The sequence below is a fragment of the Amblyomma maculatum genome, chromosome 4, assembly GCF_055883805.1.
Source record: "Amblyomma maculatum isolate TAMU_Amacu chromosome 4, ASM5588380v1, whole genome shotgun sequence".
Taxonomy (NCBI): domain Eukaryota; kingdom Metazoa; phylum Arthropoda; class Arachnida; order Ixodida; family Ixodidae; genus Amblyomma; species Amblyomma maculatum.
Genome location: NC_139347.1, coordinates 133,685,309 through 133,829,487, shown reverse-complemented (window position 1 = coordinate 133,829,487; position 144,179 = coordinate 133,685,309). Strand labels below are relative to the sequence as shown.

At 46.6% G+C, this 144,179-nt stretch overlaps 2 protein-coding genes across 6 annotated transcripts; one reads left to right on the top strand and one right to left on the bottom strand.

The window, feature by feature from the left end:
• Positions 1-7,597: 7,597 nt before the first annotated feature.
• Positions 7,598-32,585, bottom strand: ZnT63C (solute carrier family 30 member 1). Of its 5 annotated transcripts, none has more exons than XM_084602510.1 (7): positions 32,200-32,585; positions 30,076-30,369; positions 27,567-27,789; positions 19,714-20,017; positions 17,125-17,168; positions 11,619-11,899; positions 7,598-8,186 (listed from the first exon to the last, which is right to left on the bottom strand). In XM_084602510.1, the coding sequence occupies exons 2-7, from the start codon at positions 30,268-30,270 to the stop codon at positions 7,998-8,000; spliced, it is 1,236 nt and encodes a 411-aa protein (XP_084458636.1). In that variant the 5' UTR covers positions 30,271-30,369; positions 32,200-32,585; the 3' UTR covers positions 7,598-7,997. The 5 variants fall into 5 exon arrangements, with proteins under 5 accessions (XP_084458636.1, XP_084458635.1, XP_084458632.1 ...); XM_084602509.1 differs by having other exon boundaries at positions 30,076-30,366; XM_084602506.1 differs by lacking the exon at positions 32,200-32,585 and adding an exon at positions 31,991-32,183.
• A 55,039-nt stretch (positions 32,586-87,624) lies between these two features.
• LOC146192615 (uncharacterized) lies at positions 87,625-127,081 on the top strand. Its single transcript, XM_084602501.1, has 11 exons — positions 87,625-87,761; positions 90,277-90,373; positions 105,321-105,432; positions 107,887-107,972; positions 109,889-109,980; positions 113,953-114,064; positions 116,228-116,334; positions 119,488-119,614; positions 121,214-121,334; positions 123,320-123,405; positions 126,917-127,081. The coding sequence occupies exons 2-11, from the start codon at positions 90,283-90,285 to the stop codon at positions 127,057-127,059; spliced, it is 1,077 nt and encodes a 358-aa protein (XP_084458627.1). The 5' UTR covers positions 87,625-87,761; positions 90,277-90,282; the 3' UTR covers positions 127,060-127,081.
• The last annotated feature ends 17,098 nt before the right edge of the window (positions 127,082-144,179 follow it).

The window sequence follows — 144,179 nt, the reverse complement described above, 5'->3', positions numbered from 1 at the left end:
ACAGTATGAGGCCCTTTCCACAGTCATTCCCCCCCCTCCCCCCGATAAAAAAAAGAAAAGTTGGTCACTATCGTGAGGAACTCAGCACATGAGGCAGATGCTTGAGCCACTACGTCATCACTGTGTAGCTCAGTTTGCTTACAGGAATGGCCAGTGATGGTGACAACTGTATTTCATTTGTAGACATTTTTATAACTTACAAAACCCTTGTCCAGGAGAATATGCACCCATCGATGTGGGGCTCTGATAGAAAAACCTGCTTAGCTATGCTTTTGATTAAACTACTAGACAGTGCTGAGGAGCAGAATTCTGAATGGTCCATAAAAAGACCATTGTGTTGTATAGTCCAGAATGAGATCTCATTACTTCAGGACCTTGATCACACCATGCATAAAATTGTGTATTCTGCAGAACAGCGAGAGTTCTTGTTCCAGTTGCCATTTTTGTTGGCAAGTAGGTGATAATCACATCAATACTAATTCCATTATTGAAGTCGTACTTAAGTTTGAAACTGCGGAAAAGACACAAATGCAGACTGCTGCTAGATGTGCAGCATCCCATGAAATATGCCAAGTTTCTTAAAGTATCCTATTCCACCCAGCTGGGGACGTGGGTTGGGCAACTAAGCCAATCCATCTTTAGTAGGCAACATTAAGGATGGATACAGTGAGTTTAATTATAATAACAAGCCATTGCCAATACCTACCATGTTAGTGACTTGTTCTTCAAAAATTGTGCTTATATTAAATATGTGGCAGCCATTTGCTACGCTACATACCAGGCTTTGCCAGCTGTATCAAGCATAGTGAGCCTGTGCTTTTTCGATCCTGTAAGTACAGTTTTTATATGGACAGAACCAATGCAACCATAATAGAGTTGAACGTTGAGCTTGTTGGTCACACATCTCTTGGAAGAAGGCAGCAGAGCAGGCAACAACACAAAACATAAGAAGCACACACAAACACAAGGACAACGCTGCAGGACAACTATATTGACCAGAATCCGCACATCCTCTCCCTTCAATTCAACGGCACCAAACAGAGCTAAAGGAATGTATGTGCAGGTTAACAACCAGGACTTCAACTCTGGATGCAGAACTTCGCACCGGACTAGGTACTCCAAGTGCATTCAGGGGATTGCTTATCAGATTCCCTTGCAATGTGGAAAAAAATATATTGGACAGACAAGAAGATGTATCAATGACAGGGTTAGAGAACACGCTTCGGCAGTATCGGACAAGTCTGGCACTAATCTCGCGGTGACTGCAAAGACTGCATTGTTTGTAGAGACCAAAAATGTCCAGATGACCTTCACAATGTTAAGGTTATGAAAAGGAAGAAGGGTAAATTAGCAAGAGAAATTTGTGGAGCATATGCAATCAGTGACTTGGGAGATCAATGTGTCAGTATGCCTTCAGTAGTATTGTTGAAGAAGGAATTGGAATTTCTGCGCAAACCGGCAGGACGTTGAAGACAAAGAAGAAGTTGACTGCAGATGTGAAGCGAAGGGAGAAGATGTGCGGGTTCTGGTCAGTATAGTTGTCAGTGCAGCGTTGTCCTTGTGTTTGTGTGTGCTTCTTATGTTTTGTGTTGTTACCTGCTCTGCTACCTTCTTTCAAGAGCAATGCAATCAGTATAATTCGAGTTGCCAAACTTCAGTGTTTCTCTGGCTCAGTAGAGGCTGCAAAGTGGCAGCCTCTAGAATTGATTTGTGAAGCTTACGTTACTACAAGTGCACTCCAAAACATACCTCCACAGTTGAAATCGTCAATACTTCAGCAGGGAAACCTAGCCCTACTTTGGCATTGTGAAGTGGCATCCATGTGGGAAAGAGTGCTCTTTAAAAAATAGGCTGTGTGACATATTTCAATAGAAACAGTATGAAGGAAATGGCTGCACCCTTAGATTTTTACCCCGTTGGGGTGGTGAAGTGGTTAGGGCACTCGACTACTGTGCCTAAGGATGCGGGATCACATCCCGACCTAGGCGACCACTTTTTGATCGAGGCAAAAAGCTAGGCGCCCGAGTGCTGTGCAATGTCAGTGCACGTTGAAGAACCCCACGTGGTCACAATTCGCGGAGTCCTCCACTACAGCGTCTCTCATAGCCTGAGCTGCTTTGGGACGTTACACCCCACAAAGCTAACCAAACCAACCCTTAGATTTTCAACAAGGATTGTGGACCATCTGCAAATTGTTTTAGAAGTCAAAATAAGACAAAATCTTGTACAACTTGCACAGTAGTGAAACAAGGAAGATACCAGTGTCAATGAAACATTTGGACTTGACATCACAGAAACTTGTAATGCCAAGTTTCCAATATGCAAGGATTAGGGCACAGAACAATCCTCATGCCAACAATTTCTAGTAAGATTCCTTGTATCTAGTTTGTTGTGATAACTGCTACTTTGCAGTGCAACATGGAGCGAAACTGAGCACGAGTGGTGATGTTATTCACTGTGTGCCACATTACTTATTTTTCTGTGTACATTTCACAACTATGTTGCCTCCAAATGTTGGAAGCCTGAGTATTTATGCTTGCATTATGCTGGTACCTAGGAGTGCTTTCGAGTAATGCGCAAGTCAGTGCCACACCCTGCAGGTGTGCTTCTGCTGTGAACTGAACAGCATTTTTTTTTATCCAACGACCCATACACCTACATCAGTATGATTGACCAGCAGAGCTGCACTCTGGTGGTATCTGCAGAGTGGCACTGCAGGCTATATGCCAGCACAAAAAGTATTTCCGTGCATTCCACAGATTCGACGACGTGCAAGGCTGTTCATGCTTATATGAATGCTCAAGACGATAAGCTTCAGATACACTGCACTGTCAGACAAATGCAGCACCCTTTCTTTCCTACAATTCGCTCCACACCCCCATGGTGCAATCAAATGCAATGGAATGGATGATAAAGTACTGCCACCAAAGTGCCCTCAGTCTCCTGTAATGAGAGAGCATGTGTCGTTCACGGTGGTTTCATAGCATGAACAGCAGCAAACCACATCACACACTACTGCCATGACATGCAATAATTAATGGATACATAAATTGCGTGCATTGAGAACCGTGGTCTTTGCTTATTCTTACTATCTGTAGCAAAACATTGGCAGTGTTGCAGAAGCAAGCAACTAACGTTTAAAACCGACAATGTTCTCATGCGTATTAGAAAAATTGGCAATCGATACGAGTGTCGCAACCTTGAACTCTATCCCCGTCCTTAGCTGTGAGCATACACAAAACATACACAAAGAGTCGACACTGATCATTGTTTCTGCAGCAGATAGCCAGAAAAATTTGCAAACTCCAGTTAACTTTTGTGGAGATGAAAGGGACATTCTAGGCTTTAGTTTTGCACAATTATCCGACTTTCAATTGTTCAACCGATCAGGTGCTTAAAATACAAGGCTGTGAAATACCCAGAGCAGCAGAGTATAAATCTCAGGGTATGGATGAGTGAAGGACTGACATACATGGAAAAGCACAAACAGTATGTTACCACAAAAGGACAAAGAGATGACGTGATAATGAAACCTGGGGGATTCTGGTGATACAACAGGTATTAGGTGCTGAAGGGTATTTGGAAAGGAGTTATGGTGCCAGGGCTTACTTTTGGGAAGTCTGCTGAACATTACTTTACTCGTCTGCATATGAACATTTAGGCCTACCGTTCTGCTTTGCCTGTCTGTTATTAACCATACATTGCGATTTGTCACCTTGCATTCCGTTATCCGTTATCCCTAACTGTTTCTAATCCAACTCTCTCAATATTTCCTATAAGCAACTGGTTGTCTAATATCCTTCCTTATTGGAATTTCATTACTTTCTTTGGTGATGTTGAGGCTTCCTTATAGAGTCAGGCGTAGGTATAGCACATGTTCAATGGCACTCCTTGAGTCCGGCAGCAGGCCCGGTGCACCTACACAAGTCATCCGGGGCCAAACAAAGAGGTTTGGTGTCAAATCTGGGAAGACATCCGGAACATAAATGGGCACCCAGCGCCTGCACCGTATGTCACGTGGTGGTGGCTATGCAGACATCAGAGTCGCTGAACCGAGACTTGCGCCCGAAAATAATTAAATTCTGTGGTGGTGATAGCAGCAAATTTGCTTGGCAGTCATAGAATTATAGAAGGCATGCCGAGGACGGCCACATTAATTTAAAGCTGGCACAAACTTAACAGAAAGTGCAAGTGACTATTACAACAATGGAAGCATGTGGAAGCAGGTGTACGTGGCTGTGACCATTAGATACAGATCTGCATGCATCTCGTGAAACAGAGAAAGTTATAAATCTTCATAACAGCAGCTTTGAGTGGGAACAGACAGTACAAACACTTCAAGGCAATACTCACCCAGTCGACACCAATAGGAGACGCTGCTGGCACATACGTTTACATAGTTGTTGGACGATTGCATTCGGAAGCCCGAACCATGAGACTAATGGCCATGCAGATTATCGAAACCTCTTCTGCTGAGTTACTCATTTCGTATGGGCAGCCACTGTGATGAGAAAAACCTCTGGTTAAAATCCACGCCACAGACTATGCCACGGCGTACCAAGATACTTTATTGGGCGAGTTGGTACTTATTCATTATTAATTTAAACAGCGCGAACACGAAGACAAAGGACAAGATAAAAGAAAGCCACAGTACAAGCGCTGACTCACAACTATGTCTAAGCCCTTTACTCCAAGGCCCAGAAAAAACAAACATGAAGAAAACGAAACAATCACGTGAAACAACCCCTGGGTTCACCTGCTGCACAAAAAGTCACTCAAAAAAGACACCTCTTTGCTTGAAAGAGCAATAGAAGTCTTGCTGACACACTTATTGTTCGTTGAAATAAAATATGATTCCACTCTCTCTCTCGTCTTCTCTTTGTGGCGATACAAAATCCTAACCTTGTCAAACTTGGGAGTGCACTACTTCTTCATTATTTCACATGAATGGCAATGTGATACCAGAAATGTTTTGTCCTTTCCACTTTCCAAGTTGTTCCGGTGTTCCTGTAGTCTCTTATTAATACATCATCCTGTTTGTCCTATATAACAGGCTCCACAAGAGAGTGGAAGCCTGTACACAACACCAGTCTTGCGTCCAACAAATGGGTTTCACCCCACATTCTTGCTTCTTCGCTTCTCTTTCCCTTTGAATAGCCGGGCATATCCTCTTCATCTTGAGTGGGACGGTCAATGCGACAACACCATACCTCTTACTACATTTCTGAGGTCATGTGAAATTCTGTGCACATATGGTACCACCGCAACCTTCCCCTTCCTCTCACCCATACTGGGCAGGGATTTCAGTCTGTGTGTTCTTTTAAGGCTCTTCTGTACCCGGCAACTGGCCTCATTAATAACAGACTCCCGATAACCTACCTTTGCAATTTTTGTCACTTGTCTTTCAAAACTCTTGCCCATGCCGTGGTAACAAGATTTCTTCAACGCATTTAATAAGCATGTGTTGATCATCCCATTCTTCACTAATTTGGAATGCCCCGAATCGGAGCTTAACAAGGGCTTCACCGATCTCGGGTTGTATTCCCGACAAATATGATCCTCACCGAATTGAATCAATAAATCTAAATTCTGTAACCGATCGTTTACTGGTTCTTCAACAGTAAATTCCAGCCCGGATCCACACTCAGTAAAAACATCCATAATGTCCCTCATTCGTTGATTGAATCCTTCACGGTCTGTGAATACTAAAAAGTCATTCACATACCTGAAGGTGGAATCATGTAGGCACTCCAAGTTATCTTTCAGGTGTCTATCCACGTAAGTACATTGAAAGAGCAAGACTTCTCTTGCTTTTTCAAGCAAAAAGGCATCTTTTTTGAGTGACTTTTTATGCAGCAGGTGAACCCAGGGGTTGTTTCACGTGATTGTTTCGTTTTCTTCATGTTTGTTTTTTCTGGGCCTTGGAGTAAAGGCCTTAGGCATAGTTGAGTCAGCGCTTGTACTGTGGCTTTCTTTTATCTTGTCCTTTGTCTTAGTGTTCGCGCTGTTTAAATTAATAATGAATATGCCACGGTGGTTCCGTGGCAATGATGAGATTGCCAGCCAGAAAGCTGGAATCATCCAGCAAATGCTAACTGATCGTGCACATATTTACTCCATGCAATCCCGAGGAAGTATGAGGACATCCGTCAAAAACGATTGTCCTTCACTTTTACAGCCAATTGTGCTCCTGCACCAAGTCCCCCTGTGGTGGCCCAATGGTTAAGACACTCTATACTCTAAACATAAATTACACTACAGGGGGATAAAAATAGCTCAAGTTAACTTAGCACACTCAAAAATGGGGTAGGGTGTCCGTCTCAAGCCCTGGAGTAGTTTTATTACTAAAGACAAGGAATACTTGCATTACCAACATTCTAACCAAGATTTGTAATCTCTCAAATTGATGACCTTAAGATGTCTGGTGCTACTGTTAAATCTCTCCTTCCATTGCACCTGTTAATATAATTTGATGCAGATATATATGCCTGCTAATTGCAGCATATATAGCATTCGATACATTTAGAGATAGAAATCTACTCCAAGGCTTATGTAACGTACCTTGCCGCTATTAGGGAGTATGCCAGAGAATATTTTCCCATTTATGCCCTTATAGGGTAGTTTTGCTTAGAATGCACAGCTGAAGCTGAGGACTGCTGAAGTCTCAAGGTTGATCTCGGGACGAGTTTTGATGGAGGCAAAATGCAAGCCAACTGTGTACTGTGTGGTGTCAGTGCACGCCAAACCACTGGGTGGTGGAAATAATTCAGAGCACTCCACTACGGTGTCTTCCATAGCCAACTCTGCTTTGAGATTTTAAACATCTCATGCCGTACTGTGCCTCAAAAAGATGCAGTGATGAGCTGCCCAAGGCTCTGGCCAACCTTTGGAGATTTCGATGACTACAGTTTAAGGTCCCAAAGCAACTCAGGCAATGAGGGATGCTGTAGAAAAGGGCTGAGCACTCCTCCCGTAACAACTCCCTACTAAAAATCTATTGACCGTGTATTGCAGTGCATAGCTGACAATTTTCTTTTCAAAAATGGCCATCTGAACGTCAAGAGAAGACTCCAGACAAAGTCAACATGTATGCACCTTGTGCTGGGGCCAGTTCCTTAGCAGGATGTATGGAACTGTATACGTAAAAAAAAATTGTTAGTATTGCCTGTGCAAATTGGTCCTGCTATAAGAATTCTAATAAGTGCACAGTTTACCTGGCTAAATCATGCCGGCAGTCATTTTTCCTGACCAGCAATAGACAGCATGAGGGCGTACTTCCGTAACCTCCAGTGTGTGTGTTGTGCAAGGATCTGAAACTAAAGGACTGTTGGCAGTTCAGTTTTCCACTAACGAAGAGAGCCGTATATAAGTAAGGGAGACAAGATGGGTTGCCGATTCATTGCCTCTGATCTCCATTAAATGGTTGACACATGTTGATATGTTTAGCTGTGTCAACCAATATTTTGAAGTCAACCATTTTTTAGCTAGTGTGGGCTGTTAGCGAGGGGCAAGGGGTTGACTTATACATGACGGAAAACTTTCACTGTTTCCACAGCAAATCCAACAGTGTGCCAACCAATCCAAATAAAAGACAATCTAAAGGCGTGTAAGTTTTACTTTCCGTAAACTTCGTTCAATTGCTTTCGCTGTTCCGCACAAAGGTGTCACGACGTCTCAGTGCTTTCACGGCCGGCCAATCACCGCAGCTTTCGGCCAAAGCTGGGCGCGGTCATCACAGTTGGCCTGAGCCAGCAGCACCACTTGCAGTCATGTGGCACACGAGGGGGGCCCGAAGGGGGAGTATGACGAACACTGGAGCCCAGCAACAATAGTGCAACGCATCACAGCAACACATGGCATGGTCTTTCAAGCACACTAGGAAGGCCACAACTGAGGCAGGTGTGCAGCCTTGTGACCTCTGCAGCCTACTCCACGTGAGGGCCCTGTGCCAACAGTAGTAATGGAAGCCCACTGGAGGACGCATCAATGTCCCCCTCTCAGGCTGGGGTGCTCAGTTCAGCCATGGGGCGTTGACGCAGCGTTGTGGTTCCCTCTGCAGGGGGCACGTCGGGCGGAGGCCCACCACCCTCTTTGCCTTGGGGGCCACAGCAGGTCTGAGCCACGCAGTTGGTGCGGCTGGGGCAGTCGAGAACGCAGTCCTTGTCGTCACTCTGCGAGAAAGACGCCTGCTCTGCTCCAGCCCAAGCTCTGTGTGATGAACACTCTTTAAGAATGCAGTGCAACAATATTCTGACAATGCAATGCACTGCAATGACAATGCAGTGCAACAATAGCGTGACAATATTCTGCAAGCCACAATTTTTTCAGGACCCCAAACTTTGCTCAAGGAGCACAATGCAACGAGTATTTCTTCACCTTGTGGAGGATGAACACCTTGGTGTAAGGCTGTTGTCGCAAACACATTGGTTCCCTAACTGACGGAGGGACATTATTTTTCCAAGTTTGGGACTCTCGAACTGGTCACTTTCAATCCCCATTGCTAAGAGGAGACATCAGTATGCTATACTACAGATTTGGTTTTTTAACCCAGTTGACAACCGACAATGCAACCTACTTGTCCAGCGACATGTTTACAGATTACTGTAAAGCTCTGGGAATTCATCACATATGTACTTCGACGTATTACCCACAGGTTAATATCAGCGATAAGCTTGTAGCATGCCATCATGGTCCAGCTGCAGAAGAAGATGATAGCCTTATCACATCCGGGTCACTAAATTTGTGGAGATGAATGACAGACACACTCGTCGGGTCTCCACAAATATATTTGACATGACCCGCTGAGCCAGGCGAGAACGGGACAGTGAACCGCCGGCATTCAGTCCTGCAGCCATAGAAAACAAACTGCGCGTGCTTGGCAGACGTGATCAGGATGTAGTCTTATCTGTAGCAAGACAGACTCATCACGCCTGCCAAGCATGCGCAGTTAGTTTTCTGTGGCTACAGGACTGAACGCCGGCAGTTCGCTGTCCTGTTCCCGCCTTGCTCAGCAGGTCTTGTCAAACATATTTGCGGAGACCCAACAACAAGTGTGTCTGATTCATCTCTACAAGCTAAACCACAGCACACGCAGTTCGTCATAATGGCTGTGATTTAAAGTTGCCAGAAACGGCTTTTGAAATGCAGCGCACAAATTTTACTATTTTACTCTGGTAATACTGAACTTGGAAAAGGAACTGCACTTTACTCAGGGCAACATTTTCTACCACAAAGGCACTGACAGACTTGCTTAGTAATGCAGTTAAAGCTTGGAGACCTATGCTCAGGTCATTTTATTATCACGAGGATTTCATGACGACCATGACAGACCAATGAACAGCGGTCGCTTTCCTACTGTTCAAGATTTGCATTGTCGTGACGCGTCTATGTAAGTAATTGTGAATTAATAAAGCCTGGCTTTCGATGCAGCACAGCTTCACTCATTTATGCCCTCAGTGAAATACCTCAAGCCATGCGATTCTTATCCATGTGCTTGCCGAATTCACTTGAAGGCCCTTTATTTCAAGAACATGCCCGAAGAAATAATCACCAGATGCGCGACGAAAGACTAAGCTAACGGCGAGGGAGCCAGAATGATGCTATGATAAGGTCGTTGAAAATGCCGTAACATTTCAGTTAACGTAAAACTTGACAGTAGAAATCCATGTCAAGTAATGTTGGCTGAACAGTTATGGAGTCTATTTTGCACCTTAGCCGAGCATCGTTCTGCCTTCGTCGTCGTTGGGCTTGTTTTTTGTCAAAAAAAAAAAAAAAAAAGTTGAATTTCCCGCCAATAGTATGTTACTGTGACGCCACGTGTTTGCTTTGCCGCACAGTTGGCAGGGGGCACCAAGAAACTGAAGCCTTGTTCAGAGTCGACACTAAGGCTTTTATGGGAATTACGCTACCATTTACTCTTTCTACCATGCCATACATACAGAAATGGCGGTTTCTGTTTCATGTGAGAGTTTCAAAGTGTGGCGCTGTTAATTTTAGCTGAATTCGTAATACTGATGTTCCTGGATTATAGAAGAAGAAATAAAATATGTTCGTTATTCTGAAATATATGCTATTTCGAAATTCGTAATTCTGAAATAGTTTTACATTGAAAACAGAAAATCTGCCAGGGATTCTTAATAAGTTCGTTAATTTGAAAAATTCGTTAATGTTGTGTTCGTTGTAACGAGATTTCACTGTAGATGAATAACGGGTAGCTTAGGACTGCACGATAATAACATGCGAAATATTAGAGGCATTGTGTAGGGGACCGGCAATAAAGTGGGTAGAAACTACGTGTAAGCGACGAGGAACCGCAAGGAAAGGTGCAGACGAGGCATTAACTCTTTCCCTACCGCGCCCATTGAATATCATAAGCCTGCTAACGATGACTTTGCACGCCGATTTTGAGCCGTTCCGCGTTGCTCACGGACACGCTATAATATCTAGTGTGTAGTCGAACAACTAAAGTTTAGATTTTGATGCCGTTTACATTGGTTCCCGCGAGGTGGCCATTTTTTAGCGCGCTCCAAACACGCGGTAGCGTTTCAGTTGCATGCGAGAATGGTGGCATCCGCGTCGACAATGCTTGCTTCGAAATGTCGCAAATTTGACGACTATGCACTATCTAAGATCAATTTTAACGATGACCCAAACAGAAGTGACTCTGAAGATGCTGCCAATTATTGTTAGAATTCAGTTCCGACCTAACTGATGACAGAAACCAGCCTGGAACACCAGCGGCCGCACTCCGGCCTGCTAACGATGACTTCGCGAGAAAATTTTGAACCTTTTCGCGTCGCTCACAGACACGCTACGCCATCTAGCTTGTAGTCCGGTAACTGAAGCTTAGATTTTATTGCTGCTTACATTTTTTCCCGCGAGGTGGCTATTTTTGAATGCACTCCGAACATGTGGCAGCGTCGGAGTCGCATACAAGAATGGCAGCATCTACATCAACGACGCGGCATCCGCATCGATAACGCATGCTTCGAAACGTTGCAAATCTCACGATTCCACACTGTGTCTGACCGATTTTATTGATGACTCAAGCAGCAGCGACTATAGTGAAATAGCAGTGACTCTGAAGATCCTGCCTCATCGTCAGAATTCAGTTCCGACCCCTATGACGATGGAAACCAGCCCGGAACACCGGCGGCAACACTTTGTTGAAATGTTTTGCATGCCTTTAGGACTGCTCTAGATGCTTTGTGTTGTAGGTGTCATTTATCTCATTCCCAGGGTGGCAACATCATTTCAGCATGATATCTTGCCTCCGGCAAAACAGGGAATGGCGTTCTGCCCAAGAAGGAAACCGGGCAACTGTTTCGGCATGGCGCTCTGCAGCGGCCCTCGCTGATTGCCTATTATGCATCAATAACGCTATTCAATACTACCCTTTTATTTTTTCACAAGGAATTTTTGTTGTTTCATATACAAATGCATTTCGTCAAGTTTTGTTCAATTTTTTTCTAAAATCTGGTTTTTTGGAAAATTATATTGTGTGTTACAACCCACAACTTTATATTTAAAGTTGTATGCCTAAAAAGAGAATCTATTTAGCTGAAACCTACAGAAACCTTCAGCCAGCGCACCACATGAAATGCCTGCCTCCTCCTCACCTGCTGTCCCTCGAGCTGGACAAACTCTGGCTGGATGGTGGTGGAGTGGATGCCCTCGTTGTGGAAGAACTCCTTGACACGCTCCGCAATCTGCATGTAGTCCTGCAGGTTCTTGCAGCGGATGTGCGCCGAGGCAATGATACGTTCACCCGCCAGCTGCCAAACGTGGAACTCGTGCACTGCCAGCACCCCTTCCACCTCCTGCAGCAGCTTGCGCTGCAGTGAGTCGATCTGAATGTGCGTGGGCACTGTCTGGAGCAGGATCAGCGCAGAGTCCACCACTGCACAACAGCACAAGGGCCACAGCTGCACATCACTTACTGTTTCATATCATCCCTGGTCTCGTTCCAGAGAGAAAGCATTCCGTTTAAAGGGACAGAACACTGCCCTCCAAGCATCTAATTTTTTTTTCGGTGCAATGCAAGGCTTCTTGTATTGAGTGGTCGATTTCGCCAGAAATGGTGTGGAAAAACTATACGAGAATTTCTTTATCTGTGCATGCATCCGCTTTTATGTAGTCAAATGCTGTAAACTTGCGTAAATAACGACCACAATGATGATTCCGCATCGGCAAAAGTGAGGTACCGAAATGTAATTTCCCCCACCAGACAGCAATTAGACATTTTTTAGTACACAGTAGTGTCAAGTTTAGTTCCTACACCGAAGGATGTCACGGCACAGAACGCACGCATCGTTGACAGAAGTTTCAGTGAGTCATGGACACCCCTTCATCAAAAAAAAAAAAAATCAAAACACCGTGGAGCCATCTAGTGACAAATGCTAAAAGCACATCTTGGTGATGCGAAAGGAGGCTGTTTTTGCCGAGAGCCCAGTGGAAAGAGTGCAAAATATAATAAAACAACGTGAGCACTCTTCAAGGAATAGGAAACACTGTGCACTTACAAAAACCAGTGACATTTTTTCCAAGATGTGGTCACGCAGGTTACTACAGTGATAATTGCAGTGTTTCTCCGCAAGATGATGTCAGTCGTTTTCATGCGATTTTCAGAGTGGCGTTAAAATTATGAACCTTCGTTTCTTGGATTTCGTAGAGCTTGATCTATATCGTATGAGGTAAGATCTTTTCACTGCCACCATAATCCCATTATACACATTTTGGTCAGTGTACATCTGTGAACATCTGCTGCTGTGCTACCCTCAGACACAAGCAAGTGCGGCCTTCTCTGTTCTTGTTCGACTCTAATTCGCTCATTATGTACTGCTACATCAATGGCCAGACCTTAAGCTTGCTTCTCCCAAGTGCACTGGGCGCCCAGCGGAAATATTTAGAGCATGGCCACTGCCATACTCAATGGCGTTGGGGTGACGCAATAGAGGGTTTACAAAAGTAAGTCTGGCAACCATGAGCGGCGCGCTGATCCCGCGCTGGCAGCCATATTTTGTTCGCTCCATCCGTTCGGTTTGGTTCGCTTCGTGCCCGTCCGTAAGCGCCCGCCGTTCTGTCCGCGCTTTTCACGTTGTAACCTAGTGTGCTGTGCTTGGACCTCTCTTCTGTCCCTGGTGGTATCTGTTAGCAACGCCAAGAAGCGTATTTTGACAGCTGAGGCGTAGCGGGGCCCACCGGCCGCGCTGCCGAGCGCAGTTACAAAGTGCTCTACGAGTCATGCATGGGCCCCTCGTCGATCCGTGCAGCGTCATCCCTATCCAGGTACAGTATCCAGAGTTTTGTAATGTGCAGAATTTTTTTTTTGTCTGTGTGCCTTTGCTATTTATTTGAACGAACGACTATGAGAGATGATCGCGAGTTTGTTTGCCTGGTTCGCGCATTACCATCGCTCATCTCACTGGTATTGGTGAAATGAGTGAGGATGCAATTTATTTTGAGATGAAAGAATCGTGCGTAATTGGACGTAAGTTGGAATGGCGCTTAGCACCTTCCTGCCTATGCCGTCGACTTAGTAGTTGGCAAGGGTCTCAGAAATAATCGGGGGCTGTGTAAAACAAAAATGTGTCATGGTAATTTCAGCTTCCAGTGAGTGAAGATTGATTGGTGTGCAATAGTCGATGATGAGTTGATAAAATATTTGTAATTAATTGATCATTTGATGAAATAAAGCAAAAACCAAAAAAGGAAATTGAGGGTTTAAAGGTGTCAAAATGCTAGAATGAAAAACCAGTGCTTGGTGATCCGAATGAAGAAAATTTAGAATGTGTACTTGATTAATTGAAATAATTGAATGCGTTCAGAGGTGTCAAATTACTCAGAGCGGAAAGGCGATTGTTGTTGACCCTGAGTATTGGTGTATAAAAATATAAAACATTAAATAAAATAAAGAATCAAATGATAGAAATATAAAATAAATAAAAGCTAAAAATTTAAAAAGTGAAGAAAGAAAACATTGTGTGTGTATGTGAAAATGACGCTATCGCGTCATACCCTTAACGGCGGAGTTTAAGTGTCCCCCTAATTTTTTATAACAGTATTATACAATATAAATCTGACTATGAACACAGCCAGTTGCACCAAGCACAGACACTTCGCAGTAATGTGAGTTGACTTTTCAAATTTATTTTCGTTTCAGCCGAGTTCCTCGAAGCTCCCCATGACAGCGCTTTCATATAAGATTAGGGCTTCAAATGTCTACTATCTGACAGAGGCAATAAACAAGAAATCGGCATATTTACAAAATCAACTGAATTTCAGGTGGCTGTCAATTAGCGAACCATCGGGTGACTCGACAAAACACACAAAAGTGAAGCGCACGCTTCATTATTTTATCGGCCGCGCTGACAGGTATGAAGGCACAGAATGCAAACCTGAGCTGCGCGCTCTGGACGCTGACCGGCCTTCACGTGCATTATCATGTGATAACATCTTTCGAAACGGGCTGGACGTGAGCATATTACAACACACTAGTGGGATGTCATCTTTTTCTGCTTTACTAGACGCCACGGGTTTGGCAGCGGCTTTTGCAGCATGAAACACGCACCTCGGGCGCACTAGACAGTCGTACTGCTCTCTGCGCCAACCACTACCATTTCGTACAACTGCGAAAAGTAGTTTCGGTAATCATGCCCTTGTCTTAAATCAAATATACAATGGTAAATGCAACCTATGTACAAAAGGTTTCAAAGAACGTATTTGAACTATAGCGTTCGTTATACATGCATTGCTCCTTCTCCCGTGTCTTCCATCGAATAAGCTTATCCTTCAAGTTAACAAGGCTCCATAGCACGCAAAACAACCTTGCTGTTTTAGGTGATAGCACGTTCTCTGAGCTAGCTCCCAATCAGAGGGACGTGAAGTAATGCTTTACATGATGCAAGTGACACTTGTAAAGCCAATTAGGATTGCAAACGAGCGGTCGCATATACGCGTATACCTTGTTTCCGTGCGCGTCTACGACAGTGCGCTTGCCGCAGAAGGGTACGCAGCAACATGCTGGCATCAATCCGAATAGAGCTTTGTGCAAGCAGCGACTACTGTGATGTTAAAAAATGAAACAATTGCTTGTGATCATTCCAATGCACCTTGCAGTGCAAGCACGGGTTCCACGAAGGCGCATGTTGACAGCGTACTTGATGGGAGGCGCGGGCGGACTGAACAAAACATGGCCGCCACGCACAGTTTCTGTCTCTTTTACTAGATGGCGCTAACTTTTGTAAAGCCTCTTTTTTTGTTATGGCTGTTGACGTAGTTCCCCAACCGCTGTGCTGTAAGCACAGAAAATTAGTCGAGCTAAGCTTATTGGCTTACAGCATAAATCAGTGGCAAAGAAGTCTGCAGTTGTATTCATTTTTTCATTTCATAGACATCTCACAAGCCTGTTTTTGTGCATACATATACAGCCTTATTTCGCAGCCTTCAATTCGACTGCATTCCCAGTGCATTTTACAAATCTTAGGCTTATATCCTACGACCTCTCTAACACCGCACTTTCACTCTACCGAAGAGAATCCATGGCAAGCTGACTGTTAAGCACTGCCGGACCAACTGCTACAACACAGTAAGTAGGGACTGGGCATTCTGTCCAGCTGGCTAAAATTGCTTCTGTGGTTGCGTGATATGTCAGACATGAGACTACAGTGAAATCTCGTCGATAGGACCCCGCTTCACAATTGTTTGGCATAACATTTTTTTTTCCTTCGTTCCCAACAGACACCCAGAGAAGCAACAAATTTTCCTACAGCTGATGCAATCATATTTCATGTGGCTTTAGATAGTACAACTGGGCGAAATATGTTAATAATTCATGTAGTATCAAACTTTGCTCCAAGAGGCAGCCAAAAGGTCTTAGTGGGAGGTGGTAGTAGCTGCAGCAATGACAATGATCATGGCTGATTATCGATGTTAGACCCGATCTTTGATAGATGCCATATGCACTCAATGAATGGACCCACTCCCATAAATGAACCTAGCCTCCCTGCTCTTGTTGATGAGAATTTACTTTTGCATTTTTATGGAGCATCCCTCAGTTTCGTGCTGTTGTCACAGTCTCCCAGGGGCCAGAGCTCACCTTGACCTAGTGTGTCCGACTTGGGATACAAGGTTCCTGGGTTTGATTCCCTTCTCATCCCATCTCTTTGGAGGGAGATGCAAGAATGGGTGGAAAAAATAAGAAAATGGAACTGCCCAGCCTGGAATGCCGGGTGGGCGCTGCCAAAGTTGGCAGATCCTGCCAACTTGGCCATGTCATGTGGCTTCGTGATGTCATACTACCCGCTGGACAATCAGTGCCCGGCCAAGTCACCTGTCGCCTACCACCTGCTCCCGTGCAAAGAACTACCACAGCCAGCTCTACCAGATGACCACAGATGACTCCCCCCCCCCCCCCCCCACAGACACACAGTTTTGTACTATTATTCGATGCTATTTTATTCAGACGGCAGAACACTAATACGCACACACAATTTTGTCCCGTTAGATATTTGATACTCTTTGATTCAATGCTGCTGGCACATTGCTCTGCCAAGTGTGAAGCAGCTAAATTGCGCTGCAACATTCGTCACAACCACGTGCGGGAGCATCTACAATGTTCAATATCGTTGCTGGGGCTTCGGGAGCTTTGTCTCAAAAAGCTTACCATCAACTTCCGAGCAATGGCTATCCTCAGCCTATTAAACTGCTCAGTGCATTTGTTTCTGGCACCACTGCAGTGTTTTGCTCGCTTTGTGGGCATCCGCTCACCCTAATGGACAACTAACAGTTCGCCTCTTGCACCGTTAGCACTAGAATTGAGGTGCTGGGTATGCAAAGAACTTCTCCACGAAGCCAGTCAGCCATGCCGGCAACAACCAGCCATGACTGCAGCCTAGTTGCAGTAGCCACGTCGAGCAATGCACCCCATTTTCTAAGGAGGCTTTGACACTAAGCCCTAATGAACTGTACTCCCGCAGCAGCATCGCCCACCGTCTGGGTTTGGCCACAAAGCAATGGCAGACAGGGGCACCAAGGAATCATTTTTGCTAAAAGCTTTGGAATTACTGTTCAGTCTGCACATGAGACGTACTTCCGCCTGAGTATGTAAATAAAGTTGCCACTTACGCAATGGTGATGTTGACTTCATGATGAGGCACACCATGATCAGACTGCATGAACCGGTGGGAGAGGGGAGAAGAACACAAGGATGAGCACACTGCCACTGCCAAGTCAAGCACGGCCTCTCCAATTTTTCAGCAACATGAGGGTGGCAGTGCTGACAAACCATCAATGGTGGCTGTTTTGTGTCAGCAGGACGGCCGAGCAGACTATGCTGCAACTCGCAAGCACTTCATGCATTCGCTTGCGATCTTTTCTGTTCCATTACAGCAGTTCTTTGTGTGATGCTTAGACCATCTGGTCAGCACTGCCATGGCATTAGTAAAAAATTAGAGCACCACACTCACTGATCACCGCACGTAGGCACTCAATGACTGTTTTTAGAAAGCGACCAATGTCGTACTGTGCCAGTTCCTACAACTCCTATTAACGGCAGACAAAGTGAAATGAACCCCACTTTCTGGAGCGCTGTCACATTCAATGCCTCACAAACCTTAACCCTTTGACCAGCAGATCAGCAATACTATTGACCCAACATAGGTAGCCATGAAAAACGAGTCACTGAAGTCTTGGTATGTTAGTCTAAATTTAGGTTTTTCTTTTATAAAGCGATTTTTTCATTCAAGTTGTATATGGGCTGCTGAACAATGATGGGCTCTGGAATGCAGTCACTGTTTTCTATGTGTGCCATGTTATGGGCATCAATACTAGCAAGTACTCCAAGGTAAGCATTTCAAGGACTTCATTTCCTTGTAGACGCCTCCACAAATGTTACACCTGCAAAAGCATGTAACTGACTCTGCAGCTAACGTGGCCGTGTACAACAATATTAGTAGTCTGCAAAACTGTTGAGCTGCCAGAAGGTGCAAAATTACCACCAATTATGTGCATTTGGCTGTATGTCAATTACATCTTTAACTGGTTTGAACGTGACACCAAAAGCATAAAGAAACTTATCAATAAAGAGCGGCAGAAGACTACGCCCCCTTTAATGCGAGCTGCTGAATGTCAATTGCTGGGGGGGGGGGACAGAGGGACCACTGAAGGTGGAATTTAGTTCTCCGTGGAATGTTGGCTTGAAAGTCGTTTATTATTTTTATTGTCTTCCATTGACAAGCAACATACTGGTCTTTTTCTTTCATGCATGTGGTTAAAATGCTTAATAAAGAGCCATGTTTATAAATGCATGCAATCCTTGGCAATTCCAACATACACTGCACACAAGGGCTTTATAGAAAATGTCCTGCCAAAAATTTAAACCACCTTTTAGCACCTATCAAGCTCTTTCATTTAACTGCGCTCTTCTATGTTCAGAAAAGTCTTTGCAAGATTTTATCTCATCATCTAACATATTTTTGTATGCTACCTAAGCAACCACTTTTTCAAGGCATTTACGTAGGATTCCTTTGATGGGCCCAGGCCAGGCCCTTTATGCAGCACTTAAGAAGACCCTCACCCATGGTTTGTTATTAGTCAGGCCATCCTGCATTATTTTCAGCTATAACAGCACATGACTGATCCTGTCTTAAGGTCTCCTACGAGCACAGAAGCGAACGCGGCTAGTAAGCGATGGCATTCACATCCATTGAGTAGGAGAGAAACCATTCAAGTCAACGTGTCCACCATAAGCAAGACTGCATACCGAATTGACCACTTTTCTCTGTGTGCTTTATAGTATCCATTTTTTTTTCGCTAGTTCCAAAACATTACGTCCCCCTTTATGTAACGCCTTCGGGCCCTTAAGGAATCAATGAATGAAATAACTGGTACTCAATTACCAAAAGACATTTATATCCGATTTCTGCTATGAAACAGGTCTGCCTAAAGGGAGGGGGGGGGGAATGGTGAGTGGCCAAGCTAGGGTTTGAAAAACGTCTTTCGCTGTCCATTACAGCTGTCTCTCTTCTAGACCGGTTTAACTGCAGTGAGAAGCTTAAGGGGGGACACGAGTCTTAAAACTAGTTTTGTTATTTACTGCCCAAATTTGATGAAACCTCACAAAACTGTTCAGTCTTTTCTACTGATTTCAAATATGCAACGATTTCTCTTCTATGGCAATTAGTTCTAAAGGTATTAGAGAATGAATGCTAATGTCTGCTCAAACAATAGGGGAAAAATGCTCATTAGAAATTAATTTTCAATATCTAGGTAGACATTGTAAAGTGTAAGGAATGCAATGTTGGAAGCACATTTTTTATTTTCACTTGTAAAACTTTTATATATTATCTTGAAATCGTTACACAGTTGCCATGCCTGTGAGTGCAAAGTTCAGTGGGCTACTAAATCTCTATTATTAGCTCAATTTTAAAACTGCTTCCAACATTGCATTCCTTACACTTTATAGTATCTATCTCTAGATTAAAAATTAATTTCTGATGAGCATTTTTTTGAGCAGACAGTAGCAATAATTCTCTAATACGTTTAAAACTAATTGCCCTCAGTAGAAAAAGCTGAACAATTCCGCAAGGTTTCATAAAATTTGGGTAAGAAATAAAACCAATTTTAAGACCCATGTCCCCCCGTTAAAGGAGCAAGTGACATGACTAAAGAGCCCAGTGGGATGGGGGAAGAGAGAGTGTGCACCATACCCCTTACCTGAGTGCTGGGTCTACGTAGTACCGCTGCTCCCACGTGGTGAGCCAGATGACCAGCGAGCTGACGATGACCACCACCGAGCCCAATGCATCAGCCAGGATGTGTAGGTAGACACCGCGGATGTTGAGCTGGCCGCCTGTGGCTGCAGGCGTGCTCCGGTCTCCCTCGGCCCCTCCCACTGGGGGGCCCCCATCGCCCACGCGGAAGCGGTTGTCGTTGATGTCCTCCTCGAGGCCTTGCAGCACCACCTCCTCCACCGTGGGCAGACTGTGGTGGTGGCCACGGCTGTGGCTGTGGCCGTGTTCTGTCACACATGAGAAGATGCAACGGGGCCAATTGTAAAACCATTCCGCCGCTGTGGCCTCACTACCACAGCCCTGTCACAGAGTGCCAAGTCACAGCGAGGAGTACACTGGACGCCCAATACACTGGGAACAAGCTGTAGGGTCCAACCGCTGAGTGCATTGGGACGGTCTCCACATCTCCGTGTCTGATGTGGCAAGCCTTGATTGTGTGGTATGCAAGAAATGCAAATGACGCGGACTAACAGTCAGCGTGCAGTGGTGCATGGCTGCTACATTGCAGCACACTTTTTGCTCAAAAGCAGACAATCATTGCCTTTTCTAGTGCGCAGCATTACTAACCGCAATCCCGGATTTCGCCGGTGTCTGTCTGAAGCCGCTCACTCTTTCTCTTTTTGTGAACTTGAAGTGGAGAAAGAGAAAGTGGCGACGCGCGTGGCTCAGTGTTGAGGAGGAGGAGCGGTTGCACAGCTGCAGCAGAAGCCGCGCTCTCTATCTCTGTGTCCATCAGTGTCTCCGTGGACTTGACGAGGAGAAAGGGAAAGTAGCGACGCCCGCATCACACGAGAACGGCTACATGCACCCAGTGAGAAAGTAAGACAGTAAGAGAGGGGCATGTCTGCTGGCAGCCATCACAGTGCAGCATTGCACAGGCGTGTTACTCCGGAGTGACATCTCTCCTCTCGCATCAGTCACTCCTCAGCCTTCAGGAAGAGCAGAAGCGTTTCCCTCTCTCTTCTTTATTTCTCTCCCCCTAGGACTCACCCTAGACCTTTCGGCCGCAGAGCAGTGCATTGTTAAGGGGTACATTGTGCCTGTTTTCATTCGTTTCTAAAGATGGTGTAAGGAAAGCTGAGGATGCAACTGCGCCGCGCGGTTGCTTCGCACCGCAATGGATAAAGCCGGGCCGTCTGGCACTACGGTGCAGGTTCGCCGTGCTGAAGTATAATGGTAACGAAGGCAGCGGAATTGTGAGTCTACTGATACTGATATATTGCAGCTAAACGGTGCAAGAATTAAGCACAAAGAACGAGGAAATGTGCAGAGCATGCTCAGGAAACTGCTCAAGACAGTAAGTGTCGTCGTGAAACGGATGCCAAAGCGAAGAGGAACAAACGTATGGTAGAAACTCCAGGACAACGGGCTGCATGACTGCAAGCGATGGAAAGGTATAGCAGGGATAAGCAGTGTTACGTACCTACAATCACCGACCGATTTTTCGGACCCTCAAGGGGCCGAGATAGCGTCAGGAAAATTAGGCAGTCCGAAAAGAACGAATTCCCGCAAAAAAAAAAGTCCCTTTACTTAGCGAGCGGCTTGAAAATGTGGTCAATATGCCTCTGCGGGGACAAGTAAGTCGGCTTGCATGTCGACAAGGGTGACATTCTTGCTGCACACAGCCGAAAGCACCATCAGAGCTCGGGTTAGTTCACTGCTAGTTGGTAGCACAGCTTCTGTATCCTCACTGTCGGAGCCCGAGTCATCACTTTCCAGCACACGGCGAACAATTTCGTCGTTAGTGAGTTCAGCGCATAACTTGCTGTCAGCGTTAGCAAACTGCTCCAGTGTCACCTCCATGGGAATGGCTCCTGCAGCCCACAAGTGCTCGATGAGGTCAGCACATGAAGACGGCTGATGGGATTCACTGACGCTGTCATCAGATGAAGACGGCACTTCATCTCTGATCGCGAAACCCATGTGGCGGAAGCGATTCCGCAGTGTCTCCTCGGTCACTACCTTCCATGCCTCGGAAAGCATCGGAAATCTGCCAAAAATTTTAATGCAACAGCATTGAAGGCCTCATTCACCGAAAATTTGGTGGCGCCGTTCGGTGCCAGCATTGTGGGCGAAAAATCCGGAGCATGGCGCTGGCTGCACCATATTACGTTTGGCAGGAGCTGCCAACTTGGGCCTCTCCTTTCAGGAGGGAAGGTGATATCAGAATCAGCCTGCTAGGACCCTTGCATTTGCGTTATCTTTAAGCCATGCTGGCATGTTCATATCGCTTGAAAATTATATATATGTGGGTTGGTAGCCTACGCTACCGCGTTATACACAGAGCCCAAGTATCTCCCATAATTCCTTTTTTAGCACTGTACTAGCTTCTTTTAGAGCAATGAGCAGACTCTCAATAAAATAAGCACCTGGAACTAAAAGAAACTATAAAGTTCTTCATTTGCACACTGAAAGGCACATGCAAGAGTTTTCTGTAGGCTATCATTGGTATAGTGGACACTTTACAGTTGATCCTGCTGATAATGAACCCGGTGGTCAAGCTAATTGTGTTCATTACAGTGCAGTCGACTTACGATACCAGATATAGCGATCATCATCATCATCAGCCTGACTATACCCACTGCAGGGCGAAGGCCTCTCCCATATTTCTCCACTTAACCCGGTTCTGTGCTAGCTGCATCCACTTGACCCCTGCGAACTTCTTAACCTCATCCGCCCACCTAACTTTCTGCCGCCCCCTGCTACGCTTTCCTTCCCTTGGAATCCAGTTTGTTACCCTAAGCGATCATCGGTTATCCTCTCTTCGCACTACATGTCCTGCCCATGCCCATTTCTTCGTCTTAATTTCCACTAGAATAGCGATATATCGCTTATAATGATCAAATTCTTGAGATTTATCATTTTTTCTATTGCTCCCATGTAAAAATAAATCAAATATAACGATCGATTATCGGCGATACATGGATACGATAGCTTTATTGCCGCCCGATAGGTGTTTACCACGAAAATTTGACTGAATATTATATAAAAGATAAGATATTAAGAAGACAATAATGTGAAAAGTCGACATATGAGGCGGAAAACAGAAGAAAATGAGCACTATCAACATCGCAATCGCAGCCGCCAAAAGGGTGCTGCTGCGGCGGTATTGTCATCGCCATCACCGATTCTGCATCCGTGGAAGATGGCGGCGACCACATTGACGGACGGTGCGATAGCTCACGAGATGAAACGGCAGATTTATCGGAATTTCTGGCAGGGCTTCAAGGTTGAAAGCCTCGTGAAAAAATATGGACTTCGCACTCTACGATTTCAACGATCATCAAGGCTGGGGATGTCCTTCAGTTCACCCAGCCGCTAATCGGTTTCGTGCACGCAAAAAGGACTGCCACCAGCGTACACGCTACTGGAAGCGATGCTCACAGCGATTGCCAAGCTTCAGGAATGCCAGAGAAAATACTCGGCAGTGCTGCCGCAACTGCGAAGAGATGCAGAGTATGAGGATCAACATTTCTGGATGTGGAGGAGGCGCTGGTGCGATGGCTGATAACAGATCGGTCGAAAAACCTACCAGTTAGCGGACCTCTCCTCGTTAAGAAAGCCCTGGTTTTCACCTCGCAGCTCAACCATGACAACTTCGTGTGTAACAATGGCTGGCTAGCCAGATTAAAAGCAAAGGCATGAAATAAGCACCAAGACCGTAGCTGGAGAAGGCACCGCAGCTGACACTGAAGGCGCAAAAGATTGGAGGAATGGCCAGCTTGGAGAAATTTCGAAAAACTATGCACCTGTCGACATATTTAACATCAATGAGTCTGCGCTTTTCTTCAAGCTGCTGCCGAATAGAACGCTGGCATTCAAGGGAGAACCGTGCACCGGCGGCAAGCATGCCAAGCACCGCATTTCAGTTGCATTCGCATGCAATATGTCTGGAAGCGAGAAGTTGCCACTTCTCGTCATTGGCTAGTGAGCCAAGCCAAGGTGCTTTAAAGGCGTCCCATTGCCATCAGGAGTCCTTTATAGAAATAACACCAAGGCATGGATGACTGAGAAGCTTTTTGAAGAGTATGTGTGGTTCACTAACTGCCGTTTTGAAGTGAAAGGAAGAAATGCTGTTGTTATCCTTGACAACGCATTGGCGCATGTTGCGGTGGATGGCCTCAAGGCGCTGAAGCTGGTGTTTTTTCCACCAAACACCACAGCGATTGCCCAGTCCCTGGACCAGGGCATCATTAGAACTGTCAAGCAGCTCTACAGGAAGAACCTACTGCGCAGGATGCTGCTTGCACTGGAATCGGCAAGGTGTACGCCATTGACCTGCTGGGTGCAATTCACCTGCTGGAAAACTCATGGCGACAGGTCAAGTCTGCTACCGTGCAAAACAAAACTGTTTTAAGCATGCAGGTTTTCGCGAAGTGTGGGCAGGTGACGCAGGCGATGCAAGCGATATCACCGGCATCTCGGACCAAACATGTGAGAACCTGCTGATCGAAGTACTTGAGAGGAAAGGTTCTTCAGAAGGCCTTACCTTCTCTTAATTCAGGGACGTCGACAACGAAGTGAAAACTTCGCCATACATGCCGGATGAAGCCATAGTTGTCTCAGTGGTGGCGGAAGTGGCTCCAACTGACAGCGACGATGACGACGACACAGAAAGTGTGGAAGACCTAAGCCCAACAAAGGTAGAAGCTGCACGCACTGTGAGTGTCATGCGGCTGTTCGCCGAGAAAAGGGGACAACTGGCCGAAAAGCTGGCTAGCGGCCTGAATGAGTTTGAAGCTGCTGTTGTCGCTGCTAGAGCACCGTGGCGTCAGACTAAGATTACCGACTTTATTTATGGTTTATGGTTTATTACGCAGTAGCCAACATGCCTATCTGCCTGCATTTTTTTCTTCCTGTGTTGTGTGACATACGCGGCTCAGTCGTTAGTGTGTTTGTGCGTGTGGGACGTTATTATTTATTTTTTTTTTTGCCGCAGATTATCTTATTGCAAAGTTTGTGCAAGATTAACGATGATAATAGCCAGTGAAGTGCCCAGAAGATATGAATGCAGCTGCTTTCACTGCAATAAATCGATGCAGGCAAAAAGCAATTCGGCCTCTACAGACAGCTATCATTGCCCCATCGACTGCCGCAATCATTATGAAAGACCGAGACAAGATTTTCAAAGTTCAGGGAGCATTGAAGATGGGGTCATAGAGAACTTTGATGTTTTTTATTGAGGTATTCTGGAAAGTGGAAGGTGTAAGTGCTGTAGTGGTGTAATGTAGTGCGTGTTCGTGTTTGCTGCACGCGGCAGAAGAAAATAATTGATTTCTTCAAATAAATCAGCTTTGGAGTTAGTGCAACATTTTCACTTGAGGCTTTGCTTGTCTACACAAGTGCCTACTGCCAAGGTACGTCATTTTAGTACCTAGGTTTGACCACTGGCTTATAATAGCAAATTTTTCATTACAACGATATTTCAAAATAACCAATGATCTTTTGCAGTCCCGCGGGATTCGTTATATCGGGATTTGACTGTAGTGGGTTGCTGTGCACCACTCACATAATCCTTACCACTGCTGCCACTTATGATCATTATTCGTTTTGGTTTGTATGTTCCTTGTAAGTCAGCTATTTTTTCCCGTGTTTTTATCTCAGAAGTATTAAAAGCTATAATTGAGTGCTTCCTCTTTTGTGTGTCTATTCCACACTCTGTGCATCGCTACGCTATACGCAGTATACGCACTCCGACGTGCGAACCCTATTAATTGTTTGCATTTATCAGATTTATGGGCGACTTCGCTTGGCTTAGATTTTGATGGCTAAACTTGTGCGGTATAGTTGTAAATAGCAGGCTTACAAAATATTCGATATTTTTGACTAGTTGAACAAATAATGCGCTATTCGACACTCGCTTCGATTTGAATTTTGTTTTGTGGAAATTTTGAAGTACAGTAATCCCTCGTTATAACGAAATCGCTTTATTCAAAATATCGTTTTATTCGAATTATCTTCTGGTCCCGACCCAAATGCATGCATTTTAAGCCGCATTACTCGAAGTGCACGCTTACAGCGAAGTGGCGAGTGCAGGCGTCGCCGAGCGACAGCGTCGCTTTTGCGCATACAGCGGTAACAGCCATTGGCGATGTGTCACGCGATGCCAACGCCTGTCATTGCCGCTAGCGCATACCGCATCGCACGGAACGGATATCTAAAAACCCAAAAACTGAGCGACAGCAACAAGCAGCAATGCTTTGGCAGTCCTCAGCCGTCGCGCGGCCTGTCAACTCCGGTTGGATTCGTATCGCTGGTGTCCCCCGTGATAGAATCTGCACAAAATTGATGTTTTTCTAATGATTTGCAATGCCAGAAAAGCGCGGTCTCTTGGATGCTAAATGCTTTTGATTCACTGAAAATGTTTATTTTGACTTGCTTGCAGTTTTGGTGCAATTAAAGCCCGACTAGTCAAGACTTTGTCAAGTGGTCGCTTATATCGAAATACCACTTATAATGAATTTTTTCGCTGTCCCACTGATTTCGTTATAACGAGGGATTACTGTATTTGGCTTGAACAAATAGCCACACGAGCAGGGAGGCTTTTTGAATGTTTTCGTTTTGGATTTAATAATATTTTTCCCAACCTAGACCAAGCCAGGAAAGCAAAGAACAAAGGCATACAAAAACGCATCTAGTCGGAGTGGTCGATTGCGTTTAGTGGGCAACTCTGTCTCTGCCACGGTGGCATTTGGTCATTGCCAGCTACCTTGGACCACTCCTGAGCACCATAGGGGAAGTGTATGCAGCCAGCAATCCGATTTGGAGGCCACTGCACTGATGTGGTGAAGACTCACCTTACTGAGACCAGCACCAACCTCATTGTAATACCTGGTGGTATGATGTCCATGCTACAGCCACTCGAGGTGTGCCTGAACAAGCCGTTCAAGGCACACGTGAAGCGGCTATATGCCCAGTAGATTGCCAATAGCCTTTACAAGCTCACACCGACGGGACGCGTGCAAAGGCCCTATATCCCACTGCTCTGCAATTGCATTGTGGACACACGGAAAGCAATACCGGCTGAATTGATGCGCAAGAGCTTCAAAAAATGTGCATCAGTAACAGCTTGGAAGGTTTGAAGGACGACTACATCCTTGAGAGTGACGATGAAGCCTAAGATGGTAGCAGTGAGAATGGCGATGATTGAGAATCAGATAGCCATTAATGTTGTGGCTTGTCGTTTGAAGAAATGCTCTGAAAACGATATGACCACCGAGTATACAGTTGTACCTTTAATTTTTTCCCCCCAGATAAACGTGCAAGTTATATGCTCTTTTTTTTTCCCCAGATAAGCATGCAGGTTATATGCAAAGACTTTCTTTTTTTTTTTTTTGTGGAGTTCTACGTTAGGGGTGCAGGTAATATGCAGGGGCGGATTATATGCTAGTAAATATGGTAATTGCACAACTAGAAAAACATCATCCACCTCAAAATGTTACACATCAGACACAGACTGATGTCCTTTAGCTGTAAAAATTTTGTCTTTAATTAACGTCACTGCCATCTGCGACATGTTAGTGTAGTTTTGAAAGAAACTGACTGATAATGAATGAACTGAATGACATGAAATCTTCCAGTGCGACAGGCGTACAACACTACTGGTCACATAGCAATGACAGTAATGTGCATCGTCTAAGAATGTGAGGAGGGAAGTTCTCACCAAAACACAGCTGCCAGGAAGAAAAGAAAAGAAAAAAAAAAAAAAAACGAAAGCTCCACAAAAGGTGATAGTATGGTGTGCAGGAACAACAGCCTACGGCAATAAAGACTCACCGCGAAAGAGGCAAAGGCCAATCACGTTAACTATGAGGCCGGCAATGCCCACGTAGCAGATGAGCCAAGGCTCATCAATCTTCTCCGGCTTGTAGAAACGCTTGAGGCTCTCTACCAGGATGGAGAAACAGAGTGCCACTAGGAAGACAGCGTTCACCAGGGCCCCCAGAACTTCCGCTCGCGCCCAGCCAAAAGTGTTCTTGGACCACTTCTTGGGCGACATCTGCACGAGAAATACCATGACGGTTTTGTGTTGACACACAACACCAGGGATATGCAGATGACGAGGTAAGGCAGCAAATGGACAAGGATGCAGCAAGCGGCATTTGGCTGTCACTTCCAAATTATTCAACACGCGTGTGCCCTAATGCTGTCCTGAAAGGAAGCACATAACAGATGCGTCTTTCCAGTGTGCACTAAAGGGCCACCAGGCTTGAGTGGCTACAAGAAACATAGCAGTCACCACGGAAATGCCTTACAAGTAGATACGCATTCCTACACATGTAGTAGTTCTATCCATTGTGTAAACTCACTCCTCAAACAAAGTGAAGGGCAGCATGACGGAAAAGAACGCTATAAACAGCTAATAATTTATAATTAGTTCACAGGAAGGGAAAGGCGCAGTATTTGTCCCACTTGCTCAGTGGACACTTGTACCGCACCTAAGGAAAGGGAGAAAGATGGGAGTGAAAGTGGAAAGAGAGAAAGGGGGGGCAGTAGTGGAGGGCTACGGAGTAATTTCGACCACCTGGGGATCTTTAACGTGCACTGACATTGCACAGCACACGGACGCCACTTCGTTTCGAACCCGGGAACTCTGGCACAGTCATTTACTTTCTTTAAGGGCATTCATGCCACATGCACACAAATGAGTGGCAAGCGTCGCTTTTTTTCATTCTTATCATATTCACATATTCCTATTGGAGTTTTTCTTTTTCTTTTCCCTGAGGGTTGATTTGATTTCGACGAGGGTCGAATTACTGTACTAATTCATCAAAACAGTTGGCAAACTTTATTCCCAAGTGATTCTATTTTCTATTGGAATTTTTTCCTCGGCATAGATAAAAAGTAAGACAGAAAAAAAAAAAAAAAAAAAAAAAGCTAGTTCAACCTGGTTGTGTGCATGTGATGTGAAAGCCTGTATACATGATCCTTCGAGCCAAAATAAGTCAGCTGTTCGAACCATTCTTTGTTGTGCCATCCTTCACCCTGTGGTCTTTTCTGTTTAAGCCCTGCCCTCAATGAGTGACCAGCTAGAGTGACCCCAAGTTCTGCTGGAGTGCTTGAACTTGTTCGCTCTCTCCGCAAATGTGTTTGCATTCAGACAGCGACAGCACTGTGATATGGCACAGTCACAAGTTGCAGTTGTAAACCAAGGGACGGTTTGACAATGCCTATGTCCACATTAGCAAGTGTGACCTGCGGTTGACTCTCACAAATGGCTTCATTCGGAATGACAGCTGTTGGCCTTGGCTGCTGCTATGGACGCCGTGCAAGTGAAGCTTTGTAAGGCCACCACTGTTCAAGATTGCGGCAAAAGCTTGTCTTGAGCAGGTTTTTTTCTACGCATGGGAAACCAATCACATAGTTCCAACTGCTCATCTTATCATGGAATTCATATTCACGAGAATTACTATACATCTCTCATCAATACAGTTGGCAAATGCTGTTCCTAAGTGATTCTATTTTCTATTTTAATTCTATGCTTTTCCTTTGCTCCCCCCCCCCCCCTCTTTCATCATTTGTCTATTTCTCTGCACATGGCTGTGCAAGACAGATAGCAATAGTCACATTTGTTTACAGTGATATGTCTAATGATCACACATCAATAAAATTTCAGCGTTGCTCTAAATGGCTCTGGAAAACAGCACTAGGACACAGAGCCACAAAAAATTGAATAAATGTGATGGCGCATCAAATAAGTGGCACAGAAAGGGGCAGTAGAGCGTGGGAAGGAGAAATCAAGAGGTGTGGCCAGAGGCTGACGATCCCTCGGGCAAGGAGGCCCAGTTCTCTCTGTTGGGCTGATTTTTACATCTTTCCAGGAGGGTAGCTCTAAGATATGCAATGTCAGGCAATGAGCACATCCTCCTTACAAGTGGCTCTCACCAGTGCTGCATGCACCCAATGCTGCGTGGTAGCAAAAACAATACAGAATGAGATGGAATGTTCTGGCAGGATATACGACCAGTCCCCCCTACATGAACAGTAAATGGTTTATGCTGCATGAATAATTTATGCACTAACCTGAAAGTGAGAAATGTGACGAGCATGTCACTCTGATACATCATGGGTTCAAGTGGGCCTCCCACTACCTCACCTCCTTTCCTTTTCTTTTTTTTTGCTGTTACCACTGGTTATTGGTAGCACACTGTAACCCTCAATGAAAGAGCAACAAGCCTAGCACCACCAACTCCCAACGGCTAGCACAAAATTAAGTGCTCCACTTGAAGAGCCACCAGTTTCACCCACACACGGTCGGTCACTTCTCTGGACTGGTCTGTTATACCTTGATGGAGAGGAAGGCGATGACAAGTGAGATGACGTCCGACAGCATGTGGAAAGAGTCGGCCACCAGGGCCATGGAGTTGGTGACGTAACCCACAATGATTTCGACCAGGAAGAAGGCCGTCGTCAGGCCAAACATAAGCAGCAGCCGCCCTCGGCGCCCCACCAGCCTGCGGCGGCAGCATCCCCCCCCCATGCCGGCTGCCACCTTCACCTCCGCCACACCATCACTCTTCCTGCACACCGCCTCCTCCTGCTGCTGCTGCTGTGGCTTCTGTTGCTGCTGCAGCACCTGCTGTGTAGACATGCCAGGAATGAGTGCACACATTGGGAGTCCTTCCCTGAAGGCAAGCAGTAGCATCATTAATCAATAAATGTAGCAACAATCAATTGAATGGATGTGCACCAAATGCAATGGCGTTTTTCTATTATTGGTCAATCTATTTCAGGTCTGATTCTATTGCTGTTCCCTGCCATTCGTAATCGCCTCAAATGAATCAATTTTGCGGAGTCTTTATAATTTGGCATCTTCATTCTTGCAGAGTCATTCTTAGTGCTGCCTTGCACCTATAAGTTGGATGACGCTGTAGCTGTATTAAAATGCAACCTATGTTGCAAAGAGCGTTACGAAGCATGACTTTGCACTCACTGACTTTATAATGGTTAGGCATAAACCTGGCAGACATTAAACTCTCAATACCTTCAACTTACACTAATTTTAGCTTATTGTGAAAATGAGCAGCACTGGTATTGCAATTAAGGATACTTTCCATATGTGAAACCATGATTACAAGCCAGTTTTTTTTCATTTTCATGGCACACTCTAAGGCACTAAATGCAGCAGGCTCCTACAGTTCTCTCGGCAAGTGAATATACATGTCAACCCTGCAATATCAAATGGATGAATGGATTGCAGGTGACTGAAATATGATAGATATTCAATGACCAATGCTGTCATTCTAAAATGCCTGCTTAACGAAAGAAGTCCTTACCTCTAACAGCTTAAAATTTGCAATCGTAACTGACTATTGCTCTCTGTAAGTCACACACAAGCCTGCATGCAACACTTTAACCTTTCAGTCTTTTCTTCAGGTCGAAGCTCTGCTGCTTTGTCAGAGACCGTGTGTCCAATTCTGTAGACAGCTTACACAATAGCATTATTCAAACAGAGTAAATTTGCACCTGAACCAGACAGATGGCCACTGTAGTCACCGACCATCCAAAAAATGTGGCGCCTAGTTATTAAAAAGCGGTCAACAGTACACGATGACTATTTAGGATTGTCAATTTCTATCTGCAACAACAACAAAAAAAAAAAAAAAAAAAAAAAAAAGAAAAAGAAAAAAAAAAACACTATGCTGACAACGACGCACGGGAGGCACACGATAAGAGGTAGCTGCTCGCCGCAGTTGGAACTGGAAAAAGGAATACCTTCAGGCACTTGTCTCAAGAGAAATCTCTTGGCAAAATTAAAAGTGGTGACTTCTGGACTTCGACCTACTGCTCCGTCTAAATGACTCACTGATCGCCAGCTAACCTAAGAGAACTGCTGCGCACAAGTAGGTACCTTATGCACACATTCATGAAAGGAAAGAACACATCGAGAAGCACACAGTGAAACTCGATGTAGGATGTGATGGACAGTGCTCATGAGGCCTTCAAATACGACCAACGCTGCCTTCCGCACCACTCGTGCCTCGAAACGCGTGCTTCAGGATACCGATTATCCGGCACGCGAGATCTACAGGGCACTGACATCGCGATAAGCGGCCTCTCGTGGCAGTCACAGCTGTGGTTCTGTATGCACATCAAGTGACGGGTCCTCCACGATTCGCATCACACCGAGCGGCTGCGTTACCGGCTCAATGAGACAAGGCTGGCTACTGGGCCACTGGGCTTCACTGGAAGACGCTCACCATGGAGTCGCAGGCTGCTGCGAGTGGGGCGCGCATCTGGTCGCCGACTGAGCGCTGCTCGCACGTTTTGGCCACGGTTCGCCGCCGCCGCCTGAACCGTGTCAAGGCGCATGCAGCCTCGCGGCATGCGACGGTCACGCGCGTCCCAGCTCCACGCGAAGCGCGGAAATGCCAGCTTCCTCGTCAACGGCGCGAAAACGCTGACTCACCTCCGATCGAGGCTACGATGTGGACCACGGGCGCTGGCTATCGGATCGGTAGCCTGCTCATGACCCCACCATGGAACTGCTTTGCACACATCACCAAGCGCACTTTGCGCACCGCACTAGTGGAAGAGGTTTCACCACCAAGCACCAACGCCCTTCCCCGCGTCACCCCGAAACGCGTCGCCGCCTGCGTCCACGCCGGATGCGAAATCGCCAGCGACAGTCAATCCCGCCTTTTCCGTAGTCACGTCTCCTTCGCCGGGCGGCCAAGGGCGTCGCGATCAGCCTTGAAGCCGGCACCACCGGCACCGTGCATCGACCGGATCGGCTGCTGAGATCCACCTCCATTCACGGCCCCTTGCGGGCCATCACGGCGCTAGCCACTGTTTCCAGCGTTTCTAGTTTCGTAACCGCATTTTTCCCCTTTTGTTCACTCACGTCGGTGGGTGGGAAGTACGTCTATTGGATTCATGAGCGACAACTTCTTTGACTATTTATAGGTACGGAAAACGCAAACAGGAGCTTTGGTGTTATTATATAAAACTCTCCAATGTGGTTGATTAATCGGTCCCTACAGCAGATGGCGGGAAATTTGAAGCGCGGCAGCGTGCGCTATTGATAGAGTTTGGACTTTTCGTTTTTGAAATTTCCGCAAACATATCTGGGGCTGTTTTCTAAATACAGTTTTCGTTCTTTTTTATCGGCGGATATAGTTTCAGACAGATGCATTATTGTTTTCTTGGTAATGCAGCGTGGTATTTTTGAACCGATAGCTCACGGCGAGGTAAAGCTAAGGTCACTGTGTGCTTCGGATTACCTTCAAACAACTTCTAGGTTAAGTTGGAGCTTAAGACATAGCCGATTTGGATAGCTATGCTGCCGTAAAAATTGAAGCCAAAGTTCAACTAATGTGGAAAGTAGCTTAACGCGTGAGAAGCTGCGCGGCGATGACACATTATCATAGAGGCGCACAGCGCGCTTCGGCCGGATCCGCTCCATAGACTCGGAGGAAGAGCAAAACTGAGCGGCCGTGCTCGTTACGATTGTCGGTTGGCTGCATCTGGCGGTCCAGAGGACATTGCGTTGCGAGCTGAAATTTTGTGGAGGAAGGGGCTAAAGCCAAAAAATTAGATGGTCTCTTCATCTTCTATCACTTGCCCTCATCGTTTGCCTCTCTTTCCTCTTACTATTTGCCTCTCATCGTTTTCCTCTCTCTCTTTCTTTTCCTCTTACTATTTGCCTCATATCGTTTGGCTCTTTCTCTTCCAGTCAGTTGCGGCCATTACGAGTCGTCGTTTGACATACTGGTCATTCCGTCGTCATGCTGAGTCATGCGTAGTAGTTGTAGCCATTGCCACTTAGGTCATGCTTAGTCGTTGCAGCTGTTAACACTTAGAGCTAAACATATTTACTCACTTCCAGTCAGTTGCGGTCATTACAAGTCGTCGTTTGACATACTGGCCATTCCGTAGTCATTTTATGATCATGTTATTAGTCATTATTCATGAACTCTATCAATATCTATTGTATACCTTTTATACATTACCAGTCACCATCAATTGTTTTCATTTCTAATTTCCCTCCTCATACATCCGTTATAAGCAAGTGACACATCACCGCACAGATCCCGCGCACGGGATTTCGTTCCATAAGCCTAGAAAGACTTTCGCCTTAAAAAAAGCGGCAGAAACGCCGGTACAAGGTGAGGAACAGCTTGCGAAACGCCGCCGCGACGATGCTTGAAGGCGTGAGAGGGGGTCTGGCGTTCCTGCGGAGCGAGCGGACGCGTTTCACCTGGGCTCCGTGTTTTTTTCATTGAACTGCCAGATTTTTTGAGTCGCACCTTAATGAAAGTGCGTCGACCGGATGCATGAAGTTGTGTGGACCACCGGGAACTCGAATTCCGAGGTAGGGGACCGCTTTTGCCAAATTTAAAGGACTTTTGTGTGCCGAGAGGAGCGCCCGCAGCTGGGCCTAACGTCGACTCCGGCCTTGGCCGGAGGAGCGGTAGGCCCAGCCCGAGCCTCGGTGAGGCCGCCAGCGGAACATCGAATCATCGGTGATTACGCAAGTGAGCATTGACCTAAGATAACTACAGCTATGCGAGTAGAGGTGGACGGCGTCGAAATTCCGCCGGACCAGTGCACAAGATCGCAAGGCTGGAAAACTGCCGGCGAGAGGGTCAGGCACAAAGGCATGGGCAAGTTAGGCCTAAATGCCGTACTTCAAACGAACCAAGATGGCGCCAAGGCCATGGCTGCCACTGGCAGCGATACACGTCACCCAAGGGCGAAACGTATAAACAAGAACAAATTGTTGAAGGGCGCGCGCATGCCAGACTTGCCGCGCGGCGACATAAAGATCGTATTACGACCACGAGGCGGGCTCCACGTGAGCGACGTGACCCGCGTTGAACTAAGTCGTGCAATTGTGGCGGCGGCACAGATCCCCGGCAATGAAGCAAGTGAAGATGTCGTGTGCCCCAACCTCCAGCAGAATATCGTTGTGGTGAGCACCTCCAAGAGAGAGAACGCCGACCTATACACTGCAGTCGGAAGGATCGACATACGCGGCACGGCACACGAAGTAAGTACCTACGAAACGGCCCCCCACGGCACGGTGAAGGGCGTCATAAGGGGCATCCCGCTCGAGGATACGGCCCAGGATATTCAGGACAATGTTGTGCACAAGCATAACCCAACGGCGCTACAGGCAAACCGGATCGGTAAGACCCGATCAGTCGTCATTGCTTTCGAAGGGCATAAAGTACCCAAATACGTGAGATACGGCAACCTGCTCATGGAGTGCACGTTACATAGAAAACAAATCGACGTATGCTATGCGTGCGGAAGAGTGGGCCACAGAATGGACGTGTGCCCGGATCCTTCGAACACGATCTGCCGAGGGTGCGGAATCTCCAACCCCGCCGAAGATCACGAATGTGTCCCGAACCTGTGCCTGTGCGGAGGCAAACACCTGACAGCGGACAAGGCCTGCCCGCTTCAAGACACCCTACGTCGTCCGCCGGCGGCGCTGGGAACGGCGCCGAGCAGAGGAAGAAGACATCGGGAACCAAGACAAGAGAGGTCCTGCAGGCGGACCCCACCGCCTCCAAACAACGGGGCCGGTCACACACGCCGGGCCGCAACAACAGTGGCTGTCAACAACAGTCGCCAGAGTCAACCGGACACCGAGGGATCGCCGAGAAAAAGGTGGGCCGGACCAACAGGTCTCCCGTCGCTCTAACCAGCGACACCAAATTCCCACCCCTCACCCCCTCCCAACCCCTTAACTCACAAGCGAATCCGCAAAAGGACAGTAGCGAAGTGATAGAGCTTAAGAGGATCATAGAGCGCCAAAACGCTCAGATCCAGGAACAGAACGCCCAAATACAGGCGCTTATGAATAAGATCGAAACGCTAGCGAGTAACGGCAGCTTGGCAAATTCAGGACCCCAAGACAACACGGCGACAAGCAACGCCGCAGGCTTGCGCAAGGTGCCGCGGAGGGCCCCCCCCCCCCTCGCCCCGCCAAGGGCGGACAGCTGGAGAGGCTGAGGCCATGCAACGTGCAGCAAATAACCTAGAGGCGATGGACGCCGAAGAGAGCCCCGCGAGCGGAGAGGAAACTGCGAACGCAGAGACCGCGACCACGGTAACGACACAGATCCCGCGAGAAGGAGAGCTTATGGCCATTTTGGCCGCAATTTCCCAAATTAACGAAAGGCTCAGCAAAATAGACGACCGACTTAAAGCTGTCGAGAGTCAGCCTCAGACGCTATCGGCGAAGCACAAACGTCAAGCGCTAAAAGTAGCCTCAACATCGGTGAGGAACCACTTCGCGTCCCTGAAAAAGGAGCGGGCCGAAAAAATAAAAAAACGCGATCGCGAAAAGGCGCAATCGACTCGAGACAGCCGGAAAGGATGACGCAGAAGCCGAGTAAGAAGCACAAGAGACCGGGGGAGGGGGGGGGGAAACCACCGTGATTTACCAATGGAACTGCCGTGGGATTCGCAACAAAGAAGCGTAACTAATGTTATACATTGACGGGCAAGACAAGCCTGATGTAATTGCTCTACAGGAGACGAACGGGAAACCAAGACTTCCGGGGTACGTCACTTACACGGACCCCACGGAGAACGGAACGGCGGTGCTCGTTCGCAGCAACGTTGCGGCAACTCAACATGTTACGGCGCAGGGCGGGTGCGAGCACACGCTGGTCGAAATTCATGCAAGAGAAATTGGCAGCGCGGGCAATTTATTTGTAATGAGCGCGTACTGTCGGCCGTCACAACGGCAGTACGAATTTGACCGCATCGTGAGTCAGGCGAAAGGGTTGGCGGGGACCAGGCCGCTCCTGATCCTCGGCGACTTTAACGCCCCTCACACAACATGGGGCTATAAGTTCCAGTCAAAAAGAGGAAAAGCATTGGCCAAAGCAATGGAGGATCACGAGATTGCCCTCCTGAACGAGCCTGACGTAACTACCAGAAGAGGCAACAGTGCCGCGAGGGACACTACGCCAGACCTTTCGTGGTTATCGGGAACGCTAGACGTCTCCTGGAGAAGCGAAGAAGTGGACCTGGGTTCTGACCACAGCGTGATCGGCATCACGATCCGAGGTTCCCGATATCGGGCTGTGTTGGGGACAGCGCGGATCACGGATTGGGACAAGATGAGAAAGTTCACCCAGGAACAAGAAGAGGCGTCTGAGGAAGAATCGGGACGAGCTGAAACACAACAGACCTACACCGAATGGTCGAGGGACCAGAAGAAGACCCTCCAAAAATTTACCCAAGAAATCGCAACGACTTCGCAGACACCGTACGTGGACGCCAGACTGACCCACATGTGGGCGGCCCGGCACTCGTTAACGCGGCGATGGAAACGTCAGCGGCACAACAGAAAGCTGGCCAAGCGCATAGCAGCCTTGAACAAGCAGATCGCCGAGCACGCGGCCAAACTATGCAGGGAGAATTGGCTGAAGACCTGCGACGGCCTGCAGGGCAAGCTCTCGACGTGGAAGACGTGGTGCCTCTTGAGGCATCTGATCGACCCGCTGAGTAGCAAAACTGCGACCAATCGCAACCTTACCAAAGTATTGAACATGTACAAGGGAGACGGCCGCAGGCTCCTGGAAGACCTGAAGGCGAAGTACCTAAAGACAGAGAAGGGACAGTACCCGGAGCCAGATAGGTACGAAGGACCCGACAACGAAGACCTGGACCGGCCGTTTTCCATGACGGAATTGTGGACAGCGATAGATCAAAGTAACAAGAAAAGTGCACCCGGCAGGGATGCCATAACATACAAACTACTCAGTAACATGAGCAGTAAAGCGGCCCGCGGCCTCCTAGGGCACATCAACGAAGCCTGGGAGAGCTCGCGGTTGCCGAAGAAATGGAAGGACGCCGAGGTCTGCTTCATTCCAAAGCCCGGCAAGGCCCTCACGATAGACAACATGCGGCCCATCTCCCTCACGTCCTGCGCGGGGAAGGTGATGGAGCGTATGGTCCTTCGCCGGCTGCAGAAGCACCTCGAAGAAACAGATCAGATGCCGGAGACGATGTACGGCTTCAGGCAACATCTCAGCACCCAAGACGTGATGATCCAACTTCACGAACTGGTCGTCAAGCCGGCAACGAGGCACACGCCGCGCGGGATACTCGCCCTCGACCTGAAGGGAGCGTTTGATAACGTGTCCCACGCGAGCGTGTTGCGGAATCTGAATATGACCAGGTGTGGCCGAAAGACATTCGACTACATCAAAGAATTTCTGTCAAACCGAACAGCGACCATCAGAATAGGGGAGGAGAAGTCAGACCCTGTCGAGCTGGGTGATAGGGGCACCCCACAGGGATCGGTCTTGTCGCCCCTGCTCTTCAATCTGGCCCTCCTGCCCCTGCCCGGTCTACTCAAGCAAATCGAAGGCGTGGACCATGCGTTCTACGCCGACGATATTACGGTGTGGACAGCTCGAGCCGGTTCTGATGCCTGGATGGAGGAAGCCTTGCAGAAGGCGGCAACAACCGTGCACGAGTACGCAAAGTCATGCGGACTGAGCTGCGCTCCCCAGAAATCAGAGTTGCTTATTATCCAACCGGGAAAATCCAAGAAAGAGCTGCCGCCGAACGTGATCGTCACCATCGACGGAACGGCTATCAAGCCAACACAGCAGATTAGGATCCTCGGCCTACTACTTCAGGCCGACGGGAAGGCACACGCCGCCGTCACAAAGATCAAAACTACAGCCGAACAGATACTCAGTATGATCAGAAGGGTATCTAATAGAAACCGAGGCCTCAAAGAGGACGATGTCATGCGCCTGATACGCGCATTCGTCGTGTCACGGGTTACCTACCCCGCCCCCTATCTCCAGCTGACGAAGGCGAATAGGGACACCCTAAACACGATGCTTCGTAAGGCAACGAAGCAAGCACTGGGCATTCCCATATACTCATCCACACAAAGACTGCTGGACATGGGCGCCCACAACACGGTGGAGGAGCTCATTGAAGCCCACCTCTCTAATCAGAGAATCCGGCTCAGTCATACGAAACACGGACGAGCCGTCTTACGCAAGATAGGATGGCAGATTGAGCCAGTACCCCTCAAGGAAGCCCTTCCGGAAGACTGGAAGACGGCCATTCAGACCAAACCCCTTCCCCGGAACATGACGCCGGGCAAGGACGACGAGAGGCGCACCGCGCGGGCCAAAGCCATAGCCCGGAAGCTGGAAGAGAACCTCAGGGTCCTCTACGCGGACGCCTCGCTCCGAAAACACAGTGACCGTGCAGCAGTGGTGGTTACGTCAAAAGACAGGCTGATCGTCAGCGCGTCCATAAAGACAACAGACGCCGCAGTTGCAGAAGAAGCGGCCATGGCCCTCGCACTCGCACAGCCGAGCGTGGACACCGTGGTCACTGACTCAAAGACAGCCTACAGAAGCTTCCGCAGAGGGGTAATATCCTCCGCGGCCCGAGCCATTCTATCCAAGTGCAAGCCTCCGGGAAGAGCTATAGAGCTCGTGTGGGTCCCGGCTCACTCGCAGGTAGCAGGCAACATCATCGCAGACTACCATGCCCGAGAAATGTCAATCCGGGGCGAGAACGAGCCGGAAGAGCTACCGCATCCGGTTACCAGCTTTCGGGAAATTACAAGTATGTACCGAGAGGAAAGGTGCAGACTGCCAGAACCGCACCCCAAGCTCACCAGGCAACAACAGACGATCCTGCGCCGAGCGCAGGCGGGATCGCTTGCGCATCCCGTATTGATGAGCCGCATGTACCCTGCGGAACACATGCTCTGTCCTTTTTGCAAAAAAGAAAAGGGCACCCTGCCGCACGTTTTGGCAGAATGCAAACAACTCAAAACCCCCCTCCTCCCCTTCCCGCCAACACCCCCAATCCCCAACCCCTTGAGCGATGGGAGACCTTGTTGTCCAGCCCCGCCCTATCGATCCAGCTCGCACTGACAGACAGGGGCCAGGAGCTGCTGGAAACATATGGGTCCCGCAACTAGGGAACCACCCCGTCTGGTGCAAGCATGCACCACCGAATTATTTCGGGCTTAATAAATGTTGATTCCTCCTCCTTGAAGGCGTGAGTGACGAACAGCACAGATGACCGCTTCAGCTATCGCTTCACACTAGGTTGAACCCAAGCTAAACCGCAGCCATTTTTTTTTGTCAACTTGAGCATTAGATTTGCTCAGTAAGCACCAATGGTCGTTAACTATTGGTAAGCGACATACAGCAGTACCTATAATTATAAATGCTGCCAGCAATAAAAGATGTAGCACGAAATTAAATGGTAGAGCCATTGAGCAAAATGCCAAGTGAAAGCTTTTTTTTTTTTTTATGGTGGCTTGCAAACTTTTCACTGAGTTTTGAGCAATGAGCGATGGAACTGTCGCGGTAAACAGAACATAAGTCCCTTTTGACGGAATGGAAAACTTTATTGGAGAAAACTGGGGTTAGAGGTAGTGGGTTAGGAAAAAGCAGTAGTCGGCAGTCCTCTGTCCAAGATTCCATTGGCCTCAGCAGCGGCTCTGGCCCGCTGCACCAGCATGGGCTGATGCTGTGCGTCCGAATCGGCTAGAAGGTCCTCCCACTGCTCAGGACTAGAGGTATCTAATTTAGGAATTATGGGGCTTGCCCTACATCCCCATGTTGTGTGGTAGAGTGTAGCAGTATCTCCGCACCAGACACATTCGCTTTTGTATTGTGTTGGCCATATCTTGTGGTACAGGGCTCTGTTTGGATATGTGTTTGTTTGTAGGCGCGTGGCTTAATGTGTCATGTGGAAGTGCGTACTTTCTACGCCTGTCCCTTCAAGCTCGTGTTGTTTCCTCGTATGTTTCTGGTGTTGTGAAAGGCTCTACCGATGGCTCCGCCGCCCGGCTAATGAAACCTCGGACGACGGCATTTACTCTGTTACCCTCCACCCCAGCGTCGGGGACCCAAACAATCGTGTGTTATCTACTTGGGTCTGTTTCGTCTGGCCTGCCGGCTAGGAACTTGTTTGCTATGCGATGAATCCTGTTGTTTTGGAAGGCCGACAGGCGGCTTGCGAGTCCGAGACTATCTAGTAAATGTGTTGTCTTCGGTTATGCCTAGCTTCCCGGGGCACGGGTCTTTAGCTCGGCAAACTAGAACTACGCGGCGTACCACCGTGAACTCCTTTCCCTTTTCTCTGCCCTTCCTCTCTCGCCTAAGGGAAGGCACGAGCACCGGCCAGAGCCAAAGCCACCCCGTAGCTGCCGGGATCAGCGGTGGGGCTTTTTTACGTTGCTTCGCAGAAGGGAGGGTGGGGAGAATAGAAGGAGACGTTCTACACCACGCATTTATTTTTCTTTTTTTTTTCGCGTCCCCTTTTTGGAAGCTCGACCACCGCCGGGGTTGGGATGCATGGGCACGGGGAGACGAAGCTCACGCGCGGGCACCAGCTAAGTCTCTCGCTTTCTCGCCACTCGTATCGTCGCGCGGTTGCTCGCCGCAGCAGTCTCCACTGTCCGAGCGGAGCAGCTAGGAAGTCGAGTCGCCAACAAGGCTGGCACAACGACGATCGCGTCAGCGCTGCACTGGCGCGTTGTATGTACAGTCCCAGCCATAATAATATTGTCACGAAGACAGGGATTTAGGGGTATCGGCAACAGGGGCAGATACACACAGTCGAGAGAGAGGTTCCCGAGAAACGGTAGCACGAAGACACAAGCTCAAGAGTCCACAAGGGTTAACTAGCCGAAGCGCGCGAGAGTCTCCAACTTCTTTGTCGTTTTAGCGCTACCTCGAACCGTCAGGTGGCATTATTCTCCCCCTCGAAAAAAAAAACCGCAAGTTCACAGAAAAAAAAACTGCTCCGGATGGCAAATATGACTTTCAGCGGGTAAAATACGGCTTCATGCGAAGCACATGCACCAGGTCAGACGAGCACTGACGACTAGAACTCGGTACAGTTCCGTCTGGAATAACCTCGTACGTAACTTCTGAGAGGCGACGCAACACTCTGTAAGGTCCGAAGTAACGATTGAGAAGTTTTTCTGACAAGCCTGGGCGCCGGACAGGTGTCCACACCCAGACTTTGTCACCAGGCTGGAACACGACATAGCGATGGCGGTCGTTATATCGGCGTGCATCTGTTGCTTGCTGTTTTGTAATGTGATTACGGGCGAGTTGGCGAGCTTCCTCAGCGTAGGTGGTGAATTCTTCTGCGTCAGCGGTAAGCAGCTGGTCGTCAGCCGTACATGGCAGCATAGCGTCGAGCATGGTCTGTACATCGCGTCCGTATACTAGGCGAAACGGAGTGAATCGAGTTGTTTCTTGGGCGGCCGTGTTATATGCAAATGTGACATAAGGCAATATCTCGTCCCATGTTTTATGCCGGACATCGACATACATGGCGAGCATGTCCGCTATTGTTTTGTTTAGTCGCTCAGTAAGGCCATTAGACTGAGGATGGTAAGCAGTATAGTCTTTCGGTGATGTGTCTGGCTTAGTTGGAAAACTTCTTCAAGAAGACGCGCTGTAAATGCCTTGCCACGATCAGTAATGACGTATGAAGGGGCGCCATGGCGGAGGACAATCTGCGTCATGAAAAATTGTGCCACTTCGGAGGATGTTGCACGTGGCACTGCCATAGTTTCCGCGTAACGTGTCAGATAGTCTGTAGCCACGATAATCCACTTATTGCCAGCTGACGATAGAGGAAAAGGGCCAAGAAAGTCCATACCAATTTGGTCGAATGGTACTAGCGGTGGGGGAATAGGCTGCAGGAAACCCGCTGGCTTCAATGGCGGTGTCTTGCGTCGCTGGCACTCGCGGCAACCTCTAACATATCGATGAACGGTGGCGGTAAGTTTGGGCCAGTAGTAGGCCTGGCGCACTCTCGTTAGAGTGCGTGCAAAGCCCAAGTGTCCAGCGGTGGGTTCATCATGGCAAGCATGAAGGATTTCATCGCGGAGATCTTCAGGGATGACTAGAAGATAGGCTCGGTCACTGTTGCCGGCGCTTTTCTTGTAGAGGATTCCGTCGCGCGTACAGAAGGATGACAAGTTCTTAGCAAACAGTCGAGATACTGTAGAATCGAAACCCTCCAGATGATCGATCACAGTTTTGAGGTCTGGGTCAGCCCGTTGCCGGGCCTTTAAATCAGAGGAACTGATAATGCCAAGAAAATGGGCGTCTTCATCCGTACTGTCATGGGCCAACTCCACGGGTGATCGAGACAGCGTGTCAGCATCTTCATGTTTGCGTCCGGATTTATAAACGATAGAGTAATCAAACTCCTGCATACGAAGGCTCCACCGTGCAAGACGTCCTGATGGATCTCGAAGACTAGCTAGCCAACACAAAGCATGATGGTCTGTCACAACTTTAAATTTACGGCCGTAGAGGTAAGGTCGGAATTTCATTGTGGCCCAAACGACGGCGAGACACTCCTTTTCAGAAGTTGAATAGTTTGATTCTGCCCGAGAAAGGGTGCGGCTGGCATAAGTGATCACTTTTTCCTCGCCTTGCTGGTGCTGGACCAGAACAGCACCCAGACCGACATTGCTGGCGTCGGTGTGAATTTCGGTGGCAGCGTCCTCATCGAAGTGTGCAAGAACGGGAGGGTTGTGCAGCCGTTGGCGCAGCTCGGTGAATGCCTCCTGCTGCTCGGAAGACCAGACATACGGGACGTCATCACGTGTCAGGCGCGTCAAAGGTTCTGCAATCTTGGCAAAATCGGCAATGAAACGGCGATAGTACGCACACAGGCCCAAGAAACGTCGGACTGCTTTCTTCGTGGTAGGGATGGGAAAATTGGCTACAGCGGCTGTTTTATCAGGGTCAGGCCGGACACCGTCAGCGCTAACCACATGACCGAGAAATTTTAGCTGCTGATATCCAAAGTGACATTTTTCCGGTTTGAGTGTCAAATCGGCCGAGCGAAGAGCGTCCAATACCGTTCGCAGCCGCTTAAGATGTTGGTCAAACGTTTCTGAAAACACGATGACGTCGTCCAAATAAACCAAACAGGTTTGCCATTTAAGACCAGCAAGTACGGTGTCCATCATTCTCTGGAACGTCGCTGGCGCTGAACACAGACCGAAAGGCAATACTTTAAATTCATATAAGCCATCGGGTGTCACAAAGGCAGTATTTTCCCGATCGCGCTCATCCACTTCTATCTGCCAATAACCACTTTTTAAATCAATTGAGGAAAAGAACTTGGCGTTGCGAAGTCGATCGAGTGAATCGTCGATACGGGGCAACGGATATACATCTTTTTTTGTGATGTCATTCAGTTTCCTGTAATCAACGCAAAAACGCAGCGTGCCATCCTTTTTCTTAACCAACACGACGGGCGACGACCACGGACTTTTAGACGGCTGAATAACATCATCATTAAGCATTTCCTGGACTTGTGTCCGAATTGCCTCACGTTCTTTGGCCGAAATACGGTACGGCTGCTGTCGAATAGGTCGGGCATCGTCAGACGTTATGATGCGATGCTTGGCGATAGAAGTTTGCCGGACTTTCGATGATGAGGCAAAGCACGGGGCGTACTCCAGCAGTAAGGCACGCAGGGCGCGTTGTTGACAGAAAGAAAGGTCACTGCTAACATCGATGCGGTCTAGAACACTGGGAGTATCGATAACGTCAAACGCAAAACATTCAGAAACTTCATTTAACAGTTCGCCGAAAGCGATGGCAGTAGAGCGATAGAGGTGGCGAGATTCATTCGTGAAGTTCGTGACGAGAAGCTCAGAGTGACCATTGCTGAGAATAATTAAGCTTCGAGCTGCACAGATGCCATGAGAAAATAAAAGAGAACGGTTGCTTTCAGCTATTATCGGCCCGTCACGAAGCCCGTCGCACACAACACTCACAAACACGCTGGAGCGGGGAGGCACTGAAACACACTCGGCTGAAACCCGTAGGGCGCACGTACGTTGGCCATCGGTGGGGCTGGCAGCCGCTTTCTCCGTTGAGAACGAGACCGTTCGCTGTCGGAGATCGATGATGGCGCCATATTCCCGCAGGAAATCCACACCGAGAATCAAATCACGAGAACATTCCCGGAGAACGACGCAGCTGACAACGAACGTTGAAGTACGAATCTGGATTCTAGCCGTGCACTGTCCAATAGGAGTAATTACATGCCCCCCAGCCGTGCGTATTTGTGTGCTACACCATGGTGTCATAACCTTCCTAAGGGTCGCTGCCAGTTTCCCACTCAAAATCGAAAAGTCTGCTCCGGTATCCACTAAAGCGCTGACATTATGACCATCGATGCACACAGGGATGTCCAGCGATAGCCGGTCTCGTGAACCAAATGCTGTCGTTTCTGCTCCAAAATCCATATCTGTTCTCATTGGGGGGACTTCTTTGTGCTGACATTTAGCGGCCCCGCCCCCGGAGGTCGCTCTACTCAGTTTTCCCGGTGGGGGCTTGGCGAGCGACCAGGCGGTGCTCGCGGGAAGTTGCCAGTTGTTGAAGCGGTTTGCCGACGTGGGGATGGAGACCTGGATTGTCGGCGCGCCATCCGGAGGCTCTCTTGTGCGAGGTTGTCTCCAATGTCACGAGGTAGTTGTCCGAACGTGCGTCTAGGTGCGTTGGTGTAAAAGCCCTCCTGTCCGAGTTCCCGATAAGGGCACCACCGGAAAATGTGACCAGGTTCCCCACAGTGGTAGCAAAGGCGGCGGCTCCGAGGTGCCTGCCAGACGTCCGTTCGTCGAAAGTTTGATCGCGGTGGCCGCACGTACCGCGTAGGCTGCTGTACAGGAATGTATTGCATTGGCTCCTGGACGGGCATGCACTGGGTTGGTGGTAACGTAGACAACGGAGCTTGGACGGGAACTGGGCGTCGGAGAACGTCAGCGTAAGTCGGACGAGAATAACCAGGAACAGGGGTACTTTGAGCTTCAGCAACATGCAGAGATGGCTGCGTGACTTGCTGAATCTCTTCACGGATCATATGTGCGAGAGAATCACCCTTGGGTTGGAACGTGCCACAAACCTTCTGCAGTTCCTCGCGTACAATCGCACGAATAAGATCTCGGAGCTGTTCAGTATTTCTTACAGCAGCTGTAAGAGGCTCGGCAGCAGTCGTAGCGAGGATTGGGCTGTCGTAGACCGCCGAGCGGCGCTGGTGTAGGATCTTTTCCATGGTGACCGCCTCTGTTAAAAATGAGGTAACTGTAGTTGGTGGGCTACGTACAAGACCAGCAAAAAGCTGTTCTTTAACCCCATGCATGAGGTGGCGCAGCTTTCTCTCTTCAGACATGTTGGGATCCGCACGTCGAAATAGTTTCCTCATGTCCTCAACATACATCATGACGGACTCGTTTGGCATCTGTTTTCGAGATTGTAGAGCACGTTCTGCTCGTTCGCGCTTATCAAGGCTGATATACGCCTCTTCGATAAGACTGCGGAACTGAGGCCATGATGTTATCGTGCCTTCTCGGTTCTCATACCATGTCAAAGCATGGTCTTCCAGGCAGAAAATGGCGTTCCGTAGCTTTAAGCTGTCGTCCCACTGATTAAAGGATGCGACTCGTTCGAACTGAGTTAGCCAATCCTCAACGTCTTCATGCGCAGTGCCATGGAACGATTTCGGCACTCGGGGGTTTTGAACGTAAACAGGAGTACCTTGCATGACTGTCGTAGTGCTTTGCGTGGCTGGCCGGAGGCTCGTTGTTGAAGTGGACTCCAAGGGCCCGTGTTCGGGAGGAAGGCCCAGGTTCCTCCGGCTGACGCGATGAACTGGCGTGTCCACAGGCAAAAGCTCGGTGTCGTTGGTTCGCGGAGGGGTGTGCGACATTGAGAGGACAATTACCCAGCGGCTCCACCAAAACTGTCACGAAGACAGGGATTTAGGGGTATCGGCAACAGGGGCAGATACACACAGTCGAGAGAGAGGTTCCCGAGAAACGGTAGCACGAAGACACAAGCTCAAGAGTCCACAAGGGTTAACTAGCCGAAGCGCGCGAGAGTCTCCAACTTCTTTGTCGTTTTAGCGCTACCTCGAACCGTCAGGTGGCAATATGGAGCATACCTCGGTGATAAAAACTCTCGCCACGCGTAACCTAGCGAATATTAGGAGGTTGGCCGGTACATGCCATTAGTACATGCCGCTGATGCATAGACGAAAAAATTGCGTTTCAAAAGAAATTAAAAAAAAAACAATACCAATTACGGCTCCGAAAATTATTCACATTACATTACAATTACTTCCGATATGTAATCCATTTAGTTAAGTTACTTTCCAGTTATACATAAATAAACCAAAACGAAAACTAAGAGGCCGAAATTGCAACCACTCTCCAGATCGCATTTATTACCACTTTATTTAAGAAAAGCACAGTAAACCACAGTAGGATATTTTCCGTAACGGCAACGAGCTGCCGAATCCATACTGCGCCGCAATATTAAAAATGTTATGCCAAACCAATAATGGCGCTCGGTGTCCCAAGAATTCGTCTAATTTCTGCTTCTAGCTTGAAATTCAGAGCTCACTGTTTCGAATTCCTCAACTTGCATACGGTTTTTTTTTTCTTCTACTTTCCAATGACGCCGCATTATTTATTTCGCATTGATGAACTCCCCCCCTCCACACACACACTCCCCTTGTTTTCATTTGCGTCGGTAGTGGCTATAGCTGTTGGCTTGTATGTATCTCATTGCCAGCCCCTCACTGTTTTTTTAATTTTCATCGGCGCACCATTGCATACACACAAACCGGCTGGAACCGAACTACCATGGCACTTCTTGTTGGGATACTATATGAGCAGTGGGTTCTCGTTAAATTTTGCTGCCCTTTATCGTGAACCGTTGGTATCTGAGCGCTGCGCACTACTTTTTTTTTTTTTTTTGCCAACTTTGAGCCATAGGCCTGAGTGCTGCGGACCAGGCCGAGCACATAGGGTGCCTGCTTGGAGCACAACCTAGTGAACCAACAAAGAGAAGAAACAAGTTGAGTCGCGTACGCAGAACTAGCCCTTGTCAGTATACGCCCCGCGAAGATAACCGCAAGGCGAAAAAGGGCAGGAGGGGGAGTTAGAGAACGTAAGCAAACAAACGAAAAACAAACAAACAGTTAAGGAAGGAAGAGAAGCGGACGCCACGCACGCGGAGTGCGCGTGGGAAAAAAAAAAGTACAGAAAAAATGAAACTTGGTTTGGGCGGCCATCAACACACGAAGGGCGCGCATAGAGATGTCCGTCGCGCTATAGTGCTCTAGAAGATCTAGAGCACTATAGCCGCGCATGGCTCTGGAAACCAAATTTAGACATCGTTCAAATTGTGCCATAATTGGTGTGGAACCAAACCGGATTATGGCCAACTCAATGGTCTCTTCTAAATTTAGATGGGCAACCGCCAAAATTTGGCATCTTACGCATTCTTGGCACATTGGGAACAAGGAGAAGCAGGAAACGTCTTAACGTCATGGTCATGCGGCCTCTCACTTAGGTGACATCGAAGTATGAGCGCACATCGAGGCGAAGACGAGAAAGTACGGGACAAACGAGCGCTAACTTGCAACAATTTACTTCTAGTCAGTAAGCAGCTAATAAAGGCAAGTCGTTGCGTGACTTCGCGCAGGCGCACCAGGCAAAAGGTTCAGTGACTACGGGAATATTTAAATTCTTTTGCACAGAGGACAAGAGATGGCTTCCAAACAAACGAATCAGCTAATCTATCAAGCTGACGTGGCACCGCAGCTAGCGATTCCCAACTCCGGAAAAAGATATGTCTCGTAACACTACAGGAACTCAAGTAAACAAAAAAAAAAGCACCACGATATTGTGAATGTAGCCAGCTTACCAGCAAGGTTCTAGAAGCAGCCAGAACTATAAAACATCACCAGCAGAAATATCACTCGGAAAGTTTTGCATTTTCGTCAAAAGCTAACATCAGCTTTGAGTAACAAACTTGTGAATGTCGCTTCTGAGACGAAAAATAAATAAAAAGCCAACAGGGCATTTTTGAGTGGAATTGAAACCATGGTTGTATAGCAATCAGAGCAGTTTATTTGTCTTAGCTAGAACAGAACCATTTCTGTTATGTTGTTTTTTTGGTCTTGACTTGGCTATGTCTTGCTTTCTAGCCACAATGGTTTGTTTACGTCAGCAGCACCAGCTGATTACTTTCTTCGCATTTAACGGATATATTGTAGTTTATACTCAAATGCAACGTAATTGACAATTCCCACTGTATTCTTTCTTCTAACTAGCGGACACAACATCTACGGTACGCCCTAATAGGAAGCTGCAATAAAAAAAAATTGTGGTTTTACTCTCAGTTCAGTTTAGTCGTTCAGTCGTGTCCGACTCTTCGTGACCCTATGGACCATGTCACGCTACGCTTTCCGGTCTCTCACTATCTTCCTAACATCACATAACTTCATCTGCAGTGCCTCGAGGATGCCATCTAACCATCGCGTTCGCAGCCTACCCCTACCTCTTCTCCGGCGACCCTCAACTTTTTCCAACATCAAATCTTTCTCCAGCGACTCCTCTCTTCTCATCAGATGACCAAAGTAGCCGAGCGTTAACTTTAGAATTTGACCCTCCAATGAGCAGTCAGGGTTTATGGTCGACAATATGGACTGATTTGATCTTCTGGCAGTCCAAAGAACTCTCAAGAGTCTTCGCCAGCACCACAATTCAAACGCGTCAATTCTTCGGCGGTCAGCCTTTTTCACAGTCCAACTCTCGCATCCATACATCACAACTGGAAAGACCATAGCACGAGTTATACGGATCTTGGTTGGCAGACTAATATCTCTGCTCTTTACTAGGCGGTCAAGGCTAACCATTGCTCTCTTTCCCAGAAGCAGGCGTCTCCTAATTTCATGGCTGCAGTCTCCTTCCGAGGTAATCTTGGAGCCCAAGAAGAGAAAATCTGTCACAACATCCATTTCTTGTCCCTTGATGCTCCAGGACTTGATAGGGCAAGACACCATGATCTTTGTCTTTTTAATGTTCAGTTTAAGCCCAAATTTCTCACTCTCTTCTTGTACGCGCATCAGAAGTCTATTGAGTTCCACTTCACTTTCTGCCATTAAAGTGGTATCATCCGCATATCTAAGGTTGTTGATACGTTTTCCAGCAATCTTCACACCAGCTGAAGACTCGTCCAGAGCGGCCTACCTCATGATGCACTCTGCATATAGGTTAAATAGGCAGGGCGACAGTATGCAGCCTTGCCTCACTCCTTTCTCAATCGGAAACCAATCAGTAAGACCATGCCCAGTTCTGACTGTGGCCTCTTGTCCTTCATACAGGTTCCTGAGGAGACAGATGAGGTGAATTGGAACTCCCATCTCTTGGAGAGCTTGCCACAATCTGTTGTGATCTACGCAGTCAAATGCTTTCGCATAATCAATAATGCAGAAGTAGATGGGTTTTTGGAACTCTCTTGCTTTTTCCATGATCCAGCGAAGGTTGGCAATTTGGTCTCTAGTTCCTCTGCCCTTGCGAAACCCAGCTTGCACGTCCGGAAGCTCCCGATTCACATACTGCTGCAGCCTATCTTGGAGGATTTTCACAATCACCTTGCTAGGATGCGAAATAAGCGCGATCGTGCGGTAGTTGGAACAATCTTTGGCACTGCCTTTCTTTGGAATGGGGATGTAAACTGACCTCCTCCAATCCTGTGGCCACTGCAGGGTTGTCCAAATCTTCTGACATAATGTATGCAGAATGTTAACAGCGTCATGGTTGAGGTTTTGAAGCAACTCAGCTGGAATGCCATCAATTCCGCTAGCTTTGTTCTTAGCAAGGCTGGCTAAGGCCCATTCAACTTCACTCTTCAGGATGCTCGGCTCGAGATCCGTAATCACAACCGTCTTATGTTTGGTTTGCAAATTCGGATCCTTCTTGTACAGTTCTTCCGTGTATTCCTGCCACCTCTTCTTTATCTCTGAGGCTTCAGTGAGGTCCTTGCCTCGTTTGTCCTTTATCACGCCCAGCTTAGCACAGAAGCTTCCTTTGATATCTTTGATTGTCTTATACAGAGCTCTTGTGTTCCTTAATTGGCGGTTGTCCTCAACTGCTTGGCACTGTATGTTCAGGAAGGCATTCTTACTCTAGTTAACCCTAGTTGAATTGCGAAAGCAACGGCGGAAACTTGTTTTGCCAGCTACATTATTCGCCTAGCACGTCCTGTTTGGGGACATCTCGCTTTCGCTTGATCGTGGTATTGCTTTAGCAATAAAAGCAGGTCATTTAGCTATCAGATGACTAAAAGAAGCATCTGCAGTGGAAATGCCACGTAGATGAGCTCCTCAGGCTTGCCGCGAGGAGCACAAGCATAACTGCACATGCGAGCATCTGCGCGAGTCTACCGAGAGTGCGCGTTGGGTTCTACTCCGACAGCCAAAGCGAGACCTCGGGTGGCCGCAGCTACGCCGTGAAGAGGCGTAGCTACGGTCTACTCATAAAAAAAAAATCAGCCTGCCACAATATCTGCATTCCCGTTACCCCTATTACACGAGCGTAAACTATACCAGCCCACATATAAAGTCACGCTTTAACCAAGCCGTATGGACGTGCCTGCGTGTCGTAGGCATATAACGAGAATGCAAACGGTTCTGGCAGGCTGATTCTGATATCACCCTCCCAATGAAAGGAGTGACCTATGTTGGCAGCTCCTCCCTACTGAAAAACGAAAAGTTCTACAGGGCAATAACCTCACACAATCTCAACAAATCACATAGATTCTCATACGGTGCACATCATTATCATAAAATATCTTCCATAATTTATGTTGATGTACAAGAAACTATGAGATCTTACGCATTTCTATGTGACTTGTATGTGATTTCTTACTTGAATTGTGTGAGACTGTGCGAGAAAATGTGAGGTTATTGCCTCATACAATTTTTTCGGTAGGGCTCCTTTTTAAACCCTTGTCGGCGATGCCTTGTGCTCATGGTCGGAGTCCGAAACAATACACACACTTAGAGCACACAAAGTAATTCACTCACAAAGGAAGGCTCACGTAGACACACCACACTTCAGCACTGCATGGCCGCAATCTTAGGTTTCAAAAATATAACGCACAACAAAAACAACAGTCACGTACGCCCCTAACTACAGTTCTTCTGGGGGTCACCTAAATGACAAGCAAATCCAGATACTAACGGATTTTGTCAACCCAAGGTAGAGTTCCCGAGAAATGGAGACACGCGGAGATCATAATGACCTCCAAACCAGGCAAACCACCTAGCCTGGATATGTGGTGGGGACAATCTCCGACCCATTTCGCTGACCTCTTGCGTGGGGAAGCTTTATGAAAAAGTTATTAAGACAAGACTGAGTAACTATCTGGAGGAGAATGACAAAGACTCTCTACACATATGCCCTAACTGCAGCTAAAGGACTCTGTCATAAAGAGAATAACGGCACGAAATGAAACCATCATACTTGCCATAGATTTGAAGGGCGCATTTGACAACATTAGCCACGAAGCGATACTCAGAAAATTCTCGGCAACAAATTGTGGAAAAAAGACCTTCGAGTAAATGTGTTGGACTTATGATCCCCGGCTGCAAAACCCTTGTTCGACTACAGGTCTGCTTACTCAAAAATTGTAAACATAGGTTTTGCGGCCTCATGCTTAGAATCGGCCATTTCTAAGTCTTGCTTCCACACCATCGAAAGCAGCTTTCAAAACCAGGTGGCAAGGTTAATAAGCGCTGGCTTTCCGCTTTCTGTCTTGGTGTCAGTAAGCGAAGGTTTGCTGAAGCATTCCCGGCTATATCAGGCAATGCACGCTGACCCTCAACCAAAAGAGAAACAAAATTATGCAGTGGTGCTATACGTCCGCAGAATGACTCATCGTTTGAAGAAGGTGAGAATGAGATACAGTATACAAGCTTGTCTGCAGTTCCAAAGAAGCTTGGCCACATCTGCGCAAGGGCCCATGGAAGGGCTGAATCGCACGCCAAGGGAGGCTGTGGCATTCGGCACAAGTTCAAGTATGTCGAATGTGCCATAGGCGTTGTTTACAGCATTTAGCTGAATTGTGGAAGAGCACACATAGGTCAAACGGGCAGATGCCTTATTAAGAGATTACGGGAGCATAATCGTTTCTTTTCATGTCAGCCCTTTAGAAACCTCGTCGAACACTGCAATTCATGCTAGGGGTGTTCGCCTTTTCTTTAGTAGTGCTATTCAGGCATAGAGATAAAATTACCCGAGAGCTGGCAAAGGCGTGCCAAATACAAAAAGCGGGGGACTCATGCATTTGCAGCACCACATTGACTTTGCATGAAAAAGAATTCATGCTTATTGACCTCTCATGTTGATAGTTGATTGACCAGAGGCATGTGTTGTTTAAGCGCGGGATCTGTAGCACATTGACACTTTTAAAAAGAGATTAGTTTTTCTCAATAAAATTCAGTTGATAGTCAGCCCCTTGTGGTGCTCTTTTCTTTTCCGTCGTCTTTTTGCGCTGTTCCTATAGTATGAATACTTAACAACTAGCCCAATTAGCCGTCCTATAGCTGAATAAAGGCAAGTCATGGCCTGACTTTGCACAAGCGCACCTGGAAAAAGGTTCAGGGACTACGCAAATATTTCAGTTCTTTTGTAGAGAAGGTAATAGATGGCCTCCAAACACAGGAACCAGCTAATCTGTCATAATAATTTTGCGCGGCCATTTGAACCTGCTTTTCGCGACGATGGTTCATTCTTGCATAGTAGATAGGTCACTACTTCAATTTTGAACTCAGGTCAGCACTTGCGATTGCCTGCTACATTACTCCACTAGCCCGCCCTATCAGTGTAAGGTGCCACGTTACTGGGGACACTTAAGCTCACCCTTTAAGGGTACCGCCGGGGCCCCAAAGTCAGTCCGCCGAGTTCGCTCCCGAAGAAGGAAACCCGAGCTGCCGCGTGCTCCCGGGGGGTACCCGAGCGCCGCCCCCGGCACCGCATACCGCAAGCTGCACCGGAAGGACCATCGCCTTCGAGTGCCGCCCGTCTGCGTCGTCCCAGTGATGGACTGACGCCGCGTTCCCCGGTCAATTGTATGTTCAAAACTGCTCCGAACTTTCTTTTCCTTGCTGTTACTTGGATTGTTACTTCCATCCCGGAAAAGCATGACCCTGTATACGCAATTCGAAGTCTGTTTAATTAGATTGTTTCTTCACTCATGCCGTTACCTCTTAGAATGTTAATTGCTGCCCTCTAAATGTTTTGTGTATTCCTCGTTCTGAACCTATAAACGTCTTCTTATTGTTGTTTCAAGTCAACGCGTCTTCGTCTCATTCTCCACGTTTGCTTACCGGCTACGCCGGACATCGAACGACCACCCCCCTCTTTTGTCACGCCTTGATGATGACCTCCGGTAATTACCGAGCGCATGACAAGGGTAAATAAAGTTGTTTCTCTCACTCTCTCACCGCAGTGTGCCCCAGGGTGGTGTGCTCAGCCTACTTTGTTTAATCTACAACTCATCGCCATCGCAGAGAACCTCGCTTCCACCGCCCAGATTTCAATGTACGCCGATGACATCTGTATTTGGGCTTCCTCTGTGACGCATCTCCAGGTGCGTGCGAGACTTCAACGGGCAGCAACACTAACTTCGTCTTATCTGCAGAAGCAACCCTACCGAAAAAATTGTATGAGGCAATAACCTCACATTTTCTCCCACAGTCTCCCACAGTCTCACACAATTCACGTAAGAAATCACATACAAGTCACATATAATTGCGTAAGATCTCATAGTTTCTTGTACATTAACATAAATTATGGAATATATTTTATGATAATGAAGTGCACCGTATGAGAATCTATGTGATTTGTTGAGATTGTGTGAGGTTATTGCCCTGTAGAACTTTTCGTTTTTCAGTAGGGAAGGTCTCAGCGTTTCACCGGAAAAGTGCGCGCTAGTAGCATTTAGATGCAAGTCTATGAATCAATATTCGGTCTGCATCGAAGGTCATAACATTTCTTACTGCAAAACTCACCGTTTCTTAAGTATTCTGATAGACGACAATCTACAAGGGAGCCCGTATTGCACCTTATTAAAAAAAAATGCTAACATCCATCGCTCACTTACTCCGATTTCTTGGCGGAAAATCATGGGGCTCGTCTGTGCAGTCAGTGCTGCAGTTGTACAGAATACTATTTTTAGGATTCCTGCGGTACAGTACGACCGTACTTTCAAACACGCGCAAGACTAATTTAAGTGTCCTCCGAATAGTACGGGGCCAGGCCCTTCGCACATGCCTGGGCCTCCTTCGGAGCGCGTCAGCATTGGGAAGTATTGCACTCGCCAAAGACCACCCGCTTTCAGACTCTTTACGATAGAATATACGACATATTTCAAGGATTCCTCAGCATCACCTTGCGGAGATGCAGAGATTGCATTCTACATTTGCAAAAATCATAGCATTGCACTAGTCATCCATCCCAAAACAGTTCCCTCCGGCAGCCCCACATCCTTCATCACTGTGGTATCTGCAACTCCCATGTGTGGGCCTTGCTGTTCTGTGAATATCGAAGAAATCAAACTTATTCACGCCAGCCCATCAGCAACTGACACTATTCATGCGAAACAATGACTATTGGGGACCGTATTGACGTGTATACGGATGGCTCGGTAACCTCTACTAGTTCTGCATGCGCCGTCGTCGTTCCTGCGAGACAAATCAACTTTTACCATCTCATTTCGCATAACACTACCTCTACAGGAGCAGAACTGGCCGCAATTCGTGCTGCTGTAAAGTAAATCTCTGCACAAGGTCCTAAAAAATGGGCTGTGTTCTGCGATTCCAAACCTGCCCTAAAATGTCTTCAACCGGTCTTGAGCCATGGCGACCATGAGCAACTTGTAGCAGAGATTCGACATCTGCACCACCAGCCATTACAAGAGGGTCACGAAATAATCTACCAGTTGATATCAGGCCATAGTGGAATTTTTGGCAACAACTTAGCTGAAGATGCAGCTCGGCTCACTATACAACCAACATTGTCGAGATACCATTAACAAGAGCCGACACAGCAAGGCGCACCTTCGACTGATGCCCGAAACGTGACTAGATAATCATGGTCTACGCCTGGAGGCTGGACGTCCCGCTCGCACCCCTTTGACTAGTTACTTCAACTCTAGGTACCATTCGGCCTCCCCCGCTGTGATGCTACAATGTTGTGTCGCCTGAGGCTAGGAGTGGCGTTTACAAATGCCAACTCCCATCTAATCGGAATGGCAGACTTTCCGACGTGTGACAAGTGCAGGTGTATAAAAACTATTGCGCACTACTTTGTGATTGCCCTCAGTTTAAGCGTGCGCTTGCCTTCCTGGCTGCTACACTCCGCCGTTTGGACTCTTGCGCTCTCAGTGAAGCTAAGATTCTGGGCCCTTGGATGACTCTATCACAAAGAAAATCAGTGAAGGCGCTCCTTAAGTTTGTAAAGGACTTGAGGTGGAGTTGAACACTTTAAGTGTGTGCTCTCTGCCCCCTTTCACTACAGATCCCTGGACATGTAATATACCCTTTCCTTGGCGTTCTTCCTTTCCCCTTTCTTCTTTTGTTCCCCTCTTCACGTGTTGGGTAGCCTACTGGGAATCGCCTGGTTAACGTGTCTGCCTTTATATTCTATCTCTCTATCTCTTCTATGTTCTTACTTGCGACCTATAGTGATTGGTATTAATAGAAGATGTGCCATTAGTGGGGCACAGGTGTAGTAAAGCAGATGGGGAACCTTATTTCTGAACTGTAAGCTGTACAGTACGCCAACTACCCGGGTCGTCTGAAAGCGTCTTAAATGACGATTTTGGATTTAAAACACCCTGGAATGCTTCATAAAAGGCAAGCAACACTATTGCGGATGTTGTAAATTATTTACTCGGTGTATGTTTTATAATGGGATGCAACTTAGGAAAACAGCTGTTGCTAACTATGGGACACCGTACTCGACGTGTGTATAACTCCGCTGAACATTGAACGGCATCATGTTTTCGAAATTTCGCTATACCAGACAAGTCAGAGGCATCAGAATTCTTGAGCTTATTTCATTTCATCTCATTACCCTCAAGCGCATACGCATTGCAGAAGAAAGTGGTATCGTATATATATCGAGAAATGATATAATACGAAATTAACAGAACACAATAAAGGCTAACAATACGCAGCCCCGAGCACAATTAAGCGTAAAAATACAAGTATAATAAACTGAAAAAATCATAAGTGGGGCGAAACATAAGTAAACGAACAACCACACGAGGAGCAAACATGTATACAACACGAGGAACTGAAAACAAGGTAACCGACTAGAAGAAAAAACAAAATCTGTCAAGGATCAGTTTCAAGAGATTGCAACAGGGGTGAGCGAAATGAGGCACTCTGGTAATAATGCGATTTCAGGCGGAAGGAAGGGAAGCTTGTAATTTGGTATGATGCTTAGCCTTTTATGTAGGCAACCAGAAAAGTGTTAACGATGGTCTACTTTCTGTAAACGAGTAATTGTGTGCGGTGGCTATTGCGGACTCCAGTTATCTCCGAATATAAATATTGTAGTGTGGTAATCTTCATCGATATAACCACTGACATGCGTCGCGTGCTGCCGCTCTCAAGGACGAAGAAGTTGTTCGCTGCCTTGCTCTTTCGCCACGTCTGACGCTCCGCTGCGAGTCCCTCCTGAGCGCCTGGATCTATCTGGGTTTACCGAATAAGCACACCCCTACAATTGGTGGAGGTGCTGCTGGGTACGTTCCCGTCCACCCTGGAACTAAGAAGCCGCACATTACCCTCCGCTTCCAGCATGCCGGACGACACTGCCTCGACATCGTCGCCCCTCCCAACCACCGTGCTGTGTTCTGGAGCTCTCCGGCAGCGTGATCCGTGCCTCTTCAGTGGCACAGCCGACCAGGACGTCGACGATTGGTTGTCGGCATATGAGCGCGTCAGTAGCTACAACAGATGGGACGATGCTATCAAGCTAAGCAATGTAATCTTTTATCTGACTGACGTGGCGAACCTCTGGTTTCGCAACCATGAGGCAGACCTGCCATCTTGGTCTGCATTTAAAAAGAATTTTGCAGAAGTGTTCGGCCGCCCTGCAGTTCGCAAGCTCCGGGCAGAACAACGCTTGCGTGAGCGCACTCAGCAAGTCGAAGAGTCGTTCACTAGTTATATAGAGGACATCGTGGACCTATGCAAGCGTGTCGATCCGCTAATGACCGAAGCGGATAAGATCGAAAACATCATGAAAGGCATCTCTGACGACGAGTGCCAAATGCTCTGGGTAAAAAATCCTGCCACGGTGAGTGACGTGATCAAGCTTTGCCAGAGCTACGACGTGCTTCGTAAGAAGCGCGCTTCTACCCGGCGGTCCGGTGTTAGAGACGACGCCATCTCTACACTTGCGCTGGGCGGTTCTACCCCATCAGAGGACAGCCCTTTACTTCAGCAAATCAAAGCCTTCGTTCGAGAAGAGGTCGCCCGCCAGCTATCGCTGGTCCCTCAGTTACAGGATACTGGCCGCCTTGCTCCTGACATGGCTCCGTCTTTGGCCCCTACCATACGGCGTGCCGTTCAAGATCACATCGCTGATGTCCTTCCGCCCAGCTCCATGCTCCCGCCCAGCCCTGTGCTGCCGCCCAGCCCCGTGCCGGCGCAAGTAACGGCACCACTGACTTACGCCCAAGTTGCGGCCAGGCCGCTCCTTCCAACCTTCATTCGCCTTTGCCTGGGTCTGCATTCCATGTCCCTATTCCAAGGGTACGCCAGCGCCCTACGAACCCTTGGCGTACCGCGGACAACCGGCCAATCTGCTACTCTTGCGGGCTGCCGGGCCATGTCGCACGCCTTTGCCGCCAACGCCTTCCACCTTCTCGACCTGAACTATGGAACTACTCCTACAATACAGACCAGCCCTCGCCGAGAACTCCGCCCAGTTCCGACTTTGTATCTCGTGACAATCAAACGTACACAACTCGCCGATCACCTTCCCCTCGTCGCCGTTCCCCGTCCCCACTCCGACGTTCTACCGGCACTGTTGAGGGAAACTATTAACTAACAGTCGCAGTTCCCGGGACAAGAACTGCGCTTGGTTCGAACTCTTCAAGTCCTCGGTGTTCTCCCACTAACGTAATTCAAGTGTTTGTCGACGGCGTCGCAGTACTCGCTCTTGTCGACACGGGCGCTGCCGTATCCGTCATCAGTGAAGCTCTTTGCCGTCGTCTTCGTAAGGTGACCACCGCACTTTCCGACTTTTAGCTTCGCACCGCCTCATCACAGCGCATTCATCCCTCAGCGGCGTGCGCGGCCCGTGTTCTCATCGAAGACGTCTTATACACCATCGAGTTTATTGTACTGTCTCGCTGCTCACACGACATCATCCTGGGCTACGATTTCCTTTCCACTCATCATGCTGTTATTGACTGCGCCCGCGCGGAAGTTTCCTTTTTACCTCTTGGTGATACCGTCTTGTGTGACGTCCCTACCCGGCCTGCAAAACTCCTCGTCGCCAATGACACAGACATTCCTCCATTTTCTGCTGCCCTCGTTCCACTCTCCTGTGAAAGTGTTATTAGTTCGACTGTCTTCTTTACACCTTCCGACGCCGCTTCACGCCATCCCTGCCTCCTGCTTCCATTTGCTGTCCTCAAATTCGAAGATGGCCTTAGTGCAATGTACGTCTCAAATCCATTTTCGGGCCCGTCCGTCCTGCTACGCGGCGAGTGTCTCAGTCGTATTGAAGAACTTGATCCCGCGCTTGTAAATACTCTTCCTGCAACGCCTACTTCATTAGACGTTAATGTGCTCAGCTCTTGCGATACAGCGACCTCTTCGACACCACCCGATGTTCTTCAACAAGCTATTGACGCAGATCTTCCACCCGCACAACGCGATCAACTCGCTGCTCTTCTACAGAACTTCACTTCTGCCTTCGACCTTCTGCCACTTTGATCCGGCTGCGCCTACGGAGATCCACATTGATGCCAGCGGTATTGGGCTTGGTGCCGTCCTTACCCAACGTAAGCCTGGTTACAGCGAGTATGTTGTGGCATACGCCAGCCGAACATTGACAAAGGCAGAATCTAATTATTCAGTCACAGAAAGGGAATGTTTGGCCATTATTTGGGCCATCGGAAAATTTCGTCCTTATGTGTATGGTCGACCGTTTTACGTTGTGACCGATAACCACGCTATGTGCTGGCTTGCCTCTCTGAAAGACCCATCCAGTCGCCTTGCTCGCTGGGCTCTTCGTCTCCAGGAGTTTGACATTCATGTCATTTATCGATCAGGCCTGAAGCATACGGACGCGGATGCTCTTTCCCGCTCGCCATTGCCTAGAGATACTTCGTCTGACCACGTCTGTGCCTACGATTTGTCGCCTCTTACCACTATCGACATAGCTACCGAGCAGCGGAATGACCCCTGGATCAATGCACTTTTGGATTTTCTCTCAAGTCCTACTCCCGGTCATTCATCCAAAGCGCTCGTCCGCCAAGCCCACCACTTCTCCATTCGTGACGGTCTTCTCTATCGCCGCAATTATTTGCTTGATGGACGGAAGTGGCTTCTAGTCATCCCGCGTCATCTCCGTGCCGACATTTGTGCTGCGTACCATGGTGACCCACAATGTGCTCACGGTGGCGTATTGAAAACCTACACGCGCCTACGTCTGCGATTTTACTGGCGTGGAATGTACCGCTTCGTACGACATTTCGTGCGCGCTTGCGAATCTTGTCAACGCCGAAAAACTCCTCAGAAGTCCTCTGTTTCGTTGCAGCCGTTACCCTGCCCTGCTCGTCCGTTTGACCGCGTTGACATAGATCTCTATGGCCCTCTTCCTACTACTCCTGCTGGAAACCGGTGGATTATTGTGGCAGAAGACCATCTGACTCGCTACACTGAAACATCACCGTTACCCTCTGCCTCTGCAAGAGACGTTGCTTTGTTCATTCTCAACAACTTGATTCTTCGCCACGGGACTCCGAAGGAACTGCTCAGTGACCGCGGACGCGTTTTCTTGTGCGACGCTCTCGAGGCTCTACTGAAAGAATGTCGCATCATTCATCGCACCGCTACTTCTTACCACCCTCAGACGAATGGCCTGACAGAACGCTTCAACCGTACTCTGAGTGACATGCTGGCCATGTACGTCAACGACGCTCATTCCAACTGGGACCACGTTCTTCCCTTCGTAACCTACGCGTACAACACTGCGATACAGACCACCACTGGATTCTCTCCCTTCTTTCTTCTTTACGGGCGCGAGCCAACCTGCACAATTGACGCGCTTTTTCCCTACCGCCTTGATGTTTCTGAATCGACGCCACTCTCGGAAGCCGCCCAGTACGCAGAAGAATGCCGTCAGCTCGCTCGTTCGCTTACAAAGGAAAATCAGTGGCAACAAAAACACCATCGTGACACTGGTGAGGCGCCTTCATATGCGCCCAACTCCCTGGTGTGGCTCTGGGTTCCTGCCACAACCGCCGGCCTGTCAAAGAAGCTTCTTGCTCGGTATCACGGTCCATACCGAGTCCTTCAAAAAACATCTCCTGTGAACTACGTGGTTGAGCCCGTTACGCCATCTGCGGACTTGCGTCGCCGTGGACGCGAAATAGTTCATGTGGACCGAATCAAGCCCTGCTACGATCCGTTTGTCCTTTCGGCACCATGAGTCGCCAATATGGCTCCTTCTTTGCCCGGGGGGAAACTGTAGTGTGGTAATCTTCATCGATATAACCACTGACATGCGTCGCGTGCTGCCGCTCTCAAGGACGAAGAAGTTGTTCGCTGCCTTGCTCTTTCGCCACGCCTGACGCTCCGCTGCGAGTCCCTCCTGAGCGCCTGGATCTATCTGGGTTTACCGAATAAGCACACCCCTACAATATAAACGACACGGTGCACCGATCTCTGGTGTCCTCTAAAAGCGTTTTAAGTGAAGATTTCGTACCTAAAGTACCCAAGAACGCCACCTAATAGGCAAGGAATACCACGGGGGAAATAGAAAATTGATTGCTAGCTGGCCATTGTTGATTAAAGGAAAGAGAAAGACACAAAACGTAAATCTTTGGCGGGGTCGCAGAACAGCTTTCGCTTAAACGGTCCCACGAATTGAACCTAAAAGGCAGCCTGCACTAACTTTTAAACGCTCGATGACCTGCCTTTTGTAAAAAAAAAAAAAAAAAAAAGGAAATCAGGGATGCGTAATACCGTCTACGTGCATGAAGGCGAAGGCTCGCTCGCGCAATGCGTTGTCACGAATCACGCTCCGCATGTTTCCTCCAGAGTGCCGCACGCCACCATGTGACCGGCAGCGAAATTGCCCTCTACTTTTCTTGCTAATATGACGGCCACCTCTCCACTCTTTCTCCTCCCCTGACGGTGCCCTTTCCACTCCTCTGATAAAGCCCCCAATGCTAGGTAATATGTGCTGAAGTATTTTCATCCCAGCCGCAAAATGTAGCCATCTCGTCCACATTAAAATCCAAATAACATTTAAAATGCTAGGAAATGATTTCTTATCACAAGAAGCCGTCTCTTAGAGTTTCATGACCCTTTTGTCGTTAATGGGACCGTGATGGCTACAAAATCATTTGGTTTCAGGACTTTTGACCGAGACTGTACATAAGTCGTCGGTTCCAACCCCCATCGCAAGCTATAATTGAACTTGACTATAGTCGGATATGAGTTAAGTTGACAGCAACCGACGCACACAATTCCTCCCCGACAGAAAGTAGTCCGTCGTTAGGGCTTTTCTGGTTATTCAAATAGGAGTTAACCGTCAGAGCAAACTAGTAGGCACAAGAATTCCGACGACTATGGACTGTTATCGTCAAATATTAAAAACTGATTGGGTTTGCTATTCAGGGTAGTAATACATACTTCGCTTACCGTTGCCCATAGTTAGCAACCGCTTTCTTTGTTTCTATAATATAGCAGATATAGCAGATGCATATGCTAAATAAGACGCAAAATAGTATGAAACTGCCTGGAACGCTGGAGGTTACTCCACATATTTGGTGCGAAAGATTGGCAGCCTCTCTCCACACGGTGGTACTTTAGTAAGACCGTAGAACATATGGCTCGCCAACGGCGACAAAGAGGGAGGGAAGGTCTGCCACAGGGCCACTGTGCACCGAGCATAGCATCGAGCATTGGCAACCACGCCGAACGGATTTTAGCCTTATGGGGCTGGTATGGATTTCGCCTTAATATTAATTTGAATAGTGGTAACCGCAGTTGGGTTCCTACTGCTCTAATTCAAAAACAGCACTAGTGGACTGCTTAACAGACGATTTTTAAATGTAGAAGCATTATGCTTCTACATTTAAAAATCGCATTACTGTGGCTCACAACCCGTATTAGTGGATTTCGCCAGGGTGGCTGTGAATGAAGCCTTGCAGCATTAGCAAATGTTCAGTTGAAGTGTTAGTGTGGTTGATGTGCAGCCCCCAAATAGTTTCATTCAACTCATGCAGCAACGGATCAAGCACGATATTGAATAGAAACCGAGACAGAAGATCACACTCCTAGACCCTTCGCTGCATACACGCACGAATCCCGTCCCAGTCTCCCGTGTATGAACAGTGTAGTGCGTTGAAGGTGGCGATACTGCATTCATATAAACCGGAACGATCCCTCTTTCTTGGAAGGACCTGAAAAGTGCATTATAGGTGGCACTATATCGAACGCCTTTCTGAAGTCCAAAGAGGCTGCAAAAAAAAAAAAAAAAAAGCTTTTTATTCTACTTCACCTCATGAAACCATGTAGAATGAGCAAATTGCACTGAGCCGGCTAACCATTGGAAAAGACGCTCTGTAAAAGATGAAATGAATAAGGGAATGTAAAACGGCCTAAAATGAGTCTGGAGAGGGGCCGGACAGTATCGAACGTACTACAGCAGTGGTAATGGAAAGCTGGTCAGCAGCAGATGTGATCACGTCGAATCTGCGTTCAAACGCATTCTCGAGATATGAAGGCCCTCCTGCAAGGAATTTGTGATAATGAAGTTATTCAGGACAAAAATCGCGACATAAAGTGGAATTATGCACCGCTCAAATACAGTAAGTTCATCGGAGCCTGGTAACACCATTACAGGAGGTACATGCACAAGCTGGCCGCTTATCATTCGCCGTGCAAGCACCAAACACCCGCATGCATGTCGGTTACACAAAAAATTTTGCAGACTGAGCCGTTCGAAACTCAGTGCGCCGCCTAAAGAGCGCAGCACGTTTTTCGGAGCTTCTTCCACGTGTACACTCCTAAGAAAACAGAGTGTCAGGTTAGAGATCCTTGTACCCCTTCCCGTCCGGCTCTGCGTTCAAACCAACCACCTGCCAGAGACTAGCGCTAAAGGCAGTGGTCTATTGCCTCCCACTCTCTAAGTTTTACCATGCATTTCAAAACTGGAGGGAGACTTCAATCTCTACTTTGCCTCCTGTCAGAGCACGCCGACGACGGAGCGGCACCGAAGAGCGACGTAACAATAGCTAACGTTATAAACTACTGTTATATTCTCGTTCATTAGCATCACAGCTCATACTTGCGCAAAAGCAGTTGTTATGGACAATGACTTAAAAAATAAATGCGATAGGAAGAGAGAGAGAAGCAGAAGTGGGCGATAGGATGGCGAGAGGGAGAGATCACAACTACCAGTTGCGCTGCATTTATTTGTAGTATTCGCGTAAGGCTTACCTCTATGAAATCCGCGCTTGAAAGTCACGTGTGTCTATCGACTAGCTCATGGTTTCATATTTTAGCCAGCAGGTTATTCCGATCTCAAAATTTTGTATGAAAAGAGGTGCCCTAGTCGGCCAGCTTATTCTGACTCGACCGTGCCATATATGGCCTCGTGACTATGACGTGATGTCCCAAAATGCATTGACCAATCATTTTCCGGCCGCATAACCTGCCAGCTACCTTTTGTCAGAGATATGCTGGTGATTTTTCGTGGGAGCGGGGCATCACACGACGCTAGATAGTGAAACGATCCTGACATGTTCATTTCCCATTTCAGCCTACCACATAAAAGAAGCTGCCAAGTTGGCAACTCGATCCCGCCATCTGGTCTCACAACATAAGAACTAGTCAACGAACTTCAATGAAGTTATAGGACAGTAAAAAGCAGCCCTTCATTCTATGCATCGCATCCATCGTGGTGGCGCAGTGGCTAAGGCATTACGCTAGTGCGTTGGGAGGGTTCACGGGATACCGCTGTAGGATACTGCTACAAACTCGATTACAGCAAAATGTGCTGCAGAGTTGCAGAGTTTCTTTGCTTGGCCTTTCAGGACACCTTGGCGCGATAGCAGTTAGAGTTCTCTCAAAGTCTCACCGGTGCCACTCGACTGTTCGATATGCCTGTGTGCCGGATGACCTGTGTGCCGGATGATATGCCTGTGTGCCGGCGTGTTGCGTAAAGCCAAGCAGAATACTGCGCCCCATGTTTAGCATTACCAACTGTGAAAGGATGGCGCAGGAGGCCCACCTTAGGCTCAGAGGCAGCCCTTCTGTTGCTGAGTTGCGCTCCAAAAGCTCCGTTATATCACTAACTGTTTTCGTAGCTTTATAATAACGGTGATGACGTTGTGTTAATATCCACTATTGATCGCAAATGGGCAAGCTGAAGTCGACACGACTGCATGAGTGCGAGTCGTGCTGTGACTTGATTCAATGTATTTCGCACGTCTGCCACTGCCCGATATAGGGGGCTATATTATAGTGCTGGCGTGAGGTTGAGCGTCAGAGAAGAACGGTTTTTACTGCTCCTCGCGCTCACAAGTTGTGAGAGTTCCACGTTACTCCTGCCCTTATAGAAGCACCATGCGGATAGCCTACTATTACGTCTGCTTTCTTGAAGGTGCTGCGTGGACATGGCACAATAGTTTCCGTTACAGTATGAAATGCTGTGGGGCATTGTTCTTGGTCTCACTGCACTGTTTTCTGCCTCAGGTGCATTCAAGAGTACTCGGCGTCTGCCTTCATTGTATAAAAAGGAAGATGATGCTACGCCGTCTGCTAGGGGAGGGTAGAAGAGGCTATACGAGAAGTAGACGGACGAGAGCTGCCGGAAGACTGAAAGTGTATTCTCGTCAAATGTACAAGAGTTCAAGAACAGGTATAAAGGATATCATGCCCGGGCGCGAGGCACTCAGATGACCGTCGGCGCCAGGGCGGACGCGTGCTATAAACGCACCACGGCACGCGGCGCACACTACCCGAAGGAACGCATATGATGGCTCAGTACGCACAACACATCACATACTTCCTACGTCGAAGCCGGTGCTCTCAATTTACGCCACAGCATTCTTTCCCTCCTTTCCCATATAGTGGATATAATGCTGCACCGGTTTCTTGACACAGGCCGATTGCCGAAGTCCGGGACGATTTGTTCCCAGGACTACCTTGCACAGGAGTTTGTCTCCAGATGGCGCGTCAACGTCTGCGTTTTCTGCGGTTGATTTAGCCTGAATCACTGAACCTTCACGTGGGCGAAGCTGATACCGGTGTTGCTGAATTTCTCCAGATGGCGTTTCAGTTGTAACCAGCCGTGAACCCTTTTTATTTCACTGTTCCTAGACGCCACTTTTCGCCTTCACCGAATTAATCACAAGAGAGAGAGAGCTTGCTGTCTGCCTCTTGCGAACGTGACGGCAAACAAACAAGTGCATCCAGAGGAGAACAAATATAGTGACACAGAAGTCGCTGAGAGAGACCTTCCGTCCTCCAAAGACGTTCTTCAATTCTAATTGCAGTCTGTTACGGCAGATCTCAATGAGCCTGCGGAAACGCTGCATAACCGCCTCGAGGCCTACGCCTCCGTTTTTCTCTGCCAGAACGTCTCCAGGTATGCTTACACGCCCGGCAATCCGCTAGGCACCATCTATATGATACGTTGAAATATAGCTGGAGCTGACAATACACCGAACGCTATACAATTGTAAGGAGAATGTGACTGCGTGTCATGTAGGCCTTTAGTAGTAAACATTTCTCCGGCAATAGCCATGCTGCGAGCGAGATCTATGCGTTGACTGCGAATCTAGGACTGTCGGTTTGCCAGGGTTTCTTCGGGCTGCCTTCTTCAAGCACACACGACTTTGCAAATTGGGGAATGTTCTGAATAAAACTCGTCTTCTACCCAGCTTTGAAGCTGAACCATCGCGTCAACTATGAACTCGGACGCCAGCCAAAACCTCCTCTTCACCCCCGCCCGCTTGTTTTTTTCCGTGGCATTCTTCAAAGCAGAACCTGGCCATCTTCAGCGGATCCAATAATCACGACAGGGAAGATATTGGCTTCTTACGAGCGGTTAAGCGGCCATAACCAGTGGGACGGCGCCATAAAGCTGAACAACATGAGTGTTTTTCCGGACAGACGTCAGCTTGCTGTGCAGAAACCATAGAGTTTACCACCTGTTAGGAGGCTCTTTAAAACCCCCCGATTAAAGGGCTGATTTGGTGGGATCAAATACACAACCAGACCGATAAAACTAGGAACATATACTTTTTATACAGAAACCTAGGCCTAGACAAATAACAACAGATAACAACTAATGAGCTACACAAACAAGACGAAGATGAACACAAACTAGTAGAAGTCACCAGAGGCTAGAAGAAGGAAGTCCATGCGGGTTGGCGGCGCGAGATGCTCGGTCGTGGCAATAGCTTCAAATTGCCAGTCACGCGGCAGAGATGACCGATTTCTATTTGCGTCTATCCAGTACACCTAGCACGACGCCTAACGCACTACGTGCTGGCTGCGTGCTCCAGGAACACAACAGGAGTCAGTCACTCCTAGGGCTGGTCACCCGGGTCATAGAACAGGTGGGATGCAATCAGCAGGAGCTCCGTGGCCACTCCCAGATCTGGTATCCTGGGTCGTAGGGCAGGTGGGACGCCATCAACCACAGTTCCTTGATCACCCGTTCTCCAGCAACGCTGCTCCGCCGATCTATGTCTTACATGTCACTCTGTGTGCTACCCCGCACGTGCCACATGCTTCCTTCGTATTCCTCTCTCTCCCTCGTGTCAGGTGTTGCAGACATCGTGTGGCGCTAGCTTCCTACAAATACCCTTCTTCGAAAGTTTTTCTAGGTTCAAAAAGACAATCCGAGGAGCGTGGCACATGGTGTTCTCGACGATTCGTCCACATCCCGCACAGCACATCGCGCACATCACATATCCTATGAGGGTCACGAGCGTTCAGATCAGTGTCTACAGGAGTTCCACACAAAACACAAAGTACACCAGAACGCTTCCAATGTTCCGAAAACGCTGCGGTCATACGAACATGGAAACAGGGCCAAATGCAATAAACGAACGTGAAATATGCATACACAATTAGCCAAACGCTTCTGATCGACTCAACTGTCCAGCACTAACTTTTTGATCCTACATTCTTGCATATCGCGGCCAACAACAACAGCATCGTAAAAATTCATTGATCTATCTCCCAAAATCACCATAGACAGAAACACACGATCTCTTTCAACAGCACTCGCACACACTCTCTCAATTTTATAGAGAGAAAATATTCCTTCACACGACGTGAAACATACATGGGTCCTTGACTATAAGACTGCTCGTCCTGAGCCAGTCATTTTCTACGAATACGTCATGGAGACGGCCTTGCAGTTCATCCACGCGTCTCCTTGACTTCGAAGACAAAGTCACCTGCGGAAAGGCTTCTGTTCCTCGCTGTAATGGCTGTTTGCTGGTTTTGGCCTTAATACTTCTAGAAGAGCAGTACAAGTCGTCAGGGCATCCCGTAAAACTAGATGGTATCGACTTGTGTTTAAGACAGTGACCGCTGTAACCTTAAATGCAGTCCCTCTACCTTACAACAATGCTGCATGCCTTGGCTGTCTCACTGGTGACCCTTACGAGAGGCAGCTATAGGCAACCTTCAGTGGCCAGGCGGCGCTAGTGGAGTGCAGTGTTCAGCGCCGCCAACGGCGGCGACGACTAATCTGAGGCGGCCGGCGCGGTCGGGTTGAGTTCGCGTTGTACGGCGGAAGCATCTCGGCTCTTATTTTCTGTGGTTTTAAGGCAATCGAATGTCTTCAGAGCTACTTCCGAAAACCAACACTGGCGAAAGGACACCACCTGTTCGAGAATGGTCAGGTTTAGAACGTGAACGGTGTCGACATCACCGCGAAGTGTGCGCCGCTCGCGACGGAATACCCGCGCGCACAACTTTGAATTTCGCATAAGTAGAAGGAGTTTTTATTTTTTTTGTAAAGAAATTTATTGTCTCAGAGCATCAGTCGGATATGTGATGATGAATTAAGAAGTGATTAAATGAATGAAAAATGTTGTAAACGTAGCTTTTCATTTACCTAGACCTACAAGATTCCCCGGAGACGGTGGCCAGAGACCTAATATCAGGAACACATACTGTGTTAGCCGCACGTCGTATGGGGAACAGAGGCACTTTTCTCATCACATTACAGGGACCAGATACTCTTCCGGACAGATTTTACTACAATGGCCGCATAGTGCGACCCAAAACGTACAAACCTAGACCGGTTCACTGTTACAGGTGCTACAGAGAAGGTCATATGCAGAAATTTTGTCCATATGGAGTTAACCCCGAATACATAACTGAATCTGGAGAAGCGAAATTCAAATGCGGCCTATGCAAATCTGATGATCACGATATCACTTCATCTCAGTGTCCGACAAAAAAGCGAAAGCTCGAGTTAGCAAGGGCTGGACGACATAAACAATATGCACCGTTAATGGTTAAAAACAGATTTGCAACTCTGGCCGAAGAGCTGTTTGATGACCCACTAGAAGAAGAAGAGCCTGTTGAGGTGGTTGCACAGAACAGTGCATCTTTTGCTTCTACGCTAAAACATGGACGACGCACAAAACGGGCATTCACTACTGATGATTTTCCGGACCTTAAAGACTGCACAAGCCAGCAGGATGCAATAGAAAAAGAAATTGCGATGCTTTCAGCACAAATTGCACAGCTGCGACAAAAGAAAGCACGTATAGCCCAACGACGAAAGGAGAGCTCAGAAAAACAGAAAGAAACGCTTGCAGGCAGTACGACAGCAAGGTTAGTGGATGCTCCGAATTGTAAACCTGCCGATAACATACCTATTTGGAAGGCGGTACTGGACACGCTTACGCAACTGACACACCTCATTCAGAGCAGCTTACATCATGGATAGAAGTAGCCGAAACAAGTGGCAACAGATTACACAATGGAACTGCAGAGGGCTCTGTAATAAAGTTGGGGAAATAAATACAAAATTATTGTACGGCAAGCTACATTCATGGGCGTTCTTGATACAGGAGCACAATAGGTTATATTCAATAGCAGGATATATAGGGTACCATTGTCCTTCTATCCCTGATAAACGAGCAAGAGCAGAGGCCGAAACACCAGGAAAAGCTGCCGTTTACATTACGGCCAACATTCCCCAAACGCCACTTGACTTGAGCAAGTGGTGCAACACTCAGCAGGAAGTAGTTGCTGTACTCACGCGTCCGAACAAAACGCCCCTTATATTAGTGTCCATGTACGCTCGGCCAAGAAACGCAGTGCTTAATCTTGGATGGGTTAAGCATATTCGCCATTCATACCCTGGAATTGCGATACTAATCGGTGGAGATTTTAACGCTCCGCACACCGTATGGGGATATGATTATGATTCTAAAAGGGGTGATCAAGTTCATACTGCCTTCACAGAAATGGAATTTACACTGCTAAATCATCCAGGAGTCGCAACACTACCTGCAACACAAACACGCTCACCAGACTTGACGTGGTGGAAGGGCCCTGGTGCACCACAATGGCAGGCGGAATTAGATGCGTGGGGTAGTGATCATGTCCCCATTGGTATTGGTCTTAATTTGGGACATATGAAGAAAATTCGAAAGAAAGCGTCTGTTACACATTGGGATGGTGTACGGCAGGATACTCGAACGCATTCAGTTAGCCCGAATACTCTCGTTACCACCCTTCAAACGGTACTCAAGGATCACACCATTACAACTACAGTGAACGAAGATCAGCCAACTCCCGACCTGCACCTACTAAAACTTTGGGCACGCCGAAAGCGGGCCGAGATACAGGCTGGTCGCCATCCTGAAGACGTGCAAAGAAGAATTGAGGTAAACAGAGTGACGGCACAGGCACGCCGATATGAAAAACAGCTGGCTCATAGGAGATGGGATGAGTGGTGCAATCGTTTGGGCTCAGGAACGACTAACAAGGCCCTCTGGAGGACTTTCCATGGCATGGAAAAGAGGCGGCAGGTTAAAGATCATGCAGAAAGTATTAGACTCGCATTACAGCTTACACCAGAAGAGTTTGCAGATCAGGCTGCTGCGCTTTTCTTCCCGAACCGCGCACATTATCCGGCGCCTTCACCGACAGTGGATGCGGTTGATGAAACAGGAATAACATTACCATTTACCAAATTGGAGTTATTGGCTGCTATAGAAGAAGCGAATGGTAAAACTGCGCCTGGACATGACGATATTCCTTATGAAGTATTCAAGAATTTAGAAGGAGCCGCAGCTGACGGCTTGTTGGATGTGGTAAATGAGGTATGGCAAGGAGGAGACATTCCACTCGGCTGGAAACACTCGGTGGTGGTAACAATACCAAAGGCTGGGAAACCTCCCACAAGTCTAGAATCTTTGCGGCCTATCTCGCTAACACCCACAATTTGCAAAATCTATGAAAAGATGATAGCCACCCGCCTGTCATGGTGGTTGGAAAGTAATAAAAAATACCATGCTCGACAAATTGGGTTCCGAACAAACCTTGGGACAGAAAATGGACTGGCTGTGCTCGCTGAAGAGGTCATACACGTGTCGCCTTATAGCCACCTAGTGCGCACTGTAGTGGCTACCGACATGGCGAAGGCATACGACAACGTTTTACATGCCAAGATTCTTAGCAACATGGAATGTATGGGCATTCCCTTGCAGGTCATAAAAGCAGTACATAATCTGCTTAAGGACAGGACGTTTTCTATCCGGATAAACGGAAAACAAATTGGCAATTACACCTCGAACAGAGGCGTGCCACAAGGGTCAGTGTTAGCACCTTTATTATTTAATATCGCACTGATCCCATTGGCGTGGAAATTAGCTAAAATACCAGAGGTGGGGTTCATGATATACGCAGATGATGTCACGATTTGGTCTGTTCATAAACAAATTGACAGACAGAATCGGCATCTGCAAGAGGCTTTAAATACCATAGATGAGTACGTGCAAAGTGCAGGCCTGGAATTATCACCTCAAAAGTCCAGTTACATTCATGTTGCCAACAAGAATGGAAGAAAACAATTGGCAACGCAAAGAGTCTCCCTAAAGATTGGAAATCAGGCACTGGAAGAGGTGGACGAGTTGAGAGTTCTTGGCCTAGAAATTCACAAATCCGGCAAAGGAACACAATGGCTTCATAAGGTGAAAAAAGTAGCTGCGACTTCCTTAAACTTAATAAAACGCATTTCGTCTAGGGGAGGAGGAGCTCGAGCGGACATGGCAAGACGTCTTGTACAATCAGTGTTACAGCCGAGGATACTATACCAGGCCCAATTCCAAAGACTCACGAGTCGGCAATGGGCAAAATTGGAAACAATAAATAGAAACGCAATGCGCACCATCACGGCCTTACCAAAACTTACCCCTATCCCTATTCTCCAAGAGTTTGCACAGATAAATACGTTGACAGAATTAATTGAACAACGAGAGGCAACAAGGGATATGAAGCGAAAGTACGTTACGCCCATAGCATCCTTGTACAACGAAGTGGCAGTTCGAACACCACCAATGGCTGACCCCCCTCCTTGGGAATTCACTACTATCACGACAAACAAGACCACTCGGCTTCGTCGCAAAGAAAAGCTGGCATCTCGACCTCTGGTTGATGCACTTCCAGGTACCTTAATTGCATATACGGACGCATCAATTATAGAAAATGGCGGTAGAACAGCAGCTACTAGTCCAACACACAGCGAACTAAAGGTACATAAAGAATATCTTTTAGAATACCCGGACCCGCTTGTGATGGAACTCTATGCAATCCGCGATGCTATGGAGGCCATAAATAAAATAGATTCGATAACAGAAGCCCACATCTATACAGACTCCTTAGCCGCCATAAAACAACTAAAGAAAGTGACGAAGACGCTATTTGTTACCCAGGAAATCCACGCACTCAATAAAAAAACAAAGATAAGCATCCAGATACATTGGACACAAGACAATGCTGAGAACGCTGAGCAGAGAAAAGTTGACCACCTCACACACGAAGTTCCACATACTAATGCGCCCCCCACCAGGCTCCCTTTCGATGCCCGCTCCGCTGTTTCCATTTTAGCATCCTCTTTAAGGAAAAGTACACGTGCCCTCATTCCCCCGTGTACATTCCCACTCCCTCGTAACTTAACGAGATTGGAGGAGGTTTCCCTTAGAAGGATAAGAGCTGGGGCGGCCCTTACCCCGTCGGTAAAATGCCGATGGGAATCGCAAGCTGAAATCGGACCAACCACATGCCCAAAATGTTCCACACCAGCTGCAGAAGTGGATGTTCGCCACCTGCTATGGACTTGTGCAGGGACAAGGGAATCAAGGACAAAGATTCTGCGCGAAGTGGGTCTAACCACAACAAGGGAAGATGACTTTTCTAAATGGCTCACCGACAACGCTAAGAGCGGGAGCCTGCTCCGGTTCCTCACGGAAAACCATTTACATGAGTTTATATAATATGCTTTATGGCAAGTTTGCGTACAAAAAAAAAAAAAAATTATCTATTGTGTTCACACCTCATACCCAAACAGTGAAAGTGCAGAGAGAACCTGAGAAGAGATTGATCGCCGTTTCGTCTTTTTTTGTCCTTGCTGTTTGATTGCAGCAGCATAATAATTTCCTCGCGGTTTCGCATTACAGTTTAAGACCATGACGAACACTTTTCTTCGTGGTGCACCCTTCGACACTGCTGCGGAGGTTACAGGAGGCATGGTGCGGTACCCGCTACTGATGTCGTGGCGATTGCAAGCACTGTACGGTTGTAGCGTGCGTCATCAACGAAACCTGGCATTTAGTTGCGGAGGCCCAGGTCTCCGTCCCATAGGCCTGCGTGCCGGGGGCGGGGAGTAGGGGGCCTCCTACATCGTTGGAAAACTAATTAAAGCTCTTAACAACAACTGGCATGCATTTTGTACCTCCGTACCTGAATCTTGGGGAAAGCCGGTGGGAAAGGCTGGCACTCAACGGCAAAGCTTTCGTAAATGAGGTCGTTAGAGTTATGATTTTTTACTGTTGCTACTAAGCAGCTTGAGCAGTCGGTGCAAGAAATGTTTGGCGCGGAACGCAGAACAAAGTTCCATGCTCCGCGTACACAGTATCACGGGCCGCCACACTCCGCCACTTCGACTTTTTCAGCACCTTAGAACTAATTTACAGATAAATATGCTTATTCAAATCTGTAATTGGAAGTTTTGAACATATTTTGGCTTTGTGGTTCCGAATAGACACCGCATTAGAAATCCGGTTAACAGATCCACGAGCATTTTTTCTTTATTTCGCCTTCGATGAAACGTGGCTGGAATTCGATGCTGCGGCTGCGCGACTGTGTTGCTTTCCTGGACGTTACGTCCTTTAAAAGGCCAATACCACTCGATCTTGCACAGCATATACCAGTTACGGCAGATTTTACAGCGCGGAGCGCGTACTGAGGAGAGTGCCCCAACCAGCGTGCGACTCCCCGAGTCAGAAGTCTATACCGTTTTCTCCGCTCAACGGGCAATCGTTTTATTTTAGCTCCTTGGCGTCTGTACGCCATTCGATCCATAATAAAACGAATTTCAGTTACATTACTATCTCACAGCCACTATCAACTTCTCTCATCATACTCCTGAGGTTCTCCCAGCAAGCGGTACGCTTTGGTTTTTTTCGCGATTGTGGCAGTCTTTCTCGTCGCCCCTGCGCTTATTTTTATTCTTGTTCACATCCGTAGTAGTCGAAGCATCGCACGAGACCACTGAAGTCACTAAATGAGTAAATTACACTCACTGGGATAACAAAACGTGAACGCAGAAGGAACACAGCGGCCGCAACGTACACGGCGTCAGCTGCTGCGCCGCCTCAGTATTATCCCCCGTCGGCCGCCAGGTGGCGCCACATGTCTCAGCAAACTCCATTGCAGGTTGCCTATTATCCCTGCATCGCTGACATCAGGGCCCGAAAACTCGTGCAACGGTACACTTCGCTCGCTATTGAGCCTGACATTCCTCTTCGGCACGACACGTTGGCACATGTCGCATAAGTTGACGAAACTTCTAACATCAGCCTGTACCCAGGGCCAATAAAACCCACTGAGAACCTTAGCTCCAGTTCTCCGGCTCCCCTTATGACCTGATGCAAACTCTCATGCGCCAGCACGAGAACCCTAGAACGCAACCACTTCGGTACCACTACCTGTTTAACTACTCAATCCGGACACATTTTGTACGACCGGTAAAGAACCCCGTTCTCAAGATGAAAAGTAGGGGCGGTCTGCCTCTTGCAAAAACATGTTTTTTCCTAGCTTTCTTCGGCATCCCTCATATGTGGTATCCTTTCACTGCTCTCAAGACAACACCGAAAGTGACACATTGAGCGCATTGTGAGCGAGGTCTTTGCGGCCCTCCGAAACGCTCGCCACTACAGTAGGGGAGGGATTATTGAGTCACGGCCGCTCGACGGAATCGCACTAGGTGCGGCCTGCTACGTCGCCCGAAACCGGCGGGAGGCGCCTACTTCCCGTCGCCACCGCCGCGGCGCCACCGTTCGGGGACAGCCGCGCGCGGAGAGCTGCGCCTGGCTGCGCTTTCAGAAAGGCGTCGGCGTGGTAGAAGCCTTTTATTTTAAGGATATAAGAACTCCGCTTCACACAATTTGGCAACACGAATTAGTAAATACTGTCATGTCTAGTGTGACCATGTCAGCACTTAGTGCTTGCTCGGCAACGGTGTATACTGGAGTGTACCCCGTTAAACTTAATGCGACGGTGGGTCAAGGCCACTCGATGGAGAGCTCGCATTACCGTGATGTTGCATTCGGATCAAGTTGTTTGTCACACGAAAATGTCACCCGGCTGTGAATAATTCGAAGCTGTTCAGCTGCCATGGTAGCCTAATGTATAACCACTTAACTATGTCGCGAATTCCGTGTGTCATTTTTCTACCATTTACTCATTCCTGCATGCATCTTTTATACACCAATTGATGTCAACCTGTTCTAAGCTGACAGCGCTATCCAATGAAGTATATTGTCCTACTGTGAGCAACCTCTGTGAAAATGCGACATGTAACCAATCTTTCTATCTCATTCTGACAAATGTTACGTTGGAAATATGAAGATGTTTATTAGGTTAAATCTACATGATAAACTGCGATCTTCGACGCAGTTGGAGGCCTTAAACTTTTTACGCCAGAAGGCCGTCATGGCTTCCCGCATTTTGCATGACCGAACTAAGCGCGCTTCATAGAGCCGGTCTGCCTCAAGGTGCTACGTATATGCGCCGAAAGTATTTATTACCATTTTTATTGGCTGCTCGCAAACCCGTACAATTTTTGCTGGTTTGTAGTTTTCAATGGAAGAACACGCATCGAGTGTTCCTGTTGTGAAACTCTTAGCTGCGATCACAAGAATGTTCACGCTTCAGAGCGCAACTGCAGTCGAGATTCAGCGAGCGGCCGAGCGCGCTAATTAAATGGCCACACAAAAAAAGGTAGAAAATTACCAACCGCAGATGGAAACCCTTTCTTTAGAGAGGTTTATGCCATAGCCATAAATGTCGCTCGACTGATGAGTTGACATTTCCAGCTCAGCTCGCTATCAGTGGGTGCCGCAAATTAACAATATTTGCATAGCGCCTCAGCATGGGCACGATCATTGTTTTCATAGATTAGCATCAGGTACTGTTTACAGTGAGAAAACAATGATGAAATCAAAAGTTTACACAGCTTGCTACTTCGCCGGACCTCTTCAGACTTCATCACCCTGTTAATGAAGGCGCTCGTAAGATGACAAAGCTTGATTACTTCCTTTGCAGGGTAAATCAAGCCTCCATTGTCTTTGCTTTTCATCAACCTGTAACTGGTCCAGTTGACTCATACTTCCTACGACAGGCTTTTGCACGACTGACATGTCGCCTCAAAACCATTACCAAATATCGCATAAATTAAGCAACAACCTGGTAGTGATAAACAAAACTTGGGGTTCTTAAATCTCCTTGCAGAGCCTCGTTAGAGTACCCGCTCTTTGCTACCTGCTTATTCACAGTATCCCGTAATTGTTGCCTCTGTCGCATATCATCAAAAATGCAGCCTTAAGCCACCGCATTATATGAAGTAGCACTCTACACATAGCTATATAAAGCTCCTCTTTACCGAAGCCGTACGAACGTGCCCTATAAGAGTATAGTGTGCCTGACTTGGGATCTAAGGGTCCCACTTTCAATAATTCCCATTTCACCCTTACATCTTATTGACTCTCTCTGATTTGGCAGCTCCTGCCACATTGAACATGTCATGCATGTTCTCATTTCGCCAAAGGTGTCTCGCCATATCACCAACGAACGTGCCTCTTGCCAGAGAGGTGTTTTTCCGACTTTCCGCCGACACAGCGGGCGCCGGATTTTCTGTGGAACGTGGCTTTTCAGTTTATCGCATCGACTCAAACAGTCTCAAGAGTATAAAACAATGTTGTATGCAGAGGCTCCTATGCTTGCAAGGCCACTCAGACTAGCGCTGCAAAATTTAGCTCAAATTGTATGCTTATATATATATATATATATATATATATATATATATATATATATATATATATATATATATATATATATATATATATATATATATATATATATATATATATATATATATATATATAAAACGATTCGTACCGTTTTCTGATATGTCCTCGCAACATAACCTGCGACAAAAGCTTCTGGTGCTACCTCATCGAGTTAATCTGCTTCACAACACATCGTTAGAAATCCTAGTTCACTGACCAGCTCCCTGGTAACTAAAGAGGTCAAACAACGTGACGGGAACACAAGAAAAAGGACAACACAACTAGCGCGGTGGTGCCGTCCTCTTCTCCTGTGTTCCCGTCACGCTGTTTTCACTGTTAACCTATAATTAATCACCAACAAGCCCAATCTGCTGTCCCTTGTAGCAAATTGAATGGCAGCTGATAGGGCATTATGCTTCAGCGACTGGACTTTTTAACCTCAGCGCCGCTTTCATTTCAGAGGAAGCGAGTGCAAATTTCCACTCCTCGCTACTGCCTTTGTCTGAAGCGGGCTCAGCAGATAAAATTTGAGGGTCTCTTAGATGTCTCTTAAGCGGAGGACGGCGAAAGCCTACCCTTGTCCTATCATTTGCCTCTCATCGTTTGCCACAGTTCGTCATTTCAAGTCGTCGTTTGATATATTGGTCGTTTCCCAGTCATGATGAGTCTGACTGCGTAGTCACTGTAGCCCTTACCACTCATAACTAAGCAGGTTACTCATTCAGAATCAGCAGTGGTCATTACATGTCATCCTTTCACATGTTGGTCATTTCGTAGTCATTAGCAGTAATAACGTGTCATGCCCAGCTATTATAGTCATTACCACACATCGGTAAGCACTTGTACTCATCTAATCAGTTGCGGTCATTACATGTGATAGTTTGATATACTGGTCATTACAAATCATTTGTCATTATTACCCATATTAGTCATTAGCATTAGTCATTACCTCTATCAATGTCTATTTATAACTTTTATTGATTACCTATCACCATCAATCATTTTCATTCTTAATCTCCCTCCTTACACGTCCGCTTTTGCGACTGACACACCAGTGCACAGATTACAGCCACAGCTTCTGAGCACAGACTTTCGCTCCATGAGCCTAGAACGGCTTTCGCCTTAAAAAACAAACGCATCCCGTTTCAACGTTAACGTGCTTGCACACGCGCACACAAACAGTTTGCGTTTACCACGCAGACACGAGGCGAGCGCAGAAAGGAAGCAAACCGCGCGCTCAGAGCCGGCGACCCCGGCGGCGACGTGTCCCCGAACAGTGGCGCCCTCAGCAGAAATAGCGGGCGCAACTGTAAACTCCCCAAGGACGCGCTTGCCCATTGACGGCGGCGCGACGCAGCATGCCGCACCCAGCGCGCTTCCATCGTGCGGCCGTGATTGAGTAATCCTGCTGTGACAGCGGAGGAAGTGGCCTGCTCCGTGGAAACTGATGGATCACTACAATTGAAGCCTTTGCACCCGGACCATTGCCAATTAAAATATTGGAAAGGGGAGTGGGTAGGCGTCGTGCAAGGGCCTTGTTCGAGAAGTATGGTGACGAGATCACCGCCTCTGCCTCTGAAACTTCAACGTTAGTTTCATCCGCTAAGGACAACATTGCCTTTTCCCCTGTGAGCGCATTCGCAGGTACGAGAGCCTGGCGCACAATGCTATTACTGTCGGTGTCACACAACATGGAAGCTGGCTGTACGAACAGCTCAACGTGCATCATGGGCATTTCGGCATCCACAGGGGTTGAAGTATGGACCACCTTTTCCAGCTGGCTTTCCGAGTACCTGACCACTGGAGGTGTGTTGGGGAAGAACTCCGAGGACTCAGGCAACAAGCAGACTCCGCACAATCCCCTGAACACTTACGCATGCATGACTGGCAATCTGCGGCTCTGTGCCCAGTCTTCTCGCAAATGAATCACCGAACCTGGGGCTGTGAGCGAAGAGCATATGTTTTGGGACTCACTTCATCCTTTTCTAACTTCTCTTTGAAAACCAGTAGATTGCTCTGCCGCTGTGCCTCGAGGAAGCGATCGGCCGCCTCCATCAGTTTGCCAACCGTGATACAATCCCGTTCACGTAAAAACACAGCAAGACGGGAGTGACAGTTGTTTATGAACTGCTCGGCCACCATTATATCACGAACATTCTCAAATGTGCTGTTCTGTCCCCACATTTCGACCTAGCGATCGAAGAAGCTGAAAAGCCTAGTAGCGTATTGCGACGCGGTTTGGCCCTCCTGGGGCTTGCTTTGGCGAAATTTCTCGCGATGACCCTCAGCAGTAAACCGAAGTATCTGCTAAAGCAAAGGAAATGAGAAACCTAAAGCAAGCCTAGCCTTCTCATAGTCAACCGAATCCTCAGGCGAGAGCCGAACAAATACATTGAGCTTATGAGGTGAAAAGCAAGGCGCCTGTGTGTTGTGCGATGTCAGTGCACAGTAAAGAACCGCAACTGGTAGAAATTTCCGGAGCCCTCCACTATGACGTCTGAAATAGCCTGAATCACTTTGGGATGTTAAACCCCATAAACGAAACCAAACCAAGCCATGCCTGCTTATGCTATGTCATTGTTGCATAATTTAGTTTTGTTCACTGATGTTGCCCTTCCTGCTTGGACCTTACAAATGGTCTGCGGTATGTACGCAAATAAACGGTCTTATTCAACGAAAACATCAACCACCTTTGTTAGCATCTGCTGTCGCTCAGCTGGCAAGATTTGTCTGCAGGCGCGAATTTGTGGATTAAACCTTACACCAAGACAGGGATGCCGAGGAAAAGCTGCAGCGTTCAGTATGAATTAAAAAAAATGTTATTTTAAAAGATTTTTGGCATATACAGGTCGCGTATGGTCAATTATGATTTATTATAGGATTCCTCTGCGTATCCCGAGGTAACGCGGGAGAGTTCTGGCCTCCTCAGAATCCTGCTGTCGCGCAATGTCTCCTCTTTGTATGAGCAAAATCTTGCCCTGGCATTGGCGGCCTGGTAATGTAAAAGCATTGAGAAATGAAGAGTCTCTGTATTACCATCCTTGCGTGCATTCCCGATGGCTCAGAGGGCGCTATTTGTCTGCAGCGGCCTTTTTTTTTTTCCACAGAGCATCGCAAAAGTATCGATATCACAGTGCTCCGGCCGGAAAGGAAAAAAGGGTTTAAGAACTCTTTTTTTTTAATGGTTCCTTTCTGTATTCTTCAAAGAGATTTTCCTGGAGCCGTAGTACCGAGCCCGTCAATACAACACAAATGTCAACACTCCAAGGGCCAATTTTACGAGAAATAGCCTTTAGGCACATAGCTTTGAGACTCGAATAGTTTCCCGATTCCACAGACATCAACTGTCGCACGTCACCACTAGAGAAGGCGGAAGTGGGGTCTGTCGTTGCCTATAGCAGAGGGCAATCCTGTAACATATTAACGCGACAGCACTGAATGGACGTAGGGTTGTCTGACGTTAGGTTTGACTAGAGCTGCAGACTCAGGCGTCTCCTTTGATATGGAAGGGTGATGTTAGAATCGGCGGGCTACCAGGACCCTCGCGTTCTGACTCAGACGCTTTAACCCTCGGCTACACAGGCATGGGGATACGGCTCGGTTAAAGCGGGGCTTCATACATATGTGGAGCAGCAGTCTAAGCCATCACATCATACACTCAAGGGAACTTGAATCGCTTTTTTGAGAATTTCACGAGATGCACGCATTAGAACATATGTAACTTATACATTAAGTTCACGTATTATGTTTTGCGCTACCTTTTAAAGATATCATGTAACCAACTATTAAGGTCGCGACGGTCTGCAGGCACACAGCAACGGATGAATGCATGTTAACGTAATTATCAGTGGCGTTTCAAATTTTAACTGCTTTCACCCAATTCCTTTTGTGAGTCGTCCTATGCCGCTAATCAACGCCTCGCGACCTTTACTTCCGTAAGCATTGCTTGTCTTCCTCAGTGTAGGCTTATATCATTTGGTAATGTATCAATTGCGGTGAAATTAACATCGGTGTGCCTTCTCCGCACCGTGTGTTGCAAAAAAGCCTGAATGCCGAAACAGTTTGCTCAATGATTACGGCGTCAATTTAAATGCTAGCACAAAACGGCTTGGCATGTATTAGTAATCAGCCTACACAAATCGGGTTCCTTTAATTTAGTTATTTTCGAAAACCGCTTCAGCTGCCATTTAAAGACGGAGCTTCAGAAGTCCTTACGTTTTTGCTCTATCAACTTCGTGTCACGACACCCGAAGGAATTTAAGAAGACTAGCGAAAATCTTGCGTTTGGTTGAGTCATGCCACACCGACTTTATCATATAAGAGGTAGATAGGTAGTGGCGGCAAACCCATTGTACCAGTTTTTTTGTGCACTATTAATGTGACGCTTAATGTCACGTTACTGACGACGATGAAGGATTGTGTGGCAACTTATGTGAGACCAATTTTAGAGTTCGGTTGTGTTCTTTCCTCTGGCAGTCTTAAATACAAACTACGACCTTTGTTGCTTCTGCAGAGGCGCGCTTTACGACTATGTTTGGGGTTACCAAAATCAGTTTAAAATGCAGCCCTCTAGAAGCCCGTGTACGAGATGAACTCTCGATTTGAGCTGCTCACTATGCGAACATTTTTACGAGCACTTGAGCCTCTCTCTGGAGTGGCTTCTCCAATTTTTATTACACACCAAGCTCCGTTTCTAGATTATCATTGGCCGCAGTATAAGCAAATACAATTTGTATTTACTCAGTGCTTGCTTTCAAAATTGAAGCTCCGCTTATTTCAGTAAGACCTGTTGGTAATGTTCAATCTGCTTCTGCACTGTTCTTTGACCAATCGTTGACATCTAAGTAATGCAAAGAACGTGACAACTACTGTTATAAATGGCCATTTGGAAGATTATATCTATTACAGTATCCACAACACGTAGCTATTTTCACAGAGGCCTCACAACGTGATGAAAAAGCAGCCATAGGTGTTTATTCCCAAGCACGCGATTGGAGTTTCTCTGTATGGATCCCAGATTACACACTAATATTTACTGCTGAATAGCTTGCAATTGGTTTGGCCCTTCAAAACGTTCCGGGTAACGTTACTCATGTATTCATACTCTCTGGCTGCCTGTCAGTCTTAGCAGCACTGCAAAGCCCGAAGATGCGTCTTTTGAAACAAATCCTGATGTTTTTCCTTCCCCTACATTTACAGAAAGTGCGTTTTCAGTGGGTTTTGGAGCACTGCGGCATTACTTCTAATGTAATGGCGGATTATTTAGCAAATTCAGCTCTCGATGGACTTGTTGCCGATGATGTACCGAATGTTATTGTGCTAATTATATATCTCCTTTTGAACAGGTTCAAACGTTACACTCGTTGAGCCATGAGTCAATTCCTTGCGATTACTATTTCGAACATTTATATTTTTATTGAAATGTTAGGCATTGTAACTCGAGGCAGTGTGAGGTCTCCATGACGCTCATGCGTTGTAGGCTTTCTTGCCTCAATCTTTACTAGTCGCTGTGGATTCACGCCGTCCAATCTTTGTGCGTCTTGTGATGATGTGGAAACAATTGAACTTATATCCTCTCCTGCCGCAGGTATACTACTCATAGAAAAAAATATTTAAAAATACCTCTTGCTAGCCTAGGATTGCCGTTTACAGTTCTTGTACTCCTCTCCTTTCGTGCAACCGTCAAAGGGTATGCCCTAAAATCGGTGTGTCAGTTACTTCACAACTCTAATATTGCCACCGGAAGATAGGTGTGTTAGCGCTGATCTATCTTAATTATATGTTAATGTTTTTTATTTTTTACCTTTCTTTAATTGAATTCTATTCCTATCGCCTCAAAATTTTCGAAATTATTTTAGCATCTTAATTAATTATTTATCTATTATACAGCATAAATCGACATCATGTATTCCATTCTTACAACTGCAATGAACTCTGGCCGATCCCCCACTGTGGGTATGTGCCATATGTGGGTATGTGCCTTCCTGGATATACTATCCTGCTCTTCTCAAGCCATGAAGATCCCTGCCTGGCTGCGACCCTCTGCCTCGCCAAAGAAGCTCGGAGAATCGCCCGCTTACGGTTTGGTGCTTCTCAAGAACGCTCCAAAGTATGAAATTATGATGCCACTCACCGGCGTGTCACGCACTCTATAGGTGATTTAGTTCTTCTGTGGCGTCCAATTCGGTATCGCGGCCTACATAAAAAAATTCGAGGACACTTTGGCGACTAAAGTGATGAAAGGCAAAAGCCTGAGTGCTGCATTCTGCTATGCGACTGTTTCGCAAGTAACGACGAATGCTGCTCGAGTAAAGCGAGCGATTACTGCTTCACATTCCGCGAGTGCATTTATTCAGTGAATTCTGCTTGGCAGCGACGAGATCGCGCTTCTTGTATCTTTGCAGTTGTTCTACGTTTACTGTTGTGTGGTTGATTTTAGCTGGTGTGCGGAATTAATTATAATAATTAACTAATTACATAATTACGTAACTGTCATTAATTAGTAGTCAATAAGTAATCAGTCATTAATTAGTAACTAGTAGACATTTATTAACATTTAAATAATTAGTTCTTAGTATTTCTTTAAATAATTAGTCATCAATAGGTGATTGATAACTGATTGGCATATGACCATATAAGGCAAGCATTCGCGCATAGTATGGTGGTGCTCCGTGATTGGTCGAGACCTCCATGACGTCGTCCCGTCTTGATCAATCAGAACCAGCGCAAAAGCGTGACACTTTTGCTGCCGACAACGATGAGGCAATAAAGGCCTTCGCCTTAAAACTATTGGCCCACTACGACGGTCCTTATGTGGTTGTCAAACGCATCAGCGTTTTAACTTATGAAATAGCCCGCCTGACCACATCGGGTCGTGGGTCTGCCTAACCCGAACTATGTCACGTCGTCCGTTTAAAGTCGAGTAAGCCTCGCAAGACTCATGAACACGCCCAGAGGGCTTCGGCTAAATAGGGGGGAAATGTCACGTTAATGATTGTGTGGCAGGGGAGGAAGAGGCTTTGGTGTTTTGGGGGCTAGCAGGCTTCACCTTGTCCCGCTGTCACAGCACTGTAAATAAACATCCCTTTTCTTATTTCACCGCCACAATATTGAACCTGAAAGCGTTGTTTGCTAGAATTTACAAACGTGTGTGAAGAATATGCTGTCAACTCTAAATGGAGGATAGAGCAAACCGCTGTCTTCTGGCTTTTGCTGTAGGGCGCTGAGGACCACAACCCTGCCGCGTGTGTGAGCAGAAATTAGCGAGCAGGTAGAGGATGGCGCTCGCAGATTGGACGACAATAAACATAGAAGAAACAGTTGCAGCAGAATCTGGGGACGAGCTCCTGTCAGCCGAACCAGCAATATACTGCATTGCGATGAAGCGGTTTGAAGATAGGATAAAAGTCAACTACATCGACAGCAACATTTAGAGACTGGTGCTGACGGGTGCACTAGATTTAGTGCGAAGCTAGTTTGAAGGCCTAGTAGGTATTTGTCTGCAAAATAGGCAACGTCACGCTTCGCTGTCGTGTAAAAATTAGCCGTGGTCAATAGCGACCAGTATGGTTGGCACTCAACGCTATACACTGTATACAAGTTTGCGCGTGCGAGTGAGATTTATTTGTTGAAGAATATCACTAACCATAACCCTGAATGATTAAAACATTAAAGATAGCTTACTAGGGAGATATAAGTATGAAAAGCAATCTCCTAAGGAAAAGTGAACTCCAGGCAAGGATGTAATTCACATTGGCAGCTCATCGTGAGAGGCATTGCGAGGGCCGTAATGTTTTTTTGTCAGTTCCATAAAGCTGATAAGCCTGTGCCTCCGCGTTTCGACCGTTTGCGAGGAGGGCTGCAAAAATAGGCATGCCATGTCCTCTGTGCACTGCGCCCCAGCAGTTCATGCTCTTTCATGCAGGACTTTTTAAGTAGACCAAACTGACTACTGTATTATTGAGGGGTTACAACAGCATGCTTAATGTATAAAGAATAATTGCTACAAAATCTCAAACTTTGTGCGACATATTGTGCCTATCAGCAAGTGAAGGGCACGATTTGAGAACACTAAGATTTTGGACAGGAGAGCCGATATAAAAGCTATGCCTGTACTGGGGGCCTTCCACACTCGATGCGTTCTTCTGACCTCTTTTTGCCATAATCGTGTCGAGGTTGCGTAAGATTGCGTTGCTAGGCGTCTTTGCGCATGCAAATCTTTTTATTTATATTTTCTCTGTCGCACTCCTATAAACAAATGGTCACTCGTCAATTATCGTGTCTCCTCTATGTCTTCGTCGAAGGTTTTGCACTAACTTCATATATGCAGTGCCATACTAGTGAGGAAAACAAGCTAAACATTACAGTGCGATATTGGTATACCAATACTATAACATAAGATAGGTGGGAAAAACTGGAAACGCCGGTTAGAAGCAGGCAAGCACGGAAAGCAAGGACAGCAGGCTCTGTCGAGACAGGGGAAAATATTTTGAAACGCTCAGTGTGCCCACGTAGCAAGGAACTGCTAGCTACTGCAACGCCGAAAGGTCAAATATGTACCAGATGCTTGGAATAAAAGTTGACAAAGTAACAAAAAAAACAATAAGAAAACTGCATCTTTTATGTTTGAGTAAAACTAAAGTGTGTAGCTCGTATAATGATTCACTTCCCAGTCGAAAAAAACTACAGAACTGTGTTACAAATACGACAAAATATCCTGTAGTTCTGTCGTAATCATCAAATTTTTCTGTAGTTCTGTAGTACTTTTTTGCAATTCTGTAGTTTTTCTGTAGTATATTTCTGTTGTCTGTAGTTCTGTAGCACTTTTTCTGTTGTGACTACAGAAATTTCTGACGTTACTACAGAGTGTTCTGTTGTCACAACAGGTTTCCCGTCAAAAGCCGCACAGAAATTCTGTCGTGACATCAGAAAATTTTCTGTAGTTCTTTCCAACTGGGTTTTGCTTGATGCAGACTCAGCGATATCGACAGACTACATTGTATCGCCGCCGAAAGGAAAGGGACGACGCTACGACTCAAGTTGCAGCGGGTACGACGTAATCAATAGAGTAACATTATCTTAACCCGGAAACGAAAGGGGGTCGTAACGTAAAACAAGAGACATAAATTTCATCACTCCCTCTTTCTTTCAGCACCCGTGTGCAGCCCACGTAGCCCCACGTGCGGCCTTACTATCGCTAGGTTAGCAGGCCTAGCTTTTGGATGTGGTTAATGTGATTTCAGGCGGGCAAAGAGGAACCGCACTTTCAGAGTTCGAGTGGTCATCGAATTTTAAAGTATAGATATTGGAATAATGTAGAGCTATCTAACAATTTCTGTGACAAATGCGCTCCATATGTTTGACTCAGTGGCTGGAATAATCTGTGAACAAGAACGTTATGATCCACAGTGTTATTTCAATGTAGCAGTTACAGTGCACATAGCTCAAACAATAAGATCGGCATTTTTATTGTCGACTTCCGTGAGAAGCTCATTAACCGTTTCTAAAGTAACATTTCTAAAGAAACTTCCGAAATATACCTGAAACGTTTCAGAAAAAAAAATCTTGCCATAAATGTGTCAAAATGTTTTCCAAGAAACGTCTCTTTAGAGACACCTTTGAGTCGTTATGGTGTAGCACAAGGTGTTTGTAGTTGTTTGGAGTCGCTCAAGGTAGTTTATGAGACGTTCTGTGTTTCGTCAGACCAAAGTGAAGGGCTCTGGGGATTTCGACCGCATGTAGGTTTTTAATACACTGACGTCACATACACTGACGTCACATACTACTGAGGCGCCTTGCTATTCGGCTACATTGAAAAGCTGTTGCTGCGGCCCGGTTTTGATCCCGCGTCCTTTGGTTCTGCAGTCGAGCGCCCTGAACATTGAACCACAACTGTGGAAAATCTATGAATTAAGACAACGGCTGCACGTGGGAAATATGTCCTTTACGACATTTTTGCTTTTTTCTCGTGATCTTGAAATATATCGATTATTTTACAAAATGCGTTCGAACACTTCCAGAAAGCATCAAGCGAGGCCCTGTAAACAAACCAACGTATTGTGGCGAACTAGCCGGAAAATCTGCTGCTGCTGCTATTCTGGAGGGTCTCGTTTTATCAGCGTAGACTTCTTATCTCTTTTTCGCGGCGGCAAGAGCTTCTTTTCGGGCTTTGCAAAGATAAGGCAGCAGTCGTCGTGCTGGGAGGCGAATACGACGACTGCAGCGCTGTCTGGCTTTCTCTGCCGCTGCACCATTCCCGCTAGCGATCCCGCAGTGTAGTTATTCATCGGAGCCGCTACTGGTGAGTGCACGTTGTTTTTCTGACAGCTGCAGGTCTTAACAGCTGGATGTGTTTATCCGGGTCTAGAGCACGGTAGCGGTAGCACACCGGAGGAAAAATAAAATAAAAACAGACGCAGGCGGGCTGCCAAAAGCGTATTTATTGTTTCGAACTGGTTCTTATGCATCAGGATTCTGGCAACAAAAAATGAAAACCTCCGCGCATAATTTGTGGCATGGTAATATTTTTCTGACGCTGTCATTGACGTTATGACTGGTGCTAAGAAAGACATGTCATGGATACCATTACTGCAGAGCTTGTTCTACCTGCTAGTGCTTGGGCGAAAAGAACGGCCGTCGTGTTTACAAGTAACTTTGCAGACCTGCAGTATCCTCCGTCAAAAATTCTGCGCATTTCTTCGTACAGCTATAGAAGGTGATTATTGTTTTAGGCTTATTTCACCCGTTTCAGACTACGTAAACAACCTCGCATTCTTTGCACATTCTGACACTCCGTTCCTGGTATAACGACCCGCTCTGTTGTTTGGTGTAGTACAGTGCTTCTAAATTTCTTTAGGTTCCTTTACCATCTTGCTATGCCAACGAATCACTCGACGTTTTGCCGCCAAAAAGGAAAGATGAACAATTTTGTTTTCTGCATAATTTCTTGCGTGCTATTCTAGCTCGTGTGCGGAAATGCCTCCCATGGCTCTTCAATGACCCTCTCGTGTATCGCCTCCTTGTTTACTCGCTTTTCGTGGCTTTATCGTCCGCCAGCCGCTAAAAGCATTGATATCTCCCACGGCATATTATGATAATCGCTCGCTTTCCTTGCTAAGAAAACACCGTATTTTGTGTGCGTGTGACGGTCAGCGAAACGTGCTTGTTTCTGCATTGTGGGCGTGCCCATGCGTCTTAATGCAGGCATCGCTAGTTATGCAGCTTCAACTGTCGTAATAGAGTTGTATGTTTTCATTAGAAGAGCGCCGGTCTTTCAGCATGATTTCAGTTAAACTTTCTTTACACTAATGTATTTCCATAACGTGGACCGCACAGCTGTCTAGAGCGCTGTGCTGCGGAGCAAAGTGAGATATTGGCTGGGCTGCTCTGTAAGTGTTCCAGTGAAGCTGTCACTGCAAACAGTATGCCTTCGCTTCTGCGCCATCATTGTCCCCAGCACCGGGCCCCTGCTTTAAATTTCACTTTCTTTGTGCGTCAGGTCGGTATTAGAGCGACAGCCGTGCTGACGTCTGTACTTTGTTTCTGCTTATATCTGACACTGGCTGTGGTAGAAGCGAACCGATTAGTCCCTCGTACCAATGGTGCGCCGTGAGTTTCCTCCGGATATTTAGGGTTGTAAATTTTATTGCCGGTCATGCAATGTGGCGAGTTGTGGCATTGTACACGTGTCTGAATCCGACGATAGTTACAATGAATCAATCACTGATTTCAATAACGCAATAACACGATTTCAATAACACACGCACACACACGCACACGTACCGTCTTTGCCAAAAGTAACCAGGCTGTGGGTTCCGCTCCTCAGTCGAGTTGAAAATTCGTACCATTTCTGAACCTTTAAATACGTGCAAAGTAAAGACGAGCTCTTTTACTCGCTTATTAGCAAGTTGTGATCACCGGAAAGCCATGGCTTCAGAATACAAGCGAGAAGCAAAACATGCAGCCTGGTTACTTTTGGCAAAGACGGTACATGCGTACATACAGCAGTGGTGGTGGAGATACGCAAAAGGACATGTAGAAAACTTTTTCAGGGTTATTATAAACACGTAAACGTAACAATCAATGAGCAAAAAAAGTAAAGTAAAAGAAAATCATAAAAATGCATAACGGCGTAGAAATGAACAGCAGCCATGCACATACACAAATTATTTTATGCGACTTGCATAATTGAGAGATCACGGAATACAATTACGAATCTGAGGAAATGAGTACAACCAAAACATACACATTTGGCAGCGCCATAAATAGAAGCATTTATCTATTTTATTTAGTGTTATAAAAATGAAAATCTGTCAAAATAAAATCTTTTGGTAGGAAATAAAAAGCTATTTGTCATTTTAATTTCAAGTGAACAATTATTCCATATTTTTACACCGACATACTGTATTAGGCGTTGACCGTAAAAGTTTCTTGTGATGGAAAGGTTAAAGTTTATGTTGCTTGCATTTCTGGTGTTCCTGTTGCGTGTAACAAATAATGTAATTGGTAAAGGGCGAGCATTCCGGAGAATGGCATTTACTGCAAGGCACTCTTTCTTTTCGTGCACTGTAGCCTTTTGTGTGATTCGGTAGGGGGAAACATTAGTCTCACAGTGGTGATTGCTGCAGGTGAGTAATTCTATTTGGGCGCGGAGTCATGGCGCGGTTAAATTTAGTGACATTAAAAAAAGTTTTCAAAATCCCGCTCTAGAAGACTGTCAACAAAAACGAAACTAGAGCGTAATAATGCTGGATAAATAAATATTTGTACACTCTGGCTGACTACTCTATAGTCCCTACGCTTTCTTTGTTTTATAGAGAGTCATGCACCTGCGGCGAGGCGTTCACTCTTTCTACAGCCGCTGGCTCAACACTTGGGCAAGCCCCGCTGTTCGTCGCCAGTTGTCATCGGCTGGTGAGTGTGACTGACTCTCTTCATGCAATTGATTCATGCCTGTAGAACACTAAATGTGCCTTTAAAACGTCATGATAAAGCAAAGCACACGAAATGACGATCGTTCTGGTGATGCATGTTTGTGAAGGTGTCGGGCTAAATCTATGCAAGCAGCAATATGACCGTCTATCAGGCGTAGCGCGCCAACCGACCGAGTAATTTCGTTCTAAATAAAAGAAAATAAATTGCGCTAAACTTAGAGAATAGCTGCCAGAAAGACAGCACGTGTTGGGGACTGTCCCGAAACCAGCAAACGAAGAGATTAGTGCTCCACTGAATCAAATCTTTATTGGGCTGACTGCGCCCGCAAAAGAACTGAGCAGTTCGGTGACGGTGATAGCAGCAAATGTGCTCGTTGGTCGTCGAACAAAGAAGGCCCGTCGCACTCGTCAACTCTAAATTTAAGGCGGTGAAGAAACCTCCTGATAACGCCGCAAACGGTGACCAGCATAACCCGGAATATTGTGGAAAACACACGCGAGTGGCTGAAATCTTCGAGATACATCTTGACTTGCCTTGCGCGACATGGATGGATGGGTGGATGGAATATAGGAGCGTTCCCTTTGAAACAAGGTTGTAGCAGTAGCTATCATGCTCATTTTTGTCCCTATATCATGATTATTGGTTTAGATTGGTTAACTACACCATCCTTCTACTTCTTGAATTTTTGTTTCTACATTACTAACATTATGTCACGTTTCTGCTTTCAAGCCACCAATCTTCCATTCATTTTTTGCTAGCTTCCACTGCCGGTTTATTCACCCGGCCACTGGTATCTCTAAACCCCAGAGCTTCGGGAAGAGTGACTGCGCCTGCATCGACTTCCGGATGGATACCATTACATTCGAGTCTAATATGGTCAATTGTTTCCCTGGAGTAACCTCACACAGCACATGCGTCATGTTCATTGTTAAATTTCGTTTTGTAGCTGTGTTTTCTAAGGCACCCTGATCTAGCTTCAAAAAGTAGGGCACTGCCTCTTGAGTTATCAAAGAAAGCTTCCTTCCTGATCTACATTTTCCACTTTCGGAATAATTCCACACTGAATTTATCCAATTTTCTATAATAATAATAATTGGTTCAAAGGAAGGGAAGGGAGCAGTATCTGTCACACTTGCTCTGTGGACACCTGAACCGCGCCGTAAGGGAAGAGATGAGGGTGGGAATGAAAGTGGAAAGAGAGAAAGGGGAGCCGTAGTGGAGGGCTGCGGCGTAATTTTTACCTTCTGTGCTTTTCACCTGTTGCTTAATGCTCTTTATTTCTCCGTCCTTGTGACTAGCATACTTACTAGTCAGTTTCCTAGTTCTTTTCCTTCATTGTGAGTCAACGCTTTTTAGGTATAGGTATTTAAATACTTTAGCTGCTCATCTGTTACTGTCCAATTTCCTCAGGCGTTCCTCATAAGAAACTGATAAACTGATAAAGCACCGTCTCGCGACAACCAGCAGAACAACGAATACAGAACTAATCCGTGGGCCGTATACAGAATTAATCCCCCCCCCCCCCCCCCCCCGTTCTCCGCCTCATGAAAAACATCGCCTCAATGTTCAAAAAATAAGCAGAGAAAGGAAAACATCAACATTGGAAAGTTTAAACATCACAGATTCTTTGACGCGCACAATACGGCTTCGCCCCGCCGGGGTGGTGCAGTGGTAAGACGCCAGACTACTGTGCCGGAGTTCCCGGGTTCGAACCCGACCGCGGCGGCTGCGTTTCGATGGAGGCGAAACGAAGAGGCGCCGTGTGCTGTGCGATGTCAGCGCACGCTAAAGATCCCCAGGTGGTCGAAATTACTCCGTAGCCCTCCACTACGGCTCCTCTTTCTCTCTTTCCACTTTCATTCCCACCTTCCTCCCTTCCCTTACGGCGCGGTTCGGGTGTCCACAGAGCAAGTGTGACAGTTACTGCGCCTTTCCCTTCCTGTGAACCAATTATTATACGGCTTCAGACGACGTACCGTCATTGCCAAAGGTAACCAGGCTGCTCCCAAGGCAGCCGGAGCAGGCTCGCAGCCGTGTGGCGGCGTGCGTTCGCAGGCCTCTGCTCGTCAGCTCCGAGGGTGCAGCCGCTGACGTAACTTCGAAATTAATTCGCGTTTTGTATTCTTTTACGAAGTAAAATTATTAGTACCCGTTCGTGTCCGCCTTTGGCTTTCTTCCATCCGTGTCTAATTCGCTCAATTCTATGTTTCGCTTCTTTCAGATAAAACTGACGCACCTAAATCTGCTTGCATGAAAAGCGTGAAAGCATGATAATGACTTAGGCATGACTATGCGTACTGCTTACAGTACGTTGCTTGGAAAGTGCCAAGGAATGTCATTTTATGCAATATATATACAAGTCCTAACTACATCGAACTTCAATTGTTTCATCCTTCCTTACTGCACTGGGGCTTTAAGGGAAGCCGGTCACTAATTTAAAGAAAAAAAGGCTTCTGACGCAATGATAACCTTTGCTTCGTAGAGTAATATAAATTACGGTGGACGTTGACTAGGTAAGTGATTAAATGAATTGTGATGGCGAACATTTAGTTATTACCGATAGGTTAATGGTCGCAATTAAATTTCTAGCCGGTTATAAACAATAACCATATCCATCTTTAGAATTTTGAAAACGCGAATTTGCTTCTCGCTACGGGACAACAAATTTGGTTGTCGTGGTGGGTGAAAGCGAAACCGGCGCCAGCATGCAGCCACACCCACTTTCTATGTCCTGCCCTAGTTTCACCCTAGGACGCGCTGCCATACCATCTGCGGCCGCCGTGCTATCAGAGTCAAGTTGAGTCACTCGAGTCCGCGCTCGGCGAAAGTGTTTCCTGAATGCACGCTTTGTGTCTTGGACTGGTTACAGGGCTCAAGTGAAGTTTTTGGCTATCTGAGTTTTATCGTGTCCATTCCAATTTAGAGTATGAACTGGCATCACCAACCTTTTTGCTAGAAAAGTGCCAGCAGGGGAAGTTTTTGTCGGTTGAGTAGATATAAAATAAAATCGCGCACTTTTCTTGCTTTTGTTTCATGCAGGTAATTTTTAGAGGAAACAATTGGGCGCTCAATGATGTTTTTTTTTTATTTCGCGTTTGTGCCTTAAGCGCGTAATTGTGCACATTCTTATTTTAATTTCAAGCAACATTACCCTGTTTGTTCTGGGTGTTGGGGGAGTCATGAAATGTATGGTTTGACAACACCTTCTGCTCGAAAACCTTTTGTTGCATTAACTGTTGTGCATATTTGCCGTGAAGTATGAAGTGCGCTTCATTGGTCCGCATCACGTTGTCTAAAAGCTCACGGCTGTCCTCGCAATAATTGAGGCACCAGTTAGCGAAATCGAGTCAGAGTTGGAAATCACACCGCCTCTCAATACAGGTCCCTGTACTGCAGCCGAAGTGGTGAGGTTGGCGATCATCATCGGATTTTCGCGAACTACAGGGTTATATGCGGCCCTATTTATTCAGTGTTTTCTTAATAACTAGATGCAAATCAAACGACGAAAACCTTCGAGTACCCATTCTCTAACAGGCTAAAATTAACGCGTTTTAAGGGCCTCGAAACTTTATTTGTACTGAACCATCCGACTGCGCCTATGGAAAATGACGTCACATATGCAGCATGTGAGCGCTCTTTCCTTGACACGCGTCAAAGCTTAATACATGGCTAGGTACCGCAACCAGGCCGAAGGCCACAATATCGTGTTTCATGCGTTTTGTGCACAGAAAGTGTGATCACCTAGTGGCAAAAGAGAAAAAAAAAAATACGCACGTGAATTCGTATCAGAACTGTGACGTAACCGTACTTTCTGCAGAGTTCAGTGTGACGTCATATCATTTCATTTCTCACTTAGCATCGATACAACTTGGAGGCTAATTTGACACTTAGAACCAACGACATATTTAACTTCATTTTTACTCCGTTATTGTTGATGTGGGTGCCAAGCTAAAAGAGTGACAATAGCGCGCTTTAATTCCCCCCCCCCCCCTCCCAAAAAAAGAGAATGGTTCAACGCTGCTGAACCGAATAGGGTGTGAAAACATCAGCTGCGGGTGACAGAGCTTTCTTCTTCTCTTCCTTCTTGTTCTTCTCCTTGTTTATCTGCTTGTTCTTTTTGACTGCGGCCACGGACTACGCGACGAGCCGAAACCCGGCGTAGTATTGCTTTTGCAATAAAACTCTGAACGCTTTGCCGATATCGATGGTAGTCATTAAATGTTAAGCCGTCATCCAAAGTCACGTCAAAGACTGCTTTCTTACATCTTAATCTGTTTAAGCGGAACCAATATCGATGGTAGTCATTAAATGTTAAGCCGTCATCCAAAGTCACGTCAAAGACTGCTTTCTTACATCTTAATCGGTTTAAGCGGAACTAAATGACGTCTAATTTTTTGACGGTGTCCAACCAAAATTGCACAAGTGTATGTGGACAAAAGGTGGGGGAAACGAAATCGCTGTCTTTGGCTTCTGCTACAAACATTGGAACACGTGCATATCATTCTGTAAGACGATGCCTCTTCCACACAGTAAAAACCTGCGCTATGGAGACAAGGACGAAGGAAGCGCAAGACGCATACAAACGCATTGCCTTTGTGTGCGTCTTGCCTTTCCTTCATCCTTGCCTCGATAGCGCAGGTTTTTGTTCCACCGAATTACGAACCAACTAGCCCGATAAGTTCTACTCAAGCACCTTTTACACGCTACTCCTGCGAACTCAGTTATTACATTCCACACTGAAATATTAAATAGTAAATACATGGCGTTGGAGCAGCGTGAAGCGATTTTAAATTCCAGGTAATGTGGGGCATAAACATTATCATAAGACCAGACTCTCAAATGTCCGGTATTCTTCACTGCATAAAAGCCACGTTTATTACAGTACGGAAAATATGTGGTTACGTCTTGTATCAGCAGAATATTTGGATAAAAGCAGAGTAGGTACAAATGAACGTATCCAGGTACACGAAAAAGTGGTAAGCCTAACGTTATGAGGCGGGAAGCGAGCAAAGTGGGTTAGGCAACAAATGCGAGTTAGTGATATCGTAGTTGAAATCAAGAAGGAAGGGGAGTGCGCGGCACATGGTAATGCGACCGGAGGATATTCGATAGTCGCTTAGGATAACAAATTGGATTCCAAGGGGAGGCAAGACTATCAGGGGCGGCAGAAAGTTAGGTGGATGGGCGGAATTAAGAATATTAGTGGAGTAAAGCGGTGCTTGAAGCATACAATTATTTCCAAATAAAACACAGGCCGGATTTCTGAAGGAAATCTGGTGAGGATTCAGGTGCCCACATCCGGCAGCCGACCTGGGGTGGCTCACATCGCCGCAGGCGTTTCTGGTGGAGGGCGGATAACGAGTGGCCCGCCCAGAGCAGACATGTGGTGTCTGTCTTGTAGGCAGGATAAGGACAAAAGGGATATGTGTCGTAAATTATGGCGTGGTACTGTGCCGGCCATAACTTGGTTACCACGAGGGTGAGGGAGTCGCGAAGACTCTTCCTTTGAAGCAAGACCTTCCATGTGCACAAGGCTGCCAGAGAGTTTGGTGCCATGCGCTGAGAGAGTGCTCGCGTGGCGCGCCGAAAGTTTTCTTTTAAGGCGAAAGCCTTTAAGGGTTCATACTGTCGTCGACAAAAGCTGTCCGCGTGAGCGGCGCACCTGATTGGTCGACATTGAAGTGACGTCACTAGCCGCCAAATTTGAAGCGACCAACCAGAAGTCTCACCTTGTGAAGCGTTATTGGTGCGATATGTGTTAATATGCACCTAGTGAACGAGTTGAAGCTTGTACAGCAAAAGTGAAGAAAAATAAAAACAAAAAAGTCTTCACCCTCGCGTCATTCTTTCGTGAAGCATAAGCTTCTGCAACTTTTATGGCTATTGAACTAAGCTATGAAAGCTTTTGGTTTAAAATTTCCGGCTACCTAATGCCTCGCTTAATTCAAAGCAGATTAAAAATTTCGAGATAAGGCACAAAAAAGACTAATGGGAAAAAATGAGTAACCACTTGCCCGGCACTGAGATCATTAGAGATAAGTCTGGTCGCGTCGTGCGTCAGACAGTGATAAAGTCAGTGAACAGAAAATACAAATGTTCGTGGTTCAGCTTTTCGTGGTTCAGATTTTTTGTGGGTGCAAATTTAGAGTTCATTTCAGTGCCACATCATTCTGCCCCTTCGCTGTCTACGCCATTTTCACCACCTCTTATTATCCTGGAGTCTCCTTTCAATGAAGCGGGTAGACGTTTCTTTGAAAGGGGAGGGATGTAACGAAGCTTTGAATGTCTTGTTTGGGGGAGCTTAGAGTCGCTGGAACACGGTTTTATCGTCTTGTGACGCGAGGCGCGACCAGGTTTATCTCAGGTGATCTTAGCCTGGCACGAGTGCTTCAATATAGCTCCATATATTGTATTTGTGTTTTGGCGCCTTATCTGAGACTATGAGGGCGAAGTGAATTTGCCAGGAGTTCGACGACCGGTGAGCCCGCTTGTTGGTTTCTTCCCCACTGAGTTTTTAGTTCTTTGTAAGCGCAAGTGAGCACAATGGAGTTCCTGTAAGTGCCGCGCTTGTCTGCGCCTTTGTTGTCTATGGCCTTGTCAACAGTACGTGACCATATATGTGTTCGCGCCACCTTCGTTGTCCCCCAATTCAGAGCGAGACTAGATCTCTCTCCCTCTTTTCCTTTATCATTAGCGACCTGTTCGGCTGCCATTGCCGCCTTTTCATAAGAGACGCATAAAGACGCGCAATCAGTCGAGCGTTTGTGAGATCCTACTTGCTTGCCCTAACAACGGGTGCTGCGCTGCTGCCTCCGGTCACGTAGACTCGTAGTACACAGGAATGAGACGTAGAGGGTGACTGAAGATTATCTCGGGTTTCCCGCTTCGTGTCTGCGTGCTGCGCCTCACCAGACGGGTTTTAACGCATTCCCAAACAACGTCTTGAGAATGGAGTTGAGGGCACTGAAGGTATCTCGTATCGACAGATTACCTTGTTCCAGTTAGAAAAAGCTACGTTTATAACCATGGGGATTTTGGAAAATTGAATAGCAGGTAAATACCGTCCTCTTCTGCTTTCTCGACATCGGACGCGTCATGAGAGCGCGGTGCGATGCAGTTCATTCTACGCGCGCGATGATAGATTGTAAGGGAGGATTGGCATATATGTAGCGAAAGTTCGCTCTGGAACAAGGTATTTTCATCTCAGCACTGTGGTCAGAGGCCGTTTTCAGAGCGAAATTAAGGGAGGGAAGAAACCCTCGCCCAACGTATACGCATAGTAAGCAGGAATAAAGTACATAGAGAAAATGGTAAAGGCTGGGTAAAAACTAATCACAATGAAAAAGCGCCGAAAAAGAATGTGCATGCACCCGCGTTGTGCTCGCTGGAGGTACTTGGAGGGAGGGATACCCAATACCTCTTATATGCGAGGTCCAGCCAGTGCACAAAACGCCCAAGGCAGTAACTGTAGCAGAGTACAGACGGTAAGGCTGGCACAGGAATTAAACTTCTCGTTGGTCGCTGTTTGTCAGTACAAAACAGAAAATAACTGTGGTGCTGACTGCACTGAATGGTCTTCGCCGTTCTAGGCCGCCCTGAGTTTAAAGTTGGCAGTGAATGCCAGCGATAACGCGGCTGCAACATCAGCGGTTATCTCAGACGTCGTACAAACTGCAGCGTCGTGTCGCGCCTCGGTTCGAGAACGCTTTAGTCGCGTCTCATGGAGCTGATAAGGCCGCACTTAAGAGGCAACAAACATGAAAAGAAAGGAGCAACAAAGTTTGGTGGCGATAATATGATGCTGGTCAAAGTAAACAGGGAGGGTTGCGTATATTGAAGTACACGCATGCTTGTTTTTAGCATCTTTCTGAAATTCCAGACACACTGCGGGCAACCTTACGTTAAGTTTGTTCTGAGCCAAATTTTCTGATTTGTTGATGGCCGAAAAAATTGTACTTTCGCTCGCAAGGGCATCTGTTAAAGCAGATGTTTGTGAGGAGTTCGCCACTACGGATCCCAGCCCCCACGCTTAGACGTGCGCGCCATTGCCGTGTTCGGGGAAAAGGATAGTTGAGCCGACGCCGAGTGCTTCGACTTCTGAGGCTCCATGGCGGAGGTAACACGCCACTCCCGCCCCAGTTTCCCGAGGACGACACCTCCGGGCTTACTCGAAAGTGGGAAATCTGCAGCCGTTCTCACCTGTCTCATTCTGTATCTTTCACTTTCTTATCTCCTTCCTCTCCACTTTCCTCTCTCTTCATTTCTTCACAGCAATTCCTTTTTCGCGGGAGGATAGGGCTAACCTTGTGTGAGGTAACCTCTCTTGGTTTCTACATATTTGATTATAGCGGTGAGGTACAGCTGGCGTGACTACCAATCCATGTCATGCTACGTACTCTAGTTGGGCTCCATGATGAGTGGTTGGAATCGTCGCCGAAGAATGGCTCCTCCTTACTCCCCCCCCAAAAATCTGATCGCCACCCTAAAAGGGCATGCACCGAACAAGTATTTTATTTCTACTGCTCTAGCAAACCAGAATCATTTCCAAAATCTCATGAAGATATCATATGATAATAGCGAAAACGAACATGTCGCAGCACGCGAAGTTTTTTTCGTTATTGTTAACAAAATGGCTTACCGATAGATAAGGCCACAAAAATGGCAAGGGACGACTTACTGCTGGAATTGAAAGACAAACATCAACTGAATAGATTATCTAACCTCACGTCTTTTCATGAGCAAAACATATTAACTGCGCAAGGGGTACTATGGACACTGTACTTAGGGTCATATCCCTACTGAACCTGAAGACTTACTGAACCTTACAGAAGCAGAAGTCCTTGAAGGGCTCGAGGCACAGAACGTCACTGTGTTCGAGAGAGTCAAAATTGGGCGAAATGACCGAGCAATCCCACGTAACATATCATCCTCACATTGCATCTAGTACCTTTGCTGATTACGGGGAAGCTTGAAATGTAAAGTTTGGTGTCCGACCCTACATCCCTAACCCTCGCCGTTGCTTTAATTGCCAAATCTTGGACATACCTCTTATAACTGTGAGGGCAAACAGACATGCGCTCACTGTTCTGCGATAGACCATCCGGCTTACGATTGTAGCTTAACGCCATGCCACACAGACGGTGAGGGAGAACACGCCAGCATACTCGCACATGTGCTCAGGCTGGAAAAATGAAAATGAGATCATAGCTGTTAAGGTAAAAGTTCATTGCGCGAGGCGAGAACGCGATCGCCATATGCTCAAAATTCTACCTACTCTGAAGCGGCGAATAAGGAGGCGGTACCACTTCGGTCTGCAGCTCCTATCCTGGCAAGCATGCGGCTGAACAATCTTCCTCATCGGCGGAAGTAACCAGAATTAATCCGCTATCAACAAATAAGGAGTACAGACTGATGGGTAAGAAGGATCCAAGGGCAAACGCACGGTGCATTCACGACGAGTAAACCAGCACGTGGGGATGATAGATCGGGTAGCCTCGACTGAGGGTTGACATAGCCTTCTGCTGGGAAGCTGTCATCAAGTGACAGCTGGAATTGAAGAAACAATGCCGCAACCTGCAGCACAAAGCAAAGGGTTACCGAGTATCCCGCCGATACTGCCTTGCCCGCAAAGCGGTGGCGCTGTGGTAGATCATGCGCATCGCATTCGGGAGGTACGTACCAGGCTCGATCCTTGGTGCAGGCGGGTACCCATCAGTTTTTAATGGGTCAAGACTTCCCCCGCCTAGTGTTCGGCTCATCTGGGTTTAAATGCTTGGGAAAGGATCATCTTCAAGCAGAACTCTGTGCATATAATACTTAATGAAGTGCGGCAATCCATATCGTGGTCTACAGGTATTAATACTGCTGCGAAACCATTGTGGAATCAGGACTGGTGGATAAAGACGATCGGTACACATACGACATCTAGCTAAGCGAGGTAGTTAAGTTTACGTTTTACTCCCTTATTATAAATTCGTATGCTGGTACAAATTAATTGTGCGACTAAGAAAGCTAAAAGGGGAAAAATATAAACCCGTTACAACTAGTAAGCTGCCATGGAGAGAGAGAAGCATAAGCAAACACACACGGAGAACAGTTTGCATGGCATAAAGCTGGAAATATTATTCGAGTAAGTTTCTAGCTCAAAAGTTTAGTGGAAGCACTGACAACACAGAGTCGGAGGCGTCCTGGGGAAGGGTACAATTCAATATGTACGAGCGTAAAGCAGCCCTATGCAGTAGTAAAAATGTGACGTCAGGTGGGGATGAAATTAGATAACAAATAATCAAAAACTTGCTCAAATAAACTCTTGAATGCATACTGGTCCTTTACAATAGTGTTAGTGTTCAATAGAGGGAAATTTTGCTTGGAATCAGGCTGCATTTATTCCTATTGTAAAATAATAAAAACATTCCTCAACCGAAGCAAATTATAGATCAACGGCCTTGACCAGTTGTCTGTGCAGATCCTTAGAAAGAAATAATACACGCCTGGCGTATTTCCTAGGGAGAAGGCATATTAGACCCTTTTCACTATGACTTCAGAGCTGGGCGGTCCACAACAGATAACCTAGCATTGCTTGAGGTCCTATTAGCGATGCATTTGTGCATACGCATTTCTGCTTCTTCGTATTTGTTGATCTTGAAAAAGCGCATGACTCGACTTGCTGTTATGGCATCCTGAGAGAACTGGTAATACGGAATAGGCGGGGATATGCTCTAATATTAAGCAAAATCATTTGACTCACCTTACCTTCAGAGCCATGGTGGGAAATTGTCTATTGCTAGTTTGTATACAAGAAAATGACGACCCCGAGGGCGGCGTATACTGAGTTTTACTTTGTTCATCCTGAAAGATGAATTATTTCCGGAAATTCATTTCGGCTAGTGTTTTCTATACAATCTATGTGGAAGACCTGCAGATCAGTTTTCGGTCTTTCAATATGGCTATATGCGACAGACAGGTGCAGGTTAGTGACGGCTGACCATTAAAGGCCAACGAGCATCGTTCTAAATTTAACGCCGCGAAAACCGCCTGCGTACTTTTATCATGGAAACTAAAAATGGTACTGCGGCCTTCCGATTTCTTTTTTTTTTGTAGGCAGGGATTAACGGTAACAGCGGAGCAAGCATCCTTAGGTGTCATTTTAGATAATAAACTATTATTTTATACTACATAAAAGTCTATCAAAGCCATGAACCTCCTACAAAAACTTGTAAAGCTCTTCCTGGCGCTCAACTCGCCGGGGTGGTTCAGTGGTTAGGGCGCTGGACTACTGTTCCCAAGGATGCGGGATCGAATCCCGGCCTCGACGGCCGCTTTTCTGTAGAGGCGAAGGGCTAGGCACCCGTGGGATGTGCGATGTCAGAACATGTTAAAGAACCCCAGGTGGTCGAAATTTCCGGAGTCCTCCACTACGGCTTCTCTCATAGCATGAGTCACTTTAGGACGTTAAACCTCTAAAACCAAATCTAATAATCTCCCTGGGGCCCAGCTAAAAGCATGTCAGCTAAAATCCTACGTATTGATTTTTTTTTTAAAGATTAGACTCTGCACGTATAGTGCACCCATGTATACCTACCGAATACTTAGAACAAGTAATAACCGCAGATCTGGATTATGAAAGGGAAATATCCAGGATAATAAGATTAGGATGCAGAGCTTTTGACAAATACTCGCAGATTATGATTACCAGATTACCTGTATCGCTCAAGAGGAAAGTGTATAACAGTTGCATCTTACCTGTATTCACCTATGGGGCTGAAACGTGGAGGCTAACGAAAAGTGTGCTGCTTAAGCTGAGGACCACGCAGAGAGCTATGGAACGGAAAATGGTAGGGGTAACATTGATAGGAAGCGTGCAAAGGGGGTCATAGAAATAACTCGGGTTGATGGCATTGTAGTGGAAAGCAAGAAGGAATGGGAAGAAGAATCTTTCTCTGACAACATAGTCGACACAACATAGATGGCACATCTTGCATCATTTACATATGCAGCTCGATAAGGTTTTCTTTCACTCTGAAGTTTAGACCTTGCAAGCATGCGCACGTGACTTCAAAGTTATGAAATTGTGCCTCTTGCTTGAAATAAAATCAGCTGGAATTAATCGCTTGCGTGTCTGCTTTTTGTTGTTGTCCCTGCGCTTTTTGCAGGGTAGCAAACCGGTTGCTTTTACTGGTTAACCTCCCTGCCTTTCCTCCTCATCTTCCTCCTCCTCCTCCTGCGCTTTTTTTTTTTTTGCGGTTTCACGATCAAAATGACTAACAAACTCTCCCAAACGCAGCCATTATTGAATGAAGCCTCAGTTCTACTGTCAACTCAACTAATCGAATTCGATAAATCGTTTCTGGCTATTCTCAAGCCAAATAACCCTTTAAAAGCTATTCGACATTTTCTGCCTTTCCAAGAAAAATACATTTGTGAAGAGTTTTATACTGATGGATCAAAAAGCGGAGATTCTGTTGCTTGTACGGTTGTTCAAAAAAAAAAAAAAATTAGACAACCAATACCATTAATAAAGATCAGACTATCTTCACGCCTGAAAAGATCGCGATCCTCTTGGCTTCAGATAAGGTTTTAGAAAAAAAAATATCTCATATGCACTGGCTCATTTAGTATTTTCTCGGCACTCTTAGGGGCCCGGAGAAATATAAATGCCAATTTTAACACGGTGCTGTTAAAACGCCTAATTGAGTTATAACATACAGGTCAGCAAGTAACGTTCTGTTGGGTCCCTAGCCAGTGTGGAATACATGAAAAAAAGAAAAAAAGCCGACAAGGTGGCAGCGTCTGCATCAAAACATAATTACTCTGTGGATATTAGCCACATTTCTTAAGACTCCGAAATTTTTATTAAGCTCATGCAATTAAAATGTATCACACGTAATGGGTTGCAAATTGTAATGCACTGTGTGCTACCAAGCCTCATGCAGGCGTCTGAACGAACAGTTAGCAAATCGTTTTGTTTAAGTGTCGTTGTCAAGAATGAAGATGGGCCACGCTCACCGGTCACACTCGTATCTATTCACGTGAAACCCTCGCCCTCTGTGTGATAAATGCGAGCATTAACACTATTGCGTATGCACTCATCAAGTGCACTAGCTGTGGCAGTGAACGAAGGGAATGTTTTCCGGAGGTGTACAACCAGAGTATTCCATTTCATCTGAACCGCTTTCTTGCGTCCGATTAAAGTTTTTATGGAAACATGTAACTTTAAAATAAAATTGGTTTTCTACAATGCGTCGAATTTAAGTGAACTGACGAGTGCTCGTGATTTTAAGCTATCAACAAAATTCGGCTTTATAAGCATTAAAACTTTGCAGGCACTTTACAAATGAGCCTATGTATGCCATAGCCTGCTGGAATCTCATTGTACACCAGGATTAAAGGTGCCTAGGATGCCGTAGCCATGCACGGTGGGAGTTATTTAATTTAAACGTGACTTCTTTTTGCCGGGCCGTCACATCGTTTTAAGTCAATTATATTTAGATTTACGATCATATTTGCAGCCATTTACCCTGAAATTGTTCCTTTGTTTACATTAACAGCATTTCATGACTTTCGCCACTTCGCATAGTAAGCATCCAATGCCAGCCTCTGACATCCTTCGACCTCAGATGGTCTTGCACCAACATCCTGATTAATAATCATCATCATGGCCCGTAATGGTTGTGTAAGATTCGTACAGAGTAAACAAGGGTCTAAGGATCACAGAATAATTCTTCTTCTTTCGTGAGGAGGGCCACCTATGCCTTATTAAGCAAACCGTCCGTCTTACTAATCATGAGAGCTTCCAAAATTTCCCGGGCCAGCCTATAGGATGCGCGTCCGATAACCACAGCAGTATACGGAGGAGAGTCTAAACAACTGGTAAAATAACTGCTACTGTTCAAGTACCTAGTTCGTATCAGTTGTTTTTGGTGCGTGATTTCTGTGTCGGACCGCCGTATGGCTTTATTTGTTGCTATAGCTGTTGCACGTTTTGATAGTAGCTCTGGGCTTCCGTTTTTTACACATATGAATCTGGTAACTATGCCCACGGGTGTATGTGCTTCTTTGGGTGGTGATTTTGTTCCTTAAAATACAGTTGACATTGTGCGTGTGTGCGTATGTGCGCGTGCGTGCGTGCGTGCGTGCGTGTGTGCGTGCGTGTGTGCGCGCGCGCGCGCGTGTGTGTGTGTGTGTGTGTGTGTGTGTGTGTGTGTGTGTGTGTGTGTGTGTGTGTGTGTGTGTGTGTGTGTGTGTGTGTGTGTGTGTGTGTGTGTGTGTGTGTGTGTGTGTGTGTGTGTGTGTGTGTGTGTGCATACGTCTCGTTCTAGTGTTCCTTCACCAATTGGCCCAACAATCTACACAACTAAGAAAGAACAGGTTCATGCGTGGCGCGGCCGTCTGCTGCTTTTTTTTTTTTACATCAGAAGCTAGAACATGGAAACTGCAACATTGAGGAGAAGAAAGCATAAATACAACACAACGTATTCTTCTGAATCAGGGGACCTTGGGCATCAGAAATACAGGGATAAATTTTTATTTACGTGAATGACTTCAACGTCTGGGACAGGCATGCAGCTGCAATTTAGGATGGGAATTTTAAGGGCCCTACACGGATGCAAGCAAGCGCTCTTCCGCTTTTCAAGAGAGATATCTCTGGAACAGTGCAGAGTGAAAGTTCAGGTGAACGTTACTGATACCACAATGCGCTTTAACAATAAACGAAATTTCCTTGCATTTCCAGGCGTGTTTTGAATAGCAATAGTGCTTCATAGTTCAAATACCTTCCGCAATCTTGGCAATTTCGGCTATCAAGATTCTGCAGGTAAAAACACAAGGTACATAAAATGTGTTTACCAAATTGCGGACGGTGATCTGTAAACCTGCAATTTCTCTTCGCAATAGCTTGCTGACATATTTCTCGTCACTGCGCTATCAGGTCCATTTGTCGTGTCCGAAGAGGTGTCCGCAGCCTTACAAAATGGCCAGCCCATTGTCGCCCTTGAGACCAGCATATTAACCCACGGAATACCTTACCCGGAGAACATCAGGTAAGATATGATCTGGTGAAAACTTGTCTGCCGCGTTATTTCTAGTCTTACGTACAAAATTAACCGCTTTTTCGCCGGTTCTGGCTCCACAAATTTGATGATTTGAAAATACCTTGCAATGGCTTTCTTAAAATATTGTCACGTAGTGGTGACGAGGTCGACGACACAAATGAAGGGGTCGATAATTGCACTAAAGAAATTTTTTATTTGGGCTGACTTGCGCCCGCAAAAGAACTAAGCAGCTCGGCGGCGGCGATAGAAACAAACGTGCTCGTCGATCGTCGAACAAAGAAATGCTCGTCACACTCGGCAACGCTCAATTTAAACGGTGCAGATAACGTCGCAAACAGCTACCAGCACGGGCTGGAACATTGTGGAAAGGCACCCGAGTGACCGGAACCTTCGAGACAGATCTGGGTGCATCTTGCGCTACAACAAAACTGATAAAGGTGTGACTCGCGACATCGAGCATTAGCAAACAAATATTACGGAACTGATACGCGGCCCAGAATCAGAGTGATAAGCCTGTATGCCGGCGGCTGTTAAAAAACAACAAATACTGTTTTGAAGGTTTCGCGGCATTACTCCCCCCTTAAAAAAACATCGCCTCGATGTTCCAAAGCAAATAAACTTAAACATAAACACTGCAAAGTTTGAACACCACAGATTCTTTAACGCGCGTAATATGGCTTCAGTTGTACAACAACTACAATTTCTGGGCGTGCGCGTCGCCGTTGTGATGCTGACGTTCCGTCGGGAATGACTTCATAGTCCAGTGGTCTGACGCGGCGAAGGATTTTGTATGGCCCAAAGTATCGACGCAACAACTTTTCACTTAATCCGCGACGGCGAATTGGTGTCCAAACCCACACTTGGTCTCCTGGATTGTACTCTGCGTGGCGTCGTCGTAAACTGTATCGTCGACTGTCGGTGCGCTGTTGGTCTTTAATACGCAGCCGTGCGAGTTGTCGGGCTTCCTCTGCACGCTGCAGGTAGGCGGCGACGTCAAGGTTGTCTTCGCTGGTTACGTGCGGCTGCATTGCGTCGAGCGTCGTCGTGGGCTCCCTGCCGTACACAAGCTTGAACGGGGTCGCTCTGGTCGTCTCCTGGACTGTCGTGTTATACGCGAAGATGACGTACGGCAAGATGTCGTCCCAAGTCTTGTGTTCAGCGTCGACGTACATAGCGATCATGTCCGCGATCGTTTTGTTCAGGCGCTCCGTAAGGCCATTGGTCTGGGGATGGTACGCAGTTGTTCGTCGATGGCTTGTGTGACTGTATTCCAGGATGGCTTGCGTCAACTCTGCCGTAAACGCAGTTGCCCTGTCCGTGATGAGCACTTCTGGGGCGCCGTGTCGCAAGATAATTTGTTCGACAAAAAATTTGGCGACTTCTGCCGCGGTGCCATTTGGTAGTGCTCTTGCTTCGGCGTAACGGGTGAGGTAGTCAGTGGTCACGATGATCCACTTGTTACCCATAGACGAAGATGGAAAGGGGCCGAGGAGATCCATCCCAATTTGTTGAAAGGGCAGGATTGGGGGCAGAATCGGGTTTAGTAGTCCTGCTGGTCTGATCGGCGGCGTCTTGCGTCGTTGGCACTCACGACACGTCTTCACGCAGTGGGCAACTTCGGCAGGCAGTCGCGGCCAGTAATACTTCTCCTGGATTCGACGCAATGTGCGCGCGAATCCGAGGTGGCCTGCTGTGGGCTCATCGTGCAACGCCTGCAGAATTTCTTGCCGAATGGTTTTAGGTACTGCGAGAAGCTGCGCGGTATTGTTGGGTGCGAAGTTTAAGAGGAGGCCATTGCTTAACGTGAAGGATGATAAATGTCGCCTGAACACACCAGGAGGGGAAGCGGTCTTTCCTTCCAAGTAATCGGCTAGCGCTTTCAGCTCAGGGTCTGATCGCTGTTCTGCGAAACTGCTGCCACCTACCGGTCCCAAAAAGTCTTCGTCATCGTCCTTCGGGGGAACATCGACGGGAGCGCGGGATAAGCAGTCTGCGTCGGAATGCTTCCGGCCCGACTTATAGACTACAGTCATGTCAAATTCTCAAATTCTCTTACTGGCTGTGCGTCAAGATCTGCGTGACGCACAGCTATCCTATTTCTCTATATAGGCACGTGACAAACATATCTTAGTTCTTGTCTAGTGTTCCTGCCGTCTCTATGGCAACGTAGGGGCGCAACGACAACGGTGGTTTCACCCCGATCTCTAGGAGGGAGTGTAGCGCGCGCCACGTGCCAAGACCAAGCGTTGCAATGAGTGCGCGCCACCGCCGCCGAGTAGCGCTGCTAACCTCAAATCTGTCGAACTGTGTGGTCGGCACGGTTCTGTCAAATAAATAACGCAGAAGAACCAGCCCCGAATGCTGTCGCCTTATCGCTCTTCACCAAGAATTTTTTTATTTCGTTGTCATTCCGGTTCGAATTAAATATTTTTTTCCCTGCAGCACACAGTCAGAGCTGGAAGACATCGTACGAAGTAAAGGGGCAGTTCCTGCCTCGATAGGAGTCTATGATGGGACATTGCACGTTGGTGAGTGCATAGTGGACAAAATCTAAAACCACTACTGGCATTCTCGCGGTATGAGTAGCATTGAAGCAGGCGTTCAAGTAGGCAATAGGAGCCTATCAGGCTTTCTATTTATTGCCACCTGAAGTATCAAAATATGGGAGCATATTGAAGCCAGATTGTGAACATGCGCGGCTCTAGGTTAATATTTTGTTATGGAGAGCAGTAACTGGGCCTTCCTAGATTAACCAAACAGATTTGAAGTGTATGCATGATGAATGCCACGGGTAGCTACATAGTTTAGGCTGAGGCACGCCGATGACTGCGACAGTTTCATCCCCGCTTAGCCTGAGGAGAATTGTGGAAGGTCCAGCAGCACACGAAAAACTACGAAAGGGCTTAATAGACGGGATTTTTTTTTTTCATCCCGCACTCCGCAGAAAGCGCATGGGGATTCCCATCCTCCGCTCTATGGCTATCATAAACAAGAGCGGGCCGTCTGAACCGCCTTTGGCCTTCCTACCGCATTACCCGCCGCATTGTAGAATAGAGAATGATGCCTCTGGTAAGCGAGCGCAGTTCATTGCTACCATACATGGCAGTAATTGAATTACAATAATTAAATTACTGTAATTTAATTACTTTTGGTAATTTGTAATGCAATGAATTACTTTTTTGGTTTGGTATTTTGTGATGTAATGAATTACGTTTTGGCAGCAATTTCTCAGCAAAAGTAATTAATTCCTTTCGAAATTACTTTTACTTAAATGCACCACTACTCCTTCAATAGACAACAAAGTAGAGTGCTGCGAAAGCAGGAACGACGTGCCACAAGCCGAAGCCAGCGTAACGGATCGGCAGAACGAGGCAAAACTGAGCAAAACTGTGCGCCTGTGACCTCCTGTGTAGCAGTTCAGTGCAGCTATCCCATGGCAACCTTTCTCCAAGCAGCAGGAAACAAGGCGGGAATGCCCAAGGGACAGATGGTGGAAGATGGCCGGAATTGAAAACTGTAGTTGTATGTGCGGCGTGTTGCGTCTTTTAGGGCACAGTGGTGCCTGGTTACACTCGTCACCACGGGGCAAGGGAGGGTTGGGGCGGGGTAGACAGGCGGAAGGGTCCATGCCGTGAGCCGCCGTGGCGTGAGCATTACTGAGCGTAAGGTGCCGAGGACGATTCTTGGCACTACAGAAGCAATAAATAGCCTACCTTCTTCGGGACCTTTAAATGGCGGAGACTGCTCCAGGCCAGAAAGACGCTGGGTTCGCCACTCATTTCACGACCGTTCGACCATGCTTCTGCTTTTGTTGTTGCTTTTCTTTTTGAGGTTGTCTTTGTTTTTTCAACGTCGGGTGCTGTAGGAAAGACGGAAGGAATAGTTCTCTGGGACGGAATTTGGCGGGAAGACGAAAGAATGTGCGTGCTTCGTGTCTGGACACCAAGTTGTCTTGTTCAGTAGCTTTACTGAGTTTTTGCATGAATGAAAACTAGAAAGTAATTTCAACGTAATTGAATTACTCAGTCGACGTAATTGCAATGTTATTTCATTACATTTCTGCGATTTTGAGCAAAGTAATTAATGTAATTCCTTTTCAAAAGTAATTTTCCCATGTATGATTGCTACCACATACGAGCATCTGCATCTTCGCTTCTTACAGTTGTTTTTGTGCAAGCTGAAACCTGGAAAAACAGGGTGATCAATATGAATAAGGAGGTTTTTAACGGACGTTGAGAAGTGGGCATTACCGAGCTTGTTCGGGGATCTGAGTGCGCTTTAACTCGCCTTGTGGGACATCAAAAGCGATGTACGGATAAAGCAAGAGAAGCTGCCTGCCGCATAAGCTTCTTTCTTTTGGACTACATTCGCCCCGGTGCATGCTTTATATGTCTCCCGACTTCAGGCCTTTACACCTGTCCATTTCTCTGCCGTACTTGTATAGGTATCAACAAAGAAAAGCTCGATTCACTTGCAAAAACGGGAACAAAAGCTGCGAAGATATCCCGCCGAGACCTGCCGGCGGCACTCTGCAAGGTATGTACGCCTTAGACCTAGGATAATAGGTCGGAAGATTGATGGAGAAAGCATTGAGTGTTGAATCCGCTGCACGCAAACATTTCGGGCAGCGCACATGCTTCAAGACATTCTTTTTGTTCTCGCGGCGCCTTTGCTGGCCATCGCAGCTCGTATAAAGCAAGGCGCAAATCAAATCAAATCAAATCAAAGTTTATTTTCCATCTAACACAACAGATTAAGGAATCGTAGAAAAAAACTGCTTTTGGGCAGCTTGACGAGTCTACAATCCTAATTAGTGCAGAAAATCAAGCTGCGCCTCATGTTCGGGCGCATTCGGTATATGCTATCCATGGAGATGTTACAGTGGTCTAGAGAGCAATGTTGCCCATTAACTTCCCTCGTCACGTCGCTGCCGAACGAAACACGCACTCCTCTCGAACTCGCTATTAGTCCCCTTCTTATCTATGCAGCGGACATTCATGCCCGGAAGTTCAAGCATGGGTTTATTTCGCTTGTTACAAAGCTGGGCTAAGGATAGAAAGATGAAGCTGTGGCAACAGCTTGGTATTAGCTCCGGACACCTTTACGTACTGGCAAAGGAAGAATTCGAAATTGTAGAAATTCGAAAGCATTGCGAATTCCGTGCTTAGTTCCATCATGAGTTCTGCATTTCGTTGCTAAGTGCCATTGTTTAGCTGCCGTTTCTAATTATGAAATTCGGTCGAAGTCAACTTTCGGAGGTACAGGGGCCAAATTGTCGGTGTTGCCCGCCCAAGTTTGGAGGTCGCCACTGAATTGGCCATACTCGAATTAGGTTAGCCATCGATTTTGGCCCAGTTCTAACGAGGCCAATTTTGTGGGGTCCAAGGGACCCATGTTTGAGGGCGACCCATCCCAATTTGGTGGTCACCACTGATTGATCGTACTAGAATTAGGCTATGCAATAATTTCGCCAAATTTTGAGGTCAGATTTTGGAGGTCCAGGGGGCTTTAGTTACATCAGTGTAAATCACCATGTTGAGCTTATTTTCGCTGCATACCTTAATGCCAATTTCGTTTTTAGATACGCTCTTTTGTAGACCTCCGCCCGAAAATCGATGTGGAAGATCAAATAAAAAGTGGCTATTATCAGAATATAAAGCGCTCAGATATGCATTGTTTGTCTGTGTACCTTTAGCACACACTGGTCGCGAAGAAATCGGTTGCTGGTTAGTAGAGAGGCTTTAGATAGGGAGGAGGAGGGAAGGCAAGAAAGTAGAGAAACTTTCATCACCAGTATACATGGGTGGTACTTGAGCAACTTGAATTTATATTGTCATGTGGTAGCGACAAGGCCGCAGGCGCAAAAGAAAAGGCATTCGTGATAACACTGAAATCAAGTCTATATAGACTGACTTGCACCCGCAAAATAACTGAGCAACTCGGCGGCGGCGTTAACGGCAAACGCGCTCGCTGGTCGTCGAACAAAGAAGGTCGGTCGCCATAGAGAAAGAGATTGCTCTCGCGCCCAACAACGCTCAATTTAAAGGCGACGGAGAAACGTCTAGATAAAGCCGCGAACAGCGACTAGGCATAACCTTGTGGGACCAATCGCGGGTATCTGGAAGTTTCGAGATACACCTCGACGCATCTTGCTCGACAAAGACAATGGTAAAGCGTTGCCTCGCGACAACGCGTGCATGAAAAAACAAAATACAGGAGCTATCCGTGCGTTAGATTCACCACAATGATAAGACCTCATACCGGCGTCTGTCGAAAAAGAGCAAATATAGATTTGAATAGTTCGCGGCAGTATTCAGGCTCGCAGCTGTCGCTTTCAGTCGACTGTCTGTGTCGAGCGGGTAGTGACACACGAGAGTGGGACATTCAGCGGCGTGTCTGTTGCCACTGCCGCTGCCATACAGTAGCGTCTTCTTGGCGCTGTAGCATTACAGACGCATTTTCACATTGCTAACTTCCCTAGATGTTCAACTCATATTTTTGCCTCTTGGGAAGATTATTCTTGCAGCGGTGCCGGGGCACTTGGGGGCCTTTGTCAAAGCCTGGTGCGGGATTATAAAACAGCCCAACTGTAACGACCCCGGAGATTTCTCCCACCAGCAGGTTTCAAATGAGGTTGATATGCAGGTAATTCAATGATGCAAATAAAAACAAGAAAACAAATTGACAGATGACAGCTAAGCGTGAAATATTGGGAAGTGGCACGGCTTGCACTATTTTTACACGGATTTGCTGCGCTGACCCGCAATATTTGAGCCATCAGCTCTCATGTACTGTCGTCGTCGTCTTGACAGCTGCTGATCTCGATGTCGATCACAGCAAGACTGAGTCATACAATCCGAACGTGCGTAGATTAGCCTCCCAGGTAATACCCGAAAAATCATGCACACCTGTTCAGAAGCCTGTAGGTAGAGCGAGTTTGTCCAAGACAGTTATCATTATGGCAGGAAAACGGAGAAAGCTCGCACGCTGTTTACCTGTTGAAATGTGGCATGTACTAAAAAAGGGGGAGTGGACGGAGGACAAATGTGCGGTGGCGTACATGTAAAACACCGTTGTGCTCTTCAGGTGCCACCCGAGGCTTAGGTGTGCACTACAGTCAAACATTCAAAATGAATACCACCTATTCTGTTATTTAGTGCAACTTAGCCAGATGAATGAAGATGATGAAATCCGAAGTGAAGCGTGAAACCGATTTTACTGTCATATATGTTACCGCCCGTCTTGGGTACATCGACACGTCTGCTTTTTTGCCTTTCAAATTTCTAACATGTACCTAATCGCTCGCCTTGATAAATGTTCCAATATTTGGCTACAAATCCCACAGTCTTATTCTCCTGCATGCGTTATAATTTTTTCTTGTAATGCGAAAACATTTCGTGTCTCTTGAGGGGCGTCATGAGAGCCTATCGACAGAGTATATGGGCAGAGCTTGTGATCAAAACGTGTCCGCAAGAAGTCAGTCATCATTAAGAGAACTGGAGTAGAGAAAGAGAGAGAGAGGCAGAGAGAGAAAGAAAGATAGATAGATAGATAGATAGTTCAAATCTCAGAGAAGGTGGTGGGTGCATGTATGGTCGAGAGTTTGTATTCCAATAAAGGTCCTGGGTTCGACTCTCTCGCTCAGCAATATTAAGAGAAAGTATTTCGCATTACTGCACTTCAGCAAACTTAAGCGCACCGCTGGAATTTTTTATTCCGGTGCTGCGTTTTGTTGAATTTCCTCTTCACCTGCAATCATTGTATACTTGGCTGCGTTAACATACTCTTAAAGGACCATTTGAGCACTCAAATTCTTGAATGATCTCGCTGTGCGGGTATATGGCATAGGTTATTTGGTCAAAGACTAGCAGTTTAGCACGTGAAGAAACTAGCTTCTGAGTTTATGGTCTAACGATTTAACGTTGGTCTGACGGTGGTCCAGCGATTTAGCCTCGTTGCAAAAAAAAATTAGCGACGAAGAAGCTTTTAATCAGTTTATTCGACTGTAGCATGTGATCGCACGATATCACACAAAGCATCTACTGCAGGCACGAGCGGATCATAGCTGCACGAGCCTAGCGGCTTCACATACAGATCGGGTTTTGCCGAGAATGCGGGTAGCACGGCTACTCTGCACTAAACGAGGAGCTGTGCCAGACATTTGAACGGTGGGATTCTTGACCTTACGCGCTGAACGAGATTTTCACGAAAGGCTTTTTACAGTGTCTATTGTGATGGATAAAATAAACCGAGTTAATTATTAAGGCATTATTTTATTCCTTTGATATTGTACAGCACCCAATTCACTACTGAGCTGTTTGTTTTGCCTCTACAGCTAATCTGTATGGCTATTTCATGGACCGTACGAGCAGTACTATGGTCGTGCCCACGTCTTATTCTACTCATTTAGCTACGTATGAACGCTTGGTTTGTATCGGCTGACGAAGTGAATTGATGTCGAAGTGGGCATGCGCCACAACATGCTTTTCTTTACATATGCGCGACCAGGGGCTGTCCGGGGGCACCACTGTGTCTGCTACCATGGTTGCGTGTAACCGGGCTGGAATCCAAGTGTTCGCTACCGGCGGCATCGGTGGAGTGCACCGAGGCGGAGAATCAAGTGAGTTCCCTGTGGTGATAACAACGAAGACAGCCTAGCCCCCAAAATTTAGTCAGAGCGTATGTCCATGTGCAACTCCCGTCTCCAGAAGCCCCAACGAGAGCCCGGTTTCACAGCTGTAGACAACTGGGAGATCGTGAGCCGTCTGCACCAGCAGAGTGCAATCATACGATCACGGCATAAATTCTTACCTCTCTCTGCGCTGGCCGTAAACGGCGAGCCGGAGCTGAGGTCAGAACCTACAGGTGTGTCGATAAGGAGTTTTCGAGAACGCCAATTTTTGTTGCGAATACATTACGCCAGGTTTCAGCTCGTCGCGTATGGCGCGGCTGCGGCCACGAATGACCTTGAACTACCGCGCTTAGCAACCGCTTAGCCGAGCTCCGCCAGATGGCACCGCAGTTGGCGCCGCTTAGTTGCCGCTCACTCCCCCCAGAAATGTACTACGCGGGCAGAGGAGAGGAGGTGACTGTTCACTGGAAAGAAAAGACCCAGTATCTGTCACGCTTTTGTTGCGAAAGCAACACTACGCCAACCAGCTTGGCTCGTCGCGTATGCTCGTATGCCACAGCCACAAATGGCAGGCGCAACAAAACCGTGGCTACCATGTATATATCTCCCCAGGTCAGCGTTGAAACTGCGTTAGACGTCCTGCCTACGCAAATAATAATAATAATAATAATAATAATAATAATAATAATAATAATAATAATAATAATAATAATAATAATGATAATAATAATGATAATAATAATGATAATAATAATGATAATAATAATGATAATAATAATGATAATAATAATAATAATAATAATAATAACAATGCCTAGCCGAATTGAAACGGAGTTGGTTGTCTTGACGGGGGACCTTAATAAAGACTCCGCCTTCGTTGAAGCTGCAGAGGAACTGTTTCTACTCGCGTTGAGCCAGCACCAACCTGCAACCACCATACATTGGGGAAGCAGTTTAGATTTGGTTTTACAGAGCCTTGACAGATACAGAGCGCACGTCGTCAGCAGATTGGAAGCAAAGTCCCACTACTTCATTGATCATCGCAGCGTCATAATTGGTATAAAAATTAAAAGCCTACTCATTACCTGAACAGTTGATCTTGTCTATACAATATAAGTAAATTAAACGCTTAACCACAAGCGTAGCCATACAGCCGTTGCTTTCGTAATTCAACTAGGGTTAACCAGAACTAAGCCACATCCAACCTTTTTTTGCTTTGGCGGTCAAGTAGCATGCTTTAATTAATGAAAGGTGTATTTACGTAGCTTATGCTGTTTTATCAGTCCATGCTGACAGTAATATTTGCTAGAATAACTAAATCATATTTGTTGGTGAAATTTATCACTCAATATTCGAAATATACGTCCAAATGTGCCGAAAATATCTTATATAAAAGTGCACTTGGAGCATATCTCGAATATGTGGAAAAATGATTTTGGCATATTGGCAGTGAATTTGAAATGTACTTTCATAAACATGAAATTATTTCGTGAGAAGTATGCTTTAAACCTAAAAAAAAGGGCAGTCCTCAAAACCATATTGGCGGCTTAGGTCATAGAAGCCTAGTGATCGAAATAATATTTCGGTGAACAAAGAAAAAGTTTCATTTGCGGGCTTCACATGATTCTACATAATGAAACAGCTTATTTTTATTTTTGGAATACTTTCAGCCAACCTTCTCTTTCTTACCAGTCCCTAACCTTATTTTATATGCCCCTCCCTGTTTATCACTGTCCCTTCACTTTCTCTGCTGCAGTTCAGATACCTCCGCGTCGTGGTGACAGATACCACCGCTAGCTAATATCTTTTACTCCCTTTTGCATTAGGCAGTAAGATCAAATACTACTACTACTACTGCTCGTCCTTTAAATTTTCATTGTGTTTGACAGCCAGATCGACTCCAACCTGCTACCAAGTTCCACTCAGTGAGACATAAGCCCTTATATGAGGTCGGCGGTCATAGTGAAATGTGGATACTTCTAACCGCCCAGCAGCTTTCTTTAACCTTCTAATCGATAACACGCTCAAATTATGAACTAGTGCCTCACGGTGTGGAATTATTTATTAGTGTTTTCTATATAGTGTTGTAACTTATTTATATGGGTCTTTTATCTTTTGCTTTGGGAGCTCATATTCTATTTATTCCTGCAGGCCTGGACATAAGCCCTGATGTCAGGGAGCTTGGTCGCACGCCAGTGACTGTCGTGTCATCCGGAATCAAGTCTATACTGGACATCACGCGCACCCTAGAAGTTCTTGTATGTTACTCATTTCTCTTCTCATTCTATAGACGAAACACTACTTTTAATGGACTGCCCATGGTCGGAAGTGTTGGTTGTCTGTAGTACATCCTAGCTATCCCAAGTGGCTTGGGATGGCAAAGATGCACTAAAGACAATCAACGCTCGCGAGACCACGGGCATTCCGAGGAATTAGCTGCTGACCGGGAAGTCAGCAGCCAGAATTTCGAGATCCTGCAAGTTTGACAGCCGATGATGAGGCCAGAAAGATTATTGTTGGTGTTGTGCATTCAGATAGAATGAGATACGTCTTTTTGCATCGTCCAATGTGGGTATTTGTAGACGACAGCGAAGCGCGATGCGCTAGAGAAAGTTCACTGGATACACGCATATAAAGCTTCCCTAATATTTGCTTGCCCTAAAAGCCAAACCACCTGGACTAGTTTAAGAGTCTAGTCACCTTAGTATAGAGAAGACAACCGGGGCCAGGGGGCGCTGTGCCGCTCTGCGCGTCAGCGCTCTTCGTGGAGACCTCGGCAAAACCTGCTCGTCGTCTGCTCCGCGCTGCATTGAAACGCATGTTGACGTTTGCTCCGCTCTGCATTCCAGCGCGTGTTTACGTGCGCGTGCGCGGTTGTTTTGGCTGCCGTCGCGTTGCAAGAAAGGGGGCGAAAAATTACAACGATAAAATGACGGCGCGCTTTATGTGGTGAGCGGTATAGGCGTGATTGTCGGCCCTATTTTTTAAATGTTTGTCGTACCGACGGTATCTCACACCACTGTTTGTCCCTGGCGAGGCCGCAGCGGCCATCGCGGAACCGAGTCCGCCTCAGATAAGATATGTAAATCGTTCTATTCTCATACGCGATCTTGCTTCGGGAGCTCAACATTGCGCACCCGCTCGAAGAGATAACTGGACTAGGGATTGCACAGAGTAGCCGTAGTACTAAGAAGACAAAATGTTTCCGTGGAGAGATGTCTCACTCTGCATAGAAAGTCGTCAGGCATTTCTTCACTGTTCGTCTCGGGGAGAGAGAGTAAAATGCCGCAGGAATGCCATGCCTCGGCTTCTGGGGAATGACCCATGTCGTTTGGAACCATGCAGTGGTCGTTAAAGGTAGCTGGGTCATTGATTTCGCACAACAGCGCCGCAGCAGCGAACTTCCCCTGGGCGCTGTCGGCAAAAACCAAAGGGTAAGGTGGTGCTTTGCGCCGCTGTGAGGAATGCATAAAAAACGTGCCGAACACGTGCATCGTGGCGCCGGTAACATTCTGTGTAGTCGTAACCATGCTGAAGCGAATGGGTCATTAAGGGTGGTAGCGTTTGCCTTCGTTTGCCTTGCTGGGGGGTTGCCTAAAACGTCTGTACCCAAAGCGTTGAATGGGCCCCTTTCAAGTGAGCAGTCACAAAGGTAAAGGAAGCTCTCCAACTGGCGCCCAGAGACCTTGTCGCTGTGTACACGCGTATCAATGATTCTCCACGAGAAGGCTGGCCCCTAAATCTCTGAACAGCATGGACAGAGACATCGAGGCTTCCGCATTATTCTCTACTCTGGATGCTAAGCGCGGGAAGACAGGACAACAGGAACACTGAAAACAAGACAGGACACACAGCTCCTGTGCCTTGTCCTGCCTTGTTTTCAGTGTTCCTGTTGTCCTGTCTTCCCGCGCTTAGCATCCAGCTATATCCATGTACCAACTAGCCTGCACGAATGTTCTGGCAAATTCTCTACTCTCCCATACCTTAAGAACTCAAGAGGTTCCGCCTCGGGTCCCTCAAAATACCTGTCGCTTGCCTCTCGCCTTCGAGTAGCATATCCGTGTTCGTTTTTTTTTTTTTTTTGTCTTAGAGCCTGCCAACAAGCGCCCTTTGAAAACAATTTTCGCGGCGATCGTTTTTCAGGACCTGAACCATAATTTCTCGCTTTTAAAAGCACTGATAAAAAACGCGTTTCCAACCAGCCTCTTTGTCGGCCGGGAAACCGAAGAAGCAAATATGAGAAACGCCACTGGCGAAGAGCGCCGGCTTTGCGCGCGTCTGTACACGACTGTTCTCACGCGTCCTCATTCTTCTCCACAGACAGCCGTGCGCTGCGTGGTCGCGGCTGCACGTAGGTTTTGTAGCTTCTCTCTGCTCCGTCAGAAACCGAGCGCTGGCGTCGCGGAGCAAACTCCAGCCACCGTTGGTCTTGAGGGAGAGCGCGCTCTTCCTCGAGTCCGGCCGTGCTCCAACTTGGGTTCCTTATAGGCGCTCCTACCATCACATCATTGCATTCGGCCCGCCCGTCCTCGGGTAGCCTCTGCACGAGCTTGGGGTGCCCCTTCGGCGTTAGGTTTTCATTTAAGGAGTATATGAACTCCCAGAACCATGTTCCGCCTAGTTAAGCAGAAAATTACGGTCCTGCAGCCAATAATTCGGACAATTGCGGTAAATTTAACAATGCCTGCAATACAACAAGGTGATCTAGATAAGGCCGTAACCAGCGGTGAGGTACGTGTTTGAATTTCCCAGCAATCCAATCAATCACACTTAAAATTCCTTGGCAGATTTTATTGATAAAATAACTAAGACTAGTTAAAACAAAAAAGAAATGCATTGCGGTAACATTAGATCTATCAGCTGCATGTCTTCAGCGCACTTGCGACTATTTATTGCTTTATTGGGCAGTACATCACCTGACACCCATCGATAGTTGAAGCAAGACCCTCAACATTTTAGAGTGGACTAAGGGCTCGCGCCCTAAGGGTTCACGTAACCCCTGTGACATCATCACGTTTTTGACCAATCAGAATACCGCCTCAGAAAGCAGTGTGGTTTTGGAGGGGCTACAAGCCACGAGAGCCTAGATTCTTCTGGTAGTTTTTCAATTTGACTTTTCAGGGTAGCACTCTGTTATTGGTGTTGCGTGGCCATATACTTGTATGATTTCAGCACTGCCTCGCGAAATCATTAAATTTCGTCTCTAATTACTGCGGGGTTTTGGTGTGACGGGAGATCCAACGCTATCGCATTTATAAATCCAGTGACCTTTCGGTGTTCAAGTGAAAATTTTCTCTTGGTGCCAGACACAGAAGAGTTACTTCTACCACCTTCGAGAGCCTTGACCATTGTTCGTTACATGGTGTACTTCGCAGCGTGTGGCTTACCGTGATGCACCCCCATTTGTACAGGAGACGGAAGGCGTCTGTGTAGCTGCCTTCGGGGAGAGCCAGGAGTTCCCGGCATTCTTCGTAGCTCGCAGCGGTCATCAAGCTCCTTGGCGCGTTGCCGATGCCTCCGAAGCGGCATCCTTGATCAGTGGGTATCTCCCGAGAAGTGAATTATGTACAAAAAAAAAAAAAACAGCCCTTTGATTATTACTTTTCACGAAAACCTTGTTTATGCGTTTTGTTTTACCTTAACTTTCTTTTTCCATGCCCACGTAATAAGCTTCATTGCATATAGCTCGTGAAAAACAATCGCTCAAATAGCCGCAGCATATTTTATTGTTGTCTGCACGACTTTCGGCAGCTTTAAGCACATTGAAAATATCTGATAAAATTTCCTTCGTTTCCTAACGTTTTCGGGAGAAATACAATAATCCCGGTGATTGTTTTAGGTTCAATTGGGTCGTTATATAAAATGCTCGCCCGAGTTAAGTGGATTGCGAGAAGATTGCGAGCTTTCCGGTCGAATCGGGAGGGCTGTAAGGTATGCAGTGGGGGTGGTGGAGGAGGGCGAGAGGTGTTCATACACTATACTATCAGATTCGCTACACCTACTTTAAGGAAAGCATCATCAGATGAGTGAATTTCAGCCGCACTTTAAGTCTGTAATATTAAAAATACCCACAACCCAAGAAAGTGCGTTTCGGAAAGAAGGATGTGAAGCGTATTTCAGAGTGCTAGGAGCTTGCAGTGAATCCCATTCCACTATTGTGCGCCTTACATGCATACGCCAGTTGAACTGGCCCGTGTGTGAACGACCTCACGTGGCAGCTAGTACGTCGCATATTTGAAGTTATCATTACTCGCCAACTCCTCTCTAAAGTGACGGTGATATTTGTTTACATTTGTTACACGAGATTTGTTACAATTTCGCAGATTTGTGAACACGGAGGTTAGCTAACGCGCGAAATGGAAGAAATTGCGGTGTTCGAAAGTAGCGCCGATAGCGTCAACGCATTTTACATCACCTTGGCTACCTTGGCTGCACAGGAGATTGAATACCTTAATATCGAAGCAATAACCATACCTTTTTGTTGCGCCTTTTTTCTGTCTATTACATGTCGCAGTTATGTTTTTACCGCTTTTAACACCTTCTATTGCCTGCGTCGCCGTCAATAAAATGGAACTAGGCACTGTAGCACTCTTGTCGCTTTTTCTTCGCATTACTCCCGTGCTCTTTCGCTCTTGATTGAACATGATTAAACTAGTTCAAACTCACTTCAGCTCAACTGTTTCCACGTCACTTCAGAATGCTACTGCTGCTCCAACAACGACATAAAAAAACATGCACGATGAGATGTTTAAGTTGTTAAAAGTTACTGGTGAGATTAGCCTGGCGGTTATTCAGTTACGCGACGTAGATGCCGAGATGCGGACTCGAGGTACAGACCTGTGACTTGGCAGACATACTCAAACATGCACACAATCATCCGCACTAGTCCTCACTTGCTGTTGCCACCATCTGGAGCGAAGACCATGCATAGTCTTGGGGAAACATTACAAAAGTGGGAAAGCATCCTCTTTAGTTGACTGATGCTTCCAGTGTCAGGAAAAGAGGTTTTGTTGCACACATTGTTTCGTAATTTCTGCTGATTTTAATTTTTGCTCATAGCTTGCGGTCATAGCAGGATAATCCTACAAGGTTACCTTCTTGAACAGGCCAGTTCTCACTGACGCTCATCTTTTTCAGCCAGTCGGAATGCGTTACACTTGGACAGCGGCGTCCTGATCGCGGTGCCGATCCCGAAGGAATACGAAGCGGATGGCCAGGCCATGGAGGAGGCAGTACAACAAGCACTCCGAGAAGTAGAGTGAGTCTGCACTGATGTCCTTCGGGCGTAGAGCGTAGCTAGATATGAGCATATGGCTAGACTACTTGTCAGTCTTTAGCAATTGTACTTATCTGTATAGGTGCATTAGAGCTGGACTGATAATTAGAGATTGCGCCTTCCCTTTAGGAAGAGAAGAGAGCTTCAAGATTAGACGATTACAAATTGTTATGTGACGGTGCGGGAAAGCAAGCACTCGTCATGTACCATCTGTATACTTTTGAAAGTGGGCGAGCTGACCGATAGCGCAAAAAAATTGGATGACTGAGGAAAAACGGCAAGATACACAATAATGCCGAAACCTTTACGGTCTATTTCAGCCGATATGTTAAGTGTGCCAAGTAGCAGGAAACCTGGCCTAGCCGGCGGATTTAGCGCCAAATTCATGTACTGTATGACTTGAAATAGTACTTCGGGCCGTCTCCGGAAGCCCCCTCGATCTGATGTATATTATAGTTCAGTATAAAAGAGAAGAGGTTTACAAAATTCTCAAGATTTTTTCCTGCGTAATCTTGTGTGCGCATTACGCATCTCTGTAGTTGCTAACTAAAAATCCTTTTTGCGTATAATATCCAAAAGTTTTTTCCTAGTTTAATAGAGAAATAAAAATTGACTTTTTTGAGCAAACTGATAGTCTCGTAGCGGTTTGGGCTCGTAACGAAAGAATTTAGTGGGCGTTGACCTGGACGGCACCTGAGAGCAAGCCAAAAGTACCGAGAGCCGGCCGGAACGGGACTTCAGCTTCTTCGGCGCACGGTGCTTCCAAAGAGCGGCCGCCTAGCGGTTGCCGTTGCAGACGCGGGAATATTGAGGCAGCTTGTATACCCAACTGTCCCTCCAGATGGCGTGAGTAGGGTACAAAGTGCAAGTGCTAGTGTGCTTTTATAGCACGGCTAAATTTGATGCTGCTAACAAAGCACTGCCAAGGCTGGCTCACACTCAAGCGATTGAGCGAATTCAGCGAGTAAGGAAAAATTTCCAACTTGCAAGAAATGCGTCGCTCTGGCCACTCGAGACTCCATGACGACTGAAAACAAGGTTTTGCGTCGCCGCTGCAGAAATCGCTACCGTGTTGGCTTGCACGTGAGGCAGGCTTATAATAAAATGCGCCATCCTCTCCCATCCATCTCTATGTTTTGGTGCTTGGACCCTGTAGTCCAAGCACCAAAACATAGACGGCACAAGAGAGCGAGATGGAAATAGGGGGAAATAAGCACACATTATTGTGGTTATCTCGTGTATCTTATATCTTATTGCGCCTTGCATTCTTCCATGCACATTAAGTATCTGAAAAAAAAAATAGCAATGCTTTCAGAGTACGCGCATTTTTGACTGCTTGAATGGCGAGGGCACCGATAGTGTCTTGCTGCCACTGAGAAAAAATCGCATGTCAGCCAACAGGAGATGAAAATGCATACACACCCATTAAATTCATTAAAAAGTGACACACGTGCAGAATTTATACAATAAGCAGTTAAGAGCCCAGAATTTCGTTCGTCTTGGTCTTCGATTAAATATAGTTTCACCGAGTCTCGTGAAGAGTTGTTTTTAGTGAGATGAGGTCACCCAAGCAAACGAGTAATGGGGGTATAGGAAAGCCGCAGTTTATGAGACTTATGATGGCGCCTCAAAAGGTATTGGGTCTTCGACAGTTTCTTGCGTGTGAGAGGCCGACGATGCTTGGAAGGGAGAAACTAACGCGTTATATGAATGGGTGGATCTAAACACATTGATTTGTACGAGTCCGGTAAGTGCCATAAGCTTGTCCAGCAACACAAGGAAGCATGCATACAACCTTCTCTCGCATGCTGCGCGTGGATATCCCAGCGCTACTTCAAGACTGGACTACGGTGTTGTCGCTGTTAATATTGTGCTGTGCGTTGCTTTTGCACTGCGCTACTGAATAACACGGTCATCGTCCCAAGCAAAACGCGAAGTGCTCACTTTTGTTTTCCTTTTCATCTCAGGGCATCCGACCTCACCGGAAACGCCGTAACGCCGTTCATCCTGCAAAAGTTGACTGAGCGCACCGCCGGAGCATCGCTGCGGGCCAGTATCCTTTGGCGCGATTCCTTTGCAGGCTCTGTTCGCGCCGGCTTTGACAGGTCCACTCTGGCTGATGGAATCAAACATGGGCGGATGAATTCAAGAAAGCGTTACAGGAAGAAATAGTTATTACAGCTTTACTACAAAACACACCTTTACCAGCCCTACCCTTAATACTCTGAATAACTCCACCAAAGAAATGTATTATATATAAACCTTAGACTAATCCAAAACTGTTGCTTTAAGCAAATCTTTAAATACAGGACACGGATAGCACTACCAGTTACATATTTGCTGTACATTCGTATTGTTTACACTTTGAAGTGTTAATTTTTTTTATTGCCTGCCATCCATAAATGTGGGAATACAAATTACACACTGATGATTGGAACCCACACCGAAGTCCGTCACGATCTATCCGTGTTGGCACCATCGGCCGTTGGCCTACGACTGGGAAAGGCACACCTTGCTGGCATCCAGCGCTGATAATTCACGAGGCAAAGCCACCGTGACCTTTAGGCACTGTAATCTTTATCAACAGCTCCGTGGCTGAGCAGAATTAGCGTATTATACTTTGCTTGCAGTATAGAGCTTTTAGACTACTGTGTACATCTGCTCTACGCATGTGTAGGAAAAAGTGGGCTGTCTAAGCCTTTTCCTTAGCGCACAGTCTTTTTTGAGTGAAAAACAGTTCAGTATTAGTGACGTAACAAATAGCTAGTGAGGTTTACGGCTTTGGTCGCGAGCGTATAGCGAGAAACGCAAGGACTGCGCATGTGCTGGAGCGAATGAAGTAGCAGTTTTCTCCCGAGCAAACTGTATCCCAAAGATAATCTTTTTGACCTGAAGAGACGCTGAAGGCACACTGAATTTTCCCTGCATCGGCAGTTAATAATTTTCATCATCCGTAGCGGCCTAACAAACTTTACTGCGTGGCAAAGGCCCCTCCAGTGGCACTCCAAAGGCACCCACATCACATTATGCCGCCCCGAGCGTGCTACTCTCGCTTTAACATGAAGTCGAGTCTGTTGCCATCAAGCGCATTTGGTTAGCTTGCATTGCACTGCAGTCCATGCCCAGCCCCTGTTCATGTTTGCGGAACTCATTCTGTGCCTTTTCATTTTCTAATAGAAGCACACAAAGGGCTTCGAAGGAGTTCCTATCAAACATTAGCCCTGCGTACAGCAAATGAGAGCAAATGTGACTGACCTGGTATGCCGCGTACAAGATCTGTGTAGTGAGTCAACAATTTGAGAATTTTGTTTTATCGCCAGTTCAACGCCTCGCGGCGACAACCTAAGCCAGTCTTTCGCGCGATTTCTGAATTTGAACGTCCTGAGACGCCTGTCATGTCACTCGGAAAAGGCTGTTGTCTTGCCCTCTTTTCTCTCACTCCACTGCTGTCAAGCCGTTGCACGGGGAGCAAGCGGCAAAATGAGAAGTGTATAGCTGGACCGTAGGGGCTTGGTGACGCATCAGTGTACGGGCTGTGTGCCGTACTGGTATATTCCTTGCTTTTCTTGCCAAGCCTGATGTATGAGCGTAGAACAAAACGCGGAGGCTGTTATTACTCGATATCTCTCTCGCTGAGCCAAAACAATTTCTGGTAGATCGATACACTACATTTTTTTTATCAGTATCATAGTATTGGTTGACACCTTTTCAGTGCCTCTTTAACATTACACGTATCACCTACTTTCAAAGCTGGCTGCGCTGGTCTCATTTTGAGATTTACCCCCTTTCTTTAGACTTGAAGTTGTAGTCCCAAAAGCCCCCAAAGTGTTTTCCGTACGAAACGAAAGCTTTTAGCGCAATAGATGCGCAGGAGGCTGGGTACAGAGGCGACGTCCGGCGATGACGTTATGTATTGGCTACGGCGCAAAATTCAACCTGATTTTTCGTGCACTATCATTTCGTTCCGTCTGCGTTAAAAACAACGCCCACGCAGTTTGCGAAGAATGACCTTTCTTTTGCACCAACCTGGGAGGGAAGTATATGATACGCAACAATACCGGGTGTAGTTCGACTTTTTTTTTTATTTATTTATTCAAATACCTCACGGGCTCCGATTGGAGTATTATGTAATTTGAGTATTTTATAACATTTTGGATAGAAAAACCCGTGTACGCCTCACGCTTCATAATGTCACCGAGACGCACAGCCTGTATCAAAAGTTTACAGCCCAGGGGGTCTACTTCTGAGCGATACTATGTGGCTCGTAATGCATTCCCAGGTTTCCATACTTGCTGAAGAGAAAAAGATTTTTCGTCGTATCCCTCTTCAATAGCTAGAACTTCTACGATTATTACAGAAGTCATATTATACGGCTTAAAAGCAAACCCTTGAGCTGTAAACTTTTGATAAAGGCTGTACATAGAGAATGCATAAAATATTAGAGGCAGCTCGTTTTACTGAATAAGAAAGAGCTTGGCGTTTAATGGTGCATGGTAGGCTGCAATCACCATATGCATACTTGAAGGATGCTTAAGGTGGAGATCACACTTGGTTTTGTCAGGAAAAAAACAGCTAATTCTTGTGCACTGCGACCTGCTGGTGAAGTATTTCTGTGGCGTTGAGAAATTGTATTAACTTTAAGTATTCGCTGCATGAAAGATGCTTTTCTGATATCTTTCTCGGGATGACAATAAATTTGAAAGCAGCGTTCAGACGCATTAAATGACATAGAAGTTCGTAGATGTGCATTTTAGGGAGGGAGTCTTTCGGGGCGCATTATAACACGGAATGGCTCAAGGACGAGCTGGAATTTTTGCTTTGTTCTATGGTGGCAGTACATGAAAAGCCTTGGTTGTGCTAATTTTTCGGAGGCAGTTATTATGGCGTTAAGAATTGACTGGATTTTGCACACAAAGGTCTGCTTCACCATGTGACTCTATTCCGCACACAAAGTGTCTTGATGTTTTCATAGAGCACGTGAAAGGCATTGCTGCCTGTGGCCAGCCTATGGAAGTATCTGGCCCAAACCGCAGGCATGCTTCTTCTTAAGCTCAAAACGAAGGCAGAATTTACAAGGAAACCGCTTATCCGTGAAGAAATGGCGCACTTCTCACGAGGAAAGGACAGAGTACAACGTTCAAGCGTGCATTCACACACGTTTAGTCTTACTTCTTTTGCTTGACAGCGTCTAAGAAATCGAGTTAGCTCATAGAATTCGCAGTTCTGCTTTTGGCATCATATGAGGGATTGGTATAGATTCCAACAAATGGAGTGTGTCCGAGTGCGAATTTGGTTTCGGAGTTCGACTATTTTAGGGCCACTATTAAGGGCGAAACAATTTCAGCTACAGAGCCATGTTCACGATGATATTATTTATTATCATTATTATTATCATTTAACATTGGCTGAAAATGAGGAAAAATATTTCCCACACATACCAAACCATTGTCCCCGAGTGCATAATTAACTCCGTCCTATGAAGTTTGTAATCTTACACATAAGACACAGAGAGACTATTTTGTTTCGACTGCCTGTGGTTTTTCCTTGACTCTTTGGTCCACTAGACATCGCCCTCATCAAGAACAACGCTGCCGTGGCTGCCGACATCGCAAGCGCTTTAGCCAAGCTCGAAGGGGACCAGAAGCGTCACAGCCTGTTCCGTCCATCGATACCGACGCAGCCTGCGCCACCGGTAGCTAAATCTTGAAAATGCATGTCCTGTTCTGAAATACTTTGTGCCCGTTTCTGCGTCCTTTCTTGTTAAGACTAAACTTTGAGCCTAGGCGCGACTGCTGCCTCGAGATTTCTCCAACCCGTAATAAAATGGAGACCCTGATTGAATAAGTATAACGAGTTTGAGAACTCTTTTCCTGCCAATATTTTATCCCTGCTCACCGCTGACTTATGCTACGTCGCCAAGTTTCTGTAGCAAGTTGAAAAAGTGCTGTCGCCGAGAATGGTAAGAATAAATCAGAATTGAGGGAAAATGATCTGCCTCATTCGTACTTTGGAGAGAGTCAGAAGAAGCAGTTGTTTGCGAACGTGTGGATTATCCAGGCACTCGAATTTGGTGGAATTTGCGCCTCTTATGCACGCAGCGCGATGTGTACACTACAATGTTGTGAGATGGGCACCATTCCCCAAAACATAATTACTGCGTTCACATGTATTTCATTGAAATATGAGTGTTCAGAGGCGGGTGCCAGCAGAAGCCACTTTCCTTATCGCTCACGGCATTAGTGTAATTCCATATCCCGTCACCAGGTTTGACTAGTTATTCATCGGCTATCTACGCCTGAACGGAAGCAGCCGTGGAAGTGAGCCATTTGAACTGAGCCTCTCTGTTTTCAAGTCATTAAACACGATGCGTCTGCGTAATCATTGCGTGCGAGTTTAAGAGCAGTGTGTACGCATCAAATTCTTTATTTTTTAGTAAAACGTTGAAGAAAACTCTGAATGCCTCAAGAAGCCTTCAAGGATGAAGTTTAAGCCCTACTCAGGTCTGCCTCTAATATTCACAAGTCAAGGATGTCAGAATGAGCTTTGAAGGTGAACCTTTTTTGGGTCGCCCTTCAAGCAATCTGAGAGATGAGAACGTTGAACGCTCAATTTCAATGGTTGTATGGCACTGGAGGACTTACCAGAGAGAACGGAAATTAGTTGGAGTTCTTGATAATGGACTTTCACTGAGGATTTATAGTGAGGCGCAGTTATCCATGGAGCGGGGAATGACAGATGTGACGTTAAGAGAGGCAAATCGTGCAGACTGGGCCTGAGAAATAACTGCGTTAATGATATCCTAATGGAAATCAAGAAAAAATAGGCATGACAAAGCATTTCTCTGAAGATAAAGAACCACGATCTCTGCGCCGCTCACCCGTGGCTGCTTTTTCTCTATTAACAATGAAGGGTGCTTTGTAGCTTCACTTACATTCATAGAGTCGTGAGTAAAAGCAGTATGCAACACGCGGTCGGTGGCGGAGCACGGTAGAACTGCATTTCAACATTTCAACGCCATCTAGCAACAGCTATCTGGGGTTGAGACATTCCTGGGGTGCTCTATTTTACCGACATGAGTGTGCCGCTGTCGTTGTTTCTGTGGCTGGATGGCGTTTAGATGCAATTTTCCCTGACACGCGCGCCGGTAGCAACGAGAAACTACATTCACTGTAGAGACGCTGCAGTATCGGATTAGCGACTCCTCCACATGTCCCCCACCCTTATTTCTCACTAAAGTTCTCAAATTGGTCAGTGAGGGTGCTTCTGCTAGGGTGGAGACAACCGCGTCGTCTACTACGGGCTCCTTTCATATTTGTGCCCACTCTCCTCGTAACGCTTCGGGAGTGCGCACGGGGCCGAAGGTGTTCCCTCGAAACTAAGCGTCATTGTTCTCAGAGGGCAACGTATCAATATGAATAGACGGCATATGACGCAAATATAAAACACCTTATTTTTACGAACTCAAGGGCGTCTGTGACTGAATATTCTGCCGGTTATTCTTCGGGAGTATACACGCGCAAGTACACAAACGATACTAGAGTGAGCTATTTGGTATGCATTTGTGATATCCAACATTGTAACAGATTTTTCCAATCCTCTTATTGTAAAGTGATCAAGTTTTAAAATTAACACCCTTCACCTACGTGCAACTACACGTGCACAATACTTTGCCAAAGAGTTATTTTTCATAGCTGAAACATTTCCCCATGGCCTCCAAACATGATTATGGGCCACATAAGAGACACAAAGGGTCCGAAAATTGTCGCGTCTTTCCTTCCCGCTGCCGCAATAAAGGAACTGGAGCAATTCCGCGAAGTCAGGACATTTAGAGGCGGAGGGTGTAAAGCAGCCATGCCAGATTGTTTTTCGCCACGTGCGAGTAAACAATGACGCTTGAAATACCAGAACAAAGAACGGCACAAAACTTCTAGGCCGAGCCGACATGGTGAAGTGGCATTTGCTATGAAGCACTGGTTTCAGGAATTTTGTAAGGATTGTAACAATCGTCGCTCTAATATTACAACTATGCGAAACACCTCCCAGGCAGTACAATTAAACTGCTGAAATTATTTCTATGCCATTATATCGGTGCTCAACCAGTGGAGTCTTAAACTTAAATAATTTGTCCGACAGCCTTGGTGCATTGACCTATTTTCTGCAGAACTAAAGCTAAAGGTTAGTAACTATCCCTGAGCGTTCGCTTTCATAATCATTTTAATCAGTGTAACAGATTTGCAACTTTAGGCACACATTACGATCGGTAGAGAGCTAGAACATAAAGGTCAGGGCACACTGCAACGCACGATTGTAGTTCATGTGTTCGATTTAGAACGAGGCCCTTTATTCTTTCCAACTTGGATATTCACTATAAAAATAAGGGGACAATTAAGCTCTACCCACGCCAAAGCTTTTCGCATACACAATGTTTTTTCATTTGTAAACATTTTATATATTTCTTTTTAATTTTCTATTTTTATGCACCGATACTTAGCATCAACAAATATATTGACTATCTATTCTGAGTAGCTTGACACTTTAAAAGCATTCTTTTTTCAGTTATTTCAATAAATTTATTAGGTACACCCTCTAAACTTCGTTAATTAGCATTATCCAGCATGAGCTTTTCAATCTGAGCATTTTCACGCATTTGAACTTTTTTCAAATTTTTTTATTTCTTTACTTCATAAATTATTCTATTAATTACAATGATTTCTTTACCTCGTTATCACTTATCACATACTAATCAACCTTCAATAACTAGAACCACAAATTGCCGTGATACGATTGTTTTACCACCCCTCCGGGGTGGCGCAGTGGTTACGCGGCGCTCGACTACTGTTCCCAAGGACGCGGGATCGAATCCCGGCCTCGGCGGCCGCTTTTCAATGGAGGCGAAAAGCAAGGTGCCCGTGTGCTGTGCGATGTCAGCGCACGTTAAAGATCCCCATGTGGTCGAAATATTCGGAGTCATCCACTACGGCGTCTCTCATAGCCTGAGTCGCTTTGGGACTTTAAACCCCACAAACCAACCAAACCAACCGATTGTTTTACGCAGCCCCAGATTATTTCTGACACGCGACTACTACGTCTACGGATTTTTGACCGAACGAAATGTTTCAGCTATCGCTGAAGATGTGATTCATGACTCCAGTTGTGCGTCCTGAAGTACACTTTGCGGAATCGTGTGTTGTATAGAAAAGGATTTGCCAGTGTATGCTGACAAACGATCGTACCCTGTATTACGCCTGAAATGGAAATTGTTTGGTTTGGTTTGGTTTGTGGGGTTTAACGTCCCAAAGCGACTAAGGCTATGAGAGATGCCGTAGTGGAGGATTTCGGAAATTTCGACCACCTGGGGTTCTTTAACGTGCACTGATATCGCACAGCACACGGACAAATGAAATAAGGAATATAGTACCGTACTATGCGTAATCGTGAACAGTTGCCCAGCTACCACTCATCACATTTCATCTTTGTAGTCCATAAGAGCCTTTTCTATCTCTAGAAAACGCGTAAATTGCAGGCACACTTCGGGAGTGATTACACCACGCTGACACGCACCACTCCGGCAATTCTTCCTCGTCGTGCAGCCAAGAAAATTGCAATCGGCGGGAAACACGATTTCGCATGTGCAATTGATGCAGGCGAAACACAGAGTGGGCTCAAATATGGCGTCCACCCTCGTGGAGGCGGCACTGTCACTTTCAAAGAACGCCTCCACCCTTCACGGAGCGGCGGAGGGATGCGCGCATCGAGGCACCCTAGTTATCCCGAGTTCTGCCACCGACTGCGTGTTGTATACCCCTTTTGCCCACGACTGTACGTACAGCCTCGCCCACTTTAAGCTATAACACGGTCACTGCTTTCAAAGCGCCATTACGTCCGAACTGCCCGCACAGTAAAGCTAAATGGCAGTCCATATGAAGCAGCCCTTCCGGGTCCCTCTGTACTTGCATCGCTTTGTATCGACATGCACCTAGGTTGGACGTAATGCTGCTTTGAAAGCAGTGCGCGTGTTCTAGCTAGAAGTGGATGACCCTTTACACACACACATGATCACTTATACACACTTACACCAACCCATCATACACATAAACAGATATGTTTTGCACAGGAATAAACATATAGCAAACATATATACAATACACACATACACGCGTATATCTCTGAACGTTTTGCCTTAATATATCGCAAAAAGCTTAAATCTCCATGCACAATTTTCGCATCAGTGATTATCGTAATAATCCTTATAATTTTGTTTTTTGATATCGAGGTTGTCCAAACAGGAAAAAACGATTAAAGGTGCCACCTAAGGCCTTTAAGGTGCCTGGAGGAATACATCCAAGGAAGCAACAACATTGTTGGCGGAGTGGCGACACTGGCAAGTGGTTCCTGCAAATGAGTGCCCTCGCACCCGCTGCTCTGATTTTGCTGATGTGTGTAATCGCATCAGTGAACGTCATTCGTCGCCCATCTTCATCCGCACATGATAAAAAAAAATGAAGTGGAACCGTTCCAGGGTTAACCGGTCATCACATCAAGCTTAGCAGGTGGCCCCCGACACCACCACAAAAATGTTCTTAGGACGCACGGAACAGCCGGGAAAGCAAATCGAAGAGTGCATTGCCGCTGCTAAAATAGAAGACTTCATGGGCGAACAATTTGTGAACATGTTCATTCCTAAACCTTTTTTCCTATTCGAGTGTCCTCTCGTATGAGTTGGGTCACAAGACCTGTTTGAAACTGATTTTCCAGTTTAGTGTGGAAACGTAGAGAGAAACAATCACGTGACTGTCTGTTCTCATTAAACAGTGAAAAGTAAGAAACTTGTAATTGAAACAGAACACATATTCTTTTAAAAGTGCGCTATCGGTCCGACTGGATTGTTGCCCACGTTCCAGATTGCACTTGCTTGGATTATAGTTTATAGGGTTTAACCTCCGACGCCTGATTCCTCGTAGCCCTGGAGGATTCCAAATACTAAAATCCCGTGGGGATTGTTCACTCTTTCGGGAATATAGAAAAATGATTCTATTGCTTTGCAACTTTGGAAATTAGGTCCTAATAAACGAGTTGTTTCTACTACCTTTCTACAAGTTACGCGAAAATGTAGCAATTTAGATGATCCTTCACACACATATTTCAAGTCAATATTGTAGATAAAGGATAAATATGCTAACTCAATGAAGGAAAAGCAAGAAACAAAACAATCACAGATATGAAAATAAACACGTAACGAAGTAATTTAGAATCTAAAAAATGTGCTACATTGCCACTGTTTCTAGCTGACAGAATCTGGGACGCCTATCTGCAAGTTCTTTTAGTGCTGCTCGAAAGCAGAGGTCGCTATTCAACTGCTGCTGCAGCAGTCGTTACGAGTCTGACGCATCCATTTTCCTAACTACACCAATAAAATCTCGTCAATCCAGCTTACCAAAGGAGTAATATGTTCTTTGGTGAAGTTTATCTTGGAGGTGTTTAGTTCTCATAACTACATTGCTTAATGGCTAAAAACGTTATCTTTTCTGCTCGGCATTCTATTGCACTTAGTATGTCTTACGGCTCTGCGTTTCTGGAATTCTTGTAGGTTGAAGTTCTGCGTAGAGATCGCTTTGAAGGAGCTCTTTCCGTTGTGAAACCCAGTTCGATGTGGCTGCAAAAAAAATTGGCTGGGGTTTAGCTAAGGTTAAGCATGAATATCTCGAAACGAGAAGCTTAGGCGATGCTTATAGTTTAGCTTATGCTTATGCTTTATGATTTAGGTTATGGATATGCTTACGGTTTAGCTTATGGTTATGCTTTAGGCGTTTCAGACTCGGCTTTGCTGCGTCGTTTAGCAGGACGTTCTTGTTGTTCGGTGTCTCGGGCGCTTGTTGACCTTTCAGCTTTTCATTTCGTCGCTCCTTTTCAGCCAACTCCTGTGCAAGGTAGTTTCACTCTCCTCTCCTTCCATGTTGAATGTGCAAGCCTGTTCTCTTATCGAGGTTCGTCGCAGTGCTACATGTAATCAGCAAATGAGCAGTATCTGCAACATGTTCTCCGGCAAGGGTGAGTTTGGACGGTACGCCATCGCTCCTGTTGCGTGGCGTTCCTTGCCGCGCGTTCAAGTGTCGTATTATGGTGAGAGCGCTAGACAAAAACTAATCTCACTATTGTGCCGGAGCACCCGGGTTCAAACGAAACCTCGGCGGCTGCGTTTCGATGGAGGCGAAACGACAAGGTGTCCGTGTGCTGTGCGATACCAGCGCACGTTAAAGATCCGGGTGGGCGTCGGGGTGCGATGGTGAAGCAGGGGGGAACGAGGTGGTGAACGGTGGCTGTTCCTGGCCCTACGGGGCTGGGACGGTAGGTGAACTCCGCTTGCGGCGGGGTCAAGCCAGCCACTTACTATCTGTTGTAGGCCGTCACTGCACCCGCCACCACTTAGGTAGCGGACGACGGCTGTCACGGCAGCGTATTTGGGTTTGCTCGGTACGGTGGCCCCGCAAGGGACAAAACGACAGAAGAGACGAAGAAAGCGGGCTGTTCCGACTAGCATCTACCGCCCCAGGAGCCGAGCAGCCTAGCGATTAGCGGTGCATGCTTTTTCAATGGGCGTCATGTTGGACGCGGCACTAGCTTGAGAAAGCCTATACTACTACTACTACTACTACTACTATTACTACTACTTCAATAACTACTACTATTATTAATATTATTATTATTATTATTAGTAGTAGTAGTAGTAGTAATAGTAGTAGTAGTAGTAGTAGTAGTAATAGTATTAGTATTAGTAGTAGTAGTAGTATAGAGGAAGACTCGTTTCACTACGTTGGCACTGAATTGTCTGTAGGTAACGGCCAAAATAAGTGGCTAAATATTATCTTCGCAGTTTTAATTAATAATGATAATAATAATAATTGATTCACAGGAAGGAAAGGCGCAGTATCTGTCACACTTGTGTCTGTGGACACCAAGGAATGAAGGTGTCCACAGACACAAGGGAGGAAGAGAGAAAGAGGAACCGTAGCGCAGGGCTACGGAGTAGTTCAGGTGTCCACAGACACAAGTGTGACAGATACTGCGCCTTTCCCTTCCTGTGAACCAATTAATATTATTATTATTGTTAATTAAAACTGTGAAGATAATATTTAGCCAGTTCGGCCGTTAACTAAACAATTCAGTCCCAACTTCGTGAAACGAGTCTTCCTCTATACTACTACTATTACTAATGATAATATTATAATATTAAAAGAACCCGACCACGGCGGCTGCGTTTCGATGGAGGCGAAACGAAGAGGCGTCGTGTGCTGTGCGATGTCAGCGCACGTTAAAGATCCCCAGGTGGTCGAAATTACTCCGTAGCCCTCCACTATGGCTCCTCTTTCTCTCTTTCCACTTTCATTCCCACCTTCCTCCCTTCCCTTACGGCGCGGTTCGGGTGTCCACAGAGCAAGTGTGACAGTTACTGCGCCTTTCCCTTCCTGTGAACCAATTTTATAATATTAAAAATAATAATAATAATTCGCAGAGAAATATTACTGTGTATTACTATTATTATTATTTAGTAGTAGTAGTAGTAGTAGTATTATAGGCTCTCTCAAGCTAGTGCCGCGTCCAACGTGACGCCCATTGAAAAAGCATGCGCCGCTAATCGCTAGGCTGCTCGGCTCCTGGGGGCGGTAGATGCTAGTCGGAACAGCCCGTTTTCTTCGTCTCTTCTGTTGCTTTGTCCCTTGCGGAGCCACCGTACCAAGCAAACCCAAATACGCGTCACGGCATGCGTCTTTCTTTCCCTCGTCTTTTTCTTTCTTCTCTACTTTCTCTCTTCTATCCGCATGAAGCAGCGGAGTTCCCCGCCGGGTTGGTGCAGGGGTAAGACGCCAGACTACTTTGCCGGAGTACCCGGGCTCGAACCCGACCTCGGCGGCTGCGTTTCGATGGAGGCGAAACGAAGAGGCGTCCGTGTGCTGTGCGATGTCAGCGCCCGTTAAAGATCCCCAGGTGGTCGAATTTACTCCGCAGCCCTCCACTACGGCTCCTCTTTCTCTCTTTCCACTTTCACTGCCATCTTCCTCCCTTCCCTTACGACGCGGTTGTGGTGACCACAGAAAACAAGTGACACTGTTACCGCATCTTTCCCTTCCTATAAATCAATCAATCAATCACCACACAGCATACAGAAGCACGGGCATTAACGCAGGAACCCTTGGCGTTTCAAATTTGTTTCTTGGTTGCGGTGTCCGCAGAAAACAAGTGAGACAGTTACCGCGCCTTTCCCTTCCTATAAATAAATCAGTTTTAAGCAGCGGAGGTGGCACAGCTACAGAGCTAGTAGTAGGCCCGTGCATTTTCTTTTCCTTCTTCCTACAGCCACAACAACGTTAAATATCCCCAGATGGTCGAAATTGCTCCGTAACCTACTACGGCTCCTCTTTCTCTCTTTTGTGAAGAGGAAGAAGTGCACAATGAACATGCCAGTCAGTGGCATGTTCATTCTTACATTTGGTGGAGGTGCTGGGTAAGATCTACCCTCTCGCCCTGGAACTCCGCAGCCGTACATTACCACCTCCTGCGATGCCTGAGGACGTCAACCACCAAGCCGTACAAGTTGGCTCGGCCATCACCTGTCCCGGCTCCCTCCGCCAGCGAGACCCCGCCATCTTCAGCGGCACTGACGACCACGATGTCGAGGACTGGCTCACATCCTATGAACGAGTGAGCGTTTACAACAAATGGGACGCGGAAACAAAGTTAAGCAACGTCATTTTCTATCTCACCGGCGTAGCAAACCTATGGTTTCGAAACCATGAAGCGGACATTCCATCATGGTCCGCGTTTAAAGCCAGCTTCTCTGAAGTTTTCGGCCGACCAGCTGTGAGGAAACTCCGCGCTGAACAGCGCTTGCGTACGCGGTCTCAGCAAGTTGGCGAAAATTTCACGAGCTATATCGAGGACGTCGTCGACTTGTGCAAGCGCGTTAACCCATACATGTCAGAGGCCGAGAAGATCAAGCACATTCTGCAAGGCATCGATGACGATGCCTTTCAGATGCTGTCGGCTCGTGATATCCGCACCGTCGCGGAAGTGGTCACACTATGTCAAAGTTATGATGAACTGCGGAAACAAAGGGCCATAACTCGCGCGAACACCATGCACTCTGAGTCCCTTGCTGGCCTGACAGATGCAGGCGAACATTCTGCGCTCCTGCCACAAATTAAGACCTTCATTCGGGAAGAAGTTGCTCGACAGCTCTCCCTTATATCCTGCCATCAAGAACCTTCCTCACACCTATCTCCCAGTTTGCGCCACATTATTCAAGAACAGGTAGCTGAATCTCTTCCTCCAGCCCCTCAACCCATGCCTGTTACAGCGCCGTTAACATATGCGGCTGTTGCGGCTCGACCGCCACCTACATATGCTCCACCGCCACCAGCCTACGTTCAGCCGCCTCCTGCGACTGCGCGAGAACCTGCGCAGTTTATGCGACCGGCTCCAAGACCACGTAATGGCCTCACTGAGCGTTTCAATCGTACCCTTGGCGACATGCTCTCTATGCTCTCCTACATGCTCTCCTCCAACCACTCAAACTGGGACCTCGTCCTTCCGTATGTCACGTACGCATACAATACCGCAACGCAGTCTACTACTGGCTTCTCCCCTTTTTTTCTCCTCTACGGCCGTCACCCCTCTGCTACAATCGACACCATACTCCCGTATCAGCCAGACATATCAGAGTATACACCTGCGTCTCAAGCAGCCCAGCATGCGGAAGACTGTCGACAAATCGCCCGCGCATTCACGGCTAACACCCAGTAGCGCCATAAATCCAACCATATGACAGCCAACACTCGACTCCGCACTTCTCGTCTGGCGCTCTTGTGTGGCTATGGATACCTTCCAATGCCCCTGGACTGTCTTCAAAATTTCTTGCTAAATACCATGGCCCATACCGTGTTCTGGAGCGCACCTCTCCGGTTAATTATGTGGTGGAACCTGAAACGCCGTCCCATGATCTACGCCGGCGCGGACGCAAGATTGTTCACGTCCAGCGTCTCAAACCCTATTACGACCCTGCCGTCTTGCTCACGCCGTAAGTCGCCAGAATGTCTCCTCTTCGTCCCGCGGGTAATTGTGAAGAGGAAGAAGTGCACAATGAACATGCCAGTCAGTGGCATCGTGATCGCTGCGCGTGCTGGAGCTGACTGTGTTCGCTGCCGCTGTATTCGCTGCTGATCTGCTCAGTCCTGCTGATCAAGTCCTGTTGATCTGCTGAATAAAGCCCCCATTCTTACACTTTCTACTTTTACTCCTACCTTTCCTCCCCTTACGGCGCGGTTCAGGTGTCCACAGAAACAAATGTGACAGATACTGCGCCTTTCCCGTCCTGTACGCCGTGCCTGATGTTACTCGTGCTCCGACATACGCCGGTTCACGCGAAGCGCGGGGTTGACTATCGTAGGGAAGCACTTTGCTTCAAAATTTGTTGGGGGCACTTTGACCACTAAAGTGCTATGAGTCGAAAGTCTTTATAGCGCGGTGGTTGTTGTGTCATTAGTGCGATGTTTCTGAACGTATAGCATATATTGAATATCCCCAGATGGTCGAAATTACTCCGAAGCTTTCCACTATGACACCTCTTTCTGTCTTTTCTTTCTGTCACTGCCCCCTTCCTTCCTGCCTTTACGGCATGATTCAGGTGCCCGTGCAGAAACAAATTTGAAACGCCAAGGATTCCTGCGTTAATGCCCGTGCTTCTGTATGCTGTGTGGTGATTGATTGATTGATTTATAGGAAGGGAAAGATGCGGTAATAGTGTCACTTGTTTTCTGTGGTCACCACAACCGCGTCGTAAGGGAAGGGAGGAAGGTGGGAGTGAAAGTGGAAAGAGAGGAAGAGGGGCCGGTAGTGGAGGGCTACGGAGTAATTTAGACCACCTGGGGATCTTTAACGTGCGCTGACATCGCACAGCACACGGCCGCCTTTTCGTTTCGCCTCCATCGAAACGCAGCCGCCGAGGTCGGGTTCGAACCCGAGTACTCCGGCACAGTAGTCGGGCGTCTTACCACATGCACCACCCCGGCGGGGTGCAATGTTCGAGGAAGGCGAACGAAAGGCGCAGCTTGGACGCTTGGATCGGTTGCCCCGTTGGATCGGTTGCCCGGCGGGGTCAGCTTTGTATATGCGTGAATTGCCTGATGAAGTCATCGGTCATGACCGGATGTGAAACCATGACCAGATGTGAGGTATGACGCCAGTTCCGGTTATTAGACATGACCGAATGTGACGTCATGATGGCGTCATATTCGGTCATGATCTCTCGTCTGGTGATGGCCGATGGCGTCACCAGGTGATGAGTCATTGATGATCATCACTGTCACTATCACTAACTATCCCTATCATTGTCGGTCGCTATCTACCACTAACTAAAGCTGTTCACGGACAGATTTAAAGGTAAAGAGAACCCCGCGGAATCTCGTAAAGTAGGGTGACACTTCTCGCGGACGCACGCACACATGGACGAACGGATGGACATTCATGAGCCTATGAAGGCTTTCGCCTTAAATGTACCCACTTGGTTGCTTTTGTAGAAGATGTACCACACGCATCGGCGCTCCGATAAGGACGTAACAACGCGACTTAAACGAAGGACCAGGGAAAAAAAAAGACTCATACAAGCGCTGACTTACAACTTCTTGTTTACTGCAGGAAGAAACCGAAATATCACATAAACAAAAATACAATAGTAGTTCGTAATTCTGTTCAGTTCAGTCGTTCAGTCGTGTTCGACTCTTCTTGACCCTATGGACCATGTCACGCCACGCTTTCCGGTCTCTATCTTCCTAACATCACACAACTTCATCTGCAGCGCCTCGAGGATGCCATCTAACCATCGCGTTCACTGCCTACCCCTTCTCTGGCGACCCTCAACCTCTCCCAACATCAAATCTTTCTCCAGCGACAACTGTCTTCTCATCAGATGACCAAAGTAGCTGAGCCTTAACTTTAGAATTTGACCCTCCAATGAATATTGCTAACGTATTTTGGTTCACGTGATGTTTACGTTCCTTTCTGGAGTACAGAAGCCGCAAGTCAGTGCTTGTACGCATCTGTCATTTCTGTCTCTGGCTCTTCATTTAGGTGCCGCTAATACGTCATATCGAATACCATTTCGCCAACTGGGCTATGTTGCTAAATGCCAGAGTTCTTGCTTTTTTTTTAAAACCCATGCATAGATTACTGAAGCTTTAGCGAACAAAGATGAAATAGAACTGAGTACATGAGACAGCTCAAGGACGAGTCGACATTGAAAATAACTCACTTTTGACAACTAGTTGAAGTTGGCTGCCCACCGCCGCCTGAATCATGGGAGCGGAGTTCAGAGGTCACGAAGTCGTATTTGTACTTTTCGCTGCTTCTGCAATAACAACGTAATTGAAGCAGTGCAGTTGGACTTCTGACGTGGAATTATTTGTGTCTGACACGAGCGCGACACGATTTTAATGCGGAAGCTTTACTAGCCTCGTTGAGACAAGGTCATCGGCGCAGCAACTTTCACATCGGGTATCGCGCGAGGAACCGTCGCCGCAAGCTTTTTCGCTCGTGCAACCCGCGGAGCCGGTTGTGGCCCCTTCTACTTCGCACATCTGCAGCTGCTGCTATACCTGGAAAACGCGTCTCTGAGCCTGAGTCGCTTTGGGACGTTAAACCCCAGAAACCATACCAAACACCTGGAGAACTTAATTCATACCGGTACATTTCATCACAAATATACAGCACTGCCTGACACCATACCGCACAACCTTCCAGTCCTTTGCCTACCCTTTACTTCCAGCGCCACCGCTGCCCACCTGGCTCACCTTCTTTTCTGAGATATCCCCCTTCAAAATGACCACGACACAGATCGGTTTGTGGTGTCCCTTAGGTTCGCAGATATTCATGGAGTAGTCGCGCGCTGGAACCAGCGCTTCGGCGACGTTTCCTTGGTGTTTGCAGACAGTCATGGAGGAGTTAAACCACAGCAGTCATGTCTGGCCATGCTTAATCGAGCTTCTGCTCTGCAAATTAGGTTGTCCATATGAGTTTGCATAACAAAGCTATCGCTTGCACAGCCGAGCTTAGCCGAGCTAAGCCGCATCAGGTTTTTCTCACGCTCAAGCCCCTCATCAGCCTGTCAGATCCAACTGAGGAGAGTCACCCGGTTAGCGAATGCAGTAGACAGCAGCTTGAATGCGAGCCTTCGAAGTCCGAAGTCATCACACAAGCATTGGCACATAGTAGCAGAGCTGTTCCACCAGCGTGTCTCATTTGTCAGCACGTCAGCAAGCCTCTCTTGGCTCTCTAGCGCTTTTAATCGGATAATTCGAAACTGCTGACTTGCTTCTCATATTCCTTCTTTTCAATTTTCGACACCGCATATTTGGGTCTCACCACTTTACTGGGCTAATTTCTAATACAGTGTAGCCAGACGGGAGTCTTTAAGCGCCATCTTGCATGGATGAAACAGTGAACAAATTCCCATGGTCAGCAACCGCACCTTAGCGTTGCTTTGAATGGGTCTTCTTTTTTCTCTGTGAGTTTAGACAAAATTGTCCGTAATCGCTACCACGCATCAGCAAATCGCACTCATTTCGGAAGCCAAAGCATCAAAAACGAGCACTTATGCGAACAGAATCAAAATATTTCACGAGCAAAACTCCCAGCCTCTGTGCTTTTAAATTATCGACAGATTCTTGTTCTGTGTATCGCCCAGTTGTTTCGTCTTTTTTTTTTTTTCAGAAGCATCCTTTTTCCTATCTTTTATTTTTCAGTGGTCACAGTGGCAAATTTTACACCTCTGAAAATGTCCGGTCAAATGTCACCTGAACATGTCTATTTTTGCTTTCTTGGGCGTCGTTTTTACATTAGGAAACATATTACTATTTGGGTGATGCAAATATTCTACAAATTTTCTACGAAATGAGCAGTTCAATAATAATAATAATAATAATAATAATAATAATAATAATAATAATAATAATAATAATAATAATAATAATAATAATAATAATAATAATAATAATAATAATAATAATAATCTTTAATCAATCTTTATTTAATGTGCGCAGGAACAACCATGTGGTCTTCGTGCTGCAGCACAAATAAAAAAAAGAAACAAAAATGAAAATGCACAAACATGTTTACATACACAGAGAATACACACAAAAAATAAATAAATAATACATGAAATGAAAGTGAGGCGAAAAGTATCACGGAAAGTAAGCAATCAATGAGTAGCATCACTTATATACACAGTGAGAGAATTTTTGAGCACATCAGGAAAGAAAAAAAAAAAAGAACGATAGATAGAAGAGGAAAAAAAACAAGAAATAACTGACATTGATTATAGTAATATAGAAATATACATAAAATAAACAACCATTCCAGGCACAACAAGTGCATGGTACTTAAAACACAGGCTAGAAATACAGAATAATATAATAAAGAAGTAGAATTGAACAAGGGACACTAAGATTTGAATATAAAGTTTAAAGTTGAAATATAAGTAAGAAACGGATAAAAAGTAGTTCAAGATACAGGCAGCACTGAACAGGAGAAAAAGCAAAAAGTGAAGTAAATACAATATAAAGGCTAGAAAGTGGGAGTTGTATGTGATATAGTACTATTTAGAATACAAAGCTACGAACATCCAATGTAAATGAACAGAGCGAGTTTTGGAAGATGTCAAGGCGAGGACAAAAAGAGTTAAATAACCACTTCATCCTGTTCAGAGGGGAGTGGGAATGAAGAGGAGAAACCTGAAATGGTCTGAATTCCCTCATGCTCTTTCGCGGAACGCGCAGTAGGATGTACTCTAAGAGCTGAGGGCACATAATGTGGCCATGAAGGAGTTTGTACAGAAATATGATATCAAGTCTGATACGACGGCAGTGAAGAGAAGGTTCAGTTGGGCGCTCCTGGTGGAGCGAGAGGGGGAAGTTGCGCAAGGAAAGCGATAATAAAATATCCGTAACAATGTTTTTTGTACTCTGTCAACCTTGTCCAAGTTCGATTTGCAAGTGCCATTCCAAACAACCGACGCATACTCCAAGACCGGCAGGCATATGGACAGGTACAGTTTTAGGAACGGAAGTGGAGTATGGAACTATCTCGAAAGTCTGCAAACGAATCCGAGTGTGCGCATAGCCCGCTGAGCAATGCGGTTAGTGTGAGAGGAGAAGCTGAGGGTGCGGTCAAAAAGTACACCAAGGTCATTAATTTCATCAACCCTGTCCAAGAGCACAGAATTCACAGAATAATGGTAGAGAAAGCTATGTGTTTTACGAGTAAAGGACACAACCCTAGTTTTGGAAGAATTGATGGTAAGTCGATTCTTCGCACAATAATCAGAAAAAGCAGATATGTCCGATTGCAATAACAAGCATTCATGAAATGAATGTATTACCTTGAATATTTTTATATCATCAGCATAAAGAAGAAACGAGGAGTTCTTTATCGCCGATGAAACATCATTAATAAAAACGGAGAAGAGAAGCGGGCCTAGTACTGAACCTTGAGGAACTCCACTCGTTGCAGGGTAAACGAAAGAAGTCTGTCCATTGACACTGACAAAGCAGAAGCGATCAAGGAGATAGTTGCGTAGGAGGGCTACGAGTGAGACTTCAACACCAGAGAGTAGAAGTTTTTCAAAGAGTAGTGAGTAACAACGTCGAAAGCTTTGCTCATATCACAGTACACCGTGTCAACCTGACCCCTCTGAAGGACTGCTGCAGAGGCATACTTCATAAACGTGACTAGGTTGGTAGAAGTAGAGCGACCCGACATGAAGCCATATTGATTCGGTACTATGATATGTTTGAGACTGAAAGAAAGTACGTTGTGCAAAGCGAATTCGAAAAGCTTAGATGTTGCACATAGAAGAGAAATCGGACGATAATTGGAAACGTCAGATTTGTTTCCAGACTTGAAGACAGGAAACACGCGTGCCATTTTCCACACGCGAGGAAAGGCAGCATTTTTTAAACAGTAAATAAATATGGCAGTCAGTACTGGTACAAAGATATAATAGTAATAATAATAATAATAATAATAATAATAATAATAATAATAATAATAATAATAATAATAATAATAATAATAATAATAATAATAATAATAATAATAATAATAATAATAAATTCCTCTTGCGCAAGATTGGGACACCGGCGCAGAGGAGATAGGAGCGGCGACGCGGCGAGGTTGAGCGGCGAGAAGAAAAGGTAGTACGGCCATTCGCAACGGAACCTGCAGATGAGTCGGCGGCTGCGTACTGATCCCGGGTTGGCTGCCAAGAAGGTGATGTTTGACGCAATAGAAACTCATCGAGAGTGCGATTTCGGCAGTACCGGGCAATATGTCCAGCACATCCACAAGAATAACAAATGGGACGGTTATCACTTGTTCGCCATGGATTGCGGCGCTGCGGTCGAGGCGGGACGAAAGGCTGTGTGTGGCGCCTGAAGATATTCCTGTACAGGCGCTGGAGGCGTAGCGTACACCACAGGGTAGCTAGGTGGCCGTGGTCGGGCAGCGACCGCAGCGTACGTCAGCGGTGCGACAGGAGCGGGGGCGCATGCCATTGGTGGAGCGACAGGTGGAGCGACGTCGGCGTATGCGAGGGTCTCAGCGGCTTGTGCGGGCTGAGGAATAGGCGCTGGCGGATGGACAGGGGGAAGGGCGTCCGCCACGCGGTCGGCGATGACCTGTCGAAGGGGCGCCAAATTGCGGGAAAGCTCGCCGTTTGTGGGCAACAGTGATGTTTGGCGAGCAACTTCCTCTCGGATGAAATCTTTGAGCTGCTGCAGCAGC

What these genes read in the sequence shown, in the direction of transcription:
- ZnT63C (XM_084602506.1), bottom strand. Translation starts at nt 32,026, where the DNA reads ATGCGCGCCCCACTCGCAGCAGCCTGCGACTCCATG. An exon ending in TACGTAGACCCAGCACTCAG is followed by an intron (nt 17,169 to 19,713) that starts GTAAGGGGTATG and finishes CGGTTCATGCAG; the next exon opens with TCTGATCATGGTGTGCCTCA. An exon ending in GAAGTCAACATCACCATTGC is followed by an intron (nt 11,900 to 17,124) that starts GTAAGTGGCAAC and finishes GCTGTTGTGCAG; the next exon opens with TGGTGGACTCTGCGCTGATC.
- LOC146192615 (XM_084602501.1), top strand. Translation starts at nt 90,283, where the DNA reads ATGCACCTGCGGCGAGGCGTTCACTCTTTCTACAGCCGCTGGCTCAAC. An exon ending in TGCCGGCGGCACTCTGCAAG is followed by an intron (nt 109,981 to 113,952) that starts GTATGTACGCCT and finishes ATGCGCGACCAG; the next exon opens with GGGCTGTCCGGGGGCACCAC. An exon ending in CGCGCACCCTAGAAGTTCTT is followed by an intron (nt 116,335 to 119,487) that starts GTATGTTACTCA and finishes CCATTTGTACAG; the next exon opens with GAGACGGAAGGCGTCTGTGT.